The sequence below is a fragment of the Amblyomma americanum genome, chromosome 11 (genome assembly GCF_052857255.1).
Source record: "Amblyomma americanum isolate KBUSLIRL-KWMA chromosome 11, ASM5285725v1, whole genome shotgun sequence".
NCBI lineage: Eukaryota > Metazoa > Arthropoda > Arachnida > Ixodida > Ixodidae > Amblyomma > Amblyomma americanum.
In genome coordinates, this window is record NC_135507.1 from 7,158,920 (window position 1) to 7,301,994 (window position 143,075).

Sequence of the window (143,075 nt, forward strand, 5' to 3'; positions counted from 1 at the left end):
GCAAGAACTTTCTGTGTGAGACGCGGTCAAATGCTTTTTCGAAATCTAAAAAAATGACATCAATTTGACACTGGTTATCAATGGCTGCGGCAAAATCCTGCATCGTCTCTAGAAGTTGGGTCACTGTAGAGAAGCCTTTGCGAAAACCGTGTTGCCGGTCGTCAATTACGTGATTGGTTTCCAGGAAGGCTGATATATGCCCAAAAAGTATATGTTCAAGTATTTTTGAAGAAGTACACAGTAAAGATATTGGCCTATATGAGCTAAGTAGAGATGAATTTTCAGTTTTGGGAATAGGAATAATTTTTCCGTGCTTCCAGTCCTCCGGGAGCTCGGCGTTTAACAGAGACTTCTTAAATATGAGCGTTAAGTACTTGGAACACCATTCGGCATATCTCACAAGAAACGTATTTGGTATGTCATCAATTCCCGGCGTCTTTTTTGCGTCACAACTGAGAAGCAGAGAGAAAACACCTTCTTCAGTTACAGAAACATCAGTAATAGGCGGACAAGCTGAGTTAAAATAAGGCTTTCTACCATCATCGTGCGTAAACACAGTACAAAAGAAACGGTTGAAAGACGAAGCAATCTGTGTCGCATCAGTAATCAGTTCGCCGTCAACGACAACGCTGTACACAGGTTTCTTTTTCTTTGATAACTGCCTCCCGTCGCTCACCCGGCTTCCTCGCTGGACGGAAGCCATCTTGCGCACACGTATTCGCGCAGCCCCTAGCCGCTCGCGCGCAAGCCTCAGCGCGCAGCAGCTCTTTCTGTCATCACTGGGCTGTCGTGAACTTCGTAGCTGCGGATTCATGGCAGCTTTCCCGCGCACCTCGGCGTGCCCACATAATTCCTTTTGGAACTGGTGCAGCGGCGCGCGGCGCATCGCGTCTTTTGCACAGCTTCACGGCCATACACCATAATGGCGCGCTCTTACAGGCGTCGTTCGCGGCAGCGGATTTCAAAGTAATGGGCGACTCCTAGCGCGCACTCTGCATCCCTCAGCGCCTCCGACGACTGTGGCGTGTTGTTGGTGGCAGCGTGGCCGTCCACTGCGGTCATAGGCGGGAGAGATCTTCGGAAGCCCACCAGACTCTTGCTGCGTGTGCCCATGGATTAACCTGCTCTACCTACATTGCTGTCCTGTCGCAGCGGTATAGCTTGTGTTGTGTTCGCGTCGCTGACTCCCAACCCACACCCACCGGATTACTTGTGCCTTGATCACCTTGATCTCGCCTTCCACGCCGTATTGTGCCGCACGCATGGTCTGCTGTGCCATGGGTGCGGCGAGCCAGGACTCCTACCTCAAGACATCCCCCCTTTCCATCCGGCTCCAAGCAGTCTTATCTCCACACTTAGTCACAAAAAATAAAACGGTGGTGTAACGAGGATGTAACGCGTATGTTTGAGCGTTCGCTGTGTGAGAAGGCGCAGCTAGAAGGTTGCATTGAACTCATATATATATATATATAGTTGCAGCATTTTATTTCATCCCCAGGTTTCTGTTGGCAACGTCGTCAAGGTACGTGTTTTATGCTCGTTTTTTTTATTTTCGCCTCGTAGAATTAATTTTTTTCCTGTTTTGATAACACGCTCAAGATTACCCCGAGGCTCGTGCGAGAGGCAAAGCGAGAGGGAGGTTTCACCCTGCAGAATATCCGTAACCTGAAACCGCGTATCTGTATCGTATACGCCGATATCGTCTTTTCTTTTGGCACCCAGGTTGCTCTTTACATGCGTTGGCTTTTGCGTGTGCATATATGCTTTTGTACCCTTTAGAATGTTTGCTTAAGGTGCATCAACTTTCAGCCTGTATTATGTTTTTATTGCTCCATTTTTTTTCAGATTTCTCAGAGCTAGAGGAAATTTTGGCCATTATTATTTGCTGGTGTCGTAGTGCTCCGTACATTGTGTGTTAAATGGTGCATACATATGCGTCTCCTGTTTGTGTTCATTTAAATGCAAAGACCACATCTAATAAACTGAAATTACATCTGTGTTGCGCTGCTATTTCCTATTATATGGGCGGGATCGGGCGACTTTTGAATTAATATTTCGTTTGTGGTGTAAAATTCTAGCACATTTCATGTTCTTGTGGCGGGAGCAGCGCAGCATGAAACAAAGAAGAGAGAGGCGGGAATCAACGCTAACAACAAGATTTTTAATCCACGTTCGATCGAATATATACATCTCGCTCGTGCAATAAGGAAAGGACAGAAGAATGACAAACGCATAAGATATACACATGGTAAAAGATTAGGACAACGCACGCAGATAATCAATTTCGCTGTCACGAAACGCTATCGAAAGTATGTTGATGCATATACGTCGCTCTTTTGCCCGATGTTGAAGGCTTCTTCAATCTCCCTGGTCCGTTGATTAAAATACGACGGGATGACCATTGTGTTGATAAGCTGCGGAGCGCATTCATGCTCTCTGCAATGTGTTGCTAATTCACTGCTGATGGCGCCCTTTAGGGATATTTTGTGCTCTCGAAGCCATTCATTCAAACAGTGCCCTGTTTGACTAATATAGGTGCGTCCGCATGACAGAGGTATTTCCAAAACTCCGCTTTTCACACATTTCACATGTTTTTTTTCGGTGCTTTTTTTTGCATTGATTTTTCTTTGCTCACTGTTGACTTTGACGCACAGGCTTCTTAATTTGTTGGGTGCTCACATGAGCACTTTTACACCAGCTCTTGCGCCTACTTTTTGAGACTGTGGGAAATGTCATTAATGTAAGGAATGACCGCGAACGGCTTCCTTTCTTCTGATGTGGTTGTGACATATTTCCAGCCTCTAAGTGCTTGCAGAATCCCTTCTGCGACACTGGATAGCAGTTCGTCGGTAAACAGCTGTTTTCAGCCGACTGTTCTGGGCGTCAAAACTTCCTCGAACTTCCTGATGACAGGATCTCGTCAATGCGGCTCTCACTGCTACTTTCGCTAAGGACTAGAAGAACTAGGACTAGAAATAACAAGTGAACTCCCAGAAAACAACATTATGCGATTTCTTGACTTGACGCTAGCCTTTCTAGGCGCTCACATATGCTGGCGGTACGGACCACGAAGCAAAACATTCCAGGAAGCATGAATGCGCACCGCAGCTTATCAACACAATGGTCATCCCGTCGTATTTTGATCAACGGACCAGGGAGATTGAAGAAGCCTTCAATATCCGACCAAAGAGCGACATACGCGTCTGCATACCTTCAATAGCGCTTCGTGACAGAGAAATTGATTATCTGCCTGCGATGTCTTAATATTTCACCACGTGTACATCTTATGCGTTTTTCATGCTGCTTTCTTTTCCTTCTTATACGAGCGAGATGTATATATTCGACGAAAGTGCATTAAAAATCTGGTTGTTATTCGGCGTCGTGTCCCGCCTCTCTCTTTGTCGCGTGCTGCGCTGCTCCCGTCACAAGATCATGCACCAACCAACCCAAATTTTTACCTTGTTAAAGCACATTTCATGTAAACAGGTAAGTCTGAATGGCCTAGCCAGCAAGCATTCACGCGAGTTGACAGATGTATTACACCACCTGTAACGTAAGCACGTGCCTGAAATTTGGCACATATGTGCGCTTAGATGCCTGAAGTCTGCAAGAAAAAGAAATAATTTTATTGAACCAGAGCCGAGAAATCTAGCATTAACCTGTTGGGGATGTCCCTGGGACGCACAACTTTTTGGACACGGCTAGTTGTGGGGACGTTTTTTGGACGTCTTCGGGAAAATGAGAACCTCCTGGGGACATTCGAAATGTCCTGATGGGATATTTTTGGGAGATTTTGAGGAGGTTTTGTGTTTGTTGGGGAAGACATATCGCAATCGAAACGAGACGGCACACGCCAAAGCCCGCGAGCTCGCGAACAGCGCCGGCGACCGTCGTCCATGGGACAACATCAAAGACTGCTTGACCAGCTTCAACGAAATTACCAAGGCCCTCTGCCTGGCCCACCGAACCTTCCCTCCGCCCAGCGACAAGCTGGACAGGGCACACGCGGAGGCCCTCAGCGCTCATGTACCCCAACCCGGAACGATACCACAGGCTCTACCCCGGCATATACCCGACAAATATATGCAAGGTCTGCCACATGGATATCGCCACTTTACGCATATGCTCCGGGACTGTAACAAAAACCCGCACGGTGCTAACTCCGGAACCGCAGTGGTGGTTGCGCAGCCGCAGCTTCGGTGACCAACTCTGGGCCGTCCAACAGGCCCGCGAGCTAGGCGACGGCGAGGCAACACCTCGACGTCCCCACGTGGGAGACTTAAGGCCCCGTCGGCGAAAGCTCTGCAGGACCTTAAATAAAGTTGTTACCAACCAACCCTCTACTACGGCACCTCTCTCTTCCTTTCTTCTTTCACTCCCTCCATTTTCCCTTCCCTTAAGGCGCGGTTCCGGAGTCCAACGATATATGAGACAGATACTGCGCCATTTCCTTTCCCCAAAAACCAATTATTATTATTATTATTATTATTATTATTATTATTATTATTATTATTATTATTATTATTATTATTATTATTATTATTGAGCCGCGTTCTTTTTCTTATTTGCCTTCATCATAATCTTTGCAGTTAAAAGAAATTGGTCATATTGCAAGAGAACAATTGCCGGCAGAAATTTGGCTTTGCAAACCCAGTTTCGACCACCTGGGGATCTTTAAAGTGCGATGTGAGTGCACGTTAAAGATCGATCCCAGATGGTCGAAATTATTCCGCAGCCCTCCACTATGGCACCTCTTTCTTCCTCTCTTTTATCACTCTATCCTTTATCCCATTCCTTACTGCGCGGTTCAGATGTCCGCCGATATGTGAGACAGACACTGCGCCATTTCCTTTCCCCCAAAAAACAATTTTTTTTTCTTCAGGGCAGCTGAAAGACCTACAGATGCATAGCGCAAAGAGGAACGCTCGCTCCAAGAGCCTGGAAGAGCAGTTCTTTTATCAGCGTTATGATGGTTTGCTCATCTCATTTTCGGCGGTTTGGCGTGCTACAACTGCAGCTGTGCTAGCTGTGCGCCTGCAGTGTTCTAAAAACCTTCTAGAACAATGTACTATTGCTGTGCGCCTGCAGAAAGCTTGCAGACGCCATTTCGACCGACACTCTCGGGCCCATTGTGTCTGTAGCGATGATTAAACTCGCTCATGAACTCGCCAAAAGCCATTTCACGTATTGCTACACAAAAAAATTCGTATATAATTTGGCCGCCAATAGTTATATTAAATATCTGTTTAATATTTTTTGTTATTTTTATATAATTGTTTCTTGTTGCTGTCCAATCAGCATCGAAGTTCAACCGTCTAACGGCGCCATGTTTTCGTTTTTGAACATGTGACTGGTCGCCGGCCGTTTTCAAACTGGCGTCGTCGCGTCGTTGTTTAAGCGGCGTGCGCTGTGCAAAAATGTTCGTGACAAGGTGACGTTAGTGGCTGCGCTTCTTGAAATAGTCTATTTTGTACGGAGAGACCACTATGGGTGACTCACGAGATCGCCAGTACAGAGCTACGAGGCTGGTATGTACGCAATCTGTGACCGTCATAACCGCTCGCGAAGCAATAGCGTTTCTTCTTAGCGTGCTCGCGTTCCACTGCTGCGACACTCTCTGCTCAGTTTGCTTTCAATTTTGCTCTCCCCCATGTATCGGTTGCAAACAAAAATTAGTACCTCAAAAGAAAATACGCTGTCGGTGCGGTGAAAGCCACGTACGGCGGCATCGAGGTCTGTGCAATGCGCAAAACTTGTTCTTGCCGAAAGTTGTGCAAGAACTCACAGAAGGCAGTTTTTTTTTTTTTAATGCAGTCAATCTTAGTGCTATGTCTAGTTGTTCTCTTTTCGTCTGCTGTGTCTGTTAGAACTTAATCTGAGGCTTGTTTCGCGTGTGTGATGTATGGTACCGTACTATTGGGCCGGATTCAAACGACAAGCTCTCCCGTGTTCTGTTCTTGAAGAATGTAGGACGACGTCTATGTATGCACCGACTGATGAATATAGACCTTGCAGGAACTATTTATGCTGCGCTAGTCAGGCTAGTTCCCCGCTACAGCTGAATGTGACAGGACAGAAAATTACGTTGTGATAAGCAGTATCCGCTTTTGATTCCGGCCTGATTACACCAAAAATTTCCCTGCATATAAATCTTTTGCTGTAAGTGTTCAAGGGTCGGTTGTGTTCACAATCTTTATCAGACACAGCAGGCGAAAAGAGAACTAGACATAGCACCAAGATTGCCTGCATTAAAAAAAAAAAAGCAGCCTTCTGTGAGTTCTTGCACAACTAAAAAAGTGGGTGTTTTTTTTTTTTTGTCTGATCATGTGCAGTTGTGAGGTCAACTTCTTTTGAAACTTTTCAGTGGAACAGTGTCATCAGGTCCTTCCGCGAGGGCATGCCCCGAGGCAAACACAGACGCCATATGAGGACATTTGACAACTGTTTCGTGGCCAGTGAAGCGATTTCATGGCTGCATGAGCACCTAAAGGGCGACCCAGACTTCGGACCGGGTGTTACAAGGTCTGCAAGTTTAACATTGACACGGGGCTCATTCATGAGTGTAAGGGGTTTATAATCAGTCATAGGGCCCATTAATGTGACCATCGGGATGACCACGACATGACCCCACCAGCCATGGGGCTGTTGACAGTGGGTTGATCGTGAGATGTGTGTGATGTCATTTCATGCAAGCGATGAATATCAGATCACGTTGGGAGGGGTCTGGTTACAACAGCTGATGCAAAAAACAATGTTCTTGAATCACTCTCCTGCATGGAGTCCATGGTAGAGAAAGGGCAGGCAGATGGTTTCTTGACACACACAAAGTGAACAATGGAGGGGAAAGCCTTGGGGTGCTTGCAAATGTTTTGACAAGAGGACTTGTCTTCATCATTGGCAGTGTTTAAATAGGGCCGTCACTCCGAGGAGGAAAGGCTGGTGAAAGGGAGGAGGGCGTGAAGTGGGAAGGGTGTTAGGATGGGGAGAGTGAATCTGGTCCTTAAGGGTGATGGAGTGGGTTCCAAGAGAAGGCAAGCGCAGCAGTAGGTGGCAGAAAGTTAGGTGGGCGAATGAGATCAGGAAGTTTGCTGGGATATGGTGGCCGCAGCTGGCAAAGGACAGGGTTAATTGGAGAGACATGGGAGAGGCCTTTGCCCTGCAGTGGGCATAGTCAGGCTGCTGCTGCTGCTGCTGATGATGATGATGATGCAAAACTGTGAAAAGAAATACGCCAGCTGAGCAGAAAGTAATCCGGGGGAGAGAGGAGGGTGGAGAGATAGCGAACATGGGCTTGAAGGGCTGTGTGTGTCCACACATGGGGAGTTGGCACAGGTGGCATTGTATGTCTGGGTGGGCTGGGTAGACTAGAACATGGTTGAGCAGTAAGACCAAAAGAAAAAAAAAGGAAAAGAAAAGTTATGCAGAGAAAGAGCGAAAGAAGAGTGAAGGGAGTGTGAAAGCAACGGGTTCCAGAGAAATGGTAGCAGGTGGTGCGGAGCTTAACTAAGGTAAAAGTGGATAAGAATAAATCATAATAAAAGAAAGGGAGGAACAAAAAGGCAGGAGGAGATGAAGGGTAACCAGGGGAATAAGGTGAATGAATCGATAAAGAGGCAATTAGCACAACTGAAAAAGTGGGTGCATTTTTTTTTGTCTGACCATGTGCAAGACCTTTTTAAAGATTTATGTCAGTGCTAGAATGTACCAGAGAGATTTGAAGTTTCCTTTGGAGATGCTGATCCCTGCTGGTTGTAAGGTTTTAAGTTTTTGGATTAGCAATGCCTATCTGTCATTGACAGTATCGCTGTAGTAGCAGTTTTCTGTTACAAATTTTGCAGTTAATACAGTTGTAGACACCTTGCATTTGTATACATCTGGACATTGTCTCAATGTTGCAACTTCACCTCATGTTTAATATTCCAAGTAGATCTTCGAGAAAATAAAGCAGTGTTTTGTGATGACATGAGCCAAGGACACCACTTTTTTATTTTTATGCCTGTTACAGTGACACTTCCTGCTCATAGTAAAGGCAGGCTTAGCCTTCAATCTAAATTAGGAGTTAGAGGTCTGAAGACTGATCTACTGGCATTTGCTCTTCACTTTTACAGTGTTATTAAGCAAATAAATTAGTTTAGCAAATGATTAAGCACAGTGGTTAAAGTTGGGGGGGGGGCTCCCTGGGGATCTCGGGCCCCCACCCCCAAGGATCTGAGACCACCCGTGCTAAAATGCACAGACTGCATGAATCCGAAGCAAGCCACCATTCTTTATTTTTTTCAGTGGTGATTGAAACATTTCTTCTCTCTCTATTTGAAAATTTCGCTGTGATTTTTGCTAAGAATTATTAACATGTTTTCCAACACCCAAGACTGAGAAAAATACAAAGTTAGCAGCACTACAAAAAGGGTGAAAAAAAAAAGGAAAACCTTTGCCCTCGCACCACGAGTCCAGAGCTGGTCGCCCAGCTCCAAGGCTAGACAGTAACAATGAGCACAGTGGCAGAGCACGAGGATCGAGACATAAACCTGTCTGTGACATAAACTGAGCAAGCAAAAACCTTTAAACATGATTTCTCACCTTCGTTTAAAGCAATGTGTAAAACATGTGCAGTAGTCAAACACATTCAATCTGCAGAAGTGTACGAATTAGAGCTCGTCTTCTGATGTTATGTCGATGTCTGCTCTTTTGGTTCACATTTCAGGTCTCAGACACTGCAACTTCTGCAGAAGTTCTTGGAAAACAGGGTCATAGAAGCTGTCCGCAGCAGTAAACACAAGATTATTCAAGATGACAAGCAACTGTACAGGTGTGATTCCTTAATGCACAACGTTCTCCATTAGTAGTTTGGGACAAAATGTTCTTTTGGATGCTGCAACCTTTCTTTTCTGTGGTTTTTTTTTTTTGTTCAAAGATAAAAGGACCCTAACTTGATTCATTAATAGCCTGTCAGTGTGGAACAGTTTAGAACTCCTTCAGCATAATTTAAGCTCTAGCAATTTAAGGCTGGAGAAGTTAGATTGGATTCATCTTAGACAAATTATGAGTGCTTTTTTGCTGCTTTCTGTTTATTTGAAAAACACCAATATTTAAATTCGCCTTGTAAAACACATTAAAAAAGCAATCAGCAGAAGGAGGAATGTTAAAAAGCTGCAGGATAAAGGGTCATAGGTTACACTGGAAAGGACAAAAACAAATAAAACCAGTGAAATAACTATAATCCCACTTGCTGCCTAGATATGCCATGTCCTTGCCACATAGTGCAGTTTATGGTTTGCATAGGCATGAATTTTCCTTTCTTCTGTGCATTGTTTTTTTGCCGTTGCTCCTTTTTTTAGCACTGCACGGTGTCTTTTTCTTTTTGCTTTTTACTTGTTTTACGAGGTGTACTGTACATTCTTGTGTTTTGCTCTTCTTCGAAGATCATACTTCGACCCACTTGCATCAGTGCTAACTACCGCTGGTGCATGTGTAGTTCCTTCTTGGTGTTTTACATTGCAGTGAATAGCGTCAAGGAATGTGGTATTTTCTCAGGGGTCTTCAAGCACGTGATAACTGTCTGTGTCGATTTGTCATGAATAACAAGTAATGGCCTTCATTTATATTGCTGCAGTCAAACATGCACAGTCGTGGTACTACATCACGGACACAACGCATACATCATTGCAGAAGCACCATAAGGAATGCTTGATTAGTGTTCAGCAAGCAATGATTTGTTAAATTTGAGCATGAACATTGGTAGGCCAATCCTGCCAAATATTTTTAACTTTAGAAAAACAGCATTTTTATGTGGATTTTTTTCTACCAAGTTTTGTCAAGAACCAAGGGAACAAAGTTTAGCATTCAACGATCACTTGTTGTCCCTAGTTATATTCTGCTGCACTATGCGCAGTTTTCATTTTGAACTGGCATGTTGTAAATATTTGCCATCTGAGGCTCCACTTTGGTCCAAGCACTCTTTGTGTTAACTTCTCTTTCGTAGGTTCACTGTCTGCTCACCTGCTAAGACACCCCCTTCTTCAAAGCTCCTCAGAAAAGCAGGAAGCGGTCGAACACCACTGTTGGCCCGGGAGAACCAGCCAAACTTTCCCCCCGAGGCACACCGTGTGTCAGCCAAGGCACTGGCGTCTTGGTTTGGCAGCAAGCCAGACAACAACAGACCTCTTGCAGCTGATGTTGTCAGGGGTATTTCTAATGATGAAACAGAGCAAGATGCGGGTCTTGTGACCCGGGAAGAGATTCAGCACATTTGGGAATCGGTGGTCATGGCAAGGTGCATCTTTTACTCACAACAGCATTGCCAGGAGAGGCTGCCTAATGACAAAAATAATTTGATTGTGCTGATGTCTAGAAGAAACATTCAGTGTGTCCTAAGGTAGTCTTCGTGCTGTAATGGAGTTGTCATATGCTGCATGTTGAAGCTTTAAAAGTGAATTCGGCACCTTTCGTGCTACCATAAACTGGTTATCAATCAATAATTCAATAGGTTATTCATTTCTTTGGTGGTACAGTGAGAAAAATTTACACAGGAGGAGGAGCTATGATTGGAAAGTGCATCAAGTGCTCCAAGAGCAAATAGTGCTGTGTAAAAAAAGTAAATGTAGTGTAAATGTGCCTCGTTTTTTATAGGTGAGATAATAGTTGTTCACTTTCTCAGGCTCCTCCTTAATTATTATTTTTTACATTACATACATAATATCAGGCCTGTATTGAAATATGTAATAAGTATATCCAATGCTGTGTTATTAATACGGTCGACCCTCGACAATTCGAACTCGAAGAGGACTGAAAATTTCTTTGAGTTATGTACTTTGAATTAAGGGAACATTTTTAGTGCGCTTGATGTGGACAGAATCAAAGCGTCAGTTTGAATGAAATGGCAGTTTGAGTTATTAGATTTTTACTGTACATATTACTAATTTATATTGTAATAAGTTAATGTGATTGGGAGAGGGGATCACTGGAAAGGTGTAGAATTCATTGATGTTTCACTCTCAGACTTAGGTGCCTTGTTGGAGAAGAAGCCACAGATGAAATCCTTGACAGTTTCCATGTATCCGGAGCATACATATTGCACAACATGTATCGGCTCAGCCGTAATGGTGTTGTCATTCTTCTTGACAAGTCAGGTGGGTATCTTGCTAGTTTTCATTCCGTGCTGTGTGTGTTAGGTTTCTTTTTCTGGAGACTTGTGTTTTGGTAAAAGGCCTCAAAGAGTAAGCTGTACTAGCAGGAGGCCAAGGCAGAATTTGGGAACATAAAGGAAGCACTCTTATGCAAATACATGTGGCATGTATAAGTGGGATGCATGTGAAGTTATGCTTAGCTACCCATATATAGATGTGCTTTGAGAGATTCCTAATAAGCCACATGCTGGAGGGATTACAAAAGCTTGAATTTTTGTTTTCCTTTTCATGATTCTTAAGCTTTTCAAAATCATTGTCTAATTTCCGGAAACAGTTGGGCACTGTGCTATGAAATGTAGATTGTTGCGAACAAAATGTACCATCACAGATTGGCTTGGAAGGTGCCAGCAATTATACTTTTAATTGGCATATACATGTTGTGTTTTTCTGCTTTTCACGCGATTGTTAAATTATTTGGGGTCGTTTTGTCAAAAAGGGAGTTAGGCTTTGGAATTGCTATTAAGTGCTCCCTGTTTCTCATTTTCTTACATATTGCTATGTTTGCTTTTGCCTTGCAGATGACCTGCCAAAATGGATAATCAATGCAATGAAATGCCTTATTCACTGTGAGTATTTGTTCTGCGTGATCGCAAGAACATGCAGTACTTGCTAAAATGCACGACGGTCTTTACACCACAACTGCTGTCAAGAGTAGGTGCTAGCTTGAAATATACCTATGTTGAGCGGAGCTTACCACCGTTTGATATTATGCAAGTGAAAACTTCACAATTGGTGGTGCAGTGCCTTCTGAGTGTATAAAAGAAACTTACCCATGTTTTATCTTACCTCATTGCTGTGAGTGGCCCTACAGCAGCACCGCTCTTTGGCCCCATCATTCGATGCAGAGTCCTTGTTTACTTTTGCATGCTGTCAGTTTAGTGTTGTTCCTTAGTAGTCTTCTTAGTTGCACCGTTTTGATCTTAAGTCTTGTATTGCTGTGTGCTTTATTTCTGATAAATTTTTTTTCTGAGACCTGCACAACTTTTCTTGCCTCATATACTGAATGCCCACAACTGTCTAAAATGACTGCCTAGGGATAGCATTGCGACCTGCTGCATACTTTCTTTTTTGTTGTCTTTTTCTTATATTCTTCTTTTCTCTCTTTTGTCCAGGGCCTCGAGCGTCGGGAGCTGGGAGTTGCCTGCCAAATTATCCTGGCTTCGAACTGGATGTGCTGAAAGTGGTTGGAGAGTTCTTCACCAGCCTCGGAACTGCCTTTGTCCCTCATCATGTTCTGAGGCTGTTCTATCATGCTTTCGGTAATCACTGCCTTCTGTGCCATTAATTGTTTACGCAGCCCTTTTTAGACTGTTTGACTTCTTTGTACATTTTTTGTTCCTTTACTTTGTTCTGTGAAAGAATGTCTGTTTGGCAGTTAATCAGGCTATGATTTTTTATATAGTGTATGACTCTTGTTAATAAGGGAAGTAGTAACTTATAAGTATCGAGCCATACAGCTACATGGGAAGCCTATACAGCTTTCCCAAATCTTAGCAGTTAAAGAAATCGTCCTAATCTTGGGCTGTGTTCTTTGATTGAAACCTGGTCTACCTTGAGGGATTCCTCTAAATAGCTTGGAGGTTTCTTTCACAGCGAGAGCTGTTAGGTGTCCATCCCTGGCTTGCGCGTCGTCGGCGTTGGCGTAACCAGCGGGTGCGTTAATGAGGCACTCACCTTATATCACTGTCAACGTGGTTCGCATAAGCCTACTAGTGGCTCTGTTTGGAACAGCCGCCTGCCAGTGCAGGGGTGCATCACTTGACCACTACACCAGCTGTCGTTTAATCTCTCGTTACATAGTCGTAACCGTCCTGTGAGTTTTTTTTATTGTCTAAATTGAATGGTTTTCGCATTACAAAACACTTAGAGCAGTATTCTAGCTGAAGTCTTTACTTTCTCTAATGTTTTCTGATGGCACTCCTGGCACAACACCTCGGTGCTGCAAAGGGCACTCATTGCGTGTCCCTGCTCTTATGTGTCCAGTCTGTGTTTTTTTGCGCTGTTACTTGAAGAAAAAAGGGTACTTGCTGTGGAGTATCTGGTTTATGGGGGGTTTAACATCCCAAAAAAACTCAGGCTATGAGGGACGCCGTAGTGAAGGGCTCCGGAAATTTCGTTTACCTGGGGTTCTAACGTGCACCGACATCGCACGGTACACGGGCCTCTAGAATTTCGCCTCCATCGAAATTCGACCACCGCAGCTGTGATCGAACCCGCGTCTTTTTTTGGGGGAGCAGCCGAGCGCCATAACCACTGAGCCACCGCGGCGGCTGTGGATTATCTGACTGGTTGCTTATTCTAATGTGCTGAGCACTGATTTTGGCCTAGAAAGTAAGAGTCGAAAGCCATGTCTATGATGAACAAGCTACGCTGCAATGGCAAAGTGAGAATCTTAATTGTCTAAAGGGTCAACTTAACTGCGAATGTGGTTTGTGAACAGCCAGCCATCTGACTGTTTTCTTAGTTCAGAATATGTCACCAAGAGAAATACAGTAATGTACAGTACTATCCTGGTGGGCAAAAGTGAGAGACCCACCCTCCTCCAAGTTGTGACCCGTGCCACTCTGAATGGGGGCACCACTTGACAAAGCACTTCAGGTGTCGAGAGTGGTCTCCAGCACCGGTCTTTGCATCAGAAGTGCTTTCTCGGGTGATGCCCCCACGTAAAGTGACACGGGTTGGAATTTGGAAATGGGGGTAGAGCATTTCTCTTAATTTTGCTCACAATGGTGCATCAATGCTTTGCGTAGTGCTGATAGTGTGTGATGGCTAGCGAAAAGAGCCATTGTAGCTTACTGAGTAATACAGACGCAAGGTTTTTCATCTCAACATTTTGTTTTTTTGACACTGACCTATTTGCTCTTATCATAAATTTTTAATTAAAAGTGTAGTCGCTTGTAGGTTGGCCAATTTTTTTTATTGAAACGTTTTAATTGAACAGATGCGGGCAGAATCCCCTTGGCACAGCATTTTTGCTTGGTGTTGGCATTATCTGGGATTAAAAACTTCATCCACTTAAATCGAGAAAACTCATCATTCTAATTTTGCTCCACACTGACAGGTGCTCATATAACAACTGCATTATTATTCACTGCAGGTCCTCTCATTGAAAGGTGCGCGCCATCAGAGGAACCTCCATCACCTGACGCATCTGTTGAAAACCTTCTTCACAGCATGTCCATCTTAGCCCAGCCGGTCGAGGCAGCAGAAAAAGCACAAATAGAAAAGCCAAGTCTACAGCCATCTGTTTCCGGACGGCGACTAGTCTTTCGAACTGACTTTGAGTCGGCCGAGCCCGTGACAACACTTGTCGACACTGTTGGACCCGTGGAGCGGGCATTCACTTTGAGTGCCGAAACAGCCAGCACAATTAGCTCGTGTAGTGGTGGTGGCGGTGGCTTTGCCCGGCCTTTGTCCCCAACCTACAGTGACAGTTACCGTGACTTCTACGACACCGGCCATGGCCTGGCAGACTTCAACTCTGGTTTTGACTCTGACAAGAAGCCCGTCGGGAGGCTACCACGAAGTTCATCTGTCGAAGATCTCAGAGATGCGAGGCACTTTGCCTGTGCAACAGTGTCGGCCCCCAAGGAGGCGCTTGTGCGGAGCACGGCATTGCTAAATGTCAGTGGGTTCTCAACGTTGAGGCAAATCAAGAGGGAACAGGAAGCAAAGAAAAACATCCAGCCTGGGGAGGGGTATGTGAACCTTGGGTATGGATCAAGTGGCAGCTTGAATGCAGACTGGCAGGTGGCATCGCAACGTTCAGCCGGAAGTGTCTCATACACAAATGTACCGGTTCACCTTGGTGCACAACCGTACTCCCGCGGTGGCTTTGTGCCAGACAACACTGTGACATGCTTGCGTTATGCCAAATCAAAGCCTAGTTGCGAAAGCCTGCCAGCGCTCGCGCACCCGATACCAGCCGAGTCTGGAAAGGCTGCGGGCCCTTTCTATGCCAGCATCTCTTCTTTGCGAACGAAAGGTAAGCATGTGTCTTGTAGTTTTATAAAATGTTTTATAAACGTTTCTTTTTGTAATTACATGCTTTCATTATGAAAATACGTAATAATGTCGTTATAAAACTGCTTAAAATGAGGTTTTGTAAATGTTTCGTTTTAGTTCTGTATCTATGTAGTTCTGTATCTATGTAGTTTCAATGGCATGTGGGTGGACCAAGGGGTAAAAATGACCATGAAAGGCACATCCCGTCTTATATGTGACCCCTGTCATTAAAGGAACACTGAGGACAACTCCATACAGCTTTTTTTCTTGGTAAAAGTCAATTCTAATGGTTTGATCTGCCTCGTATACAGGAGCCATGGGGTTCGATTCCCGGTGCTGTCAGGTGCACACTGGTTTTTCATCGAGTACAAGATGTCCCCAGGCCTCGTGCCCAGCTTTTCAGCGATGAAATGCTTAGGAAAGGGGATATTGGCTTACCCTCATTTCCAAGCTCTAAATCTGCCATTTGTTAAAAATTATGTTAATGTTTTTCCGGCAGCAAAACATACATTTATTGCTGAGAAAATTTGATTTAAAAATCTCCCCACTACCCGAGTTTATCTCACTACCATGGTGTTACTCGTGACATCATGACTGAAAGAGATTTGATGGTCAAGATTTTGAAGTGAATAGCATTGTAGCCTAGCTGCAGAAAATGTTTTTGACAAGCTGCAGTTCGCTTGTGAAAGTGGCCGGTGGTGGCAAAACCTGTATTTCTTTTCTGGCCTTTTCTAGCTGAAAGCAGCCCCATTTTTGGTGAAAGCAGTGTTTGTCATTAGAGCGCGGTAATCAATCGATACAGGCAAAGTTCAATTTGTCCTCAGTGTCCCTTTCAGAAAAGCAGCATACGTACAGTCAACCATCGTTAAACCGAACTCGAAAGTGCAAAAAAAAAAAATCTTAAAATTATGCAGAATTGAAATTAATGGGGGCATTTTTAATGCATCTGATGGTTACGAGACCAGAGTATCAGTTTGAATAAACCGGCAATTCGAATTAAGCCAGTTCAAATTTAAGAGGTCACTGTACAACGAAAATATTTGAATGAGTATCCTGCAAAGTAGTCTGAAGTGTGTTGAGCTTTGGTGCTCTGATCGATTTACAATAAGGATGCGAGAGAGCCCGAGGTCTGCTTAAAGGGAACAAAAGCAAGTTGTTGAATTGTAATATGTGAGAACCTCGCCTCAAGCTGAAGGCCTTTTTATTTTGTGTGCTGTTTTGCATACAACAATAGTTTGTTTTTGTTTTCTTTTTTATCACAGATCAGGGCAGGTAAAAATTGGCATTAATAGAGGAATCAGGATATAACGATTGTAAGGCATCGAAGTGTTGTTATATTTGCTTTTTTCTAGAATGCTTTTGATCCCTGTGCACTTTTTTAGAAGTAAAGTAGTGTTCAGGCAGTTCCGCTTTTGAACATAAATCTCTCACAAGTGCCATTCATTATGATGTGCTCTGCAGGTACATTATAGTCAAGTAAATTCGGTATATTTAGAATCTCAATGAAAAAGTGCAGCAATTGGCCTGTACCGACAAAGCGTCCACCTTGTATTGCACTTTGTTTTGTGTTCAGAAGCCTGAAAAGAAAGCTTCTCGCTTATAATCAAACAAATATTGTAAAGTTCCAGACTTTTGGTGACCACTCTTGATGTGCTTGCTGTGTGTGAAGTGCATATCCTTTTTTCCGTTTTGGCTTGGTCACTTGCAGAAAACGCTGAAGTCCTGCGACAGGCGGTGAAGGCGATGCAGGTTGCCTCCTTGCTGCTTCCGCCATGCAGACGGCGTTACCTTCACCTGCTGCTGCGTTTCATATACAAGACGTCGAAGAACGAAGCACTGACCCTTAGCCATGCGCACAGCAACATGGACTTGGTGTGTTACTATCCTTTTGTTGTGATAGCACTTAGTGTCACGTTTCCCGACTCTACAGTGTTGGCATAGAGAATGGGGGAGTGTGAGAGAAAGAGAAGGGGAAAGCTGAGTGTTGCTGCCTTCATCATCTTCATTGAAGTGTGACTGCTTTGCACGATCACTATAATTGGATGCCGCATGTGGTGAAGCTCCACCCATGATTATGACATCCCCACACTAATTCTTTGCAAAAAGAAAATAGTCTAATGTGAGTGCCAATCACATGACAATAATGTAAGTGCAAGAATTTCGATGCCCCTGACTTGTTGCATAGCGTGAAGCAAAAAAAGTTGATTTAGTTTATTGTTGTGATTGGTTAGCCTGTGGGTTCTTGCAGGATATGGCCTGCTGTTGCCATTTGCTTTTTCTTTAACCTGTGTCCTACTAATGAAATAAGATCAAATGATGTCCGCTGCTCTTGCAGTTGCTGAATGCCTTCGCTTGCGTCTTGCTAAGCACTGACGGCAGCTGTCTGGAGGCTACTCCTGAGGCGGCGCGGGAGCTTCTCGCCTTCCTGGTGAGGCACTGTGACCGCATCTTTGCTCCTCCGCGCGAGCTTCACCTGGAGGTTGAAGCTCGACTGGCCATTCTTCAACGGGAGAGGGTAAGGAGTGACCATAGGTGACCCTTGCAAACCGTTTAGCTGTGGCTTCTGCAAAGCCAGTTAAACGGTGCCTGGAGAGAGAGAGTCTGAATACAGCCCTAATGTTGTTGGATAGAGCAGTTGTGTTGATGGAGTGGGGTCTTTTCTGCCTCCTGGATGAGCAGATGTGCTCAGCAGCACTGCACCTTGTATTAGCAAGTGCACTGCACATTGGGATGCATCACTTAGGCTGGACAGGGCTAAATGACAAAAGGAAGGTTAATTTACAAAGGGTGACAATGACAGTTGGCAAGGCACATGAACAGTTTGAAGTAGTATTTCACAACGTATATTATTATACAAGTAAAGATGCTTCTTGGGAGGTTTTCTCCGAACTCGTAACCTTTTCTCAAGTTGAAGTGTTGCAAGTTAAGGTAAGCGAAAAGCACATTCAGCATGCAAGTTGTGGCATGGAGTGTGCTGGAGTGGCATGGATGGTGCATGGTTGGTGTGCTGGGTGTGCTACTAGTGACTTTTCACTACGGCGTCCCTCATAGCCCGAGTTGCTTTGGGACGTTAAACTTCCATAAACCAAACCAGCCACCATTGCAGAGACTAGTACACCAGTTCCAGACTTTCATTTGGCTTCGACGTCTTCCACTTTTCTATCATTTAACAAAATATTCACAGTGCAGAAGGCAGAAGTGATTGGACACCCCTTATACTTCAGTCAACATGTGTGCCATATGAATCTGTGTTTCATTTCATTGTTTGCGCAGAGTGAGTGAGTGGATGGGGCCATAAGATCTCAACTATCTTTCTAAACACAATGTGTTCTAGGGAAAATCATTCTGAGTCAAGCTTTCAAACATTCCATATGTGTCCTCAGTTTTATTACGGTGAAAACACATATTTTTTTTTTTCGATATTTTTCTTTGGATTCATCACTATTTACTCTTGATTATGTTCCTACGTACTTATTTTTTTCCGGTGTGTAAACCCTTGTAGGAGTAATATGTGTTCTGTATTTATGTATGACCTGGCAAGGTGGCAGTTCAGGTTTTAGGTGAAGTATACCTACATCTTTTTATGCAGAGCTCACATCTGTGAACTTATTTGGTGACAGACTGTGCAATGGTTGCTTGTTTTTAAGATGAGAACAGTGCGGCAATGACTGCTTTTCACATTTCACTCACTGCTTTATTGGGTGCACCCTATTGGAAGCGTTGAGGCAGAACTGCTCCAATATATTAAGGCCCTCTCCGGCATACTTCACGATGCCACGCAATGGAGCTCAACCTCTGCTGCGTCGCACCCCATCCCAAGCAGCACCGTCGTGTGTGAGGAGGCTTCACCGTGCAAACGGTGAATGGCACATGACAATGTGCAGTTCTGACGCATTGAAAGGACAAAACCGCACATATTGAAGCGAAGAAAACACCAGCGACGGGCCAGTCAGCATTCGAAACAGTGCATAGCTGGCTTCGGTTGGGCGGCTGATGCTAGCTGGTTGAGCTGCCGTCACTGCAATGTGGCGTGAAGCTCAGTAAAGCAAAACTGAAACTAATTGGTCGGACTGTTCTCAGAGACAGGGCAGTCTGTTTGTAGTTGCGCCTGCTGTTGTGTGCCTGTGAGAGGTATGTAAGTGACTCTGCAGCACGGAACTCAGGTTTGAGTCAGCCTATTTTGACTATCTTTTTCCAAGCCAGCCATATCTTAATGTAGCCCTCTTCGGGAGTTCGTTTGATTTAACTGGTCTGAGACCGAATATAGCATCCGAATTAGCAAACGTGCAACGCCATAGACTTGCATGGGCGCTGGCCAGGACCGAACCGGCGGTTCGAATTATCTGGATTTTCGAATTAACGGGGGTTGAATTAAAGGGTCCCTGAAAAGGGTGTTTGAGGTTAGCTATAAAATGCTCGCATTATGTAGAGTACAGACCAACGAGAGTTCATGCCGCGTACAAGACCTCAAAAGCGAGCCGATAATTTACAATACAATTTTTAAAACTGCCCGCTTCCGCTCCCAGTGGCAACCTGCAGTGCTATGCTTTTGCCCGAATCTGCGCTCGTTACGTCAGCAGCAGACTGCTAGCATTGGTTCACTCGCGTCGGCAGCCAGCGGAGGGGGCGAGTGCGAGGGGCCGACGAAGGAGCGCGGACATTTCAGCGTGCAAAAAGTGACGAGAGGAGAGGGAAAGGCACGAAGATGCGGAAATTCAAATTTTGACTACAGATAACTCAGCTTCTACGAAGTGCATCTAAAATATTCTTGCTGGAGGATATTTGTGAACCGGCGTCCTTTAGCATCCTAGGCAGACCGCATCTTTGTTGAGACCCCCTTCCACAACCCCTTTAAGGGTCTTTTACTGTACTTTTTGATTGTGGATGCAGGCAGTGCAAACAAGAGCTCTAGCTTTGACAGCATTGCACCTGATGTATGAAATGGAGTATAGTTGTAAGCACATTAGTGTGAGGAAGAAAGGACCAGCTAAAGTTTGTGCTTTTTTCCTTTAAGTTTCTAGTAGCAGTCATGTGTATCATATATATTGCTTTTTCTATACATATATAACTTTGTTTAATCTTCTGGTTGGTGCCATTGTCGAGTTCTTCCTTTTGTGCAGGAAATGGGTTTCATCACATAATTTTTTATTTTTTCTGTACTATTTTTCTTCATTTCTGTTCAAAATTTAGTCGAGTAATTTTTTAGTAATTTTTGTATGCGTCAGCATGCAGATATTTTAATTTCATACCAGCAGCATGAATAGTGCATGAGCTATGTTAGTGAACATCATAGAGCATGCTCTTTTTTTATTTTTTGCAATGCATTGCCATATCACAACTGTGCTTTTGTTGAGCTACATGAATGTGTCTGTCTGCATGTGTCTTTTTAATGCACCAGTGCCCTTGAATGCCATAGCGTGTTTCGTGCTTATGCTGTATTTTTAGGGAAGAATCATCTATGAAGGGGAAAAATTGCTTGTGCAGAGTTTTTTTGTTGCAACTATTATTTCATCATTTACCTTACCAATGTCGCAAAGAATCCTGAAGTTGTGTTCATAATGCTGTGTGTGCTGTAACGGCCCATAATAGTGGCCAGTGTACTTGAACCTGTGCTTGTTTATATGACATGTCGGTCCTACAAGTCATGATCACTGCGTATTGTATAAAGCAATAAATATCTATTTTTTATTTAACTACTTGTTAATTTTTATTTGATTTGGGCTTCGGTTGTTAGCACTGGGCTCCTCAGGTATTGAGGCACCCGCAGTAGCATATTCTAGACTGTTTGATTCAATAGCTTGCTGTGCTGTGATAGGAATTTGACCATAGTTTTTTTGCCTGCATTTCTCTCTACATGTGTGCTGTGGTGAAATTCTGGACATGACTGGAATTTTGCTGGTCATTCAATACATTGAAACTGCACACCACGCTTTTACAAGCAGTGCTTTTCCTAACAGTCACTTTTCACGCGCGGAGTGGAGACTGGTCGGCTGTGTGCCCTTGGGCAGTTGCTGGCAGCACTAACGCTGTGAAATTCTGTGACGAGGTGAACGTGAGCTGTGCTTAGAGGTTTGTCTTCGATCTCTTGTGCTCATTTTGCACGCCACATTGCTATCTTGCGGTGAAGATGACCTAACTAAAGCCTTGTGATGGCCCTTTCCTGGCGTGCTTCGCTGTCAAAGGAAGTGGGGAAATGGTACTTTAATATCAACGAGGGATTATTCTATTTTAGAGCACTGGACTAGACTTCTTATGTTAGGCAGTGGCTAGATTCAAAGACCCGCCCGCTGCAGCTTCTATGTGAAGTAGGTTAGGAGTAATAGCATTGCCTTAGTGACCAGTGCACTGCCAGCATGTCGGCAGATGGCATGTTGCTGCAAGAGCTATGTCACTAGCGTGGGTGCAGTGCACTCTTGCTTCTAGGTTACAGATTAGCTTATCTACCATCATTTTTGTATATATCGAACTGTTTCGAGGACCCCTTCGAGTTTGATATATCCAGGTTCGACTGTACTTGAAGTCAGTCCTGCACCTTGACATCGCATGCAGTGCGACATTGAATCCTCTATGAAGGGTAATATGGCTTGGTTAAGCACGTGTTATAAAGCTGCTTGCCTGATCACTGTATTCTGTTCTCTTGTCCTTTTTTAGCTTGCTAAAATTTCAACTCTCAGTACCTTCCAGGGGCCTAAATCGCTTATTACGTTTGACTCTGTTAAGCCAAGCTGTGCAATAGTTTGAAAAGGCATTACTACTTAATAATTACTTTTTTAGCTCCTTTGCCATCATGATTCTCTCGTCTTTTTGCCTTGATCAGCTGTCTGCATTCTGCAATAATTAGCTTGCTTATGGTTTATTTTTTCTAAATTAATCAAAATTAAGAATGAACAGTGGAGGCATCTGTTTGAATAGAATTTATTGCCTGGTATCAACAGCTGTGTATTGAAATTATTCCGTTTCAATAATTAACTGAAATTAATTGGCAAACTTCTAAGTAATTGCTGCAAGGGCTTAGGCATTGATCTTAGTCACAGGGAAGCCTCTGCAGCATTTCAGGTCTGGTGAAACTTGTGAAGGTGGCCTGTCGATAACACATCATGGTGCAGCGGTCAAGACTTGCGTAGCGAGGGCAGCCGTGGCAATTTGGATGCATGCCCGCTTTGCATGCTCCCACTTAACCTAACCTTGCCTGCCAGCACCTCAGACGGGGTGGTGAGACGGAACGCCTCTCTTTGCAGGAGGCCGGGCTCACCTACTGTCAGCAGGTGACGCGCGAGCAGTTTGAGGCACAGAAGCGGACGCACTCCGAGCAGGCCCTGATGGATCTTTTTGACGACATTCTTCGCGATCCCAGGATATCGGACAAGCAACGCAGTCTCAGGATGAAGCAGGTGTGGAGTGGTCCTGATCTTTTTTTGTGTGCGTGTGCCAGGTCATCCGAGCTGGACTGCTAAAATTTCAAATGTTTCTCTTTGGAACCTGCACAGAACTTCTGTTGTCAAATGCGAGACTACAGCCAAAGCCCCTACATTGCTTGCCTAGGTGTACAGAAAGCACTTTGGTGATCCAGTGTTCTTTCAGTCAGCTCCACCATGGTGGCTGAGTGGTTAGTGTGCTTGGCCGCTGAGCCCCAAGGTTTGATCCCGGCAGCTGCAGCTGCGTTTTGATTAAGGCAAAATGCAAGGCACCTGTGTACTGTTCAATGTCAGCGCATGCTAAAGAACCCCAGATGGTCAAAATTAATTCAGAGCCCTTTATTACAGCGTTCCTTATAGCCCTTGTCGCTTTGGAACGTGAAACCCCATATACCATACTTCATTTGTGGTTCGTCAAGAGCTTGTACTTTTCGTAGTCAGTATTGTGTTTTGAATCTGTGTTTCTTTATCATCTCTTTATCCTTGTTTATGCTGCTAATAGGTTCTTTTCATATTTTGGCACAACATTCACCGCATGTGAGTGCGGTAAGGTGTACTGATAACAGGGCTGATAACCACAGGCACCTGCTAACAATAGACAGTTCATGCTTGTATAGATCTCTGTATTAACATGAACGTTATCCCTGCTGGACTTCGGTGAAAATGTGTTTTGTGTATATAGTATTATCCGCACTTAGAGGAAACATTTATTTTGCCTTACAAATCTGACTAGGGCTCGTATGTTGATCTATACTCTTAACGACTATTTCTTCTCCAAGCAATGTCTGTCTACCGCATTGTAAAAGCCACATTTTCCTGGTTTGTTAGAAATATCGTTGCACTTATACTGACGCGTAAAAATTTGGTGTTCCCTTTGTTGGAGGACTGTAGTGTACATTACAAAAAACCCTTCAGTGACAGAGGAAGGTATGCTTGGCTCAACAAGTAGCTGGGATCGAACCAAGGGCACTGTCACTGCAAGGCTGGTGTCACAACTGTGCAATGCTAGCAAAAAGAAAAAGGTTTGATTGATAGACGTTGGGTCTATGGACTCAAATTTGTATGAAAAAGTAGCAAATCATTCGTGTTATGAACAATTTAAGCAGAACTTGAATTTTTTTGTGCCTTGGTTACAATAAGCTGGTACTGCACTGCTCATTCACTGCCGTGCTGATCACATTTTCTGGAACCATTGAAATCAGAGTCAAGTCAGTGGCATAGTTAAATGTCAAAAGAATAACTGGCCAAAAGCTGAGCTATGACTTGTTGCATACTGGTCATGTTTCCAGCTGCTGTGCTGTTGGTGAGGTTGCTCAGTTTTCTTTTTCAGGCACAAGCTGGGTAATTTAAATATGCTTTCAAGCTCGTCTATTTGTTTGATAGCTGTCATGACCTATATGTGACAGCATTATGCAGGAGATAGGAGTGCCTTCTGTAACATTGGTTGGCCGTATTATAAATTACTCAATGTGTTTGGCAGCCTACAGAAAAACAGCACTAAGTAGGTTAAATTTAGCGTCGCTGGTAGATAATGATATTTTTAAAACAACGAAAAGGAAAGCATAAACAGACAGCTAAAGTGAACTTGCAGTTTGTAATCCAAAGAGGCCCAGCCAGGCAAAGTCTTGCAAAGCATGAAAATGAGTAAACGTTTTTGCTATTCTGGCAGAAGCTACTGCCTTGGGTGGCTGCACCTGGCTCATAACAGGGCTGATCGGAAATCAATAGGAGAGGCCTTCATCCTGCAGTGGATTAAACCAGGCTGGTGATCATAATGCCTTAACCTTAGTCACTTGCTTGTACCTTTTTTCTGCAGTTCCGGCAAAACTACCCTGCTATCTACAGCAAGAAGACTTGTGATGAGAATGTTGCATCGACTTTCAAGAGGAACAGCCGCTCAAGGGCCACAGTGATTGGTTTGCTAAGAGGTCTCCGATTCTGAATTCTTAGGATCTCTCGTACAGAAAAGGAAGACGAAAAGCTTTCGTATGTGAATTGGTGGTTTCCTTTCATGATTTATTTTTATTATGCACAAATGTTGCTTTCGAATACTTGGCTTTGGTTGCAGCTTTATATGTACAGCTGATATTTTGCATCACGCGATACTTGGTCCAGACATTGCAAAATGTTGCATTTCACTAAGGTCACCAGTAGTACAATGCTCACTGAGAGGCATTTGATAATGCTTAAGCCTGTGTCTCTTGGTTGCTGCTCTAATTTTATTACCTTTTGTGTTGTTTGATATGAAAGAATATGCTTACAAAGATGTCTTCTTATCATTTTGTTTTTTGATAGGTGGTCTAAAAAAATGAAGAAAAAAAAATGTTAGTATGATTTAGCTCCTACGCTTATTAAGTAGCAGTGCTTGTTTGGACTTGGTAGGGATAAAAATCATCTAAAGTTCGCTGCATGTGCAAGTGTTCAGACTTATTCTTCAGTAAGCTCAATGCTGTGAAAGCTGGCAAGTGTAGAAGCAGATATTCTCTTGACCCAGCAGCTATTTTTGTCTCTCTGAAGCTTAAGCTACTGAAGAAAAGGAAATGTTATTATGAGCTTCGCTTTGCTCACTGTATGAAGTGACCTCATATGCAGTCCAGTCTGATATAACTTTGGTGTCCTAGCTGTGATTGTCTTCTGTCTATGCTCAGGCTAACCATTGCTTTCATTAAAAAATTAGTCTTGACTATCGTAGCTTAAATTTAAGTTCACTGCAAAGTGCGGATAGCATTGACCTTACAGTTTAAAACTAGTTTGTGTAAACATGCACTGCCGTATTTATACCTCTATGAACACGCAGCAGCCTAGAGCAGTTGGAAAGTTGGAATTTGCTTGTTACTGAAACTGGTAGCCAAGGATCAAAAGTTGCACTGTACCTCTTAATTTCAGAGTGTGCGTTCAAGTTACGAGAAAATGTAGCTTCTTTTGTGGTTTCTCTATTCTGAAAACTCCTTCTGCTGCCTGTGCTCTACTCTTTGTCGTAGTGTACTCAGGGATTTTGCATACATTTTTTTTAATCCAGTCATTTGTACCTTTGGCATTTTAAGGGGCTCTGAAACACTTGTGACGTTTTTTTTTTCCTTGTGTTTCTCTTAATTTTTCATCATTTTTGTGGCATTGTGAGAAATGCCGCCATTGCCGCCGTCTTGAACATGTGTAATGTTAAAAAAAAGATGGAAAAAGAGGAAAGCATGTCATGATAGGCTGAACAGTGGGAATATTGCACAAAAATGAGAGAAAGACGGGTTATGATTGGCCAAACATCAGGAATTCGCATGAAAAGGGAGAGAAAGATTAGTTATGATTGACCGAACAATGGGAATGTTGCATGAAAAGGAGGGGAGGCTGAATGGCTGAACATTGGGGATGTTATGCGAAAAGGAGAGAAAGGTGTGTTCTCACTAGTCGACCATCAGGAATATTGCACGTCCAAACCAGCCTCCATTCTTCATTCAGCATTACTGCTAGTTTTTAGAGGAGGGGGAAAAACTTGGGAAATGCTTCAGGGCCCCTTCAATGCAAAAGCTGTTCTGGGCAGCCCCCTCTGCCAAAGATCTGTTGGATGTGCCATACATCTGTGCTCAATGGACTACTTACTGCCAATAGCTGATATATTGTAGGTGTTTTTTAGAGCATTTTTTTAGAGTTTTGAACAAATGTGAAATTTTTTGGTGCTACAATGAGAAAAGCTATGTGCTTTTGATGACCTGCAATTCTCTTCAGTCAGCATTCAGTATTACGTGTGAGCACGCTCTACTGACAGAAAAAAAAAAAAGCACTAGTCACATGTATACAACTTTAGCTTTGAATACAGAGCACTTTATCGATGAAGAGTTGAATGTTTGTAAGATGCTCTCTTAGGGCCGTTGTGTACTGTCGTTGTGTACTGTCAGATACTGTGTTCTCATTCGTGTCTAATAAAGGCAACATTGTATAACTTTCTTCATGAACTTTTTTTGTGGTTGCTTGGGAGGGAGAGAAAGATTGGTGTGGAATTGGTAGGCAACTAACTAGCCATTATGTGGAGTCACTAAGATATTTATTGTAAGTGGACGCTGAAGTCTCACTTTCATCAACTTGTTTTTAAGAACTCATGCTGTCACAACCCTCGAGCTTTGGTACTGGCATGATGATAAGTAGTAGGATAGCTCAAGTTCAGTATTTTGCTTTTCAGTAAGGTAACAAACATGACGAAGTCATTCATGTAGATGTGCTGCCCCTGTGTTGATGTCTTCTGCTAGCCATTGTCCTATATGTCCTTCATAACAACTTTGCCCGACTACGGAGCCGAAGCATGTCCTCTCTTCCTACACCGCGGAATGTAGTACTCTCTTACAAAAACAGTTTTCTTGATTACAAAGAACTTGCTTGGCACGTATTATTACAAGAAGGTTCTACAGATGGTGCCAGTTACGCCGGCAACAAATTAAAACTGCCACAGAGAGAGCAACTTGTCAGACGGCCAAACTATTTGGTGGAATGGCAGTTACGAATGCTGTGCCCCTGTAGCCTTGCCGTCATTGCCAAGAAAAGCTTTCACCGAGTATAGTTTATTGCGAATGCACTTATGTGCTTTCAGCATGTACTGTGCATCTGTTCTGCCCTTGTGCGAACTCGTATTGCCTGTTATCTCATAAGCCCCCCCAACTTACTCGAGCTGCAGCTTCAGCTGTAAGCACTAGTCCAAAAGGCAGGTGAAATGGGAAGTGATAGTGAAGCAATATCTCTGTTAACCCTTTAACCACCAATCCCGAGCTGTACTCTTCATGGGAGATTGTACCAATATCAGCAATGATGAGTCACACTCATCCAGCTTGATGACGCACTGCTCCCACTGCCGAAGACAAGTTATGGTCGGCAATTGTGTCGGTTGCAGTTTTCAGCACTAGCAGGTGGTAGTTGTCACTGAAACACGTTTTGTGCCAGTAGCGCATGTTTTTAAGCCTGACAGCAGTCATCTTTGCTAAAACTCTCCAAACAATATGGCGGTTTTGGTATGTTTTTCGGGAATTAATTTGGCAGTCAAGGGGTTAACCTTGAGAACAGAAAGGTTTGCCTTAGCCAGAGAAATTGTGATGGAATACGGTAAGTTAAAAGATTCTAACTTTTCTCTTCTCTGACACAAAGTGAATGCAATAGCTATCACTGGAAAACAGCCCCTGTTTGCAAAGTGTTGGGTACAGCTAATTTTCTTCTACCAGGGTGAAAAAGCAAAGCAGTAGGCAGTCAGCTTCTCGGCTACTGGCGTCTTGGCACACTTGTTCATTCAAACTGTGCAGTAGTTTCATTTTTGGGTCCACAAGTAGTAGTTGGCCTAAGTCTTCTGTACTTGAGTCTTCGTCATCATCAGCCTGTCTGCAAAGAACTTAGTGGAAAGGATGCCTGTACTTCGCAAAAACTAATATCCAGGGAAGCAAATGACATGCTAAATTTGATACACTGTTGGTGTCTGTAGCTCTTTTTATTGTATTCTTGTATCTTTGTTATGTTGTTGCTCAAGCGTGGTAAAAATTTGTGGATGCACTGGTGACACCTGCTTTTTGTTTTTTGCCCTTTATTAGCTTATGAATATTAGTTGTCATCTTTGTTGTTGCAACGCGGTAATCTATTCAGGAAAACTTCAATTTGTCCTCAGTGCCCCTTGAATGCTTACATAATTTAGCTAACACTGTTGAAACTTCCACACAACAATTAAACAAGATTAAAATAATGTTAGAGTAACAATATTGAATTACGGGACCCGCCGGTTATTCATCATCATCAGCCTGACTGCACCCACTGCAGGGCAAAGGTCTCTCCCATGTCTTTCTCTTTCCAATTAACCTGGTCCTTTGCCAGCTGTGCCCACCCTACGCCTGCGAACTTCTTAATCTCATCCGCTCACCTAACCTTCTGTCGCCCCCTGCTACGCTTGCCTTCTCTTGGAATCCACTCTGTAACCCTTAAGGACCAGCGGTTGTTTTGCCTTCGCATCACATACCCTGCCCAAGCCCATTTCTTCCTCTTGATTTCGACTAGGATGTCATTAACCAGTTATTAGATTACACTTATGTGCACTAGCAGCTTCAGTGAACTCTGCATGAAGCAAGCTACAAGTGCAACACTAGAGCAGAGTATGCAACACTCGCATGTAGTCACTTGATCTGTTTTGTTGCCCTGAGCTCATGCTTATATACTAACCATGAACAGGGCCCAAAAAAGTCTGGGGACACCTAATTTTCTGACATACTCTGCCTATTGCATTATGTTCACCGTATATGTCAAATTACAATTTCCCAAAACGACTTTGGCATATAATAATAATAATTTATTTATTTAGCATTTTTTTGTGGATGGCCCAGGCATGCATATCAAATGGCAGCACTGTGGAATGAGGAGTGAAAGGATGAGTGGCGCAGCCTTCACAGTAGTGGGACATCAGAGGCTTGAGGAGAGAAGGACCATGGCATGTATATATAATCCATGGCTGGTATTGACCAAGGGGTTTTTGTTGGAAATTCTGTTAGTTGATAGCAATCATTACTGCCTCAAATGTGGAAATAAGTTCTGGAATAGTGCTTAAAGTAGAGGCTTGCAGTAAATGCGTGATAGTGCAACAATTACGGTACATGTTACATTTTAAATTTAGTGTAATATTATCACAAAAAATTCATAAAAGACATACTGTAGGGCTAGTTAGTTCATAGGATCAGCAAATATAAAACTGCGCGAAGAAGGCTGGACGGGAGGAGAACACGAAGACGCACACACAAAGCTCTTCCCGTCCGGTTTTCTTCGCGCAGTTTTATATTTGCCGATAAATAAATAATATTATTATGTTTTGAGCTACCTGGGTTTGTGACTGTCAACTTTCTTATTGGTCAAGCATAACTGTTGTGCGTTTCATCTACGCATCACTTTGCAACTTGCATCACTGAAAGTCATCGGCAGGAAGATAGAAGAAAGAAAAGCAGTGTGCAGCGTGGCATCGCGGAGTTTTTCCTCTGCGCAGATACGCGCAAATGAATTACGCGCCATAGCTGCCGTTGAATCAGCCCTGACTTCGTGCTACAAAATGCCGATGGTGTCAGAGCAGTGGCGCTAGTAGAGTCATGAAATTTTCTCGAACAGCGTCTTGACTCTAGCGCTGCCGGGTTACATGGATACTTTCTTGCCGTTTAGAAACGAGGCTACAATTGTTTGTCTGGCCGTCCGGTCGCTCGCTTTTCAATCCCGCGCAAGGCGCGAAATCGTTCGCGCGCTTGTTCTTGTCGACCGTGTTGCTCATTCAAGGCACAGCACATCACACGCCCGAGTATGGCCGAAGCAAGTTCACCGCCACTCAAGCCAGAAGGGTGAGTTTAAAAAAGTTACGAGCATACTAGAAACGGGGGCCGCGAACTCTTCGTACAGTGGCGGCGACGACCCCTCGCCACGCCAAATGGGCCCCTTGCGAATTTTACACTGAGCGTAATCCTGTGGCTGGTTGCGGCTGTAAGCGTGTGGATTTTGCAGAACATTATGTGCCCAGTAGTTAATTCGCACAATGTCATAAGAGCATGTGTACTGTGTTCCTACAGACATGCTTCCGTCGGATCCTTCATTATTCTGTCAGATGCATGTTTAGTAAACTTGCATTGCGTGAAAATCTTCAGCGACCTTTTCACTTCAGCGGCTGTTTCACTTTTCAATGTTTGATGTGCGAATAACCTTTTTGCATCCTACCCCATGCGTTAACATGTTTGCACTCCCTCGTTCTTGAGTGTTGTCACAAGCTCAGACGGGGCTCGTCAGTGTAGCTCAGAAGGAACACCTGCTCCAGCAGGTTTTTCTGTCGAGATGTCCAAAGTAGTTTCATTTGAGTGCTCGCCGATTCACGTTCTATGTGGTGCCCTTTTCAAATGACTTCGGGGATCTTTCGATAAACGCGGGAAAAGACTGCTTTAACTCGCCTAATTATAACCGCTGCCGCACTAGCCAGTGGCGTCTCTGGAACTTGTCTGGTGACGCTCATGGGGAAATAATTACTAGCGTATAACAGTCTTTGTCGTGTGCGTTGGGGAAGCAGTAATAAGCGAAGCAACATTGAAAGCTGTCAGCCTGGAATCAGGTGTTCAAGCCACATCACCCCTGTGCAGTCAGTTTTGATTGACTGCCCTGGCATTCCTATGCGTCAATTGACTAATATTCCTGTTGACATATCTGTAGTGTTGTGCTTTTTTAAATTTTGTTTTGAGAAGGCTGTGGCAGTTGGTCATACCACAGTCACATGGGAGTACCTAGATGGCATTGTACTAAATGCCCTGGTTCATTGGAGAATTGCTGGTCCACTGCTGTGTAATGAATTGCAGCTCATGTGATGAAAATGACGTTTAGCTCGCCACATCTAGGGAATGTTTTTTTCATGCCACGGAGAGGGCAAATGGTGTAATGGGGTTTTAGGTGCCATAGCTTTGCAATAGGGAATGAGGAATGCTGTAGTGCAGTGCCCGAAACTAATTTCGGCCGACTGGAGGTCAAAGTACCCGAGAATATTTCAGAACGTGGGCAGTTTTGCATTTCACCTTCATTGAAATGTGACTGCCATTGCTGGGATTGAACCCACTAACTTGTGCTTGGTAGCCAAGTGCGATAGCTACTGAGCCATTTGAGGGCGTGCCCTGTTCAAATATAGTCCCGTTCAGGTGTAATCCTCTTTCGCTGCTCACTTTTGTAAAGTGCAGCTTTCATGCCTGGTGGCTGGAATGTGTGCCTGAACAAGGTAGCCACTGTTTCCAAAAACAGGATTGCAATTTTTCATAGTATAAGTCAATTGTATGGCTTTTTGTGTCTGTGTTGATCTTTGTTTTGCAGCAAAAAAATGGATTTAGTGCTGAGAGAATTGTATTTAAAAATGCAAGTTCATTGTTTCCTCGCCACTCGATTCAAACTTATGGTGACAGTGACAAAAAGGACTCCCTGATCACTGTTCCAAAGTGAATGGCAGTGTAGTCTAGTTTTGGAGAACTGTGTCAGAGTGGTGTAATGAGAACAGTGACAGTTCTCTTGTGAAGACTTCTAGTGGCAGCGATACCTGTATTTCATATTTTGGACTTTTTTAACTTATAAAAACTTCATTTTGTGTGAAAGTTGCCTCTTTGTCATTAAACACGATAATCTGTCAATACAGGCCAACTTCAGTGTGTCCTCAGTGCCCCTCTAAGAAGTGAGCCAAAACTTGGATGGTGGGTCCTTTGCAGGGAAGGAGGGTCCAAGTCGGAGCCGTCAGTGGATGCCGCCATGCTGCTGCTCCAGGGCAAGCGCCACCTCCTGGTCCAGGACTACCCGTCAGCCGTGGCGAGCCTGCAGGAAGCTTGCCAACTTCTGGGCACCCTTTATGGCGAGACCGCCAAGGAGTGTGGAGAGGCTTACCTCTGCTACGGACGTGCCCTGCTTGAGCTTGCACGGCAGGAGACAGGTGTCCTGGGGAATGCCCTAGGTGAGGTCATGGCCCGTGTTTCAGTTCACTGCTGGCGCTGTGAACAGAACTGTGCACTCTGTCATAAGGTGGGAAGTAGGAGAAATATGCCGACTTGTCATCAGGAGTAAATGTGGGCACAAAAGTGCTTTTGTACTGAATTGGACTGTATTAGATTTTGTGGCCGCACCCTTTGAAATGGGCAGGTATAGTAATGATGCCCTGCCCTTGCAAACGTTATATATATATATATATATATATATATATATATATATATATATATATATATATATATATATATATATATATATATATATATATATATATATATATATATATAAATAAAAGCTATGCACAGAGAGTTGTCTGCACTGCAGTCCGCAAGTCAAGTAGCCAACTGTTAGTCCTCATGATCATGACATGGCTGCCACCGTTAGCAGTGTAGTCAAGCAAGAAGCGAAACACTGCCATTTGGAGCTGTAAAAACAAACCTTGTGGTGAGAAATGTAGCGCCATCTAGAGTAAGGTACAACTCAAGAAAAAAGTGGCAAATGATCCTCGAAGAAGGCCTCCCTCCAATCACTGGCATCATTTGGTTGTCACAATGGCAGAATCAGCCGACTTGCACTTGTGATGCCATGCTAGCAGGTGCAAAGCACTTGGCCATGAAATCATGGCAGTAGGTCAGTAGCATTGGTTGTGGGGCTTCTTTTGAGGAACATGTGCCGCTTCATTCCCGAGTTGGATAGCGGCACACAGGAAGGTAGTCAGGTTTTATTTGACTTTGGTGCTTTATTCTCATTACAGCTACTGCACTTGCCCTCCCTATTGACTGATGTGTTGCGAATACTGTATCACTTAGGCTTCATGTGCTTGTGCTCCAGGTGGACGGGCTTACTCCAATTTTTCTTTTTTTCCGTGACTGTCTGAAATGTGATGTGTGAAAGGTGCAAAATTGAAGAACCGAAGTTTCCTTCACACCAGAAAAAAATGGCATGAAAGTAGAGGGATAAGGAGGAAAAAAAAAACTGCCTACTGGTCAGTTTTCACAGACTAGAGCTGCTGCTTCTTGAGCTGTGAAGACTGTGCACAGCGGGCACAGAGGATTAATGGGCTGGGGTGTACCAATGTGAATTGAGGTTGCACTTGAGGTCAAACTGACTTGAAGGTGCACTCAATGCAGTTGAAAGCATTTTGGAATCATTTTTTAGATTTATTTTGTGCTTTCCAGATATTTTCCGCATGCGATTGAGCCTATTTTTTATTTGTAATAGAAGCAGGTGGGCGTGAGTGTCAAAAACATATGCCATTTCAGGAAGGCAGAATGGCACTGCCTTTTTGTTGAGTTTATAAAAGGGAGACAACCAGCATTTAAAAACTTTTTTTCTTCTTTTATTTTGAAGAGAGTGAAGAGGAACAAGATGATGACGAAGACGACGATGACGCGGAAGGCGGGGAAGAGAAGTCGCCGGATGGAGAAGGTGATGCTGCTGGTAAGGATGTCCTACTGCTTCATGTGGTTAGAGCCTGCTAAGTTTTAAATGTGTGTGTTTGGTGATGCATGTTCCTAATAAAATTTCTAGTGGTGTTTAATGTGGAGCATCAGAGGGGTGTCGTCACTAGCATTTGATTCAAAAGCAGGAAACAGTGCAGGTAGCCGGCATGGTGATTAAATCAGCACTTATTGAGCTCTGAGCTGTATTTCAATCCTTCCAATGTGCTTCTATTGACAAAGGCAAATGACAGGTGGAACTGGTTGCCGCATTGCAAAAATAAAGAGGAACAGCTCAACGTAGGGAGTGGTGAACAATTTATACTTTGTGACTAAAAACTCCTTGAGACAAGCTTCCAGTTCTTTTGTCTTGTATGGCATAGCTGTTCACTGCAAATAAAAGGTTGCAGCTGGCTGCACGAACTCAGTCCATGTATTACTGATTTAAACTGGAACCATGTACCAAAAGGTGACCTACATTGTCAGGAAAGAGTGACAGGTTAAACATGAAGCTTTTTGTAACCCCTGCCTTTCATGAGACTTGGTTGTTCATGCGCTAGAACAACTTATGCTTATTGGGCATGGTGGTTTTATATGCAGAATATATATTTTACTAGTTCACTGCTTTTTTTTTTACATTTGAAGTGCAAATGCACCCCACCCGGAAGGTAGGGGGTTACAGTTGCTTTAGTTAGAATTCTGTACCCCTTATGTAGCTGGTTGTAGTTGAGAATGATGTGCAATTGGCAGAGGATGCGGCAATGTTGATTGCCATCGCTCCTTTTCCTGAGGAGTGGGGAAAAGTTCCTGAGAGCCGTCCTCTGTTCCCAGTGTTACTGCTGATATCGTTTTGGGTGCTTGTTCGCACATAAAGCTAGGTGAAGCTTATGTGAAAAGCTTTTCACATCCAAAACATAGAAAGTGCATTGGCACCCACTTTTCTGTACCACCATTTCCAAGTGGTGCTGTTCAAGTTCTCCGGTGCAACAAATCGTAGTTGTAGCTAGGTTTTGTTTACTTGGCTGACCCCTCCTTTTGTTCCTTGTTGCCGTGTGGCTGGATTAAGAAAAAACTTAGAAGAGTTCACAAGGTTTTTATCGCACGCCGATGTCCAAAATTGCTTCTGCAGGATCTTCTAAGGGAGTTAGCACTGAAGAGAGCGAGAAAAAACCAGAACAGTCTGGCTCCTCTGCAGAGCCGTCAGGGAGCCCAGACGTAGAGAAAGCGGTGGAATCAAAGGCCACTGTTGACGGTGGTAGTAGTGATGAGCCGGTGGTGGCGGACGCCACAGAGGTGAAGGCGCAAGGAGGTGGTGGAGGTGAGAGGCTACACTTTGGGTTTACTGCAAAACACCTCTACTCTCTGTCTCTGCGTTTCAATTCTTGCCTCAATCTGGCGAGGTCCCTGCCAGACCTTTTCTGCATCTGAACTGCCTTGGTACAACTACCGCATTTTGGAAGCTGGAGCCTATGTCTGCTTGTCAAGAACCAAATTCACAAAACTGTTAGTGTGTAAAAATGGTTTGATAGAGGGCACGGCCTTGGTTATGGCACTGCTGGATTCTGTGGCCAGAAGAAATGTCACTTAAGCTTGGCCAGGGCTGTTAGCTCTTGAAGGAGTACAGACACCAGATTTTTTGTTGTTTTCATCTTCAGAATGGTCCATGAGCCATTAGCTTACATAGATCACCGTGCGGAATTTGCCTGCACCTGGTGAATAATTTACAATTGAGTTTCTTTTTTCATGTTCTCTTTTTAATTTCAGCATCCGATTGGAGATATGACGTGAAAGTTTAGATTTGGTCGCATGAGGCACACACAAACAGCTATCTTTTAGCCAGTTCTTCATTCATTGGCGTTCCAGCTCTTGGTCCAGGCTGGTGCAACAGTGGAAATGAATTAAAATGACAAGACAACATTTATATCGCAGTTTTTTTTTGTTGTTGTTTTTTTCTGGAGGTAAATTCCACGTGGCAATTTGGTCTTGCACATCATTACAGAGAATAATCACAAATGTAAAAAAATTTGGTGCTTTTACTTCTTTAAGAATAGTGCTGGATTACCAGTGCAGTTGTGTACTGCCCAAGATTCTGGCCATGACACTGCTCACCATAGTGAATTCAACGAGTGCTCCCATGCTCGCTAATCCCAAACCATCCTTGCACGCAGGCAGCTTTGTCAGTGTTCAGCTCCTTAGCTCCTGGCTACTCTGGCTCCCACAGCTGCTTTCTCATTTGACGAGGGTAGTGTGGTCTACAGTGCAGACGCCTCTGAATGCTTCAGCATGGATGACAGTACCCTGTGTGTGATGATATCACTCAAATTCCTTTTCACCCTGATTGAAAAGTTGATCCTGCTCTGTAACTCTGATGTTATCTTCCAAGTGCTCCACCTTCTGTGCTGCTGTGCTTGATGCTGTATCTTATTAATAGAGTGCATGCCTCTGTCGTATGCAGTTGGCATCCACTCTCCTACCATCTTGCTGGTTGCGATGCTTGCTTTACTAAAACAGTTTGCAGCCCACTGTTGCAGGCTGCATCTGCCATTGCATGAAACTGTGTTGGCCTTTTTCTGTTTGTGTGAACTGGCTGGTCGGTTAAAGGAACTGGCTAGTTTGTTAATTTGGCATAAGCATGTGTATGTATGTACGCATATGTGCATTCATGCTTAAGGTTCAAAATGTGTCATTTCATTGTGTTGCTTACAGTTTGCTCACTTGATGTGTTGAGTCGTGCTGAGACTATACAGACTGAAAGTTTTGCTGGTTATTTTCTTTTTGTTTATTTTTGTGTTATGTCAACATGTGCATCCTGGCTGGCTTTGCTTTGCAAGACATCCCGTTTAATGTGTTGACTAGCACAGTACATTTGGTTGAAAAAGGGCCTTGAAACGTTTTGTCTGGCTTAGAAAAACCTTACTTTAGACCCGTAAAATCTTTAAATCCCTCAGCTTTTTTTTTTCATGGCTTCTGCTGCATCATTTACAAGTAAAGTGATGCTAGTTTTCTTACACAATGAATGTTGCGGTGGGGATGGGAAGTGGGGTAGGGGGGGTTGATCTTGAGCACTTCCAAAATAAACAGAACCATAAAGATGCAGGGTGGCATTACATGACCACTCGGGGTAGGCTCCCAGTAGCGGCTCTCGCTGTAAAATTGAAATGGTACAGGGCACTGTAGTATCAATGGCAAGGTAATGAAAAGTCCCTAGAAGAGCATGAAACACCTAACAGGACAGCTTAAAATAATGTGTCATCGCTTTTATGTTCATCTGTGTTGCTGCTATTTTTGCACTTCTCTCTGCTGTGAAGCAAATATCGCCTTTTAATGCTCACCTTACCTTAAGGACTCAGTGAAAGCCTGCTACCAGTCAGTGCTTTCAATTGCACAACAGAGAAGGTGGAAGCGTGGGGCTTGTAATGTGTGCTCTGCATCCTCAGAAGCTGATGCAGCTTCCACAGAAGAGGATGCTGAGGAAGACCTGGAGAAGCCCGAGCCTGCACTGAAGGACGACATCGAGCCACTGCCTAGCGAGCCTGGAACTTCAACGGCAGGTCCTAGTGGGTCATCTGCGCCGGCTCCAAAAGATGAGGTGCCTGGCCTGTTTTCATGCATTCATTCTATTATCTTCTTTCTTAAGCATGGAAATGCATAGAAGTCGTATGCCACTTGAGGAATGAATTTCGTGACACCAGAGCTAATTTTGTTATGGAACCAAGAAAAACTTTGCTTGCTGTTCCTTGGCACCATGAATGTAATGCACTATCAAAGCAGTGGAGTTGAGTTTGGGACGTGGGGATCAGTTTAGTTAGCTGGAAGGTTAAGCCATAAAGGAATACTGTTACAAAATCTTATAGCAGCTCAGCAGTAGCAACACTCATAATGCGGCTAAATATATTTGTGTAGTGTTAGGCGATGCATGGAGCTGGAGACTAAAGTTAGCGCATACATGCGTTAACATCTGTAGTTGGATATAACTCAAGAATAAAGCAGCAGGTGCCCCTCAAAGCGGGCCCTCCAACCAATGGCATCACTGATTTTCACGATGCTGCGGTTAATTCGATTAAGCCGTGGTTATTTTCCGTTCATCTGCCACCCCCTGCGATATCACGCTAGCCGGCCCAAAGGGATGGGTCAAGGGGAAAAATAGGTCAATGTCATTGACTGGAAGGTATTATTTGAGGGGCATTTGCCGCTTTGTTCTTGAGTTGTATCCAACTATGTGGAGCTGAACTATCTTTTCCAAAGTCTTTCATGCTTGTTATTAGCGAGATAGGCAGGCTTTGTGTGCGTGTGCGTGCGCAGTCTTGTTTCAGATCTTAAGGTATTTTTTGACATTGCTTCTTAATCATACTGTTGGTTTGCTTTCTTCTGTTTTGTTGCAGTGTAATTGGTGCTCTTTCTTGTTTTTTTTTTTTTTTTGTGCAGGAAGACGTACCAAACCTTCAGTTGGCCTGGGAGGTCCTTGAACTCGCCAAGATCATATTTAAGAGGTAGCGTTGTGGCCGACCACATTTTTAGTGTCCTGACCCACTTTGCAGTTTTCTCATTGTAGAGTATTAAAAGTGCATGGACGTGAAAATTTTGGAAGTCAAGATATATGTATAGTAGTTTACTGTTTGTGCATATGAACATTGCGTGATAACAAACGTGGGTTCAGCATATGCAGGCCATTGGCCCCAAAGTCTAGTGCACCACAATTTAAGGCCAGTGTGAGGAAATAAGTACTGTTTTAAGCACAGCATTGTCGCTGAGGGGTACAGGTATAAATGCTTCTTCTGGCTTAATCACTAGCCTGTGTTTACCCATACTGCGGGGAAGTGATAGCTTGTAGTGGGCTTTGCTTCATATTGAATTTGCTTATGGCACTCTCACGCTTGTCCACAAGCAGGCCTATTCAGAGGATGCAGCCTTCTGCATTTGGGGAAGTTTTTCATTATCTGGGAAACAACATATCTGGGAAACAACATTGTAGATTACGGTTGCATATCTGCTCTGGCATTATCGCCTATGCTTCAACCCATGAAAGGTGCTCAGGTATCCATTTGGGCAATAAGCAAAGCATACCACAGGCTTAAAAACCATTAGAATGGATTGGAATGCATGTGCAGTTTGCAAGGACCATTCAGGTCTCATCTGCTGTTGTGGCTTGATGACTGCAATGTTCTCCTGCTATGAGAACAATTTCACGGGTTCTGTTCCCAGCCACAGCAGCTACATCTTTAAAACGCCAATGAAATGCAAAGGCAGCTCATCTATGGAGATTTTGGTTTGCATTAAAGAACATTCAGTACTTGCTAAAGTAAATTTGGAGCCTTCTATAGTGGAGTGCCTCTCAGTGCGGGTGCTGCATTGGCTCTCCGATATTGTTTACAGTGCTAGCTGTATTAGCCTACCTAGTTTCCCCATTGGTGAAGACCAATTTTTGGACGTCCAATAAAAGCCAGAGGCAATAACCAAGACCATGGAGAAAGGTACACTTCCCTTAGCCACAAATCTGCCCACAAATCGTAGACTGCTGTGGCTATTTGAGTTTGTTCAGTGGCATTTCAATCGCAGTGGCAGTTATGCATGGCGTATCATTGCTTTTGAAAAGAACAGGATAGGCTTAAAAAATCGGAAGGAAGTAAAAAATGTTCCGTTTTCCTATGATGTGAAATTTCTGCTTTTTCCTGGACGAGAGTCAGTGTCTCACTTCCGTGCAAACAATTTTTTTAAAAGAAAACTTTTTTTTGAAACTTCTGTTGGGAGCGATCACGCCTCCTTTTTGCACTTAGGCGCGACGTGTAGCTGTTCTGTGTTGAAGAAAAAAACAACAAAACAGTGCAGCGGTTTTTCCAGGTTTAGAGGAAATGTGTTTATCCAGAAACTATAAAAAGCTGCATAGTATTGACTTTTAGCCATATTTAGCTCCACACACTGCCCAGTTTCCTGAATCACATTGTTTACTCTTGGGCTGCTTTGGCATGATGTCACGAATATTTGTTTTTTTTTTTCTTTGCTCTGCAGACTCTACTTTTACAGTTAATAGAATGACCAAGGCAGAAGTGGCTTCCTAAGCATCGTAGCTGCGGGAATCATTCTATATTGACTATTATGCTATTGAATCCTGGCAAAGCAGCCCAACCCTGGGCACAACGTCCACCACGAGTTACTACAGTGGAATCTTGGTGATATGAGCACGGTTGATACGAATTCGCGAAATTCCTCAGCCAGAGTGCATTGTGCACGATGTGCAGAATTTGGGATGTTCCAAACTCTCTCCCTCGCCTTTACAGATGATACGAACATGAGAGCCATGGCCGCACCCTCGATCACTAAGCACCCCCTCATATCGCCAAAGTCGCAATTGCTAATCGCACAGTGCGCACCGAGCGGCGGTGCGCGGCCCGCACATCGCCAATGTCTCTATCACTAATCGCACGGTACACATCACGAGTAGCAAGCTGTGACCGCACAGCAGTGAATAAGTCTTGTCAGCCGTAAACAGATCTGTGTGAATGTATTCTTCATGCTTCTGCATACGAATTTTGTTCGTTTGGATGATACGAAATTTCGGATGATAGGAATTTTTTCTCGATCCCGTGTGAGATTTAGTCTTCTAACGCGTTTTGTCGGCAGCACCCACGGGGCGGGCTAGAGGTGACTGTTACTGACAGTGGCTATGCATTGGCGCAGAGAGAAAATGAAATGCTGCCATTGAAAGGCACAAAACACAAATGAGTCTTCAACAGTTCTGTTTGGAAGCGTGCTGCAAAGGATTTGCTTATTGGTGTTTAGATGCTGAATATTCCTTTTTACAAAATAAGTCGACCCCCCTCCCCCCCCACATTGCATGTCAGGAAAAAAAAAAAAAACTTGGAGGTCGCTTCTGCTTTGCCTTTAAGAGTAGAATGCGATAGCGTCATCCGGCCGGTGCCGCGTGTCGTCAACCGCTATCGGCAACCGCACGCGGGCACATTCTAAAACCAGAACGCATTAGTCACGGGACTACACGTTCACACCTGTGCCATCGTCCGCACTAGCGCTGCTGTTGTTGTCGCTGCTATGGTCTCGCAGCATGTCGTTGTCCCGCGAAATCCTGCACTTCTCAAACAGCCGCACCATGACATTGTGAGGAACAGCTAAGTTTTGCCTTGCTGCAGCTGCCACACGTGCCTGTATCACCCATTCTGAGACGAATGAAGGGCAATAGTCAAGGTGCTTTCATTCAGTACGGTTTCATATTAATGCTCTTCTTCTAAAGCCAATTATTTCTGAACATTTTTTCAACATTTGTTCCTTTACCTTAAGAACCCCAAATGCTAGAAGCACCATTTTTGCCCAGCATTTCTTAAACACACAAGGGAGTCTATTGTAGCGGATTTGCGGAAATTGACTGCGGGAAATTTGTCCAATTGTTTATTGTCCAATTAAGCCTAAAAATTTGGGTAGGTCTAGTGAATAAATTAGGAAAAAATGACAAAATGATACCCAACTAAAATTGTGGTGCAGCAAAAAAGTGCAAGCGCTGATTACAATGATACCATTGTGGCAGCTCTAACCTTAGTAGATCCTGAGAAAAAGGGTCACAAACATGGTCTAAAATACCCACCAACCATTTCGTTAACAGACTAGTTCACACCCTGAGGGCAAGTGGCTGTAATTTTTAATTTTTTTCCTAATCACAGGCAAGCAGAAGAAGAACCTGATAACAGCCGGGAGTACCGCCTCAAAGTGGCCGACGTGCTGCTCAAGTTGGGCGAGATCAGCCTCGAGTCAGACAACTGTGAGCAGGCCGTGGAGGACCTTGCCGAATGCCTCAACATCCAGCGTGAACTCCTCGAGGCCGATAGCCGCCAGATTGCTGAGACACATTACCAGAGAGGACTGGCCCTCTCGTTCGGAGGCCAGTATCAGGAGGCAGCCGAAGACTTGCGTTCCGCCGTGCGTGTCCTCGAGCTGCGCGTCGAAAATCTCACCCGGTGAGCTCCGAGTGGCTGAGTCTGGTCGAGTCCGACAAAAACAATGTGCACAACCATAAACTCTAGTAGGTTCTGGCGGATTCCACAAGGCAGTGTAGGTTTGAAATAAGGGAAGAATTACTCATTAGCATCCACCCAATTCACCTACACACATTGGGCTAAGCACCGTTCCTGCTGCTAGCTGTCCTGGGTGGCTTATTTATTAGAGCAAGAAAAGCTTTGTAGGGGGCTAGTTGGTCATACATGTTGGGCGCCCAAGTCTCGTGGTGTTGTCCCCTTGTCTTGATTGTAGCGCTCCGCAGTCTTAGTTGTTATAGCAACTGCCTTGGAAAGGTGGTGATCTCGGGTTTAGTCTCCATACAGGGACAGGTTTTTGTCAACTACAGTAGAATCTCGGTGATATGACCACGGTTGATACGAATTTCGCGATGATGCGAATTCAGAAAATTCCCCAGTCGGAGTGCATTGTGCACAATGTGCAGACTTTTGGATGTTCTGAACTCTCTCCCATGCCACATTGGATTATACAAACACGCGAGCCGCGACCACACCCTTGTGCATTAAGCGTTGCCCTCACCGTGATAGCTAATCGTGCGGTACGCACCGCGAGCAGTGAGCGGCGGTGCGCAGCCCTCACATCGCCGACATAGCTATCGCTAATCGTTAGGCCTGTGCTAATATTTGATGATTTAGAATATTTGGTCGAATAATAAAGTATTCGATAAAGGTTCGATAATACAGTATTCGAATTGGAAGGAAACGTTGTGCTGCGTGCAAGATCGCTGCCTGTGACTGCCGAATGCATCCGCGTGAAAGCGGTATAGATCACGCGTGCCTCTAGACTCACGAGGGCGCAATTCAAGGGCTTGCCATTCTGGGTGCGGTGATTCATGAAGAGGAAGGGCTTTGCTCTACAGTGCCGTACTTCTGTGTGCCAGAAATAAACACGCGGGTCGATGGGCGCACGATACTGTTAAAAAAATGGCTGGGTGTACATACGAGCAGCATTTAAATGAAAATAAATACTGTCACCATTGTGCAACCTGTTGAGTTGCATTTGTTTCAGGGTAAGAGTGTCTTTCGGTACTTTTTCCATTGAAAAAGATGCTAGATTTTTTTTTTTTTTTTTCATTTTTAGAATTGGTTAGTTGGGGGGTCGACCTATATTACGGTCCGATCTATAGTCTGGTTTTTACGGTAGTTTTTCTGAAAATGCATTTGCAGATTGGCTGATGCTAGTTTTTCCATCTGAATGTTCATAGTTAGTATGTACCCAAGCTGGCTCCAGTGCCATTGTTATTGTCAGTGCGCCTACTTCAGTTACTTTTAAGCAGACAAGGAAAGGGAAAAGAGATGCTCGTTATGACATAAATGATGGAAGCCAACAGTCACCGAAACCAGGACCATAGGGGATTTTTTTTAATTTGTGGTGTTCATCAGTGGGAGATTAATAGGGTAATTATTTTAAAGATGATTGATTAGAAAGCAGAATTAAAAAATTATAAGGATGATTACGATACTTCCTAATATAAAATTTTAGAGTAGCTGTGACTACCGTGGTGCGAACGGCAGGGTCCTCTCAGCGGCGGCACTGAGGCTCTGCTTGAGCAGTTCGTTTAGCAGCAGCATACCACTCTGGCACTATCTATGAGCAGGCGGCGGTACTTCCATTCGCTCGGCACGGCCAGTCTCGGGCTTAGAGAGGAGTGCGCTCGTGCTCCCCTCACTCCCCTCGCGCTTGGTCCCACCTTCGGGGCCGTTAAGAGCTGCGCTCTAAAACTACTTATGCCGCAGGTGGGGTCCTAACCCATGACCTCCAGATTTTGCATCCGGTGCACTGCCAACTGAGCTAAGGCGGCGTCCCTCCAATCTTCTGCTTTCGGGGGTACTTGTGTGTATTGTTCTCCAGTGTTCTTGAGAGTGTTCTCCAGTTACTTTTAGTTACTTGACACCCAGGCAAACCAACATTTTGTCCGCCCACTCCCAAAATAATAAGCAGGTTGCTGTAACATCGTCTTTTTTTCACTTGTACACAACTTGCATCATAAAATCAAGCTGCTGTGGTGGCTGAGCGGTTTTAGTGTTCGGCTGCTGATGTCTACTCTCAGGTTCATCGAGGAAGGCAAGAAGAAAGAGCGCCAGGGGAGCTTAGACGAAGACCCCGTGTGGTTGGCCGAACGAGAAGTGGAGGAGTTGCAGGGCCTGCTGCCTGAGGTGCGAGCTCGTGTCGAAGACACTGAGGACACCATTCGGCAAGACTGCCGTGCCCTCAAGGATGCCACCATCCAGAAGATGCGGGAGCGCTTGCCCGTAAGTGACGTTCACCACCATTGCACCAGTCAAACCTGTGGTGTTTTGCCACAGATGCCCGTGGTTGTCTAGCTCTGCTAGTGTGCATTCTCCCTCTATAAATGACGCCTCCTGAGTAAGGGGATGTCATTTCATGGAAGTGAAATCACTTCCATACGATGTATCGTGTTAAGCTCAGAGTTAAGCTAAGCGCTGTGTCCCCTCTGTGTCATTGTTTGTGAGTGCCTGGATGTATCATCATGAAGCTCAGAGTTATGGGACATATGTGCAATTGAAAAGTAGCTCACTAAGATCTGCCCTAGCGGCATCCAAGTTCCCTGCCTGGTTTTGTTGAGCATGCTTGCAAAACACACGGAACATTGCAATGCCAAGGCACTTGTCAGAGCAGATCCTGGCCTCAGAAATTGGTTGTAAACAAGGCACATTTTTTATTGAGCTAGTCACATTTAAATTAACGACTTGCAAAGCATTAGGTTGACTGTAGCCCACCCAGTATACTACCAGCATTTTTAGCACTAGCCCTGTTGTCTGTACGTGAGATGTGACATGCTTACCATGTCAGTGTGCACTTTTGAAAAACAGCTACTATATGTGTTTCGCATCCATAAGTTGCACTCAAATATTATGCCACACACAGGGTGCAGAGGGAAGTTTTTACCCCTTGTAAAATAGCAGAATGAAGGTGGGGAGTGTCATTTGTGCTTGCTTTGTATTAATATAGACTGACTGATTTCAGCCAGTTTCATTTTAACCTCAGCAGCACTGTATTCTTGTCGTTGGTAGGCAAATGTTGACCAAGTCATCTGTTGGCAGCCAATTTACTCCACTTTCTTTTCGTGCGCTATCTCTTACCCTGGTGTCTTGTCACTATTTCTTATTGCAGGCAACATCCCCCGTCAAGAACTCTGGCTCGGGTCCTGTGAGTGCTTTATCACATCACTCATACTTCATCATATATTGATAACATAACAATATTGTGACAATGTACCTATTATTGATGATATAATGTATGAATATGTCATCATGTATTACCGTATTTACACGATTGTAAGTCGGCCTATTTTTTTTTTTCAAAATTTGAAAATCCGAAGTGGGGGGCTAACTTCGAATCGAAACGAAAGTATCGCACCATAAATAACGGCGAGAGAACAAACGAGATATCAGGCATACTACAGCGTGGTTGCATTTTTGCTGTGCGGCTCCGTCGCATCGCTCTTGGTGCTGGCCTTGAGCAGCTGCTATGTCAACGCACAGAGCCGCATGCCCAACGCCAAGCGTACATGACCTCCAAGTTTTCTTCTTTTTTTTTTTTTCTTAAAGGTGATCTGGGCAGGCCAACTTACATTCAAGCCGATTTACAATCATGTAAATATGGTAACTTGATTTTTTTTTTTTTTAATGAACATCAAGCTGATAGCGAATGCCAAACCTGGCTTGTTTACTGTTCTCTCAGGAATCAAGCCGACCAGTCAACGTCATCACACACCTGATAAAGAGAAAGGTCTGTGCCTTTCTTTTTGCTTTATCAATTTGCACTTGTGGCCATTTTGGTGAATAGCAGTTCTCAATTCTGCTCTTCCCATCGCCAATCAGATTGAGCTTGGGCTGAATTTTCTTTTTCGCCAAACAACATACCAATCCAGAAAGAACACAGTATCGTGCTACCAATCGTACATAAGTTGATATGCGGTGAACCCTTTCCACAGCAGCTGTGGTCTGTTGAGTGCTGTTTGTTTTAGTTGGGTGCATGAAGATATACTTGACATAATGGAAAGTTGGGCTAGTTGGTTAGCATATACATCGTAGTACAGGACAACAAAGACAACCAACTAGAAGATGGGACAAGCGCTCGTTCTGTCTTATATATAGTGTGTTGTCTTGAGCTACGATGTAGTATATGCAGTTGACGACCAATTTTCGGGGACTCTTTTAGGGACCGCAAAATGTGCAGAAAATTCGGGCAGTCCAAAAAATTCACTTATTGCCAATATGCTGGAGGAACGGGTCAGTAGTTTCGCGGATGCTCTGAAGCACTTCGTTACTAAATTTCACCACGCATCATGTACCCGAACATGGGTGGCAACCGCTTTCACGAGCTCAGCAGACATGCTGTATTGCCTTCGGCATGTCGCCGCCGCACGCACGGATTGGGACAATGTCTAGACGTGCAAGCGAACCCGCCGCTGTGGGAACAAGAAGGCAAAGATGGCAAAATGATAAGCTCCGACAAACTGCTGAAACATGCCCTGTCAGCATTGGCCTTTGTAGTTCGGCCTAGAGACTAGAGCCAAAATCGGCATCGTAACCGGCAATATGCACTCAGCAGTGGCTTTTACATAATGAGAGGCGTCTTGTCTATCATCAAAATGCCAGTTGTTGACGGTTTTACGATAAAAGAGCCTGGGTTGCAGTGTGCTTTGCCATGGACACACTGACCTTGCTTTGAAATGCACAGCCATTTTACTTCGTGCCCGCCGTCTCCACGAAGCTAACGCCTCCCACACGTTTCTCTGCTACCTCTTCCCGTGCTTGGAACGAAAGAGTCGGCATAGGAGAGTTCCGTGAACTCTGACTGTTTAAGTTTGTTCGATCGACGACGCTCAAGAACTGTACGAATTCGAAACCATGCAGGCGCATTATGCTGGCTCATGGAGAGCTTCAGCCCCACCATTTAAGAGGCGCTGCCCTTTAGCTTGAATTTCGCATTGTTTGATCAAGTTTTTGACCTCTCTTACAGGTTGAAATAACAAGGTTTTACTGTGCGCATTATGCAGTGGCTTGGGCACTGGCTGTGGGTGAGAATGAGGTCTGGAAAATCGAGCAGTCAGTCGTGGTGCGTCTGAAATTTTAGGTGCTCTTATACATTGTCGCGAAAGAGTAAAAAAAAAACAAGCATGTCCGAAGAGTCTGGGATATGATTTTTTGGTCTTTGACTGCAGTTGAGCGACTGATCATGCCCGTCCATGCTTCCCATGCACCAAGCAAAAAGCACTGTTGCTCTAAAAGAAGAGTAGGCTGCTGTGAAACTAAAATTTGAACTTCAGACACGCTGAATTAAGCGTCAGATTCAGATTCCGGACGTTTTTCAGTGACGAGGGCTTGCCATGTCTTGAAAAACGGTGTCTTGTAAAGTATGTTGTGCAGCACTCTTCTCGCTAATGTCAGAAGCGAGCAAGGGTTGTTTTCTCGAACGGAGCAGCCGGCTGCATTACAGAGAACGAGTGACGAAGGTGGATGCTCTGCGGAGAGTCCTTCTGCCACTCCCAAGAAGGTCAAGTCCGAGGTCACCGACACCAATGGCGAGTCTGTCAAGAAATCCTTGGCGTTGGTGAGTTCTGTAGTTGCAGTTACAGAAGGCCGATCCTACTGTGTACTGTAGACCGTCACATCAGTTACCATTATTCTTAGGCACACTTTGTATAACTCTGTTTCGGGCAACCTTGGAATCTTTAATGAATTCACTCAATGGAAACTAAGAAAAAAATCTAGAAATTGTAGTTTTGTTGTAGGTTGGTAATACTACTAGTTCCCCCATCTCTAACATAAGTGTGCCTTTCAGCACTGCTAATTTCAGCACTTTGTTATTACCCATTTCTGAGAAAAGGGGAAAATGTGTAAAAGAATAAATTGTGAAATTTTTTGCAAATTTTAAACTTTTTTTAACTACTACATCTGCACACTGTTTGAGCCAGGTTTCAATAATGTAGCTTTTGGTTATACCGCTGCTGCAGAATGTTTTATTATATCTTGTCCTGAAGTCTCTTAGGACAAGACCATCAAATTACTGTTCTCAGTAAAAATTGATTGTGTGGCTATTTTTTGAACATTTTAACAATAGCATGGTAGCAAAAAAGGCATTTATGGCTGGGAAAACTGAATTTAAAATTTTCCTGCCACTCGACTCAGGAAAATTTGCCACTGTCTTGAACTGAATGGCGGCGTAGCATAGCCTCTAGGATCCGCACCAAAGAAATTGCGCGCATTTTGTGAAACTGTGCGGTGATGGTGAAGCGCAGCTCTTAAGCGTCTCTCTGTGTGTGTGTGTGTGTGCGTGTGTGTGTGTGCGCGCGCGCGCGCGCGGGGGAGTTGTGCGTGCGTGCACGAGAGAGAGCACTGCCCGTAAAAGATGACGTCCTCATGCAGCTTGGCATGTGGCGGTTAACTTAATGATTGGTCGCACAAGGTTGCTCGGGAAGAGCAACCTGTATCACACAATTGAAAAAAAAAAGAGATAGTATTGCTGCTCCTAGCAATATCTGTTGGATAGCATGCTCACTTCTCAATGATCTTTGTAATTCTCGGTGTGGCAGCGACGAATCTGAGTGGCTGTCAGAAATTTTCATGCCCATTGGCTCTGTGAGCATCGAAATTGCCCATTCGACTCAAATGCCAAAGGCTCTAAGGTGCCTATTTCCGAGTACCGCCGTGGTTGATAAAACGGCATTGAAACTTCAAGAGGGCATAGAAAATGAGTCATACGAGTGGATGCTTTGATGTATAGGAAACGAAATTTTTTGACATTCTTTTAGATTTGAAAGCCTTGTCCTCTGTTTAAGGAGATAACGAGAATAAATTAAGTTGGCCGGTATGAGTGCATCACTGAATTTTATCACAAAGAGACAGCTGTCACTGAAAACGAAGCTTTTATAAGATTTAAATGCAGGTGCTGCCTACATTGGCTGCAAGTGTGCGGTGATGCTGAGATAGTTCTGTGCACACATATTCATGAGGCCAGGTTATGCTGCCATTCACCCTCTGGCAGTGATCACGGAATCCTGTTTGATGTTGATCTCGCGAGTTTATCGAATGGCAGGAAAAATCTTAAATTCAGTTTTCTATGCAGTAAATGGGTCTTTTGCTGTCAGACTAGGCAAACAGAGCCATAGAACTGATTTCTACTAACAATGCAATGCAGTTGCTTAAATGTTTCACTTTAATTATTGCATTGTGTGTACTAGGCTGCAACGCCTCACGACTGCAACAGTCAACTATCTGGGATCAAGGAAAACAATCTCTTGGTGTACCGTTGAACTTTCCTTTGATTTTCGTCTCCTTATTTGCTGTGCCGTCCCTTATGCTGAAGGCCCTTGGTGTGCACCAAGGCATGGTGAGATGATACTTTCATGCATGAGCAAATGCTGCGTTTCATACAGGTGGCACTTGCCTCGTGTTTTCCAGTGCCATCTATTGGTAGCAAGGGGAGTGTGTTTAAAAATAAGTACAGAACAGTCGTTCAGTGCACAACGTAGACTTCCGTAATTGGTAGCAATTATTGAAGCACCTTTTTCTGCTTCCTTTCAGGAAACTCCAGCTGCAAATGACTGTGAAAAGGCCGTTGCATCTCCTTTAAAGACTGTTGCATCTTAGTCGACTGTGTGTTTTAAAAATGCCTGATTTCTGTGGCAAGCAGCAGGCCACCTTCACACACTGAACTGTTCTAAGCGGCACACTAAGAGAGCCAAGCACATCACATCTGTCCAAGGAACTAATGTTGTCTTTTTCCCGAGTTGGTTTTCCAGTGTACCATTTCACATTGTATAAAAGTACCATTGGCTATGTTTGTATTTAAAGCTCAAATGTGTGTATTTCTGTACGCAATGTTTTGCATGATTGTGACTAATAAAATATCTTTCTATATACTTTTGGTGGTCAGCCTGCAAGGCACTCTGTTTATGTAGAGTACTGAATTAACATGAATTATTCGTTTCCTTTGGAACTGAACGGTCTTCATATTCAGTAGCCTGTGCAAACATTTGTTAAGCTATGCTATCCAACAGCACGATGAGGTAGATTTTTTTTTTTCCCCCAACAGTGTGGTACAAGACTGTGCTCAGTGCGCATGTGGCTTACTACCGAGCAGGCAGAAATGCTCATTGCTGTAACTTCATCCTCTGGCTAGGATAGTAATCATGACAAATCTGTTTCATACTTGTTTTAGACCTCATCAATGGTGAGGTTGTTTTCACCAATTTACATCAACCACTTTGTTATTGTTAGCACCTAAATTCTGGACACCTACCATAGTGGTGTTCCGCTACTGATCCCAAAGTCACAGTGGCCACTTTTCTATGGAGGTGAAATGTAAAAACACCAGTGTGCTGTGCTATATCGGTGCACATTAATGAGCCCCAGATGGTCTAAAAATCCGAAACACTTCCCTAAGGTATCACTCATAGCGCATGTATTGCTCCGGGACATTAAATCCCACAGTTCGCAAATCTGGGACCTTTTTTTTACAGGTAAAGTGGTTGAAAAAGAATTGGTTATGAAGAAAGAAAACTAACAGTAACTGTTGCTTAATGCAGGGTACCTAAACCACACCGCGAGGAAAAGAATGGAGGGCATAAAAGAAGAGAGAGAAAGCCGCCATATTATTGGAGGGCAGTGGATCAATTCTGACTACGTGGCATAATGTACTTTGACATAGCATAGCGCGTAGGCATCTTTTTCCTCCAAAATATAGCTGCTGTGACTGGGATTTGATCCTATGACCTTGTGCTGAGCAGCTTCACTCCATAACCATCAAGCCACAGTGGCAGATTTAAAAATGAAGTGCTTGGAATTGTAAGTGCTTAATTTGAGTTGATGTGGCACCTTATGTTTGCTAAAACGCAAACATGTTCCAAAACAACTGGAATTGGTTGTAGCATATTGCGCCGCAGCCTACAGAAATGTGGGTCGCATCAATGCACTGTTTCTAAAGGCACGCCGAGGATAAATTCATTAGCAAGAAAAAGTTAAAAAAATGAAATGCATGTATCCCTGCTGCTGGCTGTTTCCACAAGCAGACTGGCGTAATGTCAAGACCTTTTTGTTGCAGATCTCTGAGGCTAGGCTACAGCTCCATTCACTTCCAAACAGTGATCATGGAGTCCTTTTCGTTAAGGACGTTGCGAGTTTGAATAGAGTGTCGAGGGAAAAAAGTTTTTGAATTGAATTTTGTGAGCAATAAAAGCGTCTTTTGCTTCTGAGCAAACATCAGCATACACAAAAAGAGCTGGATATTCGATTTTTGCTGAATTGGATAGAGTTGTCCTCTGTGTTGAATGCTCCGGATTCAAGATTTTGTCAGATTGAAGCTGAAAAGCTGTAAAAATGATGCAAGCCCCGACTGTATGAGGCCTGCCAAGCTTCCTTTGGCACAGCAGTTGTGGTTGCCAATGGCATTTGCAAGAGCTGTGAAAATTGTCATGTTATGTGCTTTGCCAAGGCTCCAATGGTAATACAGAAAGTCGGGTATGCACTAGGTACTGCTGGACTCATTCGAATACAGGTTTCTCTTTTTCCTGGAGTTTCGTGCGCTTGCTACTGTTGGACTCATTTGAATAGTTTTTTTTTTCTGGTTTTGTTCCCTGTTAGAGTGGCAAGTGTTAAAAGTCATTGAAGGACATGTTTACATGTGCACTGTCATTAGCAGGTGCTACTTGTGAACAAATAATCTTTGTGGGACCATTTTCAATAACTTAAGTACCATATCACCTCCCAGGAAGGCTAGGCATGAAAGGGATGTGTTGATATTTTTGTGAAGAGCAGTGTTTCAGTTACCGTGTTTTATCGAAGAATGTGGGAAGGTTGTTGCTGAACTCCGCAGGAGAGGCCCCTCCAACTTATATTATGCAAATACGTATATGTGGTAGTTTTTATCGTTCACTGCAGGTTTCAGGTTTCAACAGCTGTAATGCAAATCTGAATTGTGTGAATATTTTAGACTGTTTCTTCACTATGCCAACTGGTGCGACAATTTTTATGACTGGCAGCCCTACAAAATATGTAAAAAAAAATGCAAGCTCTGCCATAAGTGTATGACACGATAGCATTAATGGGTTAATGCCCATATACGTGGAATTGGTCATTCATATATCCCTGGGAGTCCTCATACCGCTCCTGGCCCAGTGGGGCAGCAGTTAAGTGATGCGCCACTGCCCTGAGATGGCAGTTGGTGCCACCAGTGGGGCTTGTGAGACCTGGGTTGCTCTTCCCAAGCAACCTCTTGCTACCAATCATTAATAAAACTGCCACCTGTCACGGTGGGCAGTGCGCTCACCACTCGCTATCAATCATTAATTAAACTGCCACGTGTCACGGTGGGCAGTGTGCTCGCACTAGACGGGTTGTGATCACGTCCTAATGTCACATGACCTTGGTTGCTTCTCGGGGGATTTTTTGCTCACAGCCAATGATGACAATGCCGGCTTTGCTGTAACATGGGGCCCTTGATACTATCGCGTTAAAACTGCCTTTGGCAACACTGTCCAGGTTTAAAGTATGCAGGCAAGACTTGCCTATGCTTGTAATATGTGCAGCAGTGACCACAACAGATAGTTCAGACTGCCAAAAATGTTGCCAGGTGCTCCCAGTCGCATGCAAAAAGTGGTATTGGTAATGGTGCGTGAGCTATCGTCGGGACACCATAGTACAGGGCTCCAGATTAACTTCGACCGCTTGGGGTCCTTTAAAATGCAAAGAAAAAATTCAATTGCCACATGTTTCAACAACAGGTGGCACTGTAGCGCCACTGTACTTCAGTGTCCGACTGATCCTGAAGGATGAGAAAGTCCACTTCCTTGAAATCCTGGGGTTTGAAACAAGTGGCAAACAGAATAGCAGCTGCGGAAATTAGCAAAAGCAGACTTGAATGTTGGTGGAAGATAAGTCCAGAGACAAAGACAACCAGGGCCTCGATTCAGCTTTGTTCGGATTGATTGGCCTTAAAATAAAACAAAACATGCCTACCTAAGGCAACATGGTGCTTGCCACTGCTTAATTCAAAGGGGAAGCCTGTATTTACTCGGAATGCACTTACCATTGACACAACTGAAGCATTGTCTTCCGGTGGGTTATGTATTCTGGCAATAAAATTTTATCCTTTTTACAAAGACGACCTTTTTTTGTGCATTTCTGTGAAAAACGTTTTGTGCTAGTGTCTATTCATTTATTGAATTTTTCTGTTTCTGTTGCTTTTGGATCAGGCCGTAACTATGATTACATTTCAATGAGAAACTAGTGGAGCAACAAAGAAAATGCAAACCCACAATCTTTCTGCAAGTATTCACTTTTATTTACAAGCCAACTGCTCTGACACATAGCTTGGCAACAGTAAAACTGAAAGGCTGTTGGTTGCTCCGCCAAATAATGTGCCTAAAATTTCAGAAGCTGACAGCGAAAAAACAGCAAGTTGGAGCTCGCAATTTTGCGATCACATTCTTTTCGACAAAATGCAAAATACATTAGGCATACGTGTCGAGATCATACCCTGCTGTAAACAATCAAACAAAAAATTGCTTCACACAGGCTCTTGTTAAGTATGCTGCATTAACTCCTCTCTCCTCGTTTAAAGCTCTATACACATCAAACACAAACAACAGAACAACACATATCCTAAGCTACTTATTTCCGAAAAGTGCCTTAAACTTTTCAATGTGCTTAGGACTATGCTTAGTGAAATTTGACGTCCTGATAAGCAATGGCGCAGTCTTCCCACCAAGACACAGCCTGTTGACTATCTCATCGAGGCCCAACTGCTCTGCATCGAGATTACCTGAGGGACGATGTTTTGAATATGATAGCACAAATGTCGCAAAGGCATAACCTGTCATGAATGCATCAAAGCCTGCCCTGTGCAACCCTGTTGTGAATTTGCGACGCTCCCTATTCGAGGCCCCCTCGGGAGAGTCACCATCGTCCACCACCTCGTCGTCGTCGTCATCGTCCTCTTCCACAATCGAGAGGTCCCTCATTGAGTGTTCAGAGTCGGATGTGTTGGCACAGTCTCCGTTTGAAGACATCTTCACTCGTTTATTCCTGCGACGTTTAGATGCCTGGGCGTCGAGAATGTCATCGACATTGTGTGACGCACAACACTTGTCGCCCTTACCGCACCACCCATACCTCTGTCAAGCAGAAAAAAGGGAAACGATGAGTGCTCATTACTTTTGCAGGAAAAAAAAGTGTGTGGAGACGGCACTAACAGGGGTGTGACAACCTTGAAAACCACAAGTTTGCCTCCAAGGCGAATAAAATGCTTACTTGGATTGGGTTGGATGCTGTGCTTACACCCTTAGTAAGGGAAATGTCTCTGGTACTGGGCAAGCACCATACATACAATGCCCAGGTCTGGCATAGTGTTCCTATGTATGTTTATACAGGAACACTAGCCTGGCATTCAGCTTGGCACCTCTAGCACTACAGAGGGAAACTAACCTGCATTACATCTGAAATTGCTAACATACTTCTGTTTCTGTTACAGGTTATACAGTTGAGTGCTCCTCCGGGACCCAATTAACTAATTAAATTCTTGTGCTTCACTGTAGTTTATGTCATTTTCGTTATATTTCACGCCTCAAAGCGTGCAGAACACTGCCTTCAAGCATTTCACGTACTAAAAGCTTGAGCATGTCTGCAGCCATGTTCAACAAGAAAATTTACTGTACACAGCACTGAAGAGCATATCATAACAACAAAGGAATGGCTGAAATGGGAAGCTACTGGAATTTCTGCAGTCGAATAAAGCATTATTCACAAAAGATATTAAATATAGTGTGTTGTGTGAGAAACTTTTTCCAGCTCGTGGGGAAACATAACTCGTGCTCAGGACTATTGCTGCTCTTGGTTTCAGTCGCTGACCACTTTGGTCTCGCTCTACCATCCCGGTCTACTGCGAAACAATGATTATCTTTTTCTTCGCAAGTGCAAATATTTTAGGAGAGAGCATGGTTTGGATAAGGCAAATCGGGGAGTTTTGTTTTTTGTTCTGATATTTTTGTCTCGTATAAAGGAAGCAAGTACTGAACTTACGGCAAAGTTCTTGCATATATCCGAAGCAACCTTTGCTGGCTCCTTCCTCAGGGCACAGTTTCCGTGGTCAATAGAGTATTCCTGGTTATACTGGAGAAACTGGATGCTGATGAACTGCCTGCCCTGTGCCTCCTTGCGAGCATTGTCTCGTTGCCTGGACACAACGTGGGCAGAAAAGGCTATGCAGTGCGGGCTTGCAACCATCCAAACTTGGAATATTCATGCTTTGAGTCAAGTTGCACCAAAATGCATTTTTGTGCTAATTCAGGGTGGCACCTGTCAAATATGCAATGCTGATGCCATGCAAAAGATGTTGAAACATGCAATTTCATTTGCAATTCGTTTTTAATGTACAGCTAGTTTTAGTAGCAAGACTGACATGATTACTAATATGGTTTTTATGGCTCTCCTATGATGTAGTACTGCAACTGGCATTGAGGGTGGGGGGTCAGGGCCACACTAACTTGCCCACTACTAGCATTTAGGGGCAGGAGCCAGGTTACCACAGCAACAGTGCCAGCCACAGGTTTGGTGAGCAGAGCGATGCTTTTACAGGTGCAAGTTCATGGAAGAGAACATTCAAGTTGAGGACAACGGGCTAAGCTAAATATCGCATAGGTACTTCTGTTGCACGTTTAGAAAACATTCCTTTAGGATATGATCACTCACGAGGTGTGAAACATTCTCTAATTAGCTTCTAGTGATACAACGTGGTGGTTCAGGGCTTTTTAAAGAGGGTCATCAAATTTTTGGTTGCATTTTCATCTCTGGAATGCTGCATAAGACAATAAATGGATCACCACATAAGCTTCACCTGCACCCAGAAAATAATTTACAATCGAACTTTTTTTCTCATTCTGTTCTGGTTTCAAAAGCTGAATGGTGGCTATGACATGCAAGTGGATGTCAGACGCGATTCATGAACTGCAATATAATCGCCGCTTTATTGTTTTAATTCATTTCAACCCATAAGCTAACCAGCCCCAACAGCTCGAATGAGAATGAACAAACTGGCAGCTATAATATCACAGGTTTTTTATGCCTTGCATGACTCTTAAAGTCCAAGTTGACGTCACAGCCACCATTCACCTAATTTAACCAAAACAGCATAAGAAAAGAAATTCAGTCAGAGATTAGTTACCAGGCGTCGGCAAATTGCATGTGGCGTGTTATGTTTAATAATATCTTGCGCATCGTTGCAAGAACACAACCGAAATTTGCTGTGTCTGCCCCTTTATGGTTGAGTAGTGCAAGTGATTTCTTTTCACGTGAACACCATTAAGTTACCTCTCGCCTTTCAGGTAAAGTGAAAAAAAAAGTTACCTATTGCGAAAGACATACTCCAGGTATGATGCCGGCAGAGAGGCCTTGCTTTCCGCAATGAACTTGGTGTCATACACACAACTGGGAAACAATTCATTCAAGTCAGCCAGGAATGTCTGCAGAGACGGGGGCAGTGCCAGGTAGAAGCTATGGTACAGGAACACTGTGTCCATGAAGCCATTATGGAAGACAACAGGCTTCCGATGCACCACCAGCAAGGAGAACAGCTTACGAAGAGAGTACGCCTTGTCCTCTGGCTGGTTTGGCTGCAACAAGAACAAGTACATCAACCCCCACCAGCAATAGCATAAACATATTCACCTGGCACGCATTACAGTTGTTCACTGTCTGATGCACAGATTCTGCTGAAAAAATAACGCAGACTGAAAATCTTAAGTCAATGAGCAAACTAGACGGCAAATACATTATCTTTAACACCACTACTTGTTAATTAGAGGTAAACCTAAAGAATGCAAATATCATCAAACTTCATTCTCTTTGTGCATGTCTCTATTCTGTTCTATTGCTTGATATTCAGATTGAAATCGATATTATATTTGCTTGAATCTGGGTACCTTTTATAATGAGCATAGATGCACTTTTTTTTCTATACTGACTTGTCAAGTGACCACAACGCGCATTTAAAAGTAATCCTTTTCTCAATAAACTGGATTGTAAAGTTGACCAAGGTGCGAATCAAACGAACGCTCAATTACTCTGTCATGTCCTCGACGGTAGGGAACCCCAAGAGCATACTGTCTGTTGAAGTCGAATCCATGGCTGATGAGAAACTGCAGTGATGATGGTTCCACAATGTAGTTGTCCTGGGACAGTACGAGTATGTTGAACGTCTGAACGGTGAACCTGGAGAGGGCAAGCGATGAGAACAGCATTTATCAACCTCCAGTAAACAAGAGGGGAAACAAAATTTTGCGTTTTATCGCGTTAGGATCAAGTTTGGCTCAGGGATGGTTTAGCAGAGAACTAGATTGATTTCAGAGCGAGAATCAGGCTCGTCCACTGCTTCAGACATTTCCGAACGAACTGTTGGCCTTACTTAAGTGGGCCCGTTTCAGCCGACCTAGCATCTTGGCGAAAGCACGAAAGTCCCATCGATATGATTGCTCTCGTGTCAGCCACGCCGGCCATGGCCGTGTATCGATCTTCCACAGACCTGTGCGAAGAAAATAATGCAGCGTGTTCCAACAGCAACGAGATAACGGTTAATGACTGATGTTGCTTTTACAATGAGCTCACTTGGCATTGATTTCTTTTCTGTTCCCAATACCGCTGAGTTCCTGGAAAGACGACAGATCAGTTAGCAGTTCAGCAGCAGCTCTCGTGCCGACGGCCCACACCAGTTTGATGGGTAAAATAAAGAAATATAGAGCGAAACGGACGCATATCCCCTTACCAGATCTATGGCTACAAACAGGGAAGTCTTCACAGCAAGGACCAAAGACGGCCATATATCGGCAATGTTTTCTTTTGTAACGTCCACAACAGGAACGCTCTTTAGCTCGCTCATCGTAAATCCCGCGCTAACCGCTCGAAATCTTGCAAATGACTACGTTACCGGATAGGCGTTGGTTCAATGCCTTTAAGAACGAAAGCGTTCATGCCTAAGTAACCGTTTTCAAGATGCGAAAAGGCAGCGTTCCAAACTTTTTCACAAAAGTTCTGAGCTCGAAGAGCACACTAGCCGATCATAAAGTCTGCCTGACAGGATGCACTAGATCGCTAGATGCAGTGACGGAGCGCGCTAAAGAAGCTAAAGCGTACTGCATGGTAGTCTCGTATCTCATTTCCGATCAGTTCCTCGTTTACGTCAAACTCTCAAGGCTCCGTAACACATCGGACCTTGTCCACTTTATTTGCGATGACGCCATCGGCACGCTTTGGCCCGGACGCTCTACTTTCCGGCGACGACCCTCTTTATTTTCGTTGCTACGCGTATCTCTCTCCCTAATGTCCTTCGGCTCACTTCCGCTTCGTACCACGCACCGCCGCTTGGAGTTTCCGAGGCGTGCGTCGAGCCTGGCGAGCTCCCTGCATCGCAGGCGAAGCGGAGCATCAGGTCGTGCGATGTGTCGCCGACGGGCAGGAGTCGCCGCCTCCGCTCCGGTCCAGGACTTGCCTTCGCCGCTCTAGAATCGACGACGATAGCGCGCGAGCGACAAGTCGCGGTGATGGCGGACAAGCCAGTGGAGGAGTGGACGGTAGGCGACGTCGGCGAATGGCTGCACGCCGTCGGTTTGGGCAAGTACGAAGCGACTTTCGGCGAGCACCTGATCGACGGGCGCGCTCTGCTGACCATCTCGGAGTCGGACCTGCGGAAGCCTCCTCTCGAGATCAGGCTTCTGGGGGACATCAAGAACCTCATGATCTGTATCCGAGAGCTGCAATGGCAGAACGTGGCCGCTGTCAGGCAGTTGCTCGGCCCTGGCGACCTGGTGCCCTCGACGACTGGCGCGCAGGGTATGAGCCGTCGAAATTCGACGCGCAAGAGGCGCGGTTCGTCGGACGGCACAGCGCCGTCGCCCGACATTTCTTTCGAGTACGACGACGACTACAACACCGACGACGGCTACTCCGTCGGAACGGCCGCCGCCTCTTCCGCTCCGTGCAAGCAGCGGCGCTTGAAGCCCGAAATCTGGAAGACCGTGGTGGGCATGCTCTATTTTCTCGCCGTCACCTGGATCACCGCCATCGTGATGGTCATTGTGCACGACCGCGTGCCCGATATGCAGACGTACCCGCCGCTTCCCGACATATTCCTCGATAACGTGCCGCACATTCCTTGGGCCTTCGCCATGTGCGAGTTCACGGGCCTCGTCCTGTTCATCGTGTGGGTGAGCATTCTGGTCTGTCACCGGCACCGCTTCATCCTGCTCCGCCGCATGTTCTCGCTGTTCGGCTCGGTGTTTCTGCTGCGCTGCATCACAATGCTCATCACCTCGCTCTCGGTGCCCGGAAAGCACCTCCAGTGCAAGGCGCGCCACACGGGCGACTTCTCGGAGAAGCTGAGCCAGGCCTTCGTCATCTGGCAGGGAGGCGGCATGCTCATCCAAGGCGTGCGCACCTGCGGCGACTACATGTTCAGTGGCCACACGACGGTGCTGACGCTCCTCAACTTCATCACCGAGTATACGCCGCGCTCCTACTACTTCCTGCACACCACCTCCTGGGTGCTCAACCTCTTTGGCATCTTCTTCATCCTGTCTGCGCACGAACACTACTCCATAGACGTGTTCATCGCCTTCTACATTTCCACCAGGCTATTCCTCTATTATCACACGCTCGCAAACAACAGGGCTCTGATGCAGATGGACAGCAAGCGGACGCGAATCTGGTTTCCGCTCTTCTACTTTTTTGAGTCTGGAGTGGACGGCATTGTACCCAACGAGTATGACACACCTTTTGCTTGGATCAAGTGGTTCAAGCGCAAGGCATCTAACATTGTCGTTAAGCTCAAATTCACTAAGACCTTGTAGCAGCATAGTGGCAATGCGGGGGAACTCAAACTGTACTAGAATTCAGCTAACCCTATCACCACTGGTATTTCTTTTTGTAATTTATCACTACAGATCTAAGGCGCTGCCTTGTGGATTCTCGCAGGCAAGCCTTAACTGATACTGTCTGCAGCAAGAGATTTGAATGCTTAATTAAGCAGCACTACCTGCAGACAAGCCTTGTATCCAGTTCTCACACAGCAAGATTCCACTGCCCTTGGCACATTTTATTGTGTCAGCATATTTTGCTATAGCCTTCCAAGAAAACAAATTCGTGCACTGTGAAATGGTTCTTTTGCGACCCGCATTCACTGTGAAACAATTTAAAGGCTCGGTCAAACAGCTACATGCGACTGGTGCATTCTCTCTGCAGCATTGCCAGCCATGTCTCAATACACGCTGCAGCACTCCGGGACAAAATTTTCATGTACTCTTGATTGTTTTATTTGGACGCGTACAACGTAACAGATCTGGAGCGAAACACTCAACAACTTTCAGCCAGAAAGTGCAGTTCACATGTCCTGTCGGTGTGTTGTCAGGTGTGGAAAGTAGTGCAACCTTACCCTGGCTCTAAGTTTGATCCTTTTTTTTTTTTTTCTGGTTAGATCTGAGCTGGCCATTCTAAACCTTCAAGGGGGTCTACCAGGGAGCACCATTTTGAAGGTACATTTATATGTCCCCATAACTAAGATATTTCCTGTACTGTCTTGTGCATGACCTATCCAACGCATCTGTTCTGTGCAGTAAGTTTGCCCTATGTTGCCAGCTATTATGTGACATGCCTGGTGATTTGCCGCTGTTGCCAGTGGCTGCACGGCATGAACCTCATGCTTAAATTTGCATCGATCGTACTAATGCCTGTTTACTGTGGGTTGCTCACCTGATGACCGATCAGGCTTCCCGGTTGATCAGACACTTGTACAAGTGTTGAATACTGCCTCAATATTTTAACTGTTCGAAGCAGGCTTGATAGATCCTTATTGTCAACATGTGTGTACTGTTTGAATGTGCCTGTGCATTGAGCATTAATACATAGGTGGTGTGGTCGCCATTCGTAACCAGCAGGTGCCAGTCTTTTCTCTCTCTGGCAGAGAAATAAGAAGAGCATTTACTCATGTCAAGATAAGGTCACCTGCTCATTGTATCTTTATCTGTTATGAGTTAAGGGCATAAGAAAACCATTGTATCTCCTTGAATCTTTTTGTTGCTATTCTCGAAGCATAAAACTCTGTGAGGAATGTGCATATTGTTTATCTTTCATGCAGCACTAAGATGGTCTAGCCTAGCTGCATGCCATATTTGTTTCTGATTTGCAGTGTGCTTTTATTGAGTTGTTTGTGCAAGAACATAGTGTTTCATGTGGCCTGGTTAAACATTCTACTAAGCCTAGTTTTATTGACCGTTGTTTCAAAAGGTAGCTCTTTGGGACGACAAATGTCTTCCTCATATGACCTCAATTTACTTTTAGCCTTTCTGCGATTAAGAAATCAGTGTGTGAATTTATTTCGGTCGACCTAGTTCTCAGTGTTCAAAAGTGACGCTGAGCGAATTTTTAAGACCTTGTCTTCCATAACATCCGATTCAGATGCAGATCAAACGTTTGCTGCCATGTGCCTTCTCTTGACCCAGCACTCTCTTCCTTTGTTCTCATTCCATTGCTGCTCACAACACGTACTTTGTTCTTCTTCTCCTCCTCCAACAAAAGGCGCAACCACTTAATAGCAGTTCAAGCTGTGCTTACAATATTCGAGTCAAAGAGTTCCTCCTCCTCCTTTCCTTCATGCCCACCACAGAGATGTGTTACAACGCCATCTTTCTGTAACTGTGTCTTCGAGAATGTCATCGCTGAGAGGGGCGATTTCATTTCAATTTTGCGATGATGTTGCAAGATGGGCGCTTCTGCCAAGAGTAGAATTGTTCTCTATTCCTTTGTGTGCATGCGTTGATTGTAATTAATGCTGTTCAGTTGCGGTAAATGTGACACATGGGCAGTTGAGCCAAATGTGCGATTGAAAGTTTTCGTGCAGCAGTTATGATGGCCACAGTTATTCCAAGAGGGAGTTTACAGATTTTAATGAGACTGAAATTCTGCACTTGCTCGCTCGTTTTTGTGTCATGTTGCTGCAACGGCCTACCTCTAGAGACTCATTATGTATAGTTTATAGACCGTCAAAGAGTGATACACTATAATGATCACTGTGATATCTGTTGAGGGGATTAATATAATTATATCTTTGTTTTATTTTTATTCCCTGGGTCTTTTGTGACCTGACCTGAAATGTGGAGTGTGTAAATTTTGATGAGGTGCTTGTCACTGAAAGCCCAAAGTAAGAAGCCGCAAGCTACAAATTCCACAAGCCACTTGCTCTGAATTCCAAGCTTGTTTGGCCTATGCAACGATCGTTATTTTGCTACGTAAAGTGTTGCAACATAACTTGTGTTAAGCTTTCTTTATTTATGTAAAGACTGGTGAATAAGTTATTCAATAAACTAAGTTTGTGCGATAGTCATTTTCTTTGTCAATTATTAGGTAAGTTTAAATTTGGTTCTATTAGGCTGGTTACGAAAAACTCAACCTTATCAGTCTGGATAGACACTTCATCCCTGAGGGAAGGATGAAGGGTGTGAAATGGGCCGAAGGAATCTCTTTAACCCCAAGTAACACCTGTGACATCAGATAAAATGCTATTTTCAAGACTCTATGAAATACAGTTAATTTTGCTACAATTGATTTGAAGAGATTATTGTCATTTTGTTCGGTTTCAATTATACCACCACAGTTGTGAATGTTTACCATCTCCTGATGGCAAACATTGCCGCAATGGTGAGATCTGATTAAAATTTATGCAGTTCTTTGTCTCTGACACTTGCTCACACTGCTACTTCTTTGTGATTTAATATTCTTTTGGTAAGCTAACCTATCTGTAATTTCAGTTCCGTTGTCAGCCTTGATGTAAGTAGAGAGTTACGATTATTTGACTTCTAGGCGGGAAGCTCCTGCACTTGAGCGGGAGTCTGCTCATATGGCTGCTGCTTAAAAGTCTAGAGTTTGCGCTGTTTAAAATATCACTAGATCAGGCATCCAGAATCAATAACTGAAAAAATGTAGCAGCTGCTACATAAAAGAACCAAATGGAAGTCAGCTCACATTAGGGGGACTGCTGCATGCAAAAAAGATAGTTTGTGAAATTTAAATGTCTGAAAACTAAAAGTGTGATTCTTGATAACTGAAGAAAAAATGGCAGTTGCTGTGTTGAACGAAATTCAATGGGGCATAAATTAGGACGTTCATTTACAAAGGCTTGCACTTACTGGACTGCATCCACTTAAGTCATTTTTGCCTGTTAGCAGTGAATGTGGTTCTGAGACAAGGAAGCATTTTAAGTTTTTTTCATTCGCTTTGAAGGTCGTGCGTTGCGCAGCACTTTGGGAAACAAATGTAGGCCACTTGGCAATGCATGCCTTGAGCTGTGAGCAAAATAAAAAGAATACTATACTAATGCCACTGAGCACGCGGCGACAGACAGATATAGGCTCTAGTCGCACCCGCGCGCTTGGTGAAAAACAAAGGAGAGTTAGTTTTTATTTTAGCTCTCCCGGACACCTCGCAACCGCGTTCTCGGAGAAACAAACGACCTTGCCCTTGCCGAAAGCTTTTTCTTGGCGAACGTTCAAGGGGCGAGTCGGGTTGCCCATGAATCGGGGTGCGGCCGTCCGGGCTACACGGTCGGCGTTGCGTAGTATCTTTCCAGAAAGGCCGCACCTAAAATCTAATCACGCGCACAGCATCCAGATCATCCGAGTAGTACCTAGTCGCACGCACGGTCTCCATCTACGACTGTAGCGTTGCGAGAGATTTCTGGGTAGCAGACGACGTCCGCCTCCCCCTCGCGTAGCAGACGACGCGCATCCCGTCGGACAAGTGTCGCCCTCCTAGCCGTGCTCCGCCCGTTGCCTTCTCGTGCGGGCAAAATTGGTCGATAATCGCGTTTGATTTCGGCCCTGCTCGGCTTGATTCGTGCTGCTGCCTCGACATGTCCGCGTCATGCGAGGCGTGAGACCGGTGTTTCTTTGCTTCGCGGTCGTCGTTGCGGCTTTTGAAGTCCGCGCCGAGTCGGCCGATGCCGCGAGCGGCGACGATGGAATTGCGGATTATGAGAGCCTCTACCTTTCGGCCGTGGAGTCCTACCTGAGCGGTCACTGGGCGCAGTGCGTTTCGCGCCTGAAGACCGCTCTCGCGGCCTACAGGACGCACGTCGGTGTTGTGGTGGACTGTCGGACAAAGTGCCGAGCGGGCGGCAAGGCCGGCGACGAGTGTGCGACGTCGTCGAGTGCCTTCTACATTGCGCAGGCAGCTGAAGCACACTGCCTACGCAAGTGCACGGGACCCTGGGATAGGGTCTCCATCTCGGAAGCGACGATCCGTGATTTCAGGGAGCGTCTGCCGTACAACTATCTCCAGAGGTGCTACTTCGAGGTATGCTGGCGACCGTCATTACGATGTTTAGCAAAAATTCTTTCCTTGTGTATGGCTCGTACGGTGGTCTCAGTGTCATGACTTTAAAAGTGACTTTATATACGCTTTTTTTTATAAGAATTCTTTTCTGTTAGTACCCCATTTAATTCACTGCACAGTGTAATGATGTAGCAGTATTAGCTGCCACATATCAAGTGCCCCTGTTAAACTGCTGTTGAACATGCACCAAAGTCTTGTTATAGTGACAATTGCTGGACTCAGTTTTGAATATTACAACCGTTAGTGCAGAAGAAGCAACAAGTATGCTGGTACACTATAGCTTACTGCATGAAAAAAAAAAAATAATGGACCACTGTTTTAATTCTAGGCAACCCAGAATCAAGAAAGCAGCTGAAAGTGAACTGTCAAGATTGGCAACAGAAAATCTCTCTGTGCCTATGTGCCTGTGCGGTTGACTCAGTCACAACTTTAGCAGATCAATTAATTTTAGTCAGTCACACAAACGTTTTTTGTGATTGCACTAGGACTAAACTGTAGCATTGGTAAAGAGATCCTGGGTGCGGTGTCTCTCACAACACTTCTACTTTGTGAAGGTTTTGTCATTATTTGTGCTTTTCTTCAGCTTGGTGATACCAAAGCAGCAGCAACTGCAGCCTACACTTTCCTCGAGAGCAATCCGGGTCACAGCCTTGTAGTCTTCCATCTCAGCCAGTACCTGGAAGAATCTGGCCTTAGTAATAGGGATGTTGCCTCCCTTGAAAACAACGAGTATCAGGTAGGTTTCTTTATGTTGGTATAGACACCCTTGCTTAAAAGTCCCCTGTCCGTGGGGTTTGCTATGAGGCATGCATTGGGCACAGCACAGCACCCCTGATAATCCAAAGGTCCAACAGAGAGGAGGTGAGAGTTCTCACGCACCCTTCAGAAATCTGGAGCTTCAGGGTGCTCTAGGTGCCCTGCTATGCATGCCTGAAATATATCTGCAGGTTAACAGCCACACATGCATCCAAAGGTAGTGCAATTCATTCTTCTCCTTTGGTTTCTTGTGTAGCTAGCATAACATTAAGAATTTACTTACTTAAATATAGTGTTTCTGTTGACGCACTGGGACTGTTGACTACTGCTACTTTTAACAGCACCTGTCAAACCAAACAGTATGCTGTTATCTAGTATGCATGAGTAGTAGCTGTGGTGGTTTATTAATAAAAATGCAAAAAAAGAAAGGAAGAAGATGTTGCCAGCTGTGGCAATTGCTATCTAATATCTTAAGCACCCGAGCTGCATCCAGCTGCATTCAGTGGAAATAAAGGGACAGGGAGAGGGTAGTGAGGGGAAGTAGAGAAGGGAGCGTTGGCGAGAAAGGACAGGGGAGGGGTTTACACACTATCTAAAATATTTACAAAAATATGAAAATGTGAACAAGTTTTTGCCGCTCGCATAGGAGTGTCCAGGCGCTGTCCAAATTATAACCGCATGAGCGACCACTACACATGTTTACGACATAGAGAACCTATTCATGAGTTCACTGTTGCTTTTTAGTATATCTAGTATTTGTTGCTGCTGTGATTAGCAGTGGATATTTGTCATTATTCCAGTTACCAGTGCAGGTACCATGAATGCTATTAAGCAAATGGTTACTGGCATTAAATAGTAGTCAAAGAAAAGCATTGTCTCACAGTCAGAATAACTTTTATTAGGAACAAAACCCTGTCCATACTGGAAAGCAAGGAACTGCAATTCACTCTCTCCCTCTTTGTGTGTTTTCCCCTTCCCCTCTTCTTTGTGGGGAGTAGCAGGCCAGAAATGTGTTACTCCAGCTGACCTCTCCCCTCCCGCACAATAATGGTTTCCCTTGGTCGGTTGGAGGAGCAGCAAAACAGCTGCCCTTTTGTTGTGACAGCTGGGAAGACTTTTTGCTTCTAACTTCGTTTTGTTGTTTTTCTTTATTCTCGGCTCCATCTAGAACCTGTTTCAAAATGCTGCAAAGCTGTACACAGAGAAGAAATATGCTGAGTCTTCAGTTATGATGGAACAAGTCATCTCCAGCTACCTGAAAGCTGAAGAAGAATGTCGTATACTGTGTGACGATTTCCTTCCCATTGCGTTTGTGACAAGGGAGTTCTCGGAAGTTGCTGCAGGTGACTAAATATTAGTTGAGCATTGTGAACTGATCTGAATATGCCATGCCAGCAAAAAAAGTTGTTTGCTCAGTGCTGCTGATGTGCATGAGTTGATGTGCAGAAATGTGAAAGGAATAGTTTACGACAAAAATTTTCTGTTGGCAGTTATGCTACTGAGGTGAATGGTAATTACTTATAGAACCCGCATTTTATTGTTTTGATGGTAAAAAAAGTGCTCTAAATATCTTAAGCTAGAGCGTGTTATCTTTTATGAGCTATTTGTTTCACTTCCTGGTGTTGTTTACAGATTGGTGCCTTGATACAGAGTAATAAAGAACTATTAATGACCGCGTTGTATATTTTGTTGACATAGAATGGCTGAATAATGTAATATGTGCTTTTTGGCTCGACAGCTACAAGTTTAGGATAGCCTTTATTGCTGGTTATTAGAAGTAATAGTAACTGGCTGTGATTACTGCTTTCAATTTTTTCTGTGAACTTGCTATTCATTAAAAACGTGGTTCGGTAATCAGAAAGGCATTCTTGTAACCCTCTTAGCTGAGAGTGCCAAAAACATATTTACAGATAAGCTCCAGGTTCCTATTATTTTTTCTGGTGACATGATCTAGTTAAACACACACTACTTTTTTTTACCATGAGGCTACATTAAAAAATAGCTGTTCCAGAATTCCTAACCATTGTCCACATCCACATCACCTTGTATTTGATAATGCTTTAAACGGCACCCGACTCTGACCTTGATTTCACGTGCCAGTAAATTCCTACACAGAATATTACAGCTGCTTATATCAACAGTGGATGACGTGTTGTCAAAACTGTTGTTTTTTTTATGGCTCACTAAACAAGAGATGATGTCACAGCATGAGCAAACTGGCAGATGTAAGCATTTCAAGTGCATGAATCATTATACATTTTGTCTGAAGCCTGCCACTCACAATACATACTACATTGTGAAAGCAGGTTGACAACAGGGCCACATTTGTTGTACGACATGGGTTGGCTCATATCAAGGCCTCTTAATCAACACATCCCTTTGCTCGATGCATGTCAGACTTCATCGCCAAACAAAGCCTTTTATTTTTATGTTCATGTATGTTTTTGCTCGGCAGGTCATCACCTGTCAACACTCAAGTGCAAACAACAATGCCCTGATCAACTTTCGTACCTGAATGGAAGGCATCGGCCAAACTTCTTTGCTGGGCTTTACCACTACCTTCAGTTCTCGTACTATCAGTGTAAGTTGTGCTTGTATGCTTGCAGCAGCAGTGAGCTTTCTGCAAGACACCTTTCCTCTCATACTAAAATGCAGAGGTGTGTGCGGGGGGGGGGGGGCAAGGAGGGAGAGTTGCCGCCCCTAACAGATGTCGGGAAGGGGCATAAATTTTGTTCTGTATTGTTCCCTGCTACCAAGAAGACATGAAAGGACACTACCATGAACTTTGGCCCCCTTATGGAGACCAGTACATGCTTATGCTTAAGTGTGCAGCCTATCGAAAAATATAATTAAACAAATGATTATGTGAAGGAAACTCTGAAAAAGTCTTCAAATCCACGTTTGATTTCTCATATTCAGCAGATTTAACTGCAACATTCTGAATTCATCATCATCAGAAGCAGCAGCAGCCTAAGCCCACTGCTGGACAGAGGCCTTTTCCATATCTCTCCAACCAAACCTGTCCCACGCCAGCCGCGACCACCCTATCCCGGCATACCTCCCAATCACATCCGCCCACCTAACTATCTGCTGCCCCCTACCGCGTTTGCCTCTTCTTGGAATCCTGCCTGTTGCCCTTAATGACCATCGGTTATCTCGCCTTCGCATTGCATGCCCTACCCAAGCTCACTGCTTTTTGATTTCTACTAGGATGTCATTTACCTGCGTTTGTTCCCCGACCCACTCTGCCCTCTTCCTGTCTCTTGACATTACACCTATCATTTTTCATTCTATACCTTGCTGCATTGTCCTTAATTTAGGTTGAACCCTTCTCGTTAGCCTCCACGTTTCTGCCCCATAGGTGAGTACCGCCAAGATACAGCTGTTATATTCTATTCTCTTGAGGGATACTGGTAAACTGCCATTCATGATCTGAGAGAACCTACCAAATGCACTCCACCCCTTTCTTATTATTCTACACGATAGCAAGGCGGGCGAGTAGGTGATACATATTTAAAAAGTAACAGCGCGGAAAATGGGGACTTCAAGGGTAGAAAACATAGGACAGTGCTTGTCCTATGTTTTCTACCCTTAAAGTCCCCGTTTTCCGCGCTGTTATTTTTTAATTATTATTCTAGTTATTTCACTGTCATGATCCGGATCTGCAGTCACTACCTGCCATAAGTAGAAGTATTCTCTTTCCACTTCCACAATCTCGCTACCAAATATAAACTGGTTATCTTCTGAGACTGTTGAACATTACTTTGGTTTTCTGCATGTTAATTTTTAGACCCACCATCCTGCTCTGCCTGTCTAACTCATTGAACATGCTCTGCAATTCATCCTCTGAGTGGCTCATCAAGGCAATGTCATCAGTGAATTGCAGATTACTAAGACATTCACCATTAACTCTTATCCCAAACCGTTCCCAATCCAGGCCTCGGAACACCTCCTGTTAACAGGCGATGAATAGCTTTGGCGAGATCGTGTCTCCCTGCCTGACACCCTTCCTTATTCGAATTATTGCTGACTTATATTATTGCTGACTTTACGGAGGACTACGGTGACTGTGGAGCCATTATATATATCCTCCGATATTCTTACAAAAGGCTTATCTACAGCCTGATTCCAAAATGCCTCTCTATTGCATTTAGAATTTGACATGACATGAGGGAATCTTTTCATATAATATTTTTCTAATGTATAAGAATCTCAGCAAGTGATGAAGCTTTTCTTTGTAGCTTATAAATTGTTCTTAGCTGGATTTTAATTGCGGCTTTTTTTGTTCCAGAAACATACTGTGCCTCGTGAGGCCACTTGAAATGCATTAAACTGACAAATTAAGTTTTCTAGGACTAGGCTTTGCTTTTAGCAAAGCGTGGGTAATGTTGAGATAATGCCACATTTTTTGTGTTCACTTTTTCTCTTGGAACCGCTAAGCTCTATGATGATTTTTATGACTATGATGATTTTTATTCAATGCCAAGTGGCTAGCTTCTGCTGTTTTTCTTTGTTGAATTTAGTTTCTTTAAGTGTGATTCCTAATTTAATGCGGGGAGTGCAATTTCATTAGCTGACAGGTGAAGTGTACACAGTGGAGGTTATAAACATTTATACAGTGGGTGCAAATCCTTTCAGCATTCTTAAATGCTAAATCTTCATCATACCACCCCCACTTCAAAACCAGCTACAGCTAGGATTCTGAAAATTATTCCTGTGGCAATGTTTCTACTAGCTAACACTTCCACATACACTCAGTTGGCTAATAATATTAGCCGTAATTAGTTATTTAATGTTTTTGTACACTGCAGTAGGTGAGCTACAGAAGGCCTGTGAGGCGACGCAGTCTTACTTGCTGCTGATGCCCGATGATGCGGACATGTGGTACAACCAGGCATTCTACGCTCGTCTCCCCAGCACTCAGGACTCCTGGTTCAAGGCAAGAAAAGTAAGACAGCAAAATTTGACTTTGCTTATCTAGAATATAACATAAGAGTCTCACAAACACTTATTCCTTATCATCTGTTACTCTGCAGATGAGAAACACCTTCTAAGCATGAAGAGCAAATATAATTATTACAGCACTCATTTGCTTCTGTTGGCAGAAGTGAAAAAATTTGATTTGCATTCGTTTTACATGTTTAAGCAATACAGCTATTCACCTTTACTAGTCTGAGCATCTCCATGTAGTTTCACTGTAATGCAAGGCAGGCAAAAAAAATTAAGAAGACAACAATGAGCAAAAATGAATAGGTGCAAGTGCACTTAGGGAAAACAACAGCAGCAGCAGACTGTGCTTGAAAACACAACTGAGATAAATGCACATGCACTCAAGCAAAACCTTCTAGACAAAGGCCCACAGATAACAATGTAAGCCCTGTCAGCCTCCTTCTTGTTTTGATTTTTTTTCTTAGCACTTGCCTTGCATTGCATTGCTTTGGCTCAAGCCCAATAATATAGAAAAGAAAAGTTTCCAGACTACCATCAAATATGTTGTAAGTTTGAGCTGGTGTTGAAACTCACTTCAAGCTGTCCATCTTTTCCTGCACAATAATGAGCAGCTGCTTGACGGCGCGCTCATGGGAAGCTATTAATTTTGTTAATTCTGCAGACAATATTACGTGTACATGACTGAGGCGATCATAGTATGTCAAAGAAAATGTTTCTGGTTTAGGCATTATGAATGCTGCAGTGACCGACCTGTTTTGTGCTAAATCTAGCTAGTCGAACAAAGCCCCTGACCATTCACCTCCAACTGAAAAACTACCTCACATCTGCTGGTAAAGGCATTTTGAAGTTGGTGAAAACTGAAAAGCACCAGTGTCCATGGCCTTTAACTATTGATGTAACATTTTTTGTTCAAGTACTTTCAGTGTGGGTGCCATGTTTATTAGTGTAGAAATAAAACGAAAACAAACTGCTGTTTCTGACAACGTGATGGTAGCACATGCAAGCATCACTGTGCAGTTCTTTTACAAGAAACAGTATGTTTCAGCAGGCTGTCTTGAATTTATTGCAGTCTAATGGAAGGTTGCAGTTGTCACTTATGGAAGAAATGAGTTCCAGAAACTTTATTCACTGTTTTTGTTGAACTGTCAGGATCCAGGAAATTGTGACATGAACACTACAATCTCTCTCATGGAAGCTGCGTGAAGCCAGTTTGGCAATACTGTCATGGGCATCTCGTGAAATGTCAGTAGTACTTCCCTTCTGCAGTAACAACGGCAAGGGACTTGTTCCTTGAAACTGCAATTGTGATGTCTCAGGAATGCATACACAGGGCTACAATCCTGTTAAGTGCAGTAGAATATCGATTACATACATGGTTGATACAAATTTCGGGCTGATACGAATTCGTGTAATTCACGAGCCAGAGTACATTGTGTACAATGTACAGAATTTTGAGAGTTTCGAACACTCCCGTACCACTACGCATGAAATGGAACGTTCGAGCCATGAGCGAGCCACGAGCACATCTTTGAGCACAAAGTGCTGCCCGCACAATGCTCACGCCGCAATCGTCAGTCACGGACTACGTATCGCGCGCAGTGAGAGGCGGCACGCAGCCGTAAATAAATCCTGTCCGCCATAAACAGATCTACATGAACGCATTTATCATGCTTCTGGGTACGTATTTTGTTTGTTTTGGATATGATACGAATATTTTTCGTGATTCCATGAGAGTATTATTATTGAGATCTACTACATTATGGTCAACAGTTATGAGCATGCGTATAGCCAAAGGATTTCTAGAAAAATGCATATAAGATAGAAAGTTTTATCTCTTCCTTCATCACTGTGCAGAAACCGCCAGTATCTTACTTTCTTTTCACTGGTATTGGCTGGTCTTATCATTTTTCATGGGCCAAACCCTCAGCTATGCTCATTGATGTGTGTGCGTGTGTGTGCACGTGCACTCATTGATGTGGTGATTGATTGAGCGAACAGTCATCGAAACGAAGGATTAAAGGGGATGTCTTTTTTAATTTTTAGTTTTTCATCATTGGGAGATTAATAACAGCAGAAGAAAAAACAACCACATGCCGCCGGTGGGATCCAGTCCCACGACTTCCGAGCTTCGCGTATTACAAAGGCAGTCACAATGACAATGCAAACACTTCATTGTCAGTAATATTAACTAGAAATAAAGATAAAGCATTCCATTCTTGAACAGTGTGAGAAAAAAACGACATCTTGAACAAATCGGTTCTTGATCTGAATTCGCGCACTTTATGGTTATGATCAACCCACTCGGATCTGTAGTGTGGATGAAAAATGTACTTCTCTCTAGGAATATCATTCCTGTTGTAATATATATTGTGAAAAAATTTAAGCCTTAGCTTTGTCCTTCTTACTTCAAGGGGCTCCCATTCTAATTCCTGTTTTATGCCAGACACGCTTATGTATTTACTATAATTCCCAGAAACATAGCCAGCCGCTAAGTTCTGGACTCTTTCTAATTTTTGTCTGTCAGTCTTTGTCGGCGGGTCCCATACAGTACAAGCATATTCCAGCGCAGACCTAATATATGTTTTAAATAGTAAATCCCTAGAGTGTTGCAGAAACATTCTCGTGTTACGATACAAAAAACCCAACATTTTGCAAGTTTTTTCAGCAACATAATCAACATGTCGATGCCAACATAGTTTTGAGGTGATGTACACACCTAAATACTTATATTCGAGAACAGTTTCATTAAGGGGCCGTTTATGTTATAGATGTAATTAGGTACATTCTTTTTCCTCGCAAAACACATGTGCACACTGATTTTTGCAAATTTAATTTCATGTGCCACTGTTCGCACCACCGGTGCAATGTATTTAGGTCTTCCTGCAAAGTAAGTGAATCCTGGGAATTTTTCACTTCTCGTTAGACTACACAGTCATCAGCGAAGAGTCGCATGTAGGAAGTAATATTCTCTGATATGTCATTAATGAACACAAGAAAAAGCAACAGTCCTAAAACTGACCCTTGTGGGACGCCTGACGTGATGGAAGTTACATTTGATTTGCCTCCATTTATTGTGACATTCTGAGACCTTAAACTTAAATATTCCCTAATCCATTCAACAACCTTCTCATTCACATTTAAACAACGCACATTGTGGACTAATAGACCATGATCTACTACGTCAAAAGCCTTTTTAAAATCAATGAATATGCAGTCAATGATGCTACAATGATCCAAAGCTTCGCATACGTCATGAACAAACTCAGTTAGTTGTGTAACACAGGATTCCCAAGAAATTTGAGTTTTGCATGGAAAGGATAATAAACCATGTTTTCTGCTCATCTGATTGCACCCTTAAGTATTTCCATTTGCTGGTTTCTTGTTATTTTCAGGAGGTGGAGGAACATGTCAGACGTCTAGAGAGTGAAAGGGAAACAATAGTGGCCCTTGAAATGCAGCTGAACATGGTAGGTGCATTTTTGGTGTTGCCACTTGAAATTTTATCTGTTGTGTCTTGAAGTTTTAGATGTATTTAAGTATAATTTGCTGCCCTTGACGTCTCATTGTCATTTCTGACATTCTCTTCTTATTGTACTGCATGTGCACTGTGTTTGCTTTCAGATGGCTGCACCAAACATTTATTTAATTTATTTTTAAAAATATTCCAATCCCATCGAGGGTTTTAGCAGGGAGGAGTACATGGCTACATCCATTTGATAGGCAAAAAAACAAAGTGAAACAAGCAAACAAAATTCTACACAAAGCACCAGGTGCAACAAAAATACATCGATGTGAAAAAAACATGAGGAGGTCACATTAAAGATTATAGTCGAGGTGCAATGACAAAAGATTCAGTGAAGTCAGTAAAACTGTATCATTGTCCAGCCTAAGCTGCCACTGTGGCTCAGAGGTTATGGTCCTCGGCTGCTGACCCGAAAGACACGGGTTCGATCCCGACCCCCGCATGTTGCAATTTGATGGAGATGAAATGCTAGAACCCCATGTGGTCGAAATTATCGGGAGCCCTCCACTACGTTTGGGACATTGAACTCCATACCCCATAAACCAAACCTTAAAGAAAAGTACTTAATTAGTTATTGCGGTTGGAATAGGGAGTTATTGTTAAGAGTGCCTCTGCAGTGTAGCGTATCTTGTACAAAAAGATGTTATATCTGAAATATCTATTTTCTAATGTTCTTTTAATAACTGAAACAGAAACTTCAGGTGTAAAACTCTTTCAATTAAATTGGGCAATTTGTTGCCATGCTTTCAATTCAATCACTGTTGAGCACTTGCAATGCCTGAATGTTCATTCACTGAGGTATTTGTTTGTTTGCAGAGCCAGCAAAAGTTTGCCTTGTGAACACCTGGAATTTCAAGTTTATTTTACTGTTATTTCAGAATTAATGCTGCCCGTGCATGGTAGTGATGTTAGAGAGATAAGGGAATGGGCCTTGTCAAAGGAACTTTTGTTTGCAAAGTTATTGGTTATTGGTGACTGTGATCTCAAGCAGTGGCAATGTTCTGAAAAAACTCTTAAACTCATTTTATAAATCCACACTTATACTAATCTCAGCTAATAAGTGGGATAACAAAGTACCCGTGTCTGGTGTTTAATGTCCAAATCTGTGTGTGAGCTAAGAAGGGTGTCATTGTGGAGGGCTTTCGGTTAATTTCTTCTACATAAGGTTCTTGCACTGATGTTTCGAAGCACACGGGCACTTTTTTCAGTTTAATTTTACCTTTATTGAGAAGTGGTCACAGCAGAGGTGATTCGATCCGGTAGCCTCTGGCTCAGTGGTTAACGCCATAGCCACTGACCCACTGCGTGCAAGCATTTGCAAAACATTTGTGGGCATCACTGTTATTATCTCATGTGATGTCTCATGCAAGTGTCATTTAAATATGGAATGTGATAAACAAAAATTGTTGCGTGCGGTGAAGGGTGCCGTTGAATGACTTTCATGATGAAACATCACACATTGTGCTTGGTGTTTACAGATCTATGGCCTTTCATTGAAACCTCTCAATAAATGCTCTCACTTTCACATTGGCAACACGCCTATCAGTGCCTTCTTGTGTATGCGTGTTGGTTATCTGTCCGCATTTATATAACAATGTGCAAACTCTCTGGTGTTTGCGTTGTTGATTGTCTTTAGCAGTAAATCGCAAAGACCCTTGCATTGCATACTCGCAGTTATTTTTAGCATTTCACATTTATTTTATAAAGAACTTTCGGTTCTCTTATTAATAAAAACACAGTTTTTCTCTGAAAGTGAAGAATGAGAAAGGTTCAGTCGTCAGTGACCATTAAGAACAGAAATTCTGTATCGGCATTCCTCTCATGTCAGTTCGTGCTTTATCGTCACGAAACTTTCGTGTGGTTCTGCCAAATTTTGAGTGGCTTGGCACCATCTGACACATAGATGGTGTAGCCAGTTTGTTAATCAAGGTCAACCGCTGCAACACCTTCATTACATGCCGTTCTGAAATACTCGCACTTCAGTTGGGACGGTGCTGGGGAATTCAGAAACTTTGTAATATTGAGGAATTCGCTATATGGAGGTCCGTTACATCCAGGTGTAACTGTACTCAAGTGAAGTTATGTTATTAAATTGAGGTGTAAGTATTCTTTCAGTGTTTATTTCATTGTTCTGCATGCTGTAGTTAATTATTATCACAATAAAAAAATGATACAGACAGAAGCATTAGCATGGCATTGACTTGCAATTGAGCCCTTATTCGGAACAGGTGAACATTTAAAACATTTGCATAGCAAATAAATGGTGTGGTGTTGCAAAGTCCTCCATTTTGCATGTTTAGCTAAGTTTCTTCAGTTATTTTTAAGACTTCTGCAGCCTCACTAGTCAGGATTGTATATACAGAGTCACTTCTCCACCTTCCACTTGGTTCTTCCCGTTATTCTGCTTCTGATAATAAGACAGCTGATTAGTGCGTTACACACACAAAATGTTCGCTTGTTTCAGATAAAGGTTCATTTTAAAGTTAGCACTTCGTTCTTCCTCCTGTTTCATCCTTTTATTCTGTGCCAGTCGGTGCTTGACTTGCCTATGCTCACACACTTGTAATTATCAGTGTTCTGGAACACAGCACACAGCCATGAATTTAATACATCAGCTTATAAGGAGGAAGCACAAAACAGATGAGATGCCTCTTCTATTTCGGGTATCAAAGGAAAGGAAATGTGTGCCACATTTTTCCACTAAAACCACCCTATAACCACACAGTATTTCATGTCTTTCTCATGCTTATTTTTATGCTTACTCTTTGCTTGTGGTGGTGCTTGGCAGGGGGACCAGCCAGTGCTTTCAAGTTTCCGGGGATGTAACAAATGTGGTCCTGACACAGTAGAATCAACGAAGGGTTATGAGCCATTGAAATATATACTAGAGTGAGCTGATCAGCATTTGAGAGTCAATTAATAACCATGACCAAGTAAACTGAGCTTTTCCAGGGGATACCGATAGTTACTATTTAAGTATAACACAACCTAAATTTGTCTGTGGAACTGTGGGTTGCCAGCTTGGAAGGTTATATTTTATGAGGCATATGTTTGTGTTTGTGTGAAGCAATTTAAGTATCGCCTTTTTTAATGCAGACAGTGGCATCTCCCAAACCAAGTGAGAGTGAGAATGAAGGCTCTTCTTTCAACATGAGCACTGTCAGAGTTGTTCAAGATGAAACTGCCCTCAATGGAACTCGCTTTGTGGCTGAAGGCTTCCTGACTGACGACGAGTGTTCATCACTGCTGTCACTGATTAAAGTAAGTTTGGCCCTTTCTAGTTTGAGGGCCACTTACAAATGCGGTAGAAAGAAATAATAAAAATTACTAATTTATCTTACTTTAAAAAAAATTTGTCTTCTTATCAATGTAATCATCAGGACAGTGCGTTAAGTTTTTCTTTTTTTCATACGCTAAAACCTACGTATATTGAGTGTGGTAGGGATATTATCATTAAAAAAAATAAGTTCCTTGCCGTCAAACCAGATTTTATAGTCTATAGAAACTAAAAACTAAGTCATGTGGGTCCAGGTCTCATTAGTATGCCTGGTGAGGAATCAAATCATTGCCACAGAGCAAGACTATATAGGAAGTGAAACTCCCGTCTGCGCGAGCGAGCGCAGACGACCAGATAAAGTCACAATTGTATGCGCCGACGGGGGCGCATCCGACGGGCTGCGCCTCGTAGAAGCAGCAGGAAAAAAAAAAAAATGCAGCGCCCGGGCAGGCGGTTTCGGCGCGCTCTCCGGTGGCATGCGCTCAAAGCAGACGAAACGGGTGTTTTCTTCAGCGGGCACGCCGTGACGCTGTATTTCAGTAGTTTCTTTCCAGGCCGCCAGGTGCCGCCAGCATGATAGTGGCGCCGCGGGCATGTGACCTTTTCTGGTCGCCGCAGACGGCGGAGTTTCCACTCCTTATAGTCTTCCTCCATAATCATTGCCCAGTTCCGGCAATTTAGCTGTTGAGAAGGCCAGCCAAACCTTAGATGCAGGCTTTATTTATTCACTTTCTTTGGCAAGTGCTAAAAATCGGCCTTCAAGCAAATGGTGCACATGGACATTAATTACATTGTGTGTGTGGCTGAGATTAAGCCCAAGTTACTCTGAACAGCGAAACTGATGAGTTATACTGTCATGTTTTGAGTTGTTATGGGTCTGTTAGGAATTTTCTTGACTTGTCAAGTGACCTACACACAGTAATTGTGTGCAGTCCTCCTGACCAATGTTTCTTTTCCAGTTGTGGGCCACCCTGCGGTCATTTTGACTTCTGAATCTTAGTGTAAAATTTATTCTGGACATCTATGAATTACAGTGCAAGCACTCTTTATGTTTGTTTTTAGTATATTTTGCCATCTGCAGCTAACTATGTCATACAGCTTAGGTAACTCTTGAAGAGAAGTAGATAATAGCTACACATTCATGGTATTGTATGATGCTGGTGTATGTACTGTAATACTAAGCTATTGGAAAGAATTAAACGTTACTTGGCGTTTTATAGGACTTTATTTCATGTTCAAGTTAGCAGCTTGAGAGCCATGGACAGTCTGTTAAGGGTAAACCTTAGGCAACTTAACCCAACTTAATATAACCTAAACTTACTACTATATCCATTCCCTGCCGCTTACGGTCTCGCATATATTGACAGCATCCATTAACATACTAGTCATGCACCTCTGTCACTTTCCCCAGGTTGCTGCCCTCACTGGGGATGGATACGATGGAAACCAGTCTCCCCACAGCAAATTTGAGACATTCGAAGGAATCACTGCCGGCCGGATTGCGCTCGTGAGTTTTTAAGGCGATAGCCTTTAACGGTTCATACTCGCGGTGACTGTCTATTCATTACATCACCACCTAGGTCACATGACCTTAAGATCACCGAAAGATCTTTAATTTGGGTAAAAATTGCTAAGAAATGAGGAAACGTGGATGATGATGTCACATCAGACGAAAGGACGTTGAAGCAGTGTGATCCACCGCCAAGCAACAACTTCCGACGCGCTGCGCATGTGCAGCATGACGTCACCGCTTCCTCTGCCACGCTCGCGCCAGCTGCTCTTCTCCTCTGGAATGAAACGAATTCAAGCGCGGTGAATTCAGATCAGTGCAATGAGTTGCAAACGGCCTTTGCCTTCCCGCAGTTAAGAGATATCTTAGTGCCTCCAACGAACTTTTGAATCAGAGGTAATACTAGTACTCTTACCCTTGGAAGAACTGTTGCCACAGCAGAAGGCTGTTGGTGTGGCTTTCTGGTTCAAGGTGTCATTAGTGCCGGTCATGGTGCTTTGGTGAGAGATGAAAAGACGGCCATATTTTTTGCCCTCTTCTGAGGCCGCTGCAAGGTTCTCACGGGCCTGTCCTATCTCTGTCACATGACCATGGTGGGCACATTTTCAAGATCTCCACTTCTCGGCTTGCCTGGACATCATTCTCAGCGAACAGTAGATGAAAATTGTGGTGGCTGTTAGTTACAACAATTACTTGAGAATGCTGAGCATTAAAGGAGTGTAGACATCAAATTTTGTGTGCGTGTTCTCTTGTTTGTAATGATGCATAAGGCATTATTGTACATGGATTACTACCTGGTATTCTCGTATGACCGCTAAATAATTTGTAATTGCATTTATTTCTCGTGCTGTTTCGGTTTCGGTTTCAACAGCCAAATGAGGGCTGTGACGTCAACGTTTGCTTACAGGTCACGTGAGACATGAAAAAACTGAAATATAATCCCTGCTTCCTCATTAGTTGTCATTCTGGCTCTTGAGGAAGGCTGGCTTCAGCACTGCAGTAAATTCAAACGAGGAAGCAGCGATTATATGGAATTTTTTCCATGCCTCTCGTGACACAAAAGCACTCTTTGACGTCACAGCTATTGTTCGGCTGTTGAGACCGAAACTGAAGCAGTGTGACAGAAAAAATTCGATTATAAATTGTTAAGCGGTCGTAGGTGAATATCACAAGGTAATTCATGTGTAGTAGTGTCTTCTGCATCATTATAGAGAAGAAAACATGCCACCAAAATTAGGTGTCTATACTCCTTTTATGCTCTGCATTCTCAGCATGGGGGTGCATTCTCAAAGAATGCTTATGTCCCTGCTCACCTCTCGGGATTTTCTCCCGGAAATGAAAAGTTCTTTGTTGGTGTTGTTAGGGTATTGTGTTGGAATCAAAAAGGCCCACGTTCACGTGCTGGCCTATGAGAATGTAGTTCAGGTGGGCTTTGGACTTATAAGAGTCGGCTCTCTTAAGAATGTGCCATGTTGACCCCATCATTGACAGGTACAGCCTTTTCCAAAGGAAACGGCCTAAAGGTTCTGCTTTTAAGTCATATAGTCAAGCTATATGGCATCCGTGCAAGTCCCAACTTATTGAGGGCGAGGTTCAGAGGTCCCGGGTGATACGGGTCCCCGCCATCATCTGTACCATGGTGGCAAATAAATTTGAATTTGAATTTGAAAGTATGTTGTGTTTTTTTGGTCCTGTGAGATTTATATTACTCGGATCCTGCTGTATCTGTGCATATAATTGGGGTTACGTGAGGATACAGATTGTCAGTTGCAACAGCTGTTTTCACACAAAAGGCATGTACGGATAATCGAAGAAACAAGCAACCAAAATGACACTGATACATACTGCTGTCACCATTCAGTCAGTTTTTTACACTTTTCTAGCTTTAAGCCTGCTCAACAAATCAAGGCTAAGATCATGCCCAACGTATAAAGTGAAATGGAAAAGGCATTCAACCAACTTTCTGAAATTCACTGTATAAAATGGCGAGGTCATTAAGCACAGGCAACTAGTGCATTTAGCACTTCTCTTATAGTATTGTGCTGAAAACACGGCCAGCCAGTGTTCACCCATGGCTGTGATATAATCAAGTTTAGTCCAGAAAAACCAAAGATATTTGAGCGCATTATACGCTTATCTGTGCAGACACCGGCAAAGTGTGCAAATACTTCCATGTTTTCAAGAAGGGACAGCATGATAGTGGAACAATGCAAAACTACTGTCGTTTTACTAACACCTCTTTACATGGCAATTTCAAGTGTGACCTATGCATTGTAAGGCTTTCAACCACACAGCGTGACTATGTTTAAGCAAAACCCCACCTCACTCGGGAGTCGTTTCACTCGTGGCTTCTGATTCCTTGGTGCAGCTGACTCGAAACGGCACCCTGGACAAGCATCTGGCGCAACTTTTCTACGAAGCCAGTGATCGTGTACGAAGCTATGTCGAGTCTCACTTCAACCTCGCTTCACACCTGTACTTCTCGTACACTCACCTTGTCTGCAGGGCAGCGGTGACTGGTAGGTATACCTGTATTCTGTTGTTACACTGCTGCTGTCTCTAGTTCGTTTTAGTAAGGGGCGAAAGTTTGCACAGTTGCTTTTGGAACAGGTAACTAATTGTGCTGGATAAAATTGGAGGCATGAGCCAATAACGTGTGCTGTTGTGCTGGTTTTTCATCTGTATGCTAGATTTACTGTTTTGGTTCACCTTTCAATACTGAAGGAGTTTCATAGTTGGTGGAGCGCAGATGTTTACATGCATTTTTTATATGTGGTACTAGTGCTCATAATTTTCGGCCTGAACTGTAGACTATGCCTTCTGACTGTACAGGTTTTTTTTTTCCTTTCTTTTGCATACATTTTACTAACTTAAGATGAATTATAACAATTTTATTTAAGTGTCACTGCTATGGATTCGATAATGCACGATTGAGCCCAATCAATATGGTCCCAGTTGATACGGACAAATCGAATTAAGGGCAGCTTTTCTGCCGACCAGACTTTTTCTGTATATTTATACCTTGACAGTATAAAAAATTGTTGTTTGGACAACGGACAGGTTCAAAATACTCAGAGCTCATTGTAGCCATTATGTTTGGTCTCACTAACATGGACAGAAATAAGAACAATGCCTTCAGTGCCCCATCCACAACTTTCCTCTCCTGTAGTTTAAGCAAGAGAACCAACAAAATGCTGCAAAGATGCTTCAATGATGGTCATTTCAGTTTTGTGGCTTTATGCTGTAACGTGCCAAGAGGCCCGGTTGATATTTACTTTTCCATTTACCGCACTGCTGTCATAGCTGTGAACAAACCTTTCTCTTTGCAGTTTTTGCAACGTTGACAGCTGTGCTCAGCAGCTGTCAGCCAACTGGGTACATATTTGTACCATTGATTTGTGAGGTGTGAACAGTCTTGCTATGAGAGTCCTCAACATGTCTCATGAAATGCTGGCCACTTCACACTGCACTGAATTTTTTTTTAGATGTCGGAAACCAGTATAGTGGACTTGGAGTTGCCAAGATTTTCGCATCAGTTTCCTCTTCACTGCACACCACTAGGCATAAAAGCAGACCTTAATCAGAAAATGTTTTTCTATTTTTTATGGTTCAGTTTTTATAGTTCTTTCATAGCCAGCTTTTTTTTGAGTAATTCACTTTACCAGTTTTGCTTGGGCACCAAAAAGAACTCGCATCAGTGAGGCGTAACTGTGTAACAGTGAGATTGAACTAGTGTCACCTGTTGTCGCAGTGTCGCAGGCTGCCTTCTTCAGTATGTACGATAATAAGCCCATTCAATCCATGTTGCGTGGGCATGACTTTCAAAATGTGGCATTTATGCCATGCATAATTGCAGTGCTTATTATAGCTCTGAATGCATTGCCTGAAAACTTCATGTGCCCTTCTTATTGCCATAATCATGCACCCAGCATACACCTTGTATATATGGAGACATTGTATGTACCATCACCATTTCCTTTATCTGTGCATTATACACTCATGCAATTAAAACTGCTGCTACTTTTGTTTCCTTGCAGCACCCTAATTGGTTGTTTCTGTAAACATAGCTACACATTTCATTCAGAGTGAGTGCTACTATCATGCATACAATAAGGTGACTTGTCTGTATGGACCATCAATATTTGAGGTCTGAAGGCAAATGAAGGGCATTTTGTTCCTTCTCCATTTTAGTGATAAAATGTTTTGCTCTTTAGCGGACCAAATATTCTAGAGCTGTTGTGTATTTTACGTGACATATTTTCTAAATTTCTCTTTCGCTTGCAATAGTGCTTATTTGCTTCTGTTTTCAGAGATAAATTTCACTGTTTGATGTGCTTTGCAGTAGAACTGATTGAATATGTTCATGTAATTCTTTAAATTCTCTTTCTGGTGCATTAAGGTTACCAGGGATTCTTGTGCATTTGGCTGTAGTTTTGTGACTGCGCCGAGCACGAAGGCAATGGCAAAGCCTGGCTGTACTTTAAGTCATTCTTTCTAGTTTCACTTGTAGTTGGCAACCTCATAGAAAGTTGGGGTCTTGCGGTTGTAAATGCACTTTTCATTTCATGCTATTTTGGTATAAACGCATAGAATGTGGAATAGGCAAGGCCCATTCAATACTTATCACGTGATTTTATCTTTTTTCATTTCGGTTGACAAAAAATAAAGTTCATAAAGAGGAAACGAATGTGTGAAGAACATAAAATGTAGCCCATGCATCATGTGCCAAAAATCGCTCAACAAACATGGTTTCATGCTTGTATGTTTGAAGCAGTATCTCTGCTACATGGTTATATACGCTGTGCACCTCTTGATTTTCTTGCAAATAATTGTGCACTTCTAAACTTCGAGTAAACATCGATCACAAGCAATCCTATCCTACCATGAGCAGTCCTATCCTATCGTAAGCAGTCCAGTGGCATTTATTTACCAGGACTACCTATATATCTGTCTCTCGGATTCCAGGAGGCCTGGGCCTGGCTGTAACTATTTTGCTCCGGTTAAATGATGTCGCACCCCCGGTATGCTGAGCTTCAGCCATGCAATAAACAACAAAAAAAGAAAAAATGTAATCAGAATGGTATTGTTGCATTACCCTAGCCCCACTCTTTTAAGATACATTCCTCATCACCATTGAGGTTTCTGTAGTTGCCGAGAGTGCCACGTGGTATGACTGCTGCATTTTGCATGCTTTGTTCACACGATGTCGCTGAACTTCATTTTTCCCTCAGATTTTTCCAACAGGCCAAGTAGTGACATGAGCCACTCGGTTCATGCGGACAACTGTATCCTTCAGAAGACTGGAGAGTGCCTCAAACAGCTCCCAGCATACATCTGGAGAGACTTCAGGTATAAGGCTTTGCTGATGTGCACTTGCATGCTTTTCTTAAAAGCAGAGGTAGCTCAAGCCAGTTCTTTGGTGGCAAAAATCTTGCCAAATTATCTTGTTGCAGAGAGTAAATGTAAGCATAGAATGCTTTACTGCCTGATGTCTCTCACATCATCTTTGTACTGATTTTTTTTTAAACTGGCTCTGCTAGATATGTGCTGCTTGGATGTTTCATTAAGTCTATAATAATAGACTGCAACTTGCACCTTTATTTAATTGGGTTGTCGTGTGTCATTGATATGTGAGATCATTTTGTACTGCAAATTGTGGTAGCAATGTGAGTAATTGATTTTTGTATAGAAATGGCAAGTGCCTGAAAGGATTTCCTTTTTTGTCCGTCCTTTTGTCCTCTTCCACTGCTGTGCACATAGCCCTGAGCTCTTGTGTATAATTTGCTCTCTATAAATGTAATTTGTAGCCATTTCCTGTGCCTCACCTGCAAGCCTTTTTCTGTGAGATTAAGCATTTGTTGTGTGTTCCCTGCAATAGCTACCTTGGCACAGTCATGCTGTCTCATGCGTAGATAGCCAACCAGAACTCTTACTTGTATGAAATTTAAAGTTGGGCTACCCTGTCAAACTTAAAATTGCTTTAAGGTTGAAACAGTAAATTACTGCCATCACAGCATCACATGTTGGTGGCTGTCTCAAAACTTGCCTGATCACAGCCTCAGAAATTGCATTTGTTTTAGCTGCTTGTTTTGCTTTCATGTTCCAGTGCTGTGTTGTACCTGAACGATGACTTTGTTGGTGGAGAATTTGTGTTTGCAAGGCATAAAACCAACATACAGGTGGGTGCTTTTTTTTTTCATGTGCCTCGTGTTAGCCCAGGGATCAAAAACTCCAATAAACAAGTTGTGCAATTTTGCCCATGCCATTTGGTTAGCTAACTTAGTGAAACGAACATCCTTTATTGCATGAAATTAGGGGTAGATTTGCCAATAACTCTTGAAGGGGGTGAGGGCAGAGGGCAGTCCTATTTTTGCAATGGATTTCTTTAACTTTCTTCATCAAACAAAAATTTGGTTTTTCATGGTTTCTCTATAGAAAGTTTCTTGCTGAGGGCAGGCTGCCCCCCCCCCCCCCCCCTAAATCTGCCATTACGCTGAATGCTTTGAAAAGCCCGTCAAGGTTTCTGCAGTGACATCATGGGTAGTGTCACCAATCGTGTCAAGAGCATGGGCAATACAAATAGCCCCTTTGAAAGTGCTTGTGTGGGTGGTCAGGTGCTCTCTGAAAATATGCCTTTGAAAGTGGCAAAGCCATTTTAGTCGCCACTAGTGCACCTTGCCCATGAAGGCCATGCATTGGCAGAAGATACTAGTGCTATTTTTTCTGTTGATAGACGGTGAAAGTACACAGAGAGCATGCACTTTTGCATGTCAAATGACCCAGTTGTTGGTTATAGTATTGTGGATTGTGCACTAGCAAAAGATTATTTTGTATTCACCAATAAAGCCCTGCAACTCATGTTTTTGGTGCAGTGAAAACAAGCACCCATTAATGGGGAGTATATAGGCAACCAAAATTTTCGTTAACCCCACTATAATGTCTCATGTCTCCTTAATACTCCTTAATACAGTCTCCTTGGCTCTCAGACGAAACTGCCCATAAAGCTAGTCCTCTGCAATAACCAAGCATGATGGAAAACAAAAAAAAATTATTGAGGAAAAATAATGTGAGTAAGGTCACTTTCTGTGTATAGTAGTGTCGCTGTTTTGCCATGTAATGGGGCCCGAGCGCCGTCAAGTGAATTAACGCTCACTTTTTGTCTCGGGTCCCTCATTTCTTACTGAAATGAAAATAAACTTCAAACTTCAACAAAGTGGAGGATAACAGACAACTGAGCGAGTTGGTGCATCATGGACGTGGTAAAAAACAGCGCAGCGATGACGGACAACGTACGAAGAAAGAACACGGACAAGCGCTGACTAACAACGGAGGTTTATTGGAAAAAACACAGGTATTAATACACTCCAAAAAACAACCAGAATACATGCTTCTCCGAAAACACTTCTAATCATGGGAATCGAGGTACTTATTCTCACAATCATGAAGAAGCACCGAAGCTGTGCTTACACGTTTCACCACTCACGTGGATGTGATATGCCTCACACAGTTCCCTTGTTGTGTGTTTTTTCCAATAAACCTCAGCTGTTAGTCAGCGCTTTTCCGTCTTCTTTCTTCGTACGTTGTCCGTCATCGCTGCGCTGTTTTTTTACCACGTCCAAAGTGGAGGATATACAAATCTTGGAAGGCAAGAGTTATCCTGATCTTCATTATCTAGAAAAACATGCAGTGCATTTTAAAGTGCTCAGTTGTACATGGGATGCATGACAGCGTCTCATGTCATGATGACGTCTATTCTACGACTGTTTGTGTCCCATGAGCCACTTGTAAATATCTATACCCAGTCAGCTGACAGTTATTTGTGCAGCTTACAATGTAGCAGAAGCTGTAGAGAGATTCCTTTACTGCCAGTCACATAATAGAGCAAATGGGAAGGCATGTAGATTGGCCACCTCGATAGTGTAAAGCATAAGACCCCAAAATGAAGAAAGGGCTGACACAAAGCGTCTGCGCTTTCACTCTGCTTTTTGCTGGTGTCGTGTACTCAAATTACAGGAAAAGGAAAATCTGGTTGGGGCAAACGAAGTTTTGTTCTCATTGCTAAATTAAAATTAAGCTTTTGGTCTTCAGAAGAACTGTCTGTAATTCGAGTTGTCTATATTAACAATAGCGATATTAACAGAGCATGACTGTATGTCATTGTTGGTTGTCATGACGTATCACTGTGCATTGTTTTCAACCTAGAGATGGTTAACTTGGTAATACATGTGACAGTACACAGTGCAAGCCCTGGATGAAAACGATAAAGATGTGCAAAACTGATAAAAAATACTGTTCTGGATTCAGATACTGGCATATATACCTAAAACTGTATTTTCTTTTTCTTTGTTTTAAACTGCACATAATGACAGTGCAACCAGTAAAAAGCGAAGCTGAGGGGTTTACAGTGTAAACTATGCACTCCAGTCTTAAATTCAGTTGCCTGTTGAAGAGTCATGTTGTTTCATTACTCTTAGACCAGTAACGGAAATGCCTCCTTGGTGTTGACGGCATTCACGCGATGTCATGGGCGCCATTTTATTGTCCAGTGCGTAGTTTCAGTGGCGCAAGCTAGAGCAGGAGGGGATAATCCTATTAGACATGCCCACGGCCTTTCGCAGTGCTGCACAGACAACAAAATGGCGGCCACTGTGAATACTCCCTAGAGATGACGTCTTTAAAAAAAAAAGTGATACTTTAATTACATTACGAATCGAATGTCTCACCTTTACAAAATCAGTTGATGAAGCCTAAAGGCAACAGAAAATTGCGCGCACCAAGAACGAGCAATAGAAGTTTCCTGACATTAGAAAAGTAACAGGCTTTCATATTTTGTATAGTGCCCTTATCAAGTGACATTCACTGCTTCTTTTGGGACCAGATTGGCAGTCAGCTTACATAAATGCGGAAAATAAGTATAGCAGGATAATACTTCCACGATAAGCCTAAGGAAGTAAAAGTATAGCTTTTAGCACTGAAAAGTCAGACTGATTCATTCTCAAGGTAAAGAAAAATTAAGAGATCCTGTACATCTAAGGGAAAGACAAGAGACACACAAATTAGGTCGATTGGTTAATTCCATAAATGAAACTATAACCACTGACATTAATGGTGGCAGGCACAGACTCTGTGAATTTTTTATAAAGAAAAAACCTGCAAAGGAAGATTTGAAGATAAAATGGAGGCTGGTAGAAAAGTATTCTATTCTGTGTGGCTCCACTGTAATCATGCTATAATGTGTCTGCAGGCCTCAGTGAGACCCAAGTGCGGCCGTGCCGTGGCATTCTCGGCAGGTGCAGAAAACCTCCACGGTGTCCTTCCCATTGAAAAAGGACGACGTTGTGCACTTGCAATGTGGTACACCCTCGACCCCAAGTACCGTGAGCGAGAGCGGGAGATAGCCTACAACATCATCAACAGACATCACTCCTCGCCGGGCACCGAGCCAAATCACCTGAAAGAGGAAAACCGTGAAGTGCTGACTCCTCCGCAGAGCCGCTCTGGCAAACAACAGGATGTAAAGAGCCGCCACTATGGTGAACTATGACAAATTAAGGAAAGTGCTTCGTTTGAATGACGATGTTTGCATGAAACCAAAGAAGGAGCTATGTGTAGTGCACAGTCGACTCTATATCGAACTTGAAAGGGGCCAAGAATTCGCTCTAAATATGCAGAATGAAAATTAACAGGACTTTTTTCAGTACATTTGATGTTGATCAGACTTATGCATCTGTTCAACCCAGAACGAATTTTATTATGCTAGCTAATGTACCCACATTCAAAAGCCAGTATCAAAATTTTGTTAGCGGCGCTAAAATTAGAGAAATTGTTATGTTGCGAATTAGCAAGAATTAGCATTTGACCAATTCGTGCAACTAATCCTGGTTGTGTGAAAGAGAAAATTGAAGGCCTTGAGAGTGAACAATTTACCCGGCAAATGCCTTTCTATTTTTTCGCAACATGTCAGAAAATGAGACACGAGGAATTGTTGGATGATGGCTGGAAGCCGCACATTCATATCCCTTTTTTCTTCAAACAGCTTGCTAACAGTAACACCAAAAATTTTGACCAGGAAGCACTGGCTTCAGAGAACATGCTAACATCAAGCACCTTGTCGTGATGGGTAGTTGGTGGGAAAACAGAATGTCGCAAATTTGCGATTCACTGAGCATTGAAGAGTGAAGTGAGTCATGCTCTGGAGTGTGCTTAACTTACCACCTGAAATTTTGTTTGAGTCATCTTTTTGTAATGATGCTGCTTGTATCCAACAAAAGATCTGAAGACCTCTTTTGAGGTGTAGAGTTCATATATATGTTGTGCACAATTGATTTTGAAAAATTTTCTAATTTTCTGTGCCTTTTTTTGTTCACAGCTGAGCCTCCGTGAGAGTACCTTTTCTACACATTCTTAGTCTGACCTTTTAATATATGTCGTCTCAACTTTCTTCAACATTCTAGCTTTTTGCTGCACTTTTTCGAAAGTTCATTGCACAGGTATAACTAGTTTTAAACGTGGTACAATGAAACGTATCTTTGGAACAACTTGCTTAGAATTTGAAAGCTCAAGATGAAATGAAGACACTGTGTCAGAAGGAAGAGGTGCATTTGACCAATTTACCCACAGTGTTCTGCACTTATCCTGTTTCTATAGTGCTGAGAACTTTCTTAATGCTTGACTAGATGGTGTAGAAACTAGCATTTAAGATTTTATATTTTGTAACATTTTTGCATGGCGATTTTCTTTTCTGCATCAAATGCATCACGACTGTGGCTGTTGACATTCTAGTCAGTGTTGATATCAGTGGCTGCGCACATAAGCCTGGTGGGAACAAGTTTTAGTGTGAAAGCACTTCCGACCACATTTCCTGGGTTTCAGCAGTGACCATTCGTGTGAAACCTCTGGGTGGCAAGTGTAACTCGGTCACTGGGTCAGTGGACACATCAGTCTAGCTGTGAGTAGGGGTGTTGTCTCCATACAAATTGAGGCAATTATGTGCCTTTCCTTTCTAAAATCAGGGCAAGGTTTAGACTCTTGATTTTGAGGAAAGAAAAGGCGCATAACTGTCTCCCTGGGTCAGTGGCAGTGGTGTCCACCTGTAAAATGCTTTGACACAATTTTTTGTGCCTAGCAATGCTAAACTGCCAGCCATTTTTTTTCTCATACAGTGTTTTTGCATTTTTTGTGTGTGTATAGCAGATTGACAATTTACCTTAAGTTCCATACAGAGACAGCGCCTTTCCAGGTGGCTTTTAATTGCCTTACATAACTAGATACATCGTTAACCAAGTCACAGTGCAGCTAATATAAAACTTGGGTGAAATGTGTGTCACACTCTTATATTGATATCATAGCATTTAATCAAAGTTCCGTGCAATCTAAACATGATTCAAGAGATGCTACACTTTTCATGATTCATGATTCTTGTGTTGCATTAATCTATTTTGCATAGGCACTCTTGCCTGGAGATCCTGCAGTTGAGATCTACTGAACTAAAACTGCTGCTACTTACACGTGCTTGTTAAAAAATGTAAATGCATTCCACTCTGAAATCATACCAGAAATGTAAACCTGGATGTCAATGAGAACACGTTAGAATCATTTTGGTAACATTGCTTATTATGCTGTGGTGGAATGATTATTTGGCTTTATCTTGAGGCTGATCTAGAAATAAGCTAACAATTCAAGCTGGAGATTGGCTTTAAGATAAAACGAAATAGTGAATAATGCTGAAAAGGAAGTCAAGCTGGGTTATGATTTTGTCCATTACATTGATGTTCAAAATATTTTAAAACATTTTGTAAAACAGATAGAGAGATTGAAAGATATAGGGTAGACCAGACAAGTACTATAAATGCCTTGCTTTATACTGGGAACATCATGGTTTTTTCTTTCTGCTGAACAGTACATAAAAAGCGTGGTGAAAAATAGCAAAGAGGGGTGAAAAACAGCAAAGAAACTGCTGGATAGAACTTGGTTGTACAGGAGCAATCTAGTTCCGTCTTGTGCCAGGACTAGAAATATCTGTGCCATCTGAAATTGGCAAAATGGTGCTATTAAAACCGGCACTAACATGTCAGGTTTCTACTGTTGAAGGCACCTGTTCGACTCTGCCACTTGGACTGTTAGCATGATTTAGCCAAAAAAAAAAAGAGACGGGCTTGGAGGTTTACTCGGAAGTCAAGTCGTTTCTTGTTAAGTTTGCTCTGTAGAACCTGCAAAGCTGTGAATCAAACCATAAACTGAGGAATGATATGAATAATGTTCTGTGTGCTGCTAACCACGCACTTCTTTCTCTGCTTAGAGCCAGAGATGTGCAAGACAACGGCTTATGAGCTAGTAATGTTTGCTGGGGCCCTCTTATGCGGGAAGGTAATTATTTGGGTAATAGTATTAGCATAGCTCACGTTTTCTTGCTAAAGCTTTGCTGTACTACATAGTAAGGGGGCAGTGAATATTGATTTCACATGTTCTAGTCAGTATGAAGCAACAAAAATGCCTTGCTAGTTTTTCAGCCTGGAGGTGTCTTAGTATCTTCATTGTAGCTAGTTGTTGCTATTGCTAAAGTGTAATGTTTTAAAATTAGTTTTCTTTTGTAAATGGGACATTTAAATCAATTTTTATTGCATGTTAACTTATTTCACAGTGCATTGTTCATTGCAATGTGTCCTTGAGCATTTGTTTTTGCTGCCATACTGTAGTATTTACAATTTTGCAGACATTTTGTTCTATTGATCTGTTGTCATAGTTTCAAGTTTGATCTGTTCTCTTACAGCAGCTACAATGTTTGCAGCTCCAAGCATTTTTGTGTGCGAGTGTGTGCGTTCACATATGCTTTGTGTGCAAGAGCTTTTACTGCCATGCTTTTAAGCGTTGCACTCATATAAACCATTGTCTTACAAGTCAATCTGCTTCTACATGCACAGGAGCATCTGTAACCACAAGTATGTGTAGCTGGTTAAGTTTAGAAAGTCTCTGAAGAGTCCATAACAAGTTAGGCACCGTTTTTAAAAACGACCCCATAGCAAATACGTAATTGAAGTGTCAAGAAAATGTATAAGTGTGGCTACAATTCTGTTGGCTTTGAATGTTCCTACCTGTCTCAATATTTGTATTACTTCATACAAGGGTTACTTGCTGAGTAATGGCACCATGTCAGTGATGGCAGAGCTTAAACTTGATATAAATGTGACAACACGTCATTGATGCATCAATCCCTGCCCTTTATAAGGACACTGCAAGATAGTATAATTGAGTTAGGAGTATGAAGCATGATGAATTCAAACATCAGTGTATGCTGAACTGTTTTTGCAAACAGATATGGGTTGTTTGAAGGAGCGCTTCTACATTGAAGTAGTCTTTTATGGTAGGAACATCAGAAAATGTTGCCCAGAGCTTGTTGACTTGTGCTTTAGGGGACTATTTTTAATCCATAAGAAGGGGAGACCAAGGACATGAAAAATTGTAGACTGATCAGTTTTGATCAGTTTGCTGTCCATTGTTTACAGTATCTACAAGGTAATCACTAATCAAATTAGCTCAACCTTAGGCTGCAGTTAATGAAGGGACAATTCTAGCTTTTGGTAGTGTGACATTTTTATCCTAAAACATGGTTACCATCACTTTATGAGTAACCTTTGAATGGGGCATATGTTGACAGTGAATTTATCATAAATGTGTACTTTACTGAACTCTTGACTATGATCATCTGCTTTGTATAATGCAGCATTTAATAACAAAACAGGTTGCTTTTTACACCACATACTTTGTTTCAGACTCATTGCTTCTGTGCTCTTGGAATGATACTGCAGCTGATGATTTGTGTGCATGGACTCTAGAATGAGTGCATGGCATTTACTCATTGACTGAAAACATTCAAGTACGCATCTGTCAAGCCCTAAATGGCCAGCAAAGCACTGTGCCATCATGCCCACGCTTTTCACTCACTTCGGCGGCGAAGCATGCTGCACAGTGAAGTAACCGGTCAGGAAAGCAGTATGTCAAATTAAGTGGTGAATATTAAATCCGAATTTGAAGTGACAAAAGTAAAAAACTTACTGCTGACTGCTTTTCTGACTGCATTTCAAAATTGTTTCAGAAGTGAATGTCTACTGAATGACATGCTGCTGTTTATCCGGATATCCGGACATCCAGCGCCTATTCGATGGCTGTTGGGATGGGCGAATCGGGAATGTGCTCAGTTGGGATTAAATGCATTATATAAAGAGCCTCCAACTTTCTAAGAGAATCAGAGGCTTGCCAGGCGAAAGAGAACCACTGGGTCCAATTGGGCATTCCAACTGGATCCAATTGGAATCAAATGGATTACCATCTGGGCTACCAAATTGCATTCACGAGTCCAATTGGGTAGGCCACTTGGTTTTCTTACTTCCAATTGGAGCTGGCAATTGGACATTCCACTTGGAGCTTCCAAACATGCCATGAAGCAGGGCAGAGTCAACGTCACATTGACCTTGCGATGACGCAGTACAATCAATGATGTTGGAATACAAATAAATTATAGTAGAATAAGCGATATTAACACAGCAACTCCGTTAAGCAAGCGAACAGGGCAAGAAAGTTAAAAGTAGGGGTAGGAGACTTTTGCTGACTCTGGAAACGCACGTACCTCACCCACTGAACGTTTTCGATCAATGGGTAAGTGCCACTCATTCTAAAGGCTTACATGTGGCTCTCCATAAGGGCCCTTTTTTCATTACATCGTATCTTGTCACTGTGCTGTGCAACCTTTCAGTCTTCCTTCTGTGGGGCGGATGCCGACAAAAGGTAAGAAAAAAATGCAGCCTATCTAGACGTCAGCAGTAGATGTAACATGATATGCTTTGCCTTATGGTGCTAGCTGCATTCTTGAAATGCTTCTCGTTCGGGCCATGCCACTCCACAGCTCAACGCACTATTCTGCCACCTACCTCGTTAGAGCGCACAAGCCAGAAATGCAGGCACTTACGATAACGCACTCACGAGTCAACACAGTAGCTGTGTGCCGAGTCTAACCTAACCTCGTTTCAGTGTCTCGTCTCTGCAGTCTCTACCAAGTGCACTGCTCGGCGACGACAGCGTGTGCCATGGGGCACACCTTACCACCGCCCTCGCCAATGTTTTTGCGGCTCTCCACGTCTGTTTTGTTTATGTGCCTGGCATGAACACATATATGCTTCATACGAGTTCATATGTGTCAAGAGATGTGCCTTGTATGAACTCTGGGCAGCATAGTTATATGTGTCAAGAAACGTTCCTTAAACCAGGCAAATCACCAATTGACCTCAGGTCTTATACTCCAGTTGCAAAGTAATGGAAAGGACAGCATGAGTTCTGTACACAAAAATAACGTGACATTTCCAAGCGGCCGTTGTGGTGCAGTGGTTAGTGTTATGCGCTGCAGATCTAGTGGGTGGTATTTCGAATCCTGTTGGACATCCTGTTAGAATTAGTTTTTAGTTTCCCAACTTGTATGGCAGCTATTTTATCGTTCCCACATCTTTTCAATTCCAGCCCAGTGTTTCTCTTTCTCAATAGAGTTACATACGAGACACATATGACACGTATGACATATGGGCACCTATGGCATATATAGGCACTTATGACACATTCCATAATCTCGAATGGGTAAACACATATGACAGGTATATACGAGATTTTTCGATGAGGCATACGCAGACGCTACCTTATTATTTTGTGTCACTTCCACGCCGCACCGACATGCTTTGCAGCTTGCGAACGACGAGATGGGATCGCTGGTACGCGCTGTCTCGATCGGGACAATGTTTATTGCGATGTCTGCCTAAATTTCCGTTGTGAATGGCCGCGAAATATCAGTGCTGCCTCTATCATTAATAGCCGACTGAGCTGGACGGCTGCATTCACGACGCAGGCCAACCAAAATTTCCCTATTCAGAGCTGATTTTTATCTCGCGCGGGCACTTTCCACAAGATCGATTCCCTAAAGGGGTCAACGCCCTTTATGGCGGAAATTGTCTATAACAATCCGGAGGTGCTGCTTGTTGACACATGCTTCCTCTGCGATTTGGACTACGTTACTTGCAAGACAGGCTTATAGAAACTCGGCTATATATTGGTCCGGGCGCCGTTGATCCCCTGGCCCAAGCCCTCGGAGGACTGTGGAAGACACCCTGCACCGCACCATAAAGGAGATCTACCTCGAGCTCTACCTCGGCAAACGCCTTTACCTTCCCCCTCACCCATCAGTCACCGTGCCAGAGCAACATGTTGGCCGGAGGCGCCTTCTTCGGTACATCCAAATGACTGCAGTCATCACCCCCTCCCGCGTCTTTCTCTTTCGCTATCGATCGGACCCTTCCTGTCCCAACTGCCCCTCTGTCTATGCAGACCTGGCCGATTGGCTCTATTATTGACCGGCTGATCAGCAGTCGAGTTCCTATCCCCTTCCTTTATCCGTCACCACCTGGCTTGACTGGCTTGGTGCTGAAGGGAAGAACAGCGACATCTGGTTGCCCAGACAGTCCACATGCTCAGCCTGTAAATTATGGGCAAATAAAGGTCTACTACTACTACTACTATATTGGTGATACAATAACATAATCTGCATGTTGCCTATTACTTTCCTGCTTTTAGGCGATGTTTTTGCGTGCATATTGAAGTTGATTTGCAATGACTCGTGCACCATAAGCGGGCTCCGTAAAATGGTTTTCTCAGTTAAACCGCAAGCTTTTTCGCGCTGAATTTTGACTCAGAGATGTCGTATGACAGACTTTTTGTTTTAGTACCACGTTTGGATGATGCACTTCAATATTGGCTAAGTGGAAACCTCAGCAGTCATGCTGGAAGTGCGGAATCAGGGTGTAGAAGAGTTCTGTACTATAGCCCAGACCCGCCAAACGGCTGCTATCGCAATTTCCACAGCTGGCCGTCAATATAGCTTACGGTTTGTAAATAACTTTTCACACATTGCCAAACCGTTGACGTAACTGAGAAGTCGAATGTGTCATTCAAGTGGGAAGCTGCACAACGTGGAGCATTCCAGGAACTTAAGCATAGTCCACAGTCGCCGCCCGTGCTTGGACACCTAGAGGAAAATGTCGAAACCAAAATTCATAGACACACAAGCAGCGTGACTCCAGGCAGTAATAGCGTACGCTAACCCCTTTATGTCAAAGGAAGAGGTCAGCTATTCAATGACGGAGGAGTGCTTTGCAATAGCCTGGACCACGTTAAAATTGCTCCCGTACTTGTACAGCAGGCCTTGCAAATTTGTGACCACAGTTGTGACTGACCATCGGGCGTTGTGCTGGCTTGCCAACTTCAAGGCCCCATCTGGCCGCTTCGCTCAATAGAGCATAAGGCTCAAGATTTTAACGTTACCATCGTTTACAAGTCTGGGCGCAAGCACTCGGACGCTGATTGCCTGTCAGGGGCCCATGTTGATGCATCTCCGCAAGACGACTCCTTCCTAGGACATATCAGCACTGTAGCACTTTCGCGCAGTAGCAACACAATTGGACCCCGACCTACAACGCCCCATGGAGTACATGGAAGGCGAAGCTTCTTCACACCCAGCCTCGTTCAAGCATGATTGTCTTCGTTCTGCGTGCAGAATAATGCCTTCGTAAAGAACTTTGCACCGAACAAAACCATTTACTTCCTAGTACCTGCAAGCCTTCGAGGAAGTTCTACAGACGTCACACAAGCCGACAGCTGGGCATCTCGGGTTTTCTTGCGCCCTCCGCCGCATTCAAGGTAAGTATTACTGGCCCCGACTATCTGCTGATGCTGCATGTTATATACATGCCAAGATGGTCAGTCACGAAAGACGGCTCCCACGTACCCTACCGATAGGATTCCTGAACCTCAAGAACCCCCGTCAAGGTCCTCATTGAGAGCCCCCTCATTCCTTTCTCTCATGCAGGGTAGCCAACAAGAACTTAATCTCCTTGCCCTCGTTGTATGGACTATGCACGGACTGTCGCTGGATGCGGTGCTCATCGTTCTATTTTCCTAGCTTGCACGCCGTCAGCCCGCCTTGGGCATGTTTTGACGAGCGTCAGACCGCGCTAGCTTTCGCTTTTCGAACAGCGGGGCGTTGTTCGTGCTATAGGAATCGTAGAATCGTGACCCAATGCAGTAGTGCCAGGAAAAGACTTCAGTGATCGCTGTAGGCTCGGGATCCGTGTCAAGGTGAACGCTTGGTGACTTGTGCAGAATAATGGCCACGCTCATGAAATGCCGCTCCCCTCTACCTGGCATCTGACAATTTCAAATAAAACATGACCGGCGATTACGGTAGTCTGTAATGAGAAATTTATGTGCAGCTTGATTTTGCGATACATTGAGCAGACAACTTTTAAAGGGGCTCCGAAACACATAATCAGTTCATTGTTTTGCCTGTTGGTAGCATAGAATGAGTTATAGCGATGCTATTAGCATCGGTCGAACCGCGTATACTCTGGTTTTTTAATATTTTAATTAGCTCGCAAATACAAATTCTTGGCGCTGACGGTGTCACCATACAGTGGCGGTTTAGCAGTGGATATGACATCACAGGGCGGGATCTTGATGAATTGACACAGTAAATATACTGCAAATTGTGTTAATAAATAGACATACGTTTTGACGAGCTTTTGCGTTTTATATTACATCAACAAAACCAACTTGTTTGCCTTAGATAAAAGCGCTGTAAAGAAAATAAAACAAAAATACACCACCAGAGGCTCTGGCTATTTTTGTGTTTCGAAGGGCTTTTCGCTTCTGTTACACATCCTACGACCAAGCACACAACACTCATGGCTACTCTCTATGTATCTGCGAACAACGGCTTTGCGGAATCGATCCGATCAAACCGCTGCACTCTATAAGCGTTCGTTTCGGTCTCAAGTATAATTTCGCAGCCTGCAATTATTGCGTGCGAGAAAGCCCCAGAAACCGTTCGCCGCCGCGCCGGAGCAGTAGGAAAGATTGCAGTGGCGCCATCTCGCGGCATCCATGCGCAAACAGGCCGCCTGCGCGGAGCCGTTCATGCCACTATGATATATTCTAGTTCACTATAGTCTCAAGGAAGGGTGCAAAGAAAAAACCATTCGTTCAACATATAGCCGCGTCGTCAGCTTGTGGATAATTACCGGTGGCGGCGCCAGATGGCGCTACGTTTCTGTCAGGGCGGCGAGCATAGTGTCACGTAGTGGTGACGGCAGTCGAAGCAGCGATGAAGACGGACGAAAGGGTCTTCTAAAAGAACTGTTTATTGGGCTGACTTGCACCCAAAATGGACTGAATCACTCGGCGGCGGCGAAGCGACAAGCGTGCTCGGAGGTCGTCGAACAGAACGCCCGCCGCTGTCGGCCGTGCTCAATTTAAAGCTGATAGCGAACATTCGAGATAAAGGGCGCCAAGTTACTAGAACATTCCGGAACAACGTAGAATCAGCTTTGCCTGGCTGCGATCAATCGAGATAAGTCTAGTCGCGTCTTGCGTCGCAAACAAAGCGATAAGGTGGTGTCGCGGCAGATTTGAAAAACGAACAAACACTGCAAATAATGGCGGCATTACTCCCCTCTCAAAGAAGCATCGACCCGATGCATTAAAACAAATAATGCGACTAGTAAGGGAAAAAAACGGATCTTGCGAAAATAGAGCATGGAAATGCAGCGGCCTTTAGCGCGCATAATACGGCTTCAGACGGACTACATGGACAACTTCTGGTCGTACGCGGCGTCGCTGGGATGCAGTCATTGCGTCAGGGATGACTTCATAATCCAGTTCACCCAGCCGACGAAGAACCTTGTACGGGCCGAAATAGCGGCGCAAAAGCTTTTCACTCAATCCACGGCGGCGAATGGGCGTCCACACCCAGACTTGGTCTCCTGGCTTGTATTCCGCGTTGCGTCTTCGTAGGTTGTAGCGTCTGGCGTCGGACCGCTGCTGATCTTTGATCCGTAATCGGGCAAGCCTTCGAGCTTCTTCTGCGCGTTGAAGGTAGGCGGCAACGTCGACGTTCTCTTCTTCTGTAACGTTGGGCAGCATGGCGTCTAGCGTGGTCGTGGCATCCCTGCCATGGACGAGCCTAAATGGCGTCATCTGGGTGGTCTCCTGCACTGCGGTGTTGTAGGCGAAGACGACGTAAGGCAGGATGACATCCCAGGTTTTATGTTCGGCATCCACATACATAGCGAGCATATCGGCGATGGTTTTGTTCAGGCGCTCGGTCAGTCCGTTGGTCTGCGGATGGTATGCAGTTGTCCTCCGGTGGCTGGTTTGGCTGTAGCGCAGGATGGCTTGCGTGAGTTCCGCCGTAAATGATGTTCCTCTGTCCGTGATGAGCACATCGGGGGCGCCGTGTCGAAGAAGAATGCACTCCACGAAAAATTTGGCCACTTCTGCTGTTGTTCCGTTCGGTAGGGCTTTCGCCTCGGCGTAGCGGGTCAGGTAGTCGGTCGCTATGATGATCCACTTATTTCCAGATGTTGACGTTGGAAAAGGGCCAAGCAAGTCCATGCCAATCTGCTGAAAGGGTCTTGAGGGAGGTTCAATGGGGTTCAGAAATCCTGCTGGTCGTGTGGGAGGAGTCTTTCGTCGCTGACAATCTCGGCATGTTTTCACATAGTGTGCGACATCGGCAGACAGTCGGGGCCAGTAATACTTGTCTTGAATGCGGCGGAGGGTGCGAGTAAACCCGAGATGTCCAGCTGTCGGCTCGTCGTGTGAAGCCTGTAGAACTTCTTCGCGGAGACAAGTAGGTACAACAAGGAGGTAGGCTGTTTTGTTCGCTGTAAAGTTCTTCACAAGGACTTCATTCTGCACACAGAAAGAAGACAGTCCTCGCTTGAATGAAGCGGGGGGTGAAGAAACCTTGCCTTCCAGGTACTCGATGAGGCCTTTTAGGTTGGGGTCCGAGCGTTGCTGCTGAGCAAAAGAGCTTGCGCTGATGGGTCCCAGGAAGGCGTCCTCATCGTCGTCCAGCGGCGGTGCATCTACAGGGGCTCGTGAGAGGCAATCGGCGTCAGTGTGCTTGCGTCCGGACTTGTAAACGACGGTGACGTCAAACTCCTGGAGACGCAGACTCCATCGAGCGAGTCGGCCAGAGGGATCCTTCAAATTGGCAAGCCAGCAGAGCGCGTGGTGGTCGCTGACCACCTTGAACGGCCGTCCGTAGAGGTAGGGGCGGAATTTCGACGTAGCCCAGATGATGGCAAGGCACTCCTCAGTGGTCGAATAGTTAGCCTCGGCCTTGGAAAGGGAACGGCTAGCGTATGCGATGACCTTCTCCAGCCCGTCACTTTTTTGAACGAGAACGGCGCCTAGTCCCACGCTGCTTGCGTCGGTATGAACTTCAGTATCGGCGTTTTCATCAAAATGCGCAAGGATCGGTGGGGACTGTAAACGACGCTGAAGTTCCTTGAAGGCTTCTGCTTGCGGCGCTTCCCATTTAAACGGCACGTCTGCCTTCGTCAGTTGGGTCAGGGGCTCGGCGATGCGCGAAAAGTTTTTCACAAATCGTCGGTAATATGCGCATAGTCCGAGAAATCTGCGCACTGCTTTCTTATCGGCCGGCGGTTGAAACTGTTCAATAGCAGCTGTTTTCTGCGGGTCTGGGCGTACTCCTTCCTTGCTAACGATGTGGCCTAGAAACAGCAGCTCTTCGTAGGCAAAGTGGCATTTCTCTGCTTTCAAGGTTAGGCCAGACGACTTGATTGCGTCTAGTACTGTTCGAAGTCTTTTGAGGTGCTCTTCAAAGTTCGAGGCGAAGACAACGACGTCATCTAAATATACCAGACAAATCTGCCACTTCAGGCCTGCCAGCACTGTATCCATTACTCGCTGAAACGTCGCTGGTGCGGAACAGAGACCAAATGGCATCACCTTGAACTCAAACAGCCCATCCGGAGTTATGAATGCTGTCTTCTCGCGATCTCTTTCGTCGACCTCAATTTGCCAGTAGCCGCTCTTGAGGTCCATCGATGAGAAATATTTGGCGTTGCAGAGGCGGTCCAGTGTGTCGTCGATGCGGGGGAGGGGGTAGACGTCCTTCTTTGTTATGTTGTTCAAGCGGCGGTAATCCACGCAGAATCGAAGTGCGCCGTCTTCCTTTCTCACTAGAACAACCGGTGCCGCCCATGGGCTGTTTGAAAGCTGGATGACGTCGTCGCGAAGCATTTCTTCGACTTGGTCCCGGATGGCTTGTCGTTCTCGCGGAGACACACGGTAGGGGCTTTGACGGAGAGGTCGGACGTGTTGATCCGTTATAATGCGATGCTTGGCAATTGGCGTCTGTCGCACCTTCGGCGATGTCGAAAAGCACTCACTGTAGTTTTGAAGCAGATTGCGGATCTGGTCTTGTCTGTTCCGGTGCAGGGCTGGGTTGATGTCGAAAGTGGGCGAGTTCTCTTGGTCAGGCGGATCTTCTGCGGAGGGGTCGGAGAGGGCGAAGGAATTTCGTACGTCAGATATTTCGTCGTAGAAAGGAATCGTCGTTCCTCTGTTAATATGCCAGTATTCTTCGCTGAAGTTAGTCAGCAGTACTTCGGCCTGGCCATTGCGGAAATGTGCGATGCCTCTTGCGATGTTGATTCCTCGGTCTAGTAGCAACTGCATGTTCCCCTCGATGATGGCTTCAGTGTTTATGGCTTTCGTGGCGCCTACGGTCACGATAACGCTTGAACGGGGTGGGACGCTCACTTCTTCCTCCAGGACACTTAGGGCAACGTGATTTTCCCGAGTTTTCATCGAAGCGATGGCTTCGTCCGTCGAAAGCGTGATCAGCTTGGATCGCACGTCGATGATCGCCTAATGCTCATTAAGGAAATCCATACCCAAGATCACTTCGCGGGAGCATTGCGGTAGCACAACAAAGGTCGCAGGATAGGTATGTCCTTTGACAGTCACTCGAGCTGTGCATCGTCCTGATGGCGTAATGAGGTGGCCCCCAGCGGTGCGAATTTGTGGACCGTCCCAAGCCGTTGTGACTTTTCTGAGCTGCGCAGCGAATGTTCCATTCATCACCGAGTAATCGGCTCCTGTGTCGACTAGAGCGGTAACTTTCCGGCCGTCGATAGTCACTTCTAGGTCGGAGGTCCTGGCTCTTGCATTGCATGTCGCTCTCGGCGTCGGGTCACGGCTTCGTCGCGTATACGAGTCACGGGTTGGGCGTGTGGTCGAAGCTCCTCTGGGTGGCGTCGTCGATTTCAAGGTAGCTTGCGTCGTGGTCGAGGTTCTCATTGTGTGCGGCGTCGGTGCAGCGAGTGTCGGTTCTTCATGCGGCGTCGCGGGTGCAGCGTCTTCATGGGGCGTGGTCGGTGGAGGATCTTCGGCGTTTAGCTCGTGAGCAACCTCACCTCCAGAGGTTGCTGCCTTTAGTTTCCCCTACGGGGGCTGGGCGACCTTCCTCGTACCGCGGCTGCGTAGCTGCGGCGTGGCGACGCAAAGCGCGAGGTTGACGGCGATGGCGAGCGCGAAAAGCGGTTCGGCGTGTACTCTTCTCGACGCAGGTACTCGTCGATTTCGTGCGGACGTTGTCCGAAGCGTGGTCGTGGGGCGTTAACGGCAAATCCTCGAAGACCGATACGTCGGTACGGGCAGTGACGAAGAATATGTTCGGCCTCACCGCAATGGAAGCACAACGGCCGGTTGTCGGAAGTCCTCCAGGCGTCGCATTTCCTGGGGCTTGAGCGTCGGTCATTGGCTGGGCGGGCGGGGGCTGGGAGGCGGCGTTGTGGAACGATTGGCTCATCTCGGGGAGGACGTGGGGGTTGTCGCTGGGGCTGAGCAGTCCTTACTGCAGCGGCGTAGGTCATGGCCTGGGGTTCTGTGGCCGTCGGGGTGTCAAGTGCCTGTTGCACTTCTTCCCGTACCACATCCATCAGAGTCGCTGCTTGTGGCTGTGGGGAAGATGGCAGTAATCGGCGTAGCTCCTCTCGGACGATTTCGCGGATAACTTCCCGCAAGCTGTCGCTGGTGGTGGCCGGCGTGTCCGAACGGATTGCGCAGGCAGAGGAAGGGCGATTGTACTGCCGAGCTCGAACGTCGAGGGTCTTCTCAATCGTGCAGGCTTCTTGCATAAACTCCTCGACTGTTTTTGGCGGCTGGCGGACGAGGCTTGCAAAGAGTTGTTCTGTTACGCCGCGCATTAAAAACTGAACTTTCTTTTCCTCGGTCATCCCGGGATCGGCGCGGCGAAATAGGCGCTTCATCTCCTCGACGTAACTGCGGACGGGCTCATTGGGAAGCTGGATTCTGGACTCGAGGAGTCGTTCGGCTCTTTCCTCACGACACTGGTGAATACCTTCAATATTTTTCTCTTGAATAGCTCCCATGTCGTAAGGGACGACTCGTAGTTTTCGTACCACGTGCGTGCGGCGCCATCCAATGAGAAAAACACGTGTCCAATCTTTGCCGCATAATCCCACTTGTTGAATGACGCCACGCGCTCAAATTGGTCCAACCATTCTTCAGGGTCTTCGCCTAGGGATCCATTGAAAGTTGGCGGCACCCGCGGCTGCTGCAGTATGATCAGTGCCGACATCTTCGGCGAGGTTGCCGTTCATGCCACTATAATATATTCTAGTTCACTATAGTCTCAAGGAAGGGTGCAAAGAAAAAACCATTCGTTCAACATATAGCCGCGTCGTCAGCTTGTGGATAATTACCGGCGGCGGCGCCAGATGGCGCTACGTTTCTGTCAGGGCGACGAGCATAGAATACAGGAGTTCACGCTAGAGGTAGTGGATGAGTACAAGTGTCTTGGTGTGTGGATAAATAACGGTGCTGAGTATCTGACAGAGCATGAAAAATATGTAATGAATAAAGCTAGTAGGAATGCAGCTGTCATGAAAAATAGGACACTGTAGAATTACTATAGGTATGAAGCAGTAATAAGGATCTGGAAAGGGGTGATGGTTCCTAGCCTGACTTTCGGTAATGCGGTCCTGTGCATGAGACCAGATGTTCAAGCAAGGTTAGAAATTAAACAACGTGCCGTAGGGAGGCTAGCTTTGGGAGCGCATGGCAATACGCCAAATCAGGGGGTACAGGGTGATATGGGATGGACGTCGTTAGAGAGCAGAGAAGCTAGCAGTAAGATAGCATTTGAGGAGCGATTGAGAAAAATGGGGGAAAAGCAGTCGGCTACGAAAGTTTTCAGATACCTGTACATAAAGAATGTTGACACGAAATGGAGAAAGCGAACTAGAAAATTGACAAGCAAATATCTGGACAGCAGTAGCGAGGCAAATCAGCAATTATCGGTTAAGAAAAAGGTTAAAGAAACAGAGAGAGCTCTGTGGAAAACGGATGCTGACGAAATCAGCACTGGGAACATACAGTATTTTTAAGCAGGGAATTGCCAAAGAAGCTCTTTGTTTGAGGCCAGGACGGGAGTTTTGCGGACTAAGACATATAGAGTCAGGTACCACGAGATAGACACGTTGTGCGTTGCGTGCAGAGCGTAGGAGGAAACGGCTGAACACTTGATACTTTTCTATAAAAGGCTTCACCCTACAGTGGAAAGCAGCGGGGCTGATTTATCCAAGGCATTGGGGTTTAAGGGCAGTGAAGGGAAAGTAGATTTTAAGCGGGTAGAAGTTCCAAGCGAAGGTTATCTGATTGGTGGCTAAAATCAAGACAAGAGTAAAATTTCATAAGCCATGGCTAGGTGGCTTGAGCCACCGCCCGATTTAAAGGGTTCAGCCGTATCCATCCATCCAGCGCGCGTGCCTTGCTCGCCGTGACCAATGAGCGCCTTCCTAGTAGCGGCCATGATGCGTGGTAAGCGGTAGCATGGTAAGCGGTACGCGCTATCCTAAAGGTATCTTGCGCAGGACGTACTTCCGTCGCAGTATCTCGCGCTCGAGTTCGGATCCATAAGTCAGGGAACGTCACTGATCAGTGCTCCCTTTTGCACCGTCGACGCGACGATGAAGCATCGCTGGGTCAACTGGCCGTTCAAGTGGTCGTTGTAACCTTGAAAACGACGCTACCAGCCTTGACAAGAGCGAGTTACAGCGATTAGGCAATCATGGTGTGCAAACTTCCGCAATATGCACAGATAGGCTGTTTTGATTGGTCCCTCCCGATGTCGTCATTGGGAAAGTGAAATGGGAATGGGAAGCCCGGCGAAAATCGAGTTGAGGGCAGCGTTTTGTTTGCCTGTATTTTGAAATTTCTTCATTCCTACGCATCGATTCCTGTAATTCTTTTTCAGTCAGCATCTGTGTGACGTAAATAATCCATCCAGCATCCGTTCAAGCAGTGTTTCGCAGCCCCTTTAAGCTACCCATAAGAGAGCAGTGCGGAGCATTGCCTCTGTCGCACAAGGCCTCTTCACTATCGCGCTGAGCGAACGCTTCTCAGTGGTGTAGAGTGTCTCGGTGCAACCCTTGCCCGTTTGTGGCGTCCACTCCCGCATTTGCTGCTCCCTGCGAGAACTCCTGTGTAACACATAACTTCTATAAAACGCCTTCAAACAACTCCAGAGATGTAGCAACGTCTAACTCTGGACGGAAACGTTTAAAAAAACATCTCAGCAATGGAGTTTTATCCACAAACGTTTTAAAAACATACTGACAAAAGAGGTTTATTCACAAACGTTTTAAAAACTTCTCTAAATATACGGTTTCCACGCAACGTCCTAAAATTTTCTCTGACGAGAAGTTGACTCGGGAACAGGTATGGAACTGCAGGCATGAAATTGCAGGTATGAAACTTCTCAGTGTAAGAGAAATTTGAAAGGTGTCCCCTGCAAAGCAAGCATCCTGCTACTTCCAGTTTTTAATGCCAAGCAATTTAGTTTTCTTTTTTTTTTGGACACGTATATAATAAACTATGGCAGAGACTGATGAAGCGGGTTTTCTTGCTTCGTTTGCATGTGTATTTATGCGGCAAATGGCAGCTGCCTGCCATTTGCACTTCAAGCAATGCTGCAGATATCTGAGCAAACAAAATCTGCAGCTCTAAAAAAGCATGAGCACTAAGCCTAATGAAATCCCACTGGTTGATTTTAGAGGGTTGTAAATATATAGCATACTGATCTTGAGTCTATAGGCTTCATATAAGTAGCCATTTCCAAAAAATAATAATGTCTAAATATGTTCTCAACGACTTCTTACGAAGAAGTTTTCTAGTTTAACAAGGTGATGGTTCGGGCTAGTGGGTATGCGTTATGATCCATAGCGCAGCATTAGCGCTTGTGTTTGTCCCCTGTTTTGTTGCTGCGCTATGGATCATAAAGTTTTCTCGATCTTTTTTGGCGGAACATTAGCCGGCACATAACACCTCTTTTTGCCTCATTGTCTACAGAACATCTGAAAACAGATTTCTTCTAGACATTGCTAAAACGCTAAGGCGCCCGTGTGCTGTGCGATGTCAGTGCACGTTAAAGATCCCCAGGTGGTCGAAATTATTCCGAGCCCTCCACTACGGCACCTATTCTTCCTTTCTTCTTTCACTCCCTCCTTTATCCCTTCCCTTACGGCGCGGTTCAGGTGTCCAAAGATATATGAGACAGATACTGCGCCATTTCCTTTCCCCAAAAAAACCAATTATTATTATTATTCTAGACATTGCCGTATACTTTTCTAGACGTTTGTTACACGTTGCGTAGCCCTTCTTGTGTTTCGCGTGCTGTTGCAACGTGCTTGTCTCATTGCTTTAGGGAGGAACGCTGAAGCCAAAAAGGACGCTCCGTTGGGAGCGTGCCACAGGGCGCATGGCCCACACATTCTGAGTAGCGCGTGCCTGTTCCCCCGGTAACTCCACAAACAGCACCACTAGACGCCCATGTATGTGCTGGTAGACGGTTCGACTGCCGTTTTATGGCTGACTCAAGTTGCGACTAGCAGTATTGTGGTAGACCTCATACTCTGATTCGAACATAATCAGCCATGCACACTGCAGGTGCGACAGTTAAGGGGCCCACATTCTTTGCGCAAGCAATGGCTTCACTTCAACAAGGCAGTGGGTTATTCTTCGCAAATACTGCATTGTGTGCCACCTGAAACGGAGAGGTTTCGGGGATATCTGCTTGCTGCCGCATCCGCCGCTTGGACGCAAGCTAGCGGGTATTTGCGAATTCGTGTGCTCAACCTGCAACTCATCCGCATGCAGTCTCGTAGATCCGATTTTCAGGTACAGCGCCAAGATCAGTATGCACTAACGCGATAGCGTTAAAGGCCCTGTTACCCGTTGTGATGCCCCGTTTTGAGCGAAAAATCAGGAGCCTGGCAGTGTGGTGCCCAGAGAGCAACCTAAGAGTCAGGTAAGCCACCGAGGTCGCATGACCTCCGGCGTTATTACAGCCTGCTCACCGTGGCAGTTGAGTTAATGATTGCTTGCTTGGGAAGAGTAACGTAGGTCGCACAAGGCCCATCACTGGGAGCACGTACTGCCATGGCAGCGTAGTGGCGCATCGCTTAACCGCTGCACCACTGCGCCAGGAGGGGTATGAGGGATCTGTGAAGGCAAAGTAGAGAACCACTTTCGTCGTATGTAGGAATTAACCCATTACGCTATCGCCTCATACACTGAAGGCGCAGTTACTCGATATTTTTCTTGACACACTTTGTTTCTTCCACTCTCATATCAGCTTGTTTGCTCGTTTAAATGAACTTCTCTTTAATCCACCGCAGTTGCTTTTGAGCAGGTGATTGTGCAGGGTGCACTGCACCTTCTAATCATGACGGCTATCTGTAAATGCGTTGCTATACATCTGTGCCGGTTACGCCGACGACGGCAGCACGCAAGCCAGTAACGGGCGCCTAAGACTTGCGCTCTAAAATGCCGCTTTCGTGTAAGGACCGCACCCCGTCAAGATCTCGAAAGGAAGTGCGGCCCGTGTGTCTTTGTACCGTATACTTCACGCTCGGTGCTGCGGCGCAGCAATGTTCACTCTCTCTCGAGCTTAACATGATCAAGTGCTCTGCCGCAGTTCATTTCTGCGAGAACGGCGAACAAAGAAAATACATGAGAAAAGCTGGCCCCTTCGTACCCATCACCTTCACTGCAGCGTTTAAGGAAACCGATCTTCAAGCTAGAAACGATTTGTTCGGCTTCTAGAGGCCCGCAAAAACTAATTCGTCGCCCGAAACAGATATTCGCGACCTTCCCGTCGCTGTTTCCGCTCTCACGACAGAACTGTGAAGTTACAGAATGTCCGGTTATGTGACCGAGCAGTTTCAGCGATAGCCAAGCATACTTTCCTATCGCGACGAACAGGTGACGTGGCACTCGCATGCGCCGGCCTGAGAAAAAAAAAAAGCAATGTAGCCGAGCACAACAGGCCGAAAGCCAAAACCGAGATAAAAGACTACGGTGCACCACCTAAAAAAGAAACAAAAAAGTCGATATGGCCTCAACTGGATGACATGCGAACTAAAAGATTGAAGATATGGCCGGCCGCTTCTTGCGAGCCGGCAGACGAGAATTGGCGAGACTTGTCCTAAGCCTACCGGACTGCAACGAGGCGGCGGCAGCACGGCTTCGCCATTACAGCGGTGTTGGGATGGAATTTCGCTAGTTAATCGTGACGTTCATTAGTCTGATTGACTTATTAGTCTAATTAGGCCTTTCTGGCTCTCTCGTCGTAATGTGACAACATCTGGAGCCCTGTTTCTTCTTTTTCTGTCAAGTTATGGCGTGACAAATTCCAAGCAAGCCACCGGCTATCACCGGCGCCTGACAACGCCGTGTTCGCAGTTGGCCTTCGCCAACCACAGTGGATGTTCACTTTTACCGCGGAAGAAACAACTTCCAAAGTGCCACTGCCGGCTTGCCTTGGAAGTGCGGTGCTCTTGGCGCCACCTTTTTGAAGGAGTGAACTCTGCTTGCGAGGACGAAGCCTTACCAAAGCTTCAGCGCCAGCAGCGAAAAGGGCAAGTGCGATTGCGGCGGGTCTGTTGTACTACAACTCGCATTGACGAATACGCGAGTGTTGCAAGCCTCGAACTTTTATTAGCATCGAAGATGTGTTGAATGCTCATGCAAACGTGCCTCAACGGCCTATATTTACCCCGGGAAATTTCCTGCGCCAATCGCAGATGCCACAGGTGGAAGCAGTGGCAGATGCAGTCTTGTATCGCTGAGGGTGATAGCGTGGCTGATGCGGAAGTGAAAAACACGTCGTAGCGCGATCGGACCCGCCTGTTCTAGAAAGAAGGGAGGGAAGCGCTGCCGCTCAACGAGCACTAAACGTTTTCGGTTTGGAAGCAATGTTTTCCCCGATGGTTAACCCGGGGAGGTCAAGGCGGTTACTGGGCAATAGCGCTGCATGCGCGATGTGGGAGTGGCGCGACGAAAAATTTCCGACTTGATGAAACCTCGTCGGACTGGCCGCTGTGTTTCTGTGAAATTTCTGCAACTAGTCCACTAGCCCGTAACTGAGGCAGATTCACGGAGCAAGACGGAGAAAAATTTACCCGTGTAACGTGCAGTGCACGTGTCGCGCTTGTGTGACTTTCTCTGATATGTGCTTTTCTTGCATCCTAAATATTTTGTGTGTGCCCGGTAGGGTTATTGTGATGCCGCCGTCTCGCGTCAGCAACAACTGAAATGCGAACAGCAGAACGCGTGGCCAAAGGTCCCTTTTACGCTGTCTGCCTATCGTCATCGGAGATGACCGCGCTCATCCGATTTGCGATTGTTTTCCTTCTGTTTTCTTTGACGTTCGTCTTCTCGCTTTGCCAATGCAGCGCCACATTGGTCCTTTCCACCGGTCTCAACTAGCGCAGCGCGGCTCAGCTGGCGGCGGCGTCTGTAGACCGCGTGGGTGAAGCGAGCGCTCTTATCTCCCTCGCCTGCAGCGCTTTGATTTTGCTTCTGCGTATCACTGCCCGGCTGTCAGCGTCTGGTTGCGATGCTAACGGCGAAAAAGACCGGTTGGGTAGCGGTCGGTGTCCGACGTGGCCGTTGTTGAATGACTTGCTTCTGGCACTGAGCAATGCTTCATCGCCGTACTGCCACCAGAAATGAGTTGTTCCAGGGAAGGCGAGAAAACAAGCGTCGACGAGAACAGAAGTAAAGCTATCGCAGACCGAAAGTGCGCCCCTGTCTCTGATGGCGCCAGACGCAAGGCGTAAAATGGGCCTTTGGCCACGCGCTCTGCTCCTCGAATTTCATTTGCTGCCCATAGCACGTAAAGCCCCGTACTACGTCTGAGCCGGCGTGTGTGATTTACGACCAGCTCATCCTGGTAGCTTTCATTGGTGTCACGCATTAGTCACGTTGGACATATAGCTTTTATTTATTTTTTGAGTGTGCACAGAAATTATCGAGCCAACAACAATCTAAAAACTAGCAACATATGCGAAAACGGTTTCTACTCATTCTCTCAGTAAATACCTTTTTGTTTGTGACTACATGTGGTGCTCTTCACTAGCTTCTTAACACAGTAACTTTGACTTATACTTTTGCTAATACCAGTTACTAAGAGGGTAATGGTCTGCGTGAAAAACATCCGGTTAGTAGTTACTTAGTGAATTCTCCAACAGTTTCATTAAAGGTGTAAGCACCATAGTTAATTGGTTGTTGGGGAAATGAAAATGGCGCGGTATCTGTCTCACATCTCGACGGACACACGAACCGCGCCGCAATGGAAGGGATAGAGGAGGGACTGAGAGAAGAAAGAGGTGCATCGAAACGCGGCCGCTGCGGTGCATGGCTGAACGAGTACTGCAGGTTTGGAGTTTCAAAGCACTGTTCTCGCTGCTTTAATGGACCGAGACCAAGCATTGTACAATCAAAACAGTCCCGGTAAAATAGAGAGTAGGAAAGGGGGGTGGTTAACAGAGTGAAGAGACCGACTTGCTACCCTACATTGGGGGAAGGGATATAAAAGTGAATGATAGAAGGTAAAGTGCTTATTGTTTTCGAAGAGGTGGATAGCCACTACCATCCACAATAGAGACGGCTTCATCAGCCACGGGCGCGCGATAGGCTCGCATTTATACATGCATTCACACGCTTCCTCTTCTATACCGCTTGCACTTGCACGCTTGTGTTGAGAAGGAGGCCCCACATGAACACCCTATACCTTCACCAGCACCCAAACCACCACGACTTTCGGGAGTGGGTACCCGGTCACTAAGGGGTAGAAGGGAACGAAGGGGCACATGGCCTCGCTCGCGACATACCTCCGAGCGACTCTTAATTTCTTTTGGCCGAATGATTACAGCCCCAAGGATGAGCGGGCTGTGCACCGGAAACACCGACGAGAAAGCCGGAGAGTACTACGATGCACCCGCCTCCTCATTACTCCCACTTCCACACACACTACTTGCAGCGAATCTACTTTCACTACACAAGCGCGCAGATTCTCTTATTTGACCTGTACAACCCACATGCCCAAGCGCTCTGGCCACCCCCGCGGTCAGGAATATGGCGCCTACCCTGACGACACACACACATATTGGACCTGTAGTCTAGATTATTCCACTGCAGTAATGCATCCGTGCTGACTCATGTTCTGTTCTTATAAACAAAATACAGTTTTGAGGAAACTTTTCATCTCGCGTGTGTCTCGTGCTGTTGCGCAGGACAGCTAGTAACGTCACGTGGTAACTGAAGTAAGACACGTAGTGAATGCTGGTTACGTCGACCTGTCGTGTAAAGATGCACACGTGCTCATTGGTCCCGAAATACCAGAGTTGCGGCCATGGATGGATGGATGGATGGATGGATGGATGGATGGATGGATGGATGGATGGATGGATGGATGGGTGGGTGGGTGGGTGGGTGGATGGATGGATGGATGGGTGGGTGGGTGGGTGGGTGGGTGGGTGGGTGGGTGGATGGATGGATGGATGGATGGATGGATGGATGGATGGGTAAGTGGGTGGGTGGGTGGGTGGGTGGGCGGGCGGGCGGACGGACGGACGGACGGACGGACGGACGCTGAACCCTTTAAATCGGGCAGTGGCTCAAGCCACCTAGCCATGACTCGTAAAATTTTACACTTTAGCCACCAATCAGATAACCTTCGCTTGGTTGCTTCTACCCGCTTAAAATCTACTTTCCCTTCACTGGCCTTAAACCCAAATGCTTTGAATAAATCAGCCCCGCTGCTTTCCACTGCAGGGTGAAACCCTTTACAGGAAAGTATCAAGTGTTCAGCCGTTTCCTCCTCCTCTCCACACGCACCGCACAACGTGTCTATCTCATGGTACCTGACTCGATATGTCTTAGTCCGCAAAACTCCCGTCCTGGCCTCGAACAACAAAGCTTCCCCTACAATTATCATATATATTTTCTTTGGCGATTTCCTGTTTAAAGATCCTGTATGTTCCCAGCGCTGATTTCTTCAGCATCCCTGTTTTTCACAGAGCTCTCTCTGTTTCTTTAACCTTCTTCTTAACCAGTATTTGCTGACTTGCCCCTCGATTGCTCTCCAGCGTGTCAATTTTTTAGATCGTTTTCTCCATTTTGTGTCCACATTTCTCATGTACAGGTACCTGAAAACTTTCCTAGTCCACTGCTTTCCCCCATTTTTCTTAACAGCTCCTCAAATGCTATTTTACTGCTAGCTTCTCTGCTCTCGAACGACGCCCATCCCATATCACCCTGTACCCCGTGATTAGGTGCATTGCCATGTGCTCTCAAAGCTAGCCTCCCCTCGCCGCGTTGATTTCTAACCTTGCTTGAACATCAACAGGTCTCATGCACAGGACCGCATTGCCGAAAGTCAGACTAGGAACCATCACCCTTTTCGACATCCCTCTTACCACTTCGTACCTATTGTAATTCCACAGTGCCCTGTTTTTCATGACAGCTGCATTCCTACTAGCTTTATTCATTGCATATTGTCATATAGTGGCTTTCCCGAGACACATTTGTTGACGTCGACGCAAAACGCAATGAGTGAAAGTGACAAAAGGCCCCAGTTTGGCCAGCGTTACCTGGACGACGACAGCCGAGTCTTTGAGCACAACGCTTGGAAAGTAAATAGTTTGTATTCATCGGTTTTGAGAACGCGGGTACCTTTTAGCTCAGCATGTCATCGCCATCGCTAAATAACTATTTACCTTCAGTATGTTGTCCGTGTGCGTCTGAAGACCACTATTTTAAAATTTCCAAGAAAGCACTACCCAGTAGGTGGGAAACAGTTTTTCTGGTATTTAAGGAGTCCTCGGGATTTCAAGAATTCCACCTTTCCTAATCTCGAAATGTTATTGTGTAAGGAAAAACCGTAATCTATTTTGTCTCCTTTTGTTTTTGTTTTATTGTTTTCCTATTGCAAAGATGTGCAGCATTCGTAGAACTCTGAAAAGGTGATGTAAGTGTGACAGCTTTTAGTACTTTTAGCTGGGCTCGTTTAACACTGTTCGTGCGTGCTCTTTATGACGCTTTGCAAACCAGATCTTTTTTTTTTCTCCTTAAAGAACAACATAGATACATTTCAAGAAATAAATAAATAATTACGTCACAACTTGGCTATTTTATCTATAACCTAGGAACATCATCAGTATATGATGCCTTCACGGACCGTCGTACTGTTAGCGCAATAGATTCGCATTAATTCGAAGCCGTCTAACTCAAACGTATTGCTTATTTGAACCAATGCTTTGGTATTGTAAACATGAGGTGTATTAAAAAGTCTTCCGTTAATCAGAACTCCAAATAATTTGAAAAACATTGATTTTCCTTTGAATTCAAATTATTGAGGGTCGGTTGTAACTGGGTGCCAGTGGACAAAATGACGTTGTAGTCCGCACGTCACTAACATGCCAAATTTGTCATTTTCATTTCATTTCATCGAAGCCAAAAAAAGGAAATCCCTTTATGCTGCCATTCCAAATGAACTGACGAAAATGTTCACCAAGAGTGGCTTTGTAGAGGAGCAAAACCACTTGGACAGAAGGCTGCAGGTCAACCGGGGGAGGCTGCTATGCATGTACAGGGAGTGGATACAGGCGCGATTTAGGAAGGAGGTGACCACGTGACAAATGGAGACCATTAGCACACCTTGAATGATATGAGTTGCTATACTTCTGTACATTTCAGGCCACTAAATGCATTGTACTCAGATCTAGAGCTGGAGTCACCTCATCAGCTTCGTCATCGTTGTCAGCGGCAATGGCGTCACCGTCATCACCATCATTGGACAGGTTATATCCGTCGATCTTCAGTAGCCCTGTTCGACATCATGTGTGGCCACATTATCCCATGAGGCTTACTACTAGTTGTTAAATACAAATTGCATTGTGAATTTGGCCCCGGAATTGCTGACAGAAGTCCTTGTTGGCCGTAACTTTGAGAGCACTATATATATATATATATATATATATATATATATATATATATATATATATATATATATATATATATATATATATATATATATATATATATATATATATATATATATATATATATATATATATATATATCTATCTTTACAATTTTGTGGTGTGATTCTGTATGAAGCAAGGAACAGACAGAAATGCTGTGTGGTGGAATAAAATGACTGCTCTCCTCCTTTCCTCAAAAACCAATTTTTAAATAATAGGTTTGTCGCATGCCATCTCAAGTTGTCGCGTCTAATTTCAGCGTCAAATTTCGGCGCGAATAAGCGAGCGGTTTTACCGAGAGAACCAATCTACGTTGCGCGTTTCGCGTTTCAACAGTCAGTACTGTTCGCAGTAAAGTTTCAAGTTTTTGTAGTCACCTCGCTATAACGAAATGCTTTATGACAAGACAACCGATATTACGAATGTATGTTTTCCCACAACGGGACAAATTATAATGAACCTCGAATGAACTGCACTGGTCGTTCTGGCGCTGAGAACATCAATTCGTAACGGTGCCCGACACATCCGTACCGATTAGATGTGCAAACGGAATCACCGCGCATAAACTGCTCTTTTGAGCACCGCAAAAACTATGTGGAAGACATCCTGCCTCAAACAATGCCTGTACGGAGCGTTCGTCTGGACAATTCGTTAGCTTCGGCGCGTGGTTTGACCCTGGCGTTCCCTCCTTTTGCCGAAAGTTGGGTACGCGGTCTGCTGAGCGATGCCACGCTGCATGGTGCGCACGGCCCTCTACGCCATGCTGCACCTCGACCGTGTTATGGTCGCTGTAGTTGTCCCCTTCTCCAACCTCCTCGCTGCACACAGCCCACTGCGAGCGGGCTTTGCTTCTCTGGTTCCATGCTCAGTTTATAGTTTCCGTTTTAGCAGCGCGGCCGCATATTTAGAACCGCATCCGCTTTCGCGGGGAGCCACTGCACATGCTTAGAACGCCATGGGGGCGCCAGATGGCGCCACGTTCCCGCCAGCTGCGTACGCGCCTGCTCGTCGGGGCCAGCCGGAGCCAATCAGCGCGTATAGTGGTACCCCGCGGTAGCGGGTCACGGTATTGGAGCGTCGATAGAGCTATGCTATGACCGTACCGCTGGTGTTGCGGGACCAAACGGCGGATACGAGGAAAGAAGGAAAAGAACTTTAATGGAATAGGAGATGTCTGCCTAGCGGATACGAAGTGGATCCACTAACCACTATGGGGCACCGCTTTGGTGGCCTGGTGATTAGTGCATTCACTCTATGTTCCCATTTCTTCACTGTTACTAGCGTGATAACGCTGACTTGCTAAGAGCTCGTAACCATCCTGTGATATTTTTCACTAACATATGACGTTTGGTGAAGTTTTCATTGTAGGTGTACATGTACTCGATTTGATTAAAGGAGTGAAAGCACAAAATTTAGGATACTAGCAAACGATATGATTTGTTCTGATTTGTTTCGTCGGCGCAAGGAGATGCCTTGTAGCAGGTTTCGGCCACAGGCGTTACTGAAACATAATTTAATATGATTTTTGAATGTCGTCCAAGGAGACTCTCAGTAATTCCACCGGCATCAAGTGACGTCGAGGCGCACTTGCTCGAATTAACGTGACGTCACTGAACCCAATGGTTGTGCACAGGAACAACGCCGACATCACCAGAATGTGATAACCCAGGTTGTCATTACGACCGTGAAATCAAGGTGCTCTCCAGTGCTGGCGCCGACCGAGAGTGAAACCGCCGGTACAAAATGGTTTGTAACTAATTATTCGCGTTGCGCATAGTTGTTTTCAGTTTTCACCTAGTTTTCATAATTACAATGGCCCGTAAACGCCTCTTTCAAGGCAAAAAAAAAAATGGATGTGCAGAAACTTTGTGTAATCTTGGCCGTGGTAAAGGGGGTTAGGGAAGAGGGCTAGGACTTTCCGCTAGCATTTCAGCGAGGAGCAACGTCATTTTAGAGCGCAAGCTTCTGCATACTAGAAGGAATAATTGAAACACCAAATTAATTTAAACGCGTGGGAATCCAGGCTTCGAGGCCCGCGTCCGCCAAGTTGAGGGGATTGCGTGCGATCAGATGTATACGAATGAAGAGCCATAGTGCACCTATGCCGCCTTTCTCGGTAGGTGCGCTTTTCTTGGAATTTTTTTTTTTTCATCCACGGAGTTTGGTTTGGTTTTGTCGGGGTTTGAGGAACGCTATGAGGAACGCCGTAGTGAAGGGCTCCGGATATTTCGACCACCTGGGCTTCCTTAACGTGCACTGACATCGCACAGTACACGGGCCTCTAGAATTTCGCCTCCATCGAAATTCGACCGCCGCAGCCAGGATCGAGCCCGCGTCTTTTGGGTCAGCAGCCGAGCGCCATAATCACTCAGCCACCGCGGCGGCTTTATCCATGGAGTGCGCTTACGCAATTAGTACAGTATGGATGTGTACGGTCATGTTAATCATGAGCAGTGAAAAAATGCACATGAATCGTGTGATGTGACGTGGCAAATCTGCGTTAGCAGTATTAGTCCTGTATATCGCCGTTGAATCTTTGGACCTGATTTTGACGTTGCTGGGTAGAGGCTCGTAGATGGGAGATGCATCTTTACGGGCGGGTGCACAGATGTGCAGCTCCAGGGGAAGCACCTTCCACGCCTGGAGGCTGGCCTAAAGGTGCTCCTACCGTTAGGGGTGCTGGATGGTGGAGGCTTCGGCCAGACACAGAAAACGGATTTTCGACAAACGGCCATAGAGAGAGACGGGTTACATCTGTCCCGATCCCTCTTTGTCGACCCCACACATCTTTATATTTCTGTTGCCCCAGATAAGATAGCGCGAAAAGTCGTTCTCCTGAGAAATAAGTCCCCAACGCGCGGCCACGTTCGATCGAGGCAAATTGCGGAACAAGAAGGATAAAAAAGTTGAAGATCGAGAGTCAAGACACCCGCGACACGTCGGACGGGCGTTTTTGCTTTTGGGCCGGACCGCCCTTATCGGTGTCGTATTTACGACCGTGCGCAATCCAGCGGGGAGATGCCGACGCCGGATACGGCGCGCACCAAGCTAGCGCGCTCGAGGGAACGTGTTGCGGCTCGCTCGACGCGGGGCAGAAACCAGTCGAGTTGCGGCACTGAGAAAGACGCGCGACACTGGTTTTTCCGCCTAAGAACAGCCGTCGGCACGAGCTGCGGCGAGACTGAAACGCCACCGCCTCGCATTTAAAACTTCCCCTGAGCCAGCAACTCAGATGTGTGGCTTAAGTGCAGAGTACCTTTAATGAATGGCAGTTTACTAATATCCCTTGACAGAAAAGTATACAACAGCTGTATCTTACCGGTACTCACCTATGGGGCACAAACGTGGAGGCTAACGAAAAGGGTTCAGCTTAAGTTATAGGACAACGCAGCGAGCTATGGAAAGAAAAAATGATGGGTGTAACGTTAAGAGTCCAGAAGAGAGCAGAGTGGATGTGGGAGCAAACGCGAGTTAATGACATCCTAGTCGAAATCCAGAGAAAGAAATAGGCTTGGGTAGGGCACGTAATGCGAAGGCAAGATAACCGATGGTCCTTAAAGGTAACGGAGCGGATTACGAGAGAAGGCAAGCGTAGCAGGAGGCGGCAGAAAGTTATTTGGGTGGATGAGATTAAGAAGTTTGCACGGAAGCGGTGGCTGCAGCTGGCAAAAGACAGGGTTAATCGTAGAGACGTGCGAGAGGCCTTTGCCCTGCATGATGACGTAGAGTGCGTTCTCTATTGTTGCACTGATTAACGCATTATCGCTACTTTATTTTCGAAAAACCATGGCTATGAGGTCTTAAATTACCTTTCCTGATTTTTTTTTCTTACAGCGATAGCTGTTAGGCGCCCGTCCCTGGCTTCCGCGTCGTCGCCGTCGGCGTAACTCACCGGGTGGATGTCATTGACGCATCCACTGGTCATTAACGCACTCGCATTATGTCACGGCCGACCTGGGTCGCATAGCCCTACGTGTGGCTCTGTTTGGAACAACCGCCTGCGAAAACTAAACGCCTCAAGAGCTATCGCTGAATCCCGCGTTACACAGTCGTAACCGTCCTGTGAGTTTTTTTTTTTTTTTCCACTGAGCCAGTAGTACTTGCATTGTGTCTGTCGTTTTCCATGAGGTTTTCTGATTTCAATGGTTTTTGAAACTGATTGTTCGTGAACTTAGCAGTGTTCAAAGAAAAGAGCATAAGTTGTGCCCTTGTGCAGATAATAAAGGGACAGATCAACACTGGAAGCTCGGTCGAGCCGAGCGCGGCGCTTTTCTCTGTAAGTCACATTTAGTTGACGTCAAACGCCAGCTATAGTCATAGCTTCCGACGAGGCATGGACAGCCGTTGGGTATAAAAGTAAATATTGAAAGCCGCAGAGGAAACAACATTTTGTATATGTATGCAGTCGCGCCTCGTTAATTCGGACGCTTTGTTTCCCGAGTAAGGTTGCCCAAAGGCGAGTCGTCCGTACGTAATAACGAATCGCGAGCAAAAAACATCCAGAAAAAACCGCTAAATTAGGGTCTGCGTATGTACATGTGACGGTCAGTTAAGTTTAAATTAAAGACAGTTTTGGAGGCTGCGAGAGTTTTTATATTTTTTATCTTTTCTTGATTTTTTGTTGCCGCACTTTCCGAGTAGAGTGGTCTCTTTGTCGTTAGAGTGCCGTAATCTATGGACACAGGATTACTTCAATTTCTTATCAGTGTTCTCTTACCTGTGGCTCCCTGAATTGCTCTATAGAGAGCGATAATGGAGCACCGTCAGATTAGTGCAGCTCGACGTAATTTTTTTTTTATTTTTGAATACAAACAATGTACCGATTCATCTCCGTGAAATAAACGGCTTTGAAAGGTAGTGTTAAAATAATGTATTGTCTGTACTTCTACTAGGAACACTTCCACTTCAATTGACGGCCGATTATGCTGCAAAGAGCAACTATTTCGGAGTTTAGATTTTCTTCTGTCTTGTCCCATGCTTCTTCCACTCCGGAGCACTTCTTTATAGTATTCTCCCTATTCTGCAGAGTGTGAGAAAAATGTTCGAGTGACTATGTTGGAGCACAAGAATTTATTAAAAATAGGAAGTAACACTATTTCATACTTCTGGAGCAAAATGACAGCTACTCCATCACCCCCGAGAAATCTGACGTCCATTGAAGTGAAGCCTCCTACACTCTAGACACGGATATGCCTATATGGGAGTAAAAAAAAAAGAGTAGTAGTCCTCTAACACACTCCCTCTCATAAAAGGTAGTGCGCTAGAGGGCAGCTTACTCCCTTTTTTCTCCTTTTTGTTCAGAATGCAAAGTTCCTTTCAAAATATGAGCAGTCGAGATTTTAACGCGAAAACACCTGCAAATACATGCAGAAATAAAATTAAAGATTGACTGGGCACGAGCTTCTCCTTAAAGGGCAACTACGACGATTAAATTTCAGGTTCCTCTTCACAGCACCGGAGGAGGAGTGCGGAGGCGTTCGGTGTGACCCCTTCGCGTCTAGTTCCATGCCACCAAACAACACTCGGAGGGCTTTGCCTTCGGTGCCTACCCCGACGAAAGAATCCGCCCGGTACATCATTAACAAAAATAGTGTTAAGTGCCTCGTTTGTCGAGACTGTAAGGTCTGTGTGGAACCCGACCTGACGTATGGGATATTGCTGCCTCTGCCTCTGCCTCCACTAAAGCGTCACCCTGTCAGGCGCAACGGGTCAGATCCACCCCCGCAGCCGCATCCACTACGGATCTTACACCCGACTTTGCTGGGTTCCTGCCCTGGCTTGAGTCACCGCAGTCACGGGCCCGCCACCCTGAGATGGCGAGAAGCCAACCTGGGCCACATATCCTTCCGGTTGAGCGATGGGACGCACAACCTCCCAGCTTCGTGATGCTATAGCCTTACATCTGCGCCACGAAGATGGTTGTGAGACAATGGCGTCACGTATTACATATGTCTACCGATTTCGACGTAGCACGATAGTGCTAGAGGCGCTCTCCACAGATCATATAAGGCGGCAGGCCAAACGTAAAGCTGCGCATGCATTCTCAAGCTGGACATATCTTAATAATAATAATTGGTTTTGGGGGGAAAGGAAATGGCGCAGTATCTGTCTCATATATCGTTGGACACCTGAACCGCGCCGTAAGGGAAGGGACATATCTTGAGCAGCTGTATTTTTCTGGAGGAATGGGCAGCACCTAAAATTTCATATAAAAAGAGAAATTACGCGTCTTTTCCTTTCCTTCCAACAAGAACAGTAGTGACCTTATGGTTCTCGGGCAAAACTGCAGAAGGCGAGTTGTGGGTAAGTAACAAATCGCGGATAAAAACATTCAGAAAAAAAAAAAACGCTATGATTAGGGTATGCTTCTGTGCATAGTGATGGCCGGTGAAATCTAAATTAAAAACAATTCTGGAAGCTTTAAGTCTAATATCTTGGTCGAAATTATGCTTGATTTAATACCGTGCAGCTTTCATCTGATATGTGCATGATATGCTTGGTGGATCTCACGGCTAGAGGACCTGACTCCTACTACGGCTGTTCACATGGCGCGGTTGAGGTGTACATCTAGTGTCTTTTTTCACATCCTTTTCTTGCTCCTTTCACGGAACTGCTTTCACATGTTTATTTTGTGGCCCGCCGCGGTGGCTCAGTGGTTAGGGCGCTCGACTACTGATCCGGAGTTCCCAGGTTCGAACCCGACCGCGGCTAAGGCTAAGGCGCCAAGGCGCCCGTGTGCTGTGCGATGTCAGTGCACGTTAAAGATACCCAGGTGGTCGAAATTATTCCCGAGCCCTGCACTACGGCACCTCTTCTTCCTTTCTTCTTTCACTCCCTCCTTTATCCCTTCCCTTACGGCGCGGTTCAGGTGTCCAACGATATATGAGACAGATACTGCGCCATTTCCTTTCCCCCCCAAAAAAACCAATTATTATTATTGTTTATTTTGTACCGAAATTTTTGTCACAGTCTATCTTCATTTCTATTAACATCTGGACACGCTTTCTTTAATCCCTTTCTTCTGAATCGCTGTTCAAGAACCGATAACAGCTGATTTTTCCTTGAACACAACTTAAGAAGCAGTGACCGCGAAGTAGGGGAGATGGTTAGGTTCTGTAGTCGCATCTTGTACTGCCCCCCCCCCCCCCTCCCTGCCACTCTTTTCTCCTCCCCTTGGAAGATGTGCGCCAACGGGGAGAGGCGCCGGGGAGCGCGCATTCCGACGCGGATCAGTGGGGCGTTCCCCGGGCATGGACAGCGACAGGACCGAACTCCTCTGTGGCACCGCGCCGCAACTCGCCTCGCCCGCAGAATAAAAATAGAGAAAAAAGCAAAGGAGTTAATAAACAAAAACTGAACAGGAGTGCAGCATGAAGGCGGCACCTTGCGCTGCGGGCGTATATGCACCGTGAAATTGTGTTTCACGAAAACAGTCCCCCCTCGACACCCGAGTCATGGTCGAAGGTGTTCGATGAACTGGACTGTACGCATAGATCTAGCTTAGCAAGAGCAATGGCATATCGTGGACGCGCCTGTCGGTTGCGTACAGGGTGGCCGCAAAGCGATAAAACGGGAGAACGACAGATGGAGAAAGATGCGAACTACCTACGAAGCAGCACCCTCCGGTGAAGACCTTGGCCAGCACCTCGCCACGGTAGGCTATAGAAAACGAAAAAAGCCTAGCCCCACCTACGAAAATACTGGATCTTTATACAGTGCATGGCACGTCTATGGATGTTTCTGCTCATTATCAGTTCCTTATAAAACATAAGAAACAAGCTCATGTTTGCTCGTATGCAGCTACAGTGGCGTCGTACAAATTACGCTGCAACATTAAATCTATTTATTCACCTCAGGATACCTTGCACAGGGAGGCATTTTGGAAGGGGCGTGCGATACAGATATATGTACATAACAGTGCTCAGAAAAACGTGGCGTGCGATACAGATATATGTACATAACAGTGCTCAGAAAAACAACAGCAAAAATACTTGAGTGCTAAAAATATAAAGCTCAAATAATACATTAAAATTAACATCACTGGCAGGAAAGCTATGCAGAAAAAGCTATGCATCATGGAACACAATAAGTAAAATAAAAAATTCACGTAAAATCAACCGGAAAGAAAAGCACGAGCATCAATCTACATACTGAAACCATAAAGCAAACAATCCTCGTAATATTCCTTCGTAATATTCGATTCGTTGTTATTGTAATTGCTTCCTCATACCGTATTCACGATATTAAGCAACATCCATGACCTTCTCTTACAATTCGTCATAAAGCATCACTCATTGTGTTGATTATCTCCTGTGGTCATGCGTGAAGGGGTATCGACAGCGCGCTTTTGGAGCGACAGCAAAACAAACCGCTGATCTCGTTCAAATTTGCTTCAGTACGATCCAAATCGTCCACACATTACCAGCACAACCAGCATCACTGCGCGTCCTTTACAAATTGTGTGGTCGTAGTCTGCCTTGAAAATCGTGCAGACAAATCTGCAGGGGTACTCATTTAGCGAAGTGACGGTTATTACGAAATAGCTGTGCACTCCAGCGTCGTTTTCACAACGCCTTTGTCTAGAATTAACCATCATCATCATCAGCCTGACTACACCCACTGTATAGCAAAGCCCTCTCCCATGTTTCTCCAATTAACCCTCTCCTTTGCCAGCTGCGCCCACCCTATGCCTGCAAACTTCCTAATTTCATCCGCCCACCTAACCTTCTGCTGCCCCCTGCTACACTTGCCTTCTCTTGGAATCCACTCTGTTACCATTAGGACCAGCGGTTATCTTGCCTTCGCAGTACATGCCCTGCCCAAGCCCATTTCTTCCTCTTGGTTTCGACTAGGATGTCATTTACACGCGTTTGTTCCCTCACCCACTCTGCCCGCTTCCGGTCTCTTAACGCTACACCTAACATTTTCGTTTCTATGGCTCGCTGTGTTGTCCTTAACTTAAGCTGAACCCTTTTCGTTAGCCTCCACGTTTCTGCCCCATAGGTGAGTACCGCCAAGATACAGCTGTTGTACACTTTTGTCTTGAGGGATATTGGTAACCTGCTATTCATGATCTGAGAGACCCTGCCATATGCGCTCCATCCCATTCCTATCCTTCTAGTTATTTCCCTCTCATGATACGGATCAGCTGTCACTACCTGCCCTAAGTAGACCTACTCATTTACTACTTCCAGCACCTCGTTGCCAATTGTGAACTGCTGTCCCCTTGCTAGACCGTTGAACATTACTTTGGTTTTCTGCATGTTAGTTTTTAGACCCACCGTACTGCTCTGTGTCTAACTCATTGATCATGATTTTCATGATTGATCGGAATACCTCCTGTAAACATGCGGTGAAGCATTGGCGATATCGTGTCTTTTTGTCTGACACCTTTCCTTATTGAAATTTTATTGCTGACTTTATGGAGGACTATGGTAGCTGTACAGTTATATATATATATATATATATATATATATATATATATTCCAGTATTTTGACATAAGGCTCATCTACACCCTGATTCCGCAATGCCTGTATTGCTGCTGAGGTTTCCACTGAGTCGAATGCTTTCTCGTAATCAATGAAGGTTATATAGAGGGGTTGGTTATATTCTGCACATTTCTCTATCATCTGATTGATAGTGTGAATATGATCTATTGTAGAATATCCTTTACGAAAGCCTGCCTGATCATTTGGTTGATTAAAGTCTAAGGTTGCCCTGACTCTATTAGCGATTACCTTTGTAAATACCTTGTAGGCAACGGACAGTAAGCTGGTCGGTCTGTATAGTATGCGGCAAATGGCTCTCTGTAAATAAAAGGCTTGCAAAGATGCAAAGAACACACCCAGTGACGTCATCAGCCTTCGTCACAGTCAACTGTGCTTGCTGCACTTATATTGTACTAAGCGTAAAAGGAATTTCAAGTGTTGAAATAGGGGTCAACGCACCAACTTACCGTGGTGGTGGTAGTGGTTTTATTAAAAAATAATAGTAAAAAGGAAGGAAAAGATTTTTGCTAGCCCCGGCATCTGCCATCGATACTGAAGCACCTGAGCTGGGGCAGCGGAAATAAAGGACAGCAGGCAGAATGGAGAAATGAAATGAAAGAGGTGAGGGGACAGGAATAGAGGACAGGGGGAGAAGTAATATGTACAAACTATTTACACAATAAGTAATGTGTCCAGGTTGTGCGCGTGATTAGTTCATTTTAGAGGAATTAAATCACACACGCGCACAGCACTGTGTAGGTTACAACTGGAGTGGGGCGTCCAGTTATTAATCGTTCAAGGTAGAACTCGCGGAGCGTTCGGTCACTGCGTGTAACTACCTGACGGAGAACAGACGGGACGTCAAGCCCGTGTGTTCGAGGAATGCACAGAGGCTCACCAAAGTTCGCTCACGAGTGCGCGCACTGCCCTGCGGCCACAATAGCGTCTTGATGGAGTCTGGTAGTATGCCCTGCGCCCTATAGGCCGCGAGCATATCGCGACGAGCATCGGCGAACGCGGAGCAGCGAAGGAGCAGATGCTCTAGTGTTTCCACTGCACCGCATCCGTCACACACATCACTCGTCGCGATTCCGTGACGCACCCGTCGTTCCCCGGGTCACACGCAGCCAATGCGCGCGCGGAGGATCATTGCACGTTGCGACCGTGTAAGTGCGCGACAGCCGGTGACACTGTCGATGCGCTCACCTCCCGCGATGCGTGGGTCGGGGTGCTGCTTTCGGAGATGGTCGTGAATGGACGCACGCACGTCCTCCAGCGCAAGGGGCAGATCGCTGGCAGGTAGTTGGTGTGCAGCGGTCGCGAGGTCGTCAGCTTCTTCGTTGCCGGCGATGCCGCAGTGACCGGGCACCCACTGTGCACGCACGGCACAACCTCTCTGCGCGAGGCGCTCGATGCGCGAGCGAATTTCCCGCACTAGTGGGGTACCGCGGCCGTTAGATTGCAGGCGGCTGAGGGCGGCGCGGGAGTCGCACAGCAGAGCACTCCTGGGCGGCGGAGGGCCGAGGCTGAGCGTTCATTACCGAAATAGTTGGTGCATCCAGTCGTAAAAGTACTGTAAAAGTACGCCCGTTGTCTTAGGATTTCATGACCAACAGGTTGCATTTCTCTTTCATGACAGATCGTTTTCGAGTGGCTCGCCGAAGGACTTTAAGCACACACAGGTTAAACGAGCCAACAGCAGTAGTCAAGGGACGAGGTATTGGGTCATCACATCGTATAAGCCTGACCCCACATCTTACGACGCCTCTTTCCTTGCTCAGAAGGCAAAAGCGCGCCGTCGGTGATGACGCAGGCCCCGCTGTTTAGGGTACAAGCAGAGGTATACGCAAAAAGAAAAAGGTACCCGGCGAACTAAGGCAGCAGCAGGAAGGAGGGAGGTCGCCAACCGCCGGTGTGGTCAGCATGTCGCTGCACGGCCGTCAGCCATCGCGCGGTGCATACGCGATCCATCCCCGCTGCGCGCCTCCATCGGCGCGACCGAAGCGCGGCGTGTGCGTTCCGCTAGACGATGAAACCGCGAACGCGACAGCATCGGTCAGGTTGAGCCGATTCGACCAATCGGGCGCCGCTGAGTGGAGCGGCAGTCGTGCGATTCCAACATGGACTGGATCATCGAAGTGTTTAATTACATACGCTTCAAAGAGTCTGTTGCAAATGTTTGCAGCTGTAATGCACGAATGCTCTATACGTTCGAAAAGAAATATATTCTAAATGTTCTAAAGCCGCAGAGGTTTACAAATACGTGTGTTCTAAATGATGCAAATGTTCGAAGTATTGTGATGCTTAAAGTGCTCATATCTGCAAATATTTTTTTATGCTGTGAACCATCTCAAGTCCAGCATTCTTGGACAAAATTTTCGAAAATTGGCGTATGTAAGATACTGTAAGATACTATGTAAATATTGAAGGTAATGGTCCATTGTTTTGATGCGTAGCAAAATCATTCTTTTGAAGTTTTTTTTCATTTCTTGTATCTAATGGGGGACCAATGCGGAACGCTTTTGACGATAGCAAATACGTTAATAGCAAAAAAAAAATGCAAGGCTGTCAAGGGGAGATCTGCGGATGTATTGATTGTTATAGTGGAATCTTACAACTTTTTTAATAAATTGCGTTCGTAAACTCTTTCCCGTTGAAGAATGCCTTTGTCCAGAGTAGCTGGGTATGGAATGCTGTGGATGTTTTAAATGCTGTAAAATGTTTCAAACCTTCCAGTGCCTTAATACGCTCTAAATGTTCTAAATGCGTTCTAGATTGTTACTGAGTGGACATTTGCCATTTATGCGCTCAAAAGCGCCAGTGCAGTGCGTATGATGGGTAGGCCCTGCAGTAAGCTTGTCATATACAGGGTGTCCAGGCTAGCTTTAGCCACGGGTTAAAAGATAAAATATTTGAGGTAGGCTAGGGACACCACTTACATACACCTACCAACCGGCTTGCGCATCATAAGCAATTTTTGCAATTAATTAATTATCAATTAAATACTTTTTTCTAAATGCGTAAATATTGACTTTAGACAGCAAATCTGAATAGCAAAGTTGGACGGCACCTTCATAACACCCCATTCCATTTATTTGCGACAAAGAAAGCTTCACGTGTATCTTTTTTCCGAGCTCCAGAAAAGCCTGCGAAATAAAAAAAAATCACGTGACTAGCCTGGGCGAGCCAGTCAGCAAGCGTAACGGTGCAACGTGCAGCGTCACGCTTGCACACTGGCTCGCGCGGGCGTCGCAACCACCGTCGACATATCGGCATGCCGGCGCAATTGGGTCGCCGCGCCATACCAGCGGCTGATTCCGCGCACTCAAGCCAGGATTGAGAGCAGCACAATCGTGGCGCGCGAATGCGCTCGTCACGTGATTTTTGTTTGTATTTCGCGGGCTTTCTTTGGTGCTCGGAAAAAAGATAAACGTGTGGCTTTCTTTATCGAAAATAAATGTAATAGGGGTTTCTGAAGGGGCTCTTCAACTTTGCTATTCACATCTGCTGTCTAAACTCAATATTTACGCATCTAGAAAAATTATCTTAACTACTACTTAATGGATAGCAACACAAAAAATTGCCTAGATGCACAAGCCGGTTGGTAGCTGTATGTAAGTGGTTTCTCTGGCCTACCTAAAATATCTTATTTTTTAACCCTTGGCTAAAGTTAGCCTGGACACCCTGTATAGTAGCCTGGTTTTCCTTCACTCAGCCCCAGACGCACGCGCATCGTTTTCTGGCTTTGCCGCAATGCGTCAGCATAAATGCAACGCTAGCTTCCAGGAGCAAGAACACGTGATATCATTGAAGCGATAGTCGCCTTGGCACAATCTGAATCGTCCCTTTAACGCATGAGTTTGACGAAAAACACTTGTTTGGTTTAGTTTAAGGGGGTTTAACGTCTCAAAGCGACTCAGGCTATCAGAGACGCCGTAGTGAAGGGCTCCGGAAATTTCGAGCACATGGGGTTCTTTAACGTGCACTGACATCGCACAGCACACGGGCCTCTAGAATTTCGTCTCCATCGAAATTCAACCGCCGCGGCCGAGATCGAGCCCGCGTCTTTAGGGCCGGCAGCCGGGCGCCATAACCACTCAGCCACCGCAGCGGCCTGAAAAACACTTGTTGACTGGGAACCTGCTTCGTAAGCATAGTAAACATAGCTCCCTTTACGGTTGCAGTAGCTGAACTGTTAAAATAATATATTGTCTTGTAAAATTTTCATTCGTCTTGATATGTGAGCAGCGCAATTTAAACTACAATTCAAGTTATGATGCTTTGTACTGCTATTTAGAGCATTCCACTCATCCTTAATAGGTGAGCGTACCGTATGATCTTCTCGTACCCTATGATCCTCACGTAATGATTGCCTGTGTATGTATAGTTGATGGTGCATTTATTTCCTGTGCTTCTTGTCATTGAATTATACCTCGCTATTTAATTATTTGCCTCTATAATATAATCACAGGAAGCAAATATCGCAAATATAAGTAATTTATATATTGTAGCCGGCAGCCGGGCACGGTCTTACCTCAAGCTTGAACATCAAACAGTAAAAACTGTACTTCATGGTCTTATGTTCATATAGAAGTTTCTGACCTAGAAATTTCAAACTTTATATAACACAGTAGTTGGGGCTAGTTAGTTCTACATTATAGCTGAGCGCTAACAGGTACACATGCACGACTATGTGCAAAAATAGATATACGTGAATACAACAAGCGCGCCAGATAACATCGCGTTTATGCTAGGTTGGAAACTGCGTCATTTAGCGCTGCCAGCCATTTATTCGTTGGGCGCCCTTTAGAGCGTTACAGACCCTTTTTTTACAACGGAATTTAAGAGCCCTCACTTGCAATGAACAGTCTAGGTCACTTCTGCTCAGAGCTACAGGTGCACGATCAAGGGCGTCCACAGAACATAATGAGAGGGAGGAGGAGGCGGAGGAGGAGGTGGTGGGAGGCAACCTCCAAAAAAGCATTATTTGGGATCTAAACTATATAGATCAAACAAAACTTAGAAATGGCAAATTAGTCCCGTGCTTAGAGACGGCACATTAGTATTTATCAAAGAACAGCATTAAACTTTAAAAGTTATGAAAAGTTGATGCGAGAAGTTGGTATCGCTTCGTGAACAAGAGTGGTCAGTTTCTCTTTGTGCAGGTTCGCGACTCATGCGAACTGATGACCAGCACACAACGAAGTATGTCCACCAACACGTAACTGCAATCATGCAGTCAGTATTCCCTGAACGGCAGCTGCAGACGCCTCGGGTTTTCCTCGGCAAATTGCGTGATGATAGTCATATTTGTAGCGAAAGCTACACTGGCCACGAACTCGCAGTTTCGCCGTGCTCGCATTCCCACCGCACCGCCCCACGTGACCAACCACGTGACTGGTCACGTGACCAACCGCGTAACGATCCACGTGACAACAACTAGCCAGACAACCAACCAGACTAACCTGGACTTGCAATCAAGATTAACCAAGGCTAACCAAGCTATGCCTTAGCTTCCGCTACGTATATCCTGGCCTAGCCGAGCTAAGCCACTGCCAATTTTTGTGTTTGAGACTGCAGCGGTGGCCTAGTGGTTTGAGCACCCGCCTCGCACGCGGGAGTGCGGGGTTCGGTCCCAAGTGCCGCCGGCTGCCCACCGGTGATAAAATAGGTGTACAAGCTTTCCCCTGGCCTGGTGATCGGCTCCTTTAGGGTGAAATGCTTGGGAAATGGCGCTTTGACTCCACCTTGAGAACACTAAAACACCTTGTGCAGTGGCGCTCTTTGGCCCCAGATTCCCTTGCGCCATAAAAAGTCACAATCATTTTTGTGTTTCATTACACGTTCTCGGTACGCACTCATCATGCAAAAGCTGCCCAGCATATCATTTTTCATGTCTGTGCATAGCCAGATTTTACTCTCCTCATTGTACTACAATGTTCGACAATTCAAGGCCAGAGGTACCTCAGTAGCTTTTGCGATAGAGGGGAAGAATGTCTTAAGGTGCAGTGCGGTATGGTATGGTACGGCGTTGTATAATAAAGTATGGTATGGTATGGGGGTAGGTCACGGCATGGTATGGTACAATACGGTATGATAAGGTACGGTAAGGTATGGTACGGTAACGTAAGGTACAGTACGGTATGGTGCGGTGTAACGGTCCGAAGCTGCCCGTGAGCTATGAGGGATGCCATAGCGGAAGTCTCCGTATAACTTCCACCACCTGGAGTTCTGTAATGGGGGCTGGCATCGACAGCACACGGCCGTCTTTTGCATTTCGCCGCCATCGAAATGTGACTCTTGAGATCAGGATTCGATCCCGCGTCCTTAAGCTCAGCAGCTGAACTTCATAACCACTGACCCACCGCCGCTCGTCAGGCGCTCTAGAAGTTTAGCGGTCATGTGGTCAGAAGGGCCTGGTAATGAATACACTGGCGGTGGGCAGGGGCTGGGATTTTGTAGGGTTGGTTGTTTGGTTGTTGGGCAAAGGAAATGGCGCAGTAATAATTAATAATTGGTTTTGGGGAAAGGAAATGGCGCAGTATCTGTCTCGTATATCGTTGGACACCTGAACCGCGCCGTAAGGGAAGGAATAAAGAAGGGAGTGAAAGAAGAAAGGAAGAAAGAGGTACCGTAGTGGAGGGCTCCGGAATAATTTCGACCACCTGGGGATTTTTAACGTGCACTGACATCGCACAGCACACGGGCGCCTTAGCGTTTTGCCTCCATAAAAACGCAGCCGCCGCGGTCTGGTTCGAACCCGAGAACTCCAGATCAGTAGCCGAGCGCCCTCTCCACTGCGCCACCGCGGCGGTTATCTTTCTCACATCTCGGCGGACACCTCAACCGCACCGTAAGGGAAGGGGTAAAGGAGGGCTATCACTGTTTTTCCTTGCTCTGGAAGAGCGGTAAAAGCATGGCTTGTTTTCTGGTCGGTACATGGTTCATAAGAAAAAAGCTATTGCGCTGTCCGTTACTTTGTCCTTCGTCTCCTTATGTTACCCTACAGCTTCTTCTTTTTTTAATGCGAACCATTAGGAGCGTCATGAAGGCGAAAACTGTCCGAAGTCAGCGCCGGTGTGAAGCCTTCACCTGCTAGGTGGCGTTTGATAGGATTTGCCTGTCTCCAACTGCCACCTTCAGCCGCTTCCCTGCCCCTTGTAGGGGGAGAGGGGAAAAAGCCGGACTAAGAATGACGCAGCAAAAATGAATGAAAGAAGTGATTGCGAATAGAAACGGAATAAGAGTAGAATCAAAATTTAAATAGATTGGCGAATAAAAGAAAAATAGGAAATGATGTCGTATTTCCTCCGCTTCAATATAAATGATGACCTACAATTTTTTTTTTTTCATTGGGGATAAAAGTTTGGCGACTTGTCACATCAGAGAGAGCCCTCAACTGAAAGCCAGCCAGCAATCGCGTCACGGCCACTACGAGAAGGAGCTGCTACTCGAAGCCTTCTTCGGCGGCCTTGTTCGGACCGTTCGATCGCGTCGGCCGAACGCCGACAGAAGGGAAACGCGCAGGGAAACACGACGGAGAAAGAGACAAGCGCATACACCCAGGGAAAAGAAGCGGGGACATAGAAAATAATGAAGGAAGGGTACGGGGGTGCTCAAAAAGAGAGGCCCTCCAGCGAGGGGACCTCGCGTCAGCGCGTCTTCTCGCGTGGCGTGCGCGGTGCACGCCTGTCGCGCCCGGTCTCCCGCTGCGAAGACACGAAGCTCACGACCGGAACACGCCGCCGGGAATGCGGTTGTTGCGGCGGGCTCCCCGGGCTGCCGTCGCCGCCACAGAGCTGGCGTTTCTGGTGGAGAGGGGATGCGGAGTCTTGCATATGCTTGCACTGGGAAGCTTCGACCCAGGTAGACGTGCGCGGCGCTGAACATTAACAACAGTGATAACGGTGCTGTATGTCGGATCGCAACAATCACGATGCGGCCCGGTGAATGAGGTCGATAACGGGATGTGGGTAAACGAAAGAAGGAAGCACTCCTTGCGGTTTTTTTTTAGTGTGAAAGCACTTCTAGCCGCATCCCCCTGGTTTCAGCGGTTTATGTGAAGCTTAGTTTAGTTTAGTTTATGGGGGTTTAATGTCCCAAAGCGACTAAGCCTATGAGAGACGCCGTAGTGAAGGGCTCCGGGAATTTCGACCACCTGGGGTTCTTTAACGTGCACTGACATCGCACAGTACACGAGCCTCTAGAATTTCGCCTCCATCGACATTCGACCGCCGCGGCCGGGAGCGAACCCGCGTCTTTCGGGCCAGCAGCCGAGCTCCATAACCACTCAGCCACCGCGGCGGCTTTATGTGAAGCCTCTGAGTAGCAAGTGTAACTGGCTCACTAGGTCAGTCGACACCCCGATCGCGCTGGGAAGTGGCGGGGGCGTCCACCTAAAAATCGTGGCAGTTATGGGCTTTTATAAACATAATAATAATAATAATAATAATAATAATAATAATAATAATAATAATAATAATAATAATAATAATTGGTTTTGGGGAAAGGAAATGCCGCAGTATCTGTCTCATATCGCTGGACACCTCAACCGCGCCATAAGGGAAGGGATAAAGGAGAGAGTGAAAGAAGAAAGGAAGAGAGAGGTGCCGTAGTGGAGGGCTCCGGAATAATTTCGACCACCTGGGGATCTTTAACGTGCACTGACATCGCAGCACACGGGCGCCTTAACGTTCTGCCTCCATGAAAGCGCAGCCGCCGCGGTCGGGTTCGGATCCGGGAACTCCGGATCAGTAGCCGAGCGCCCTCACCACTGAGCCACCACGGCGGGTTTATGGGCTTTTCCGATTTTCAAAACCAGCGGGATTTAGACTTCGTTGATTTTGAGGAAAGGAAAGACTGCCTCACTGGATAAGTGGACACCTCAATGAGTTTTGAAGTAGGTACGCGGCGGTGTGTCCATCTGCACAAAACCGCGCAGAATATTCGTTTCTTAGCAATGCTAAAATTCAAAATTGGTTTTTGAGGAAAGGTAATGTATCTCGGTGGGCACCCGAACCACGCCGTAAGGGAAGGGAGGAAGGCAGGAGTGAAAGGAGGAAGAGGTGCTGCAGGGGAGGGCTCCGAAATAATTTCGACCGCCTGGGATGCTAAACCACCAGCTATTTTTCGAAACTGTATGCGCGTGCGCGTATAAGCAAAACACTGCGACTTCTGAAGTGCAAGGAAGAAGCAAGAGTCCACATGGACTCTTGCTCGCTGCGGCTGTAGTTAAAGCGGTAGAAAAAGCAGTTTCTGAGCGTACCAGGGCTTAGAGTCTGCATCTTTACGGCGATAAATTAGGCACTTTCTTCATGGGCGGATTTACCCCCCCCCCCCCCCCCCCCGCTACATGATACTCTGCGCAGGAAAACATGCTACACTTTATTTTTCTTGCTCAAAAAAAAAAATGCGTGGTGCGAATGGGACCACACTCCCGGGCAGCCCCCTCCAAGGGTGGACCATAAATCCGCCCCTGACTTTCTCTCGAGCAAACGGCGCCGTAGAAGGTCATAACGGTAAACTCCAAGTGTTCTAAGATAGGCATTCTGATATTAATACACCCAACTTGAGACAACGGGAAAGTATCATATCGTAAGTCACTGGTATTGTCACGGACTACAAGGCGGTGAAGCGGGCAGTGGCGCGGCCAGGAGCGCTCGTGCTAGGCCCGCAGCCATTAAATTATATCATCGCCATCTGTCATTACGTCTAGTTCTTCGACTTGCCGTCACGTAATAATAATCGGTTTTGAGGGAAAGGTAATGGCGCAGTATCTGTCTCATATATCGTTCGACACCTCAACCGCGCCGTAAGGGAAGGGATAAAGGTTCGATTTGGTTTATGGGGGTTTAACGTCTCAAAGCGACTCAGGCTATGAGAGACGCCGTAGCGAAGGGCTCCGGGAATTGGGACCACCTGGGGTTCTTTAACGTGCACTGGCATCACACGGTACACGGGCCTCTAGAATTCCGCCTCCATCGAAATTCGAACGTTGCGGCCGGGATCGAACCCGCGTCTTTCGGGCCAGCAGCCGAGCGCCATAACCACTCAATCACCGCGGCGGTGGAAGGGATAAAGGAGGGGGTGAAGGAAGAAAGAGGTGCCTTAGTGGAGGGCTCCGGAATAATTTCTACCACCTGGGGATCTTTAACGTGCGCTGACATCGTACAGCACACTTTAGCGTTTTTCCTCCATAAGAACGCAGCCGCCGCGGTCGGGTTCGAACCCGGGAACTCCGGATCAGTATTCGCCGTCACGTAACAGTATTATAATTTAAGCAACGCGGGAGGGGTTGGAGGCGGCACTGTCTATAGCTCGTAAGAAAAATGTCAGCGCCATCTTATCGAACGAGCAGGGACACCAGCTTACGCCAACGGAGTCCCGTACTTAGGACAACACCCTCCTCTTCCCCATCCTCGTCCTGTACTTAAATATATATTTTCATCATAATCGTTTTGCTGCGAGCTTTCTCAGCTTTGGTTTTTAAACGGTGTTCTTTATCGGCGCCTCGCAGCTTTATTTTTGTACTGCCAATTTCCGGTCAAGCGCTCCCACTTGCCGTTACTCGAATGTACTACATGCAAGCCGGGTATGGAACCATGAGTTACCTTCAGCCTCAAGCGCGGTGAACGGTGGCGAAGCGCTTCGGAGCCACGGATGCCGTGAGGGAAGGGAGAGTGTATACGTGGAAGAAGGTAAGGCGCACCAGTGGATGCCTCCGGAATAATTTCGACCACCTGCTGTCTTCAACGTGCAGTGACACCCCAAAACACAGGGGTGCCTTTTCGGCTTCGCCTCCGTGGACGAGTGGTAACCGCGGCCGGCCTCGGACCCGAGCCAGCCGAGCGCTCTAACCACTGAGTCACCGTGGCGGGTGACTCAGATATCAGTGCAACGAGAGTATTTCAATCGCGGGAAAGGAGGAGACATGCCATTGGCGAGGTGCAGCCGTGCGCGTACTCCCGCTTATCGCCCAGCGCTGACGCTGCAGCTAAAGATGACTACACGCGTGCGCCGCTGTGACTACTCCGTGGTCGTTCCGTGGCGCGCTGAAGACCTGCTTCTATAGTATACGGTCCCTTGTCTCTAGCAACCGAAAGGGGCGCTCACGAAGATACGGGACCTTTTCGGGGCTTGCGGTTGAGCGTGCCTGTACCACCAGCCATTCCGACTGGGACGCCGGCCGAGCGCGCTTTTCAGTCGCCGCTACCGAGTTGCTTCGCTTCTTTTGCGGGTACGTGCGCTCGCCAGAATAAGCTCTGCCTTGCGTCTACGCGGACTCCACCTGCCGCGACAATATGCTACACGACTGCTTCGAACGTTTGGTGAGTTTGGGGTTTTTTTATACTGTCAAGAGGGGGCGCCTTAATTGATTCACCATGACGGCGTTACGAACGACTCCGCGGTCAGCCCATGTGATATCGCGCTTACTTTAAAGTGTCACGGTAAACTCGTTGATGGTGGCAGGCTTGCGTGAACCAGTGTTTGTTTCCTCTAAGGGTTAACATAATAAATCAGAGACAATGAAGTCGCTGTCTGGGGTTTGATACGGCATGCGTGGAAGGCGAGTGGTAGACGGCTGACACATATACGCTTTGAAGATAATTTAAATCAGTGACGTTGACCAGCAAGATTCCTGTGCAGCGTTTGAATGACAAAACCAGAAGATAAGGAAAGCGAGAGGCAGTGACTGTCAGTTTGCTATGCTTCTCTGCAGAAAACAAACGGAAAAGGTTTGACAGTCACTGTTGCTTGACTTTGAACTCAAAAAGTAGCGCCCTTTTGTGTTTTCCGCCTCATATTTTACTAACCACGTGATACTCTAAATATGAGTATATATTTCTACGAGTAATAATTCGTACAAGTAGAAAGCTTTAGCCCAATGTCCTCTCGGAGCATTTAACCGTGCCTTGCGCTCACAAGTTTCTTCCTAAGCAGTGAATGTAAAATCGCTCTGATGCCAATCTTTTCGCCTACAGGATTCTTGCGATCCGCCCGTCTCTGTCCGATTCCAGCGACACCAAGTGCATTTGGGGCATTCTAAATGCTAAAATAATCGCAATGAAAACATTCAAATGAAATCATTATATCATTCTTCTCTCCCCTCGATAACAAAGCACGTTATCCCCACACATTCCGTAATAACGCCCGCGGTTAGAGGCGCATTCACGTATAAAACTCTTCTTGCTTGAAATGTGCCCGTTTGTTATTTGTCTCGGCAGAGCTTCTTAACTTATATAGGCCCTTATTAGTTCAGACAAATCGCCTTTTGAAACAAAAGCTGGGTGCCTGATAAAACCCGCGCTGTCATGGTACTGCAAGCGTTGCACAACAGCGTGGAAATCTTATTCTCAGTGCTTAATGTCAGAAGATCACAAGGTGTCTCATACCTCTTGAGGAAAGATCTAACAGCCCCAGTACCAGAACGTAGGAACTGCATTAGCCCGAAGCAAGCAACCATTTCTTATGATTCTTTTCAATGGCGGTCGGAACATTTGTTCTCTCTCGTTTAGAAAATTTCGCTATGATTTTTAGTACGAATCGTTAACAGGTTTGCTAAAATCTGAGACGGAGATAAATACAATATTGATAGCACAACACAAAGGGTGGAAGAAAGGGGAAATACGTGCCCTGACACCACGAGTCAGTCCAGAGATAGCCGCTCTGCTCCAAGGCTACACAACAATGAGCGCACTGGCAGAGCGTGGGGATCAATTGTTCCAGGCATAGAGTTTCTTACTATTAACTAGAGGGAAAGCTGGCGGCGCTGCACCTGACCCTCCATGGGCGCGCAAAGCATCATGGGGCGATGAGCTACTTGGTGCGGGACAGTAGGTTTTTTTTTCAGGAACACACAGTGGCGTTACTAAGATGTCCCATTCTGTGTCCACGGGGCGCTCCGCGCGCAGATGACTTCGATGTAAAAGTAGTGTGCAAAAGCCATAGTAGCGAAAACGCAACAGCACATGACGCCAATAAAAGGTTTTTGTTTTCCGAAATGCTGTGGAAAAACCTTTTAAAATGTTGAAGCGGCAACATTTTTTTTTTCAAAAACAATTCTTTTTAAAAGTGCGCCTGTTAAGCACGAAATATTGGCTTTCGTGGTCTGCATTGCTTGGCCAATAGGAGAGCAAGCCATCGCTTATTTTGAGTAAACTTTGCATTTACATGCTTTTCTGCTCGTTTGTTACAATTTATAGACAGGATATCGAATGATAGGAAATTCCTGATTATCGAAAAACGTTTGTTCTTCATTATTTTTTGGGCGAAAGTTGCAGTTCTGCAGTCGGTAGCTCTCCGCCCCATGATGCTTAGAGAAGCCCATGGTGGTACAGGTGGTCTCGAGGAAGCTCCATGCAAACGCCCATAGGCGGGGCGCCAGCTTTCCCTCCAGTTAATAGTAAAAAAACTCCATCGTACCAGGTCTGTGACATAAACTGATCAAAGTTATATAAAAGCTTGTGGCGTGTGCTCAGCGTAACAGAGCTTTCGCTCGTCTTTCTAGTTTCAGCCGGATTGAACCACAGCTATTTTTTTGTGGAAAGGAAATGGCGCAGCAACTGTCACTTCTCGGTCGCCACCTCAACCACGCCGCGAGGGAAGGTAGGGAGGAGGGAGTGAAAGAATTAACAAAGCAGCACCGTAATGGGGAAAAATTAAATAAACAAAATTGGCTTTTGGGGAAAGGAAAAGGCACAGTATCTGTCTCACATCTCGGCTTACACCTGAACCGCGCCCCTAAGGGCAGGGATAAAGGCGGGACTGAAATAAGGAAGAAAAAGGGGTCGTAGTGGAGGGCTGCGGAACAATTTCAACCATTTGGGTATCTTTAACATGCACTGACATCGCAAAGCACACGGGGACCTTTGTGTTTGAAATTGAAAATTGTCTTTTTTTTTGGGGGGGGGGGGGGGGGGGGAAGGAAATGGCGTTTCGCCTCCATTGAAACGCGGGGTCGGGTTCGAACCCGGGCACTCTGGATCAGTAGCCGAGCGGCCTTACCCCTGAGTTACCGTGACGGTTGGAGGCAAAATTAATTTCTTTTTTTTAATTGAGAGAATTGTTTTTGGAAAATTGGTTTTGAAGCGAGAACCTTCACTACGCCAGCTTTTCGAGCCGTCAGCGGGCCGCAAGTTTGACCTTAAAGTGGCTCTGAAAGGGGCTCTAATAAAGCTCCAGTATGGCTCGGATGCTAAAGCACGCCTCTTCGCGAATACTGTCCAGCAAGAAATGTTTTTTAATGCGATTTGTAGAAGCTGATTTATCTGTAGTCAAAATTCGAATTTCCGAGTGTTCGCGACACACACGCACGCACACGCACGCGAACGCGCACGCGCGCGCGCGCACGCACGCACGCACGCACACACACACACACACACACACACACACACACACACACACACACACACACACACACACACACACACACACACACACACACACACACACACACACACACACACACACACACACACACACACACACACACACACACACACACACACACACACACACACACACACACACACACACACACACACACACACACACACACACACACACACACACACACACACACATTGTGTCCCTGCTAACTTGGACCAAAATTTGAAAAAAGCCTAAGCGTTCCCCAGAACTGAAATCGCCTGGATGTTGTCAAGGTTTATCTAAAGTTACAATACCATTTTTTTGATCATCCTACTTGAATAATCATTCGAGATGAATTAATAAACTCTTAAAATGTAGCTTGAAATCTTCAGGCGTCAATAGGAAAGTTGAGGAGCTCCACAAATATTGCCCAACCCAGGCACTACCAACGACATAGCTTTAGCGTGGCCATTTTTATTCGGGAAAAACTAAAGCCCGCGGAGTTTAAAAATTACCACGTGACAGCGCGCTCCGTGCGCCCGAATGCGCCGCGATTACAGCGCTCTCCTCCGTGATGTGTAAAAAAACATCACCAGCGCCGCGCCTTCTCTTCGTTTCCGAGAAAGGGTTTCTATTTTTGCTCGGCTCTGACGTCACCGGCGGCGGCTGGCGACGCATTGTGCATTCTGCTAGCGTGATAGCGCAATTATCGCCGCGAAACGGGAGCCGGCTTTCTTTGAACTGCCGCCCGAACCCACTGGCGCTTATCTTGCAACCAACTACGACGCGAAGATCTGTCGTGTGCAGCACGAAATGAGCGAAGCGAGCGATGTTTTTTGCAAAGCACGAATGAGAGCGCTGTAATCGCGGGGCATTCGGGCGCGCGGAGCGCGCTGTCACGTGGTATGTTTTAAACTCAGCGGGCTTTCGTTTTTCCCGATTTAAAACGGCCACGCTAAGTCTATCTCGTTGGTAGTGCCTGGGTTGGGCAATATTTGTGGAGCTCCTCAACTTTCCTATTGACGCCTGAAGATTTCAAGCTACATTTTAAAAGTTAATTTATCTCGAATGATTATTCAAGTAGGATGATAAAAAATGGTACTGTAACTTTGTATAAAGCTTAACAACATCCACGGGATTTCTGAAGAACGCTTAGGTTTTTTTCAAATCTTGGTCCAAGTTAGCTGGGACACCCTGTATATATACTATACACTGTCGAATGCAGCGCCCGTTTGGAGCGAAGCTAACCAAACGCTCGGCGAATGGACGAGTTGCGGTGTTGACGCCGCAGCCTCGCTGAGACTCCAGAAAGTGTCAACTAAACTGGATATAAAGTCTAATGCAACTGGCGGAATGCTATATTGGCGACATGTTCGCTAAGTATTGCTCGGAAATACGGAAATATTTTTTTTGTAGAACTTGCACTTGCGCCGGTTCGTCTACGCGTGTGGATTAGCATACCGTATGCCTGTTTAGAGGTGAACGTGGTTGGGATATGCAGCGGTGCCAATGAGCGATATGTGATATGTGAGCTTGTGGTGTTTGCGTTCTCTCGTATACGTAACGGAGCTATGGCGTGCATATACGCCTTGCACGTTTACGGCAACGAAATAGCAGATGTCACGAAGACGTAATAGAGTGAAGTGATTCGAGTTATTTGCCGCCACACTTGGCCAGCAGACACTGGCCCATTGGAGCCCTGGATTGAGGGCAGTTCTCCTGCCGGGAGTGTCAACTGCTCCGTCGCATGCAGTACACGTGCTCGACGTCGGTTGCTGATGCATCTGTGGCCTCTGCGTGCCATGAGGCGAAAGCGGTGTGGCGCTGCGTATGTTTTGGGACCATTAGTTCCGGGGCCACGACTGCAGAGCCCTCCCAGAGGGGCACTTCCGTTAAAAAATAGTTGGTGGATTAGCGCTGGTTAAGCCTGGTCGAAACAGAAAAGCTGCATCACCTTGGCTACATTTGTGGTCGAGCGACTTGTTAAATATCGTGCTTTCTTCGAAACGACGTTAAAGGCGCTCACACAAGACAGTATATATTTAATATAGCTTCGATGATATTTACAACTGTATTATTGCTCGTTGTATGCGGAGATAACAAACCAAATCCGGTTGCAAACGACGTGCAAACCCTGCACACAATTTCAGGAAACCAAATTGAAAAAGAAATTGTTTTTCTGGGGAAAGGAAATGGCGCAATGTGAGAAAGGTGTAATTTCATTTTCTTAAAACAAACTCATTTTCCTTCGCTTACGGCGCGGTTCCAGTGTCCGCCGAGATATTCGAGATAGGCGTAATTTTCTTAAAACCATCTTTATTTCACTTTCCTTCCTTTACGGCGCGATTCGGGTGTCCAGCGAGGTATGTGACGCAGGCGTAATTTTCTTTCCCTTAAAACCAATTTTCTACACCCCGCAGTGATGGCTCAGTGGTTAGAGCGCTCGGCTACTGATCCGGAGTAACCGGGTTTGAACCCGACCGCGTTTCGATGGAGGCGAAACGCTAATGGCGCCCGTGTGCTGTGCGATATCAGTGCACGTTAAAGATCCACAGGTGGTCGAAATTATTCCGGAGCCCCCCACTAGGGCACCTCTTAGGGCACCTCTTCATTTCTTCTTTCACTGCCTCCTTTATGCCTTCCCTTATGGCGCGGTTGAGGTGTCCGCCGATGTTTGAGAGACACTGCGCCATTTCCTTTCCACAAAAACCAATTTTCAGTTTCATTTTCAACGCCAAATTGGACAAGCGCCGCCTGACCCGACGCGGTGGCTCAGTGGTTAGGGCGCTCGACTAATAATAATAATAATTGGTTCTTGGGGGGGAAAGGAAATGGCGCAGTATCTGTCTCATATATCGTTGGACACCTGAACCGCGCCGTAAGGGATGGGTAAAGGAGGGAGTGAAAGAAGAAAGGAAGAGAGAGGTGCCGTAGTGGAGGACTCCGGAATAATTTCGACCACCTGGGGATCTTTAACGTGCACTGACATCGCACAGCACACGGGCGCCTTAGCGTTTTTCCTCCATAAAAACGCAGCCGCCGCGGTCGGGTTCGAACCCGGGAACTCCGGATCAGTAGTCGAGCGCCCTAACCACTGAGCCACCGCGGCGGGGACGCGCTCGACTACTGATCCGGAGTTCCCGGGTTCGAACCCGACCGCGGCGGCTGCGTTTTTATGGAGGAAAAACGCTAAGGCGCCCGTGTGCTGTGCGATGTCAGTGCACGTTAAAGATCCCCAGGTGGTCGAAATTATTCCGGAGCCCTCCACTACGGACCTATTTGTTCCTCTCTTCTTTCACTCCCTCCTTTATCCCTTCCCTTACGGCGTGGGTTCAGGTGTCCAACGATATATGAGACAGATACTGCGCCATTTCCTTTCCACCAAAAACCAATTATTATTATTATTATTATTAAGCGCCGCCGCCTGCCGGGAAGAGGCACAACCGACGCTGAGCACCCGGCTCGGCGGATGGACGATTTGCGCTGTTGATGCCGCAGCCTCGCAGAGAGTCCAAAAAGAGTAAACTAAAATGCATATAAACACTAATGCAACTAGCGGAATGCTATAATGGCGACATGTTTGCTAAGGATTGCTCGGAAATGCAGAAATATTTTTTCTGTAGAACTTGCTCTTGTACCGGTTCGTCTACTCGTGTTCATTAGCTTACCGTATACCTGTTTAGAGGTGGACGTGGCGGGACTATGCAGCGGTGTCAACGTGGGAGATATTTGGGTTTGTGGTGTTTGTGCGCCCTCGTAGAGAATATGGAGTTATAGTGTGCGTATACGCATTGCAAGTATACGGCAACGGAAGGTGCAGATGTCGCCAAGATGTAATGAAGTGAAGTGATTTCCACCGCTTAGCCAGCAGTGACTGGCCCATTTCGAGCCGTGGATTGGAGCGTCCCATGCGCAGCATTGCCTATAAAAGGCGGAGATGTAATCGGCGGCTGTATCGCAACGCTTGTTATGGATGCACAGAATGAGAGTCCAGCCGCTGCTAAACGGCGGTATGGACAAAACAACAATAACTCTTCTGATCCTGAGGTTGTCGCCTGGCAGTCGGCTACTCAACAGAAAATGAGCGTCAGAAGGCGACGAGAGCAGCGGAGACACCCGAACAGAGAGGAACCCCTTGCCAAACGGAGACGCGAGACTGCCGAGCGTAATGGACGCCGCATAGCCGCCGAGATGGAGTCTATGGAAGGCGTCAGACAACGGGAACCAACTGAAGGGGATTGTGAAGGCCCGTCGTGTGACTGATCACACCATTCGAGTTTCCGAGAGTGCATCTGCGACCCGGACATTTGAAGCAGACTTTGTGAACAATACGTTTTGACACATTTGTAGCGTGTGCAACAGACTGTGGCACCAAAAGGAGTTGACACCAGTGAGTAATCCAATGTATGACACTTTGCGTTTGGCATTACCAGAACAAGCTCAGCCAGGGAAACGTACCTCCCGCTGCGTATATCCTGGCATAGCGGAGCTAAGCCACTGCCAATTCTTTTAACTACCCGCGAGTCACTTCATTACCGACTCTGCTCATTGGGAGGCTCTATTGCTCAGCCCCGACCCGGGGATACAGATCAAGCTCCTCCAGCTGGCCGAAGACGCCGCCGCTGCCCAAGGGATAGTAGCCGCCGTTTAAGCGGGGGGCAACTTAGTGTCGCTCCTCTATATCCGCTGGAAATAAAGTTTCACAACCAACCAACGTGTTTGAAATATAGCAAGCGGGTGAAAGTGGTATTCTTGGTATATTTGTAATAATGTCCATAGTTTTACTCCTGGCATACATATTTCGTAAGCATTCATTCAGGTATTGAGGTATAGGGATAAAATGACACAAAATTAATGTGAAATCAATGCAGTATGCTCGAAATGGGTTTTTAGCTCTGCCTTTAATTTTTCCCTCCTAGTCGTGTCTTCCTGAAGAAGTGCTCCGGCAGCTCGAGCACGAGCAACCTGCATCGTGCGTTCTGTAACGCCCGCATATATGCTTGGTCCCCGCTGCTTTTCTTGCTTGATGGGGTTAGTTCTTGACGCTTGATCATCGTTTAATTTCGGCGATGCTGCTCGATACAAACACCAACTGACTGCTTGGAAATTATTATCGGCATTATAGAGTCTATTAAAAGCTTTTTAAGGAAATGCAAGAAGTTTTGGTAAATGGAAACGACTGAGCAGCGCTAATAAACAGACGGGACGACACATGCGCTTACTAGCAACCAACGGATTTATTGCTGCAGGGAAGGCAGCAATATGAAAGAGACATGGCGAGCCGATGCAGTAAGGATCAAAGATATCAGTGAATATCAGCAATCAGGCAGTGTCAAATCACGATAAGCAGGTTCTTGCGGGATCAGAGCTACCGACGGCTGGCTGACACAGCCGTCACTGCACGTATTCGTGTATGTTAAAAGCCTCGCAAATCATTTGTGAGATCTGGTCTTGATATTTGGCGACGATGGTGGTCTTTGTTCAAACTCGAAAAGACCATTTTTAAAAATAGCACACCGTCTTAAGTAAAACATCCGGTATACTCCTCGTTATATACACAAGGAACAAACAAAGAAACAAGCTAGCAAGCAAAGCTTTTGAAGCGAGGAGGAGAAAGCTAAAGCTTAAATTTTTCATATTACTCGTATATATTACAATAGAATTGCTATTCCTGGAGAGAAGCACATTTTCCATCCACACTACAGATCCGAACGGGTTTATCATAGCCATAAAGTGCGCGAATCAGGTCAAGGGCCGATTTGTTCAAGATGTTCTTTCCTCGCAATGTTCGAGAATTAAATGCTTTATCTTCGTTTCTTGTTAATATTACTGACAATGGAGTGTTTGCATCGTCACTGTGGCTGCACTCGCAATATTTCCTTGTTTAGTACAACCTACCACCCCCCCCCCCCTCCCCATGTGGCGCTGTGGGTAAATAAATAACTAAATAATAAATACAGCAAACATACCTGGTATAACGACCCTTGCTTCAGTGGCGGCC

At 45.3% G+C, this 143,075-nt stretch overlaps 6 protein-coding genes across 11 annotated transcripts in view; 5 read left to right on the forward strand and 1 right to left on the reverse strand.

Annotated features, from left to right (window-relative positions):
• Positions 1-5,334: 5,334 nt before the first annotated feature.
• Positions 5,335-26,542, forward strand: LOC144111240 (DEP domain-containing protein 1A-like). Its single transcript, XM_077644463.1, has 12 exons — positions 5,335-5,528; positions 6,365-6,522; positions 8,702-8,806; positions 9,980-10,270; positions 10,996-11,126; positions 11,702-11,749; positions 12,296-12,442; positions 14,281-15,168; positions 16,897-17,060; positions 17,524-17,703; positions 22,427-22,579; positions 24,420-26,542. Exons 1-12 carry the CDS (start codon positions 5,487-5,489, stop codon positions 24,543-24,545), a joined length of 2,433 nt encoding a protein of 810 aa, XP_077500589.1. The 5' UTR covers positions 5,335-5,486; the 3' UTR covers positions 24,546-26,542.
• A 3,226-nt stretch (positions 26,543-29,768) lies between these two features.
• On the forward strand, positions 29,769-49,438 carry LOC144109945 (protein HGV2-like). 4 transcript variants are annotated; one of them, XM_077642724.1, is made up of 12 exons: positions 29,769-29,934; positions 31,819-32,057; positions 33,440-33,529; positions 34,658-34,846; positions 36,966-37,117; positions 37,954-38,018; positions 41,196-41,489; positions 43,598-43,799; positions 44,683-44,718; positions 45,253-45,300; positions 46,999-47,127; positions 49,101-49,305. In XM_077642724.1, the coding sequence occupies exons 1-12, from the start codon at positions 29,897-29,899 to the stop codon at positions 49,164-49,166; spliced, it is 1,548 nt and encodes a 515-aa protein (XP_077498850.1). In that variant the 5' UTR covers positions 29,769-29,896; the 3' UTR covers positions 49,167-49,305. The 4 variants fall into 4 exon arrangements, with proteins under 4 accessions (XP_077498850.1, XP_077498852.1, XP_077498851.1 ...); XM_077642725.1 differs by having other exon boundaries at positions 29,770-29,934; positions 47,014-47,127; positions 49,101-49,438; XM_077642726.1 differs by lacking the exon at positions 34,658-34,846 and having other exon boundaries at positions 49,101-49,438.
• Positions 49,439-52,835: 3,397 nt separating this feature from the next.
• Positions 52,836-57,807, reverse strand: LOC144109946 (target of EGR1 protein 1-like). Its single transcript, XM_077642728.1, has 7 exons — positions 57,331-57,807; positions 57,174-57,214; positions 56,974-57,090; positions 56,633-56,780; positions 55,917-56,182; positions 54,594-54,747; positions 52,836-53,689 (listed from the first exon to the last, which is right to left on the reverse strand). Exons 1-7 carry the CDS (start codon positions 57,442-57,444, stop codon positions 53,183-53,185), a joined length of 1,347 nt encoding a protein of 448 aa, XP_077498854.1. The 5' UTR covers positions 57,445-57,807; the 3' UTR covers positions 52,836-53,182.
• On the forward strand, positions 57,750-61,934 carry LOC144109947 (sphingomyelin synthase-related protein 1-like). The gene has a single exon (XM_077642729.1). The coding sequence runs from the start codon at positions 58,106-58,108 to the stop codon at positions 59,408-59,410; it is 1,305 nt and encodes a 434-aa protein (XP_077498855.1). The 5' UTR covers positions 57,750-58,105; the 3' UTR covers positions 59,411-61,934.
• A 1,190-nt stretch (positions 61,935-63,124) lies between these two features.
• LOC144109944 (prolyl 3-hydroxylase 2-like) lies at positions 63,125-91,718 on the forward strand. Of its 2 annotated transcripts, XR_013309653.1 has the most exons (13): positions 63,130-63,905; positions 64,528-64,680; positions 65,869-66,043; positions 67,156-67,281; positions 69,512-69,648; positions 73,043-73,117; positions 76,270-76,434; positions 77,862-77,957; positions 80,329-80,479; positions 83,192-83,309; positions 84,067-84,139; positions 87,205-89,468; positions 89,764-91,718. XR_013309653.1 is itself a non-coding variant. In XM_077642722.1 (12 exons), the coding sequence occupies exons 1-12, from the start codon at positions 63,474-63,476 to the stop codon at positions 87,502-87,504; spliced, it is 2,001 nt and encodes a 666-aa protein (XP_077498848.1). In that variant the 5' UTR covers positions 63,125-63,473; the 3' UTR covers positions 87,505-91,717. The 2 variants fall into 2 exon arrangements, 1 of the variants encoding a protein (XP_077498848.1); XM_077642722.1 differs by having other exon boundaries at positions 63,125-63,905; positions 87,205-91,717.
• A 15,652-nt stretch (positions 91,719-107,370) lies between these two features.
• The window catches only part of LOC144111308 (ephrin-B3-like), a 669,955-nt gene continuing 634,250 nt past the window's right edge, over positions 107,371-143,075 (forward strand). Inside the window, exon 1 of one of the 2 annotated variants that reach the window (XM_077644568.1) lies at positions 107,371-107,806. The gene's annotated coding sequence lies outside the window, so the exon portion shown is untranslated. Of the gene's footprint in view, positions 107,807-133,870; positions 134,032-143,075 lie in introns of those variants that run through there. The other variant, XM_077644567.1, reaches the window with a different exon arrangement.

Coding starts and splice junctions, on each gene's coding strand:
- LOC144111240 (XM_077644463.1), top strand. CDS start 5,487: ATGGGTGACTCACGAGATCGCCAGTACAGAGCTACGAGGCTG. Junction 5,529..6,364: donor AGTACAGAGCTACGAGGCTG/GTATGTACGCAA, acceptor GAAACTTTTCAG/TGGAACAGTGTCATCAGGTC. Junction 8,807..9,979: donor GATGACAAGCAACTGTACAG/GTGTGATTCCTT, acceptor TCTCTTTCGTAG/GTTCACTGTCTGCTCACCTG.
- LOC144109945 (XM_077642724.1), top strand. CDS start 29,897: ATGGCCGAAGCAAGTTCACCGCCACTCAAGCCAGAAGG. Junction 38,019..41,195: donor GCCAAGATCATATTTAAGAG/GTAGCGTTGTGG, acceptor TCCTAATCACAG/GCAAGCAGAAGAAGAACCTG. Junction 45,301..46,998: donor CACACCTGATAAAGAGAAAG/GTCTGTGCCTTT, acceptor CGAACGGAGCAG/CCGGCTGCATTACAGAGAAC.
- LOC144109946 (XM_077642728.1), bottom strand. CDS start 57,444: ATGAGCGAGCTAAAGAGCGTTCCTGTTGTGGACGTTACAAAAGAAAAC. Junction 56,781..56,973: donor GCTGAAACGGGCCCACTTAA/GTAAGGCCAACA, acceptor TGCCCTCTCCAG/GTTCACCGTTCAGACGTTCA. Junction 53,690..54,593: donor ATATATGCAAGAACTTTGCC/GTAAGTTCAGTA, acceptor TCTGCTTGACAG/AGGTATGGGTGGTGCGGTAA.
- LOC144109947 (XM_077642729.1), top strand. CDS start 58,106: ATGGCGGACAAGCCAGTGGAGGAGTGGACGGTAGGCGACGTCGGCGAA.
- LOC144109944 (XM_077642722.1), top strand. CDS start 63,474: ATGCGAGGCGTGAGACCGGTGTTTCTTTGCTTCGCGGTCGTCGTTGCG. Junction 80,480..83,191: donor CTGCAGGGCAGCGGTGACTG/GTAGGTATACCT, acceptor TTTTTCCCTCAG/ATTTTTCCAACAGGCCAAGT. Junction 84,140..87,204: donor GGCATAAAACCAACATACAG/GTGGGTGCTTTT, acceptor ATGTGTCTGCAG/GCCTCAGTGAGACCCAAGTG.